Here is a 132,132-nt window from a genome sequence, read left to right on the forward strand (position 1 = left end):
AACCCTCTTTTTAAAATACCTGTGCCCTCTGGGGAGCCGGAGTACCTGCCCCTGGAATTCAATCAGCATTTTCTTGTCTAATCTCCACATGATGAGCTCACATAGCCCTTCATGACTCAGTGTGCTTATTATTTTTAACAGGGACTCTTACAGTCTCTCACCTACATTTAGGCCACTGTGTTACCTTTTTTACATTTCATTACAGAAACAAGCAATGATTTCTAATAAAACATTGGAAACTTCTTTATGTGCTTCAGCTTAGTCCTAAAAGAATGCTAAAGCACTGACAAAATTTAAAAGGATGATAAAAGATTCAAAGATTCAGCATCTTTGATCTCAAATGATATTCTAAACTGTGTTATTAAGCCTAACTTAAATGTCAAATATATAAAATACCCTAATTGGATGAAGGTTAATGTACAGATTGAAAGCATCTCCTAGAACTTCTCTCTTCAACTGTGCATTCTGTGCTAAGTAATTAAAGCTCACCCAAACTCTGATAATAGATAATCCCTCCTCGTTTGCAGTCCCCACCACCCAGTGAAGTTCTCTGAGCTCTTTGTGGACCATCAGTGGTTTCACAGGCACTTCCAGGGGGTCTGTGGAGTTGTTCTTGTCCAGTATTTCCCAGTTTGTTCCTGTCGAGTATTTCCCAGTGTTTGCTGGGAAAAGGCAATCCCTGAGAGCTTTCAGGAATTTTTGTGAGCATTTAAAACCTCCCTACTTGTCTGCTCCAAGTCCTTCTCTCTTGTGTGTTTCTCACGTGGGAATTTATTTACACTGAAATTTGCTGTTTCAGGAGAAGTGGCCCAGCACAGAATCGGATCCCCCTGTGCAGATGGGAGCAGCTGGAGCTGACCCCAGCACAGGAGACTCACTAAAGCTGCTGAGCATAAATCCTGCAGGCAGAAATAAAGAGCAGAGGCAGAATGTGGGGGAGAGGAGCTGCACACCCCTCATTCCAGGCAGAGCCAGCTTATTTAACTCCTTCTCACTGAGGGCATGGCCCAGTGCAACTCAATATTACACTGCCCCCAGAAAGGGGAAATGATAAAGAGCAGGGAAGTGACACTTAAGGAGAAAAGGATGTCTCAAAAGCCTTTCCCACTGCTGTCACAACAGGAGGGGCTGCAGAAGGTTAGGTCAGCATGATCAGACACTGGAGGGAGTTTTCTCAGGAGGACAGTCTGGAAAAGAACAACTCAGGCAAATTTCCATGTGGAAATCAGTTCAGACATAAATGCTCTGGCTGGACAGCATCATCCAGCTCCCTGCACTCATCCCCACAGCCCTTATGGGGACTTGCAGGAGGCCCTAAAGCCCAGGTGACAGAATTGTCATCCCTCTCTTCCACAGACATTTGCTCCACCAACCAGAAAGTAAGACTTAGTTCTCTTTCTGACTCCTCCAAAGCCAGATTCTACCTGTCTTCCATCTGAGTCTCAAGCCCTGGTGTGTGAGGAATAAAGGTAATGTAAGCCAATGGTCAATATTCCCTGAAGTCCCTTTGCAGTGTTCCAGTGTCTCAGAAGTGACAGGACTTGTGCAGCTCGGCTCAGACAGAACAGATCTCTATCTGTGCTGCTGGCACACCACAGGAATTTTTATGACAGATTATCTCTCATTTTTCTCACAGAATTCCATGGGAATCAGACATGAACAAGGGCTGAATCAAAACCTCAGGACCTGGTTCACTGGACACTTAAGATGCAGGAGTAGCATGCCAGAGTTAATTTCCAGAGCAGAAAAAACTCAGTTTTCAGTGGAAGCTCACAGGACTGACACCCTGGAGTAGGTTTTCTCACCTTCCTGATGTTTCTAGAACTCTGTCTTTCCAGCCTGTCTGTAACACAGCTCATCTGGAGAACTGTCCTCAGGTTCTGCTCATCTTTCACAGAGCAGAATTTACTCTGTTTGCCCCTTCTCTGTAACTGTGTGGACACACCAGCTGGGATATTACAAGTTCAAATAGCAACCTCTGTGTACAGCAACATTATTGAAGATCTGTGGTTCTGTATCTTTATCATCCCTTTCCACCAGAACTTACAGGCATTAATTCATTCCTGGCTGTAAGGAGGAGAAAGCTCTGTAATCCTTTCAGTATAATTTAATAATCCATCATTTCTTTAGCACTGCCCCAGTGCTGTTGCCAACTAACACTTCTGAGTGGGAATATTGCCATTTGGAACAGCTGGATGTGCATTTCTGTACACATCATAGGGAAGATAAGAATTGTGAGGGATCTCTTTTCTTCCCCCCATGACCATCCTGGCTACCTGAGTTTATTCTCCACGGGGAATGAGAGCAGTGCCAGTCAGCCTTCCTCATTTGGAGCTGTCCTTTGACAAAGACAGGGAAATTGCTGGTGACAATTGTGTTATTTTCTGTTCTCTCAGATTCTGAGCAGCCTCAGGTGGGGCAGGCATGAGGCTCAATGCCCTCAGCTCAGGGAAAGCCACTCCAGCTGCAGCCTGGCCCATCTGTGTGTGGCACTGCCTTGGATCAGACATGCCATGAAGCAATTCTCCTTCACACAGAGATTCCTCCAAGAATGTGCACACACGTGGGAGCTGGAGCAGGAGAATGTGCATGGTTTGAGACCAGGATGGCCTGACTTGGAGTTCTGGCTGGTGACAGTGAGCCAGGAGTGGCTGCCCCTCTGACACTGCCAGTGTGGACCTGGCATGGGCACAGCACCCCTGGGTGCTCACACATCCCCTGTGGCACAGCACGGGCTGCTCAAGGTTTCACTCACACATTAAACAAGGCAATTGCAGCTCATTTTGATCTCAGCCTGTTTGAGGAGGTGTTGAGTACCAGCTAAGTAAAGACTGAAGGGCTCTAAGCAGAGATTCCAGCCAGACTCACAGTTCCAGCTGAGGCGTGTGGACTGAACGAGGAGGGAAACACCAAAACTGTTCAGTTCAAATCTCCAGGGCTGGGACATCAACCTTTCTTTAGCATCACCTCCTCTCCACTGTTTTCTAGAAGGAGGAAGAAGGAAAAAAAAAGTAGAAATTTGGGAGTAATTAATTTGCAGTGAGCCCTGCTTAGGCAAGTTCTTCTCCACCAACTCTTCTTTTAAATATTTCTGATAATGGGATGCAGATACTTACACCTGTGAATTACAGAGGTAATTTTCACCCACTTAGAGCTCCGTTTGGGGAGGTATAAAAATACCCCAATAACAGCAATCCAGTCCATTCCTTATAACCATTATTAGAAATGGAACTAGAAATTATTTTAGCTTCACTAATAACAGGAAAATCAGGCAGAAATGTGCCTTTGAACATTCTGTGACAATCTCGTCTGCCACTAAATGTGTGAACATTGCTCCTCCCAAAGTTCTCTTTGCTCTCTCATCCTCCTGCCCCTTCAGCCAAGCCTTCACAGGAATGGAACGATACTGGAAAAAGCAAAGTGTGCCAGGATTGTTCCAAGACATCTCAATACTAAAGGTCACTGAACTGTTTCAAGTATGTCCTTGTTGACAGGGGATGCACCCCTGCAGTGCTGATCCCCAGGGGTGTCAGGGACGTTCTCCCATCCTGATCCCCAGGGATGTCAGGGCCATTCTCCCATCCTGATCTCCAGGGATGTCAGGGACATTCTCCCATCCTGATCCCCAGGGATGTCAGGGACATTGTACAATCCTGATCTCCAGGGATGTCAGGGACATTCTCCCATCCTGATCCCCAGGGATGTCAGGGCCATTCTGCCTGTTCCCCTGCCCAGTGAGCCTGGCTGCACACTGGCCCACAGACATGGAATTTAGGGTTCCAGGGATAAAGCATTCAAAGGAAAGGGACCAAACAATAGACTCCAGCACAAAAAGGCTTTTGTGTCCATCCCACCTGGGGACATTCTGTGTGTAAATCCTTTCTGATACAAATGCTGTATAAACAAACATAATTTAAACCCTGTAAAGTGAGCAAGCTCAAACTTCTCATAAAGAACTGCCTAGAGAACAAAAGATTTTTTTTGTCCTGGGGATTCTTCCACATACACTGGAACAACACTGAGATATTTTAGGAATGCTGCTCCCCCTGTAAAATTACCTCTAGATTCTCCATGACAGGTAATTGTGGCAGGTAACAGAGCAGATGACCTGAGATTGTCCAAACAGATTCAAGTGAGCAGGAAAATGAAGGGGTTTGAAGGCAAGCCTTTTGGATCATCCCTCCCCGCAGTTACAGCTGTCATATTCCACATGACAGCTACAACTTCAATTTCTTTCAGCTTGATTTGATCCTTGTGTGACAGTCCATCAAATTCAGCAGTCAATCCCACAACTGTATCCTAACTTCCCCTAAAATTCACAGAAATCAGATTGCTTCTAATTCTTTTAAAAGAAATGGCCTGAAATTAAAACTCTCCCCAGCCTCTGATAATTATTTTCAGTGAGAAAATAATTTTTAATAATTTTGCTCCCTAAGCAAAACCCATGACAGTTGAAACCCATGACAGTGCAAGGGCAAGGCCTGCACAGAACCCACCAGTGGCTCAGGGAACCCCTCCAGGGTAGGACTGGAGCAGTCTGTGCTGCAGGAGGGTGCAGGCAGTGGTTGTCCCAGTCCTGGGCTCCTGGCAGGGCAGTTGTGGCCCCCTGAGCCCAGTGCTGGCTGCTGAGCCCAGCAGGGCTGGCAGGGCTGGAGCCCCAGTGAGGAGCAGCCACCAGGGTCACATCCAGTGGTGAAATGAGCACTCACAAGGAATGAGCATCACTTCACCCTCCCAGTGCTGGGAGCACATCTCTGATTTCTAAGTGCTCTGTTGTGTACAGGGTTGGTTTACTGGTTCCATCCCAATCTCCCTCCAGAAAATGGGGACAACTTCAGCCCAATCCTGCTGTCCCCAGCACCTCTGCCAGCTCAGGGACACCCATGTGTCCCCAAGTCCAGCACAGGTACCTGGGTCAAATACAGATTCACAGGACAAGGAAAACCAAGAAAACCTCTCCCTTAGCACTGCTCATCAAGAGCCTCCACCCCAATGATCTACGGGGCAGCTCACACATGCTGGGAGAAGACCTGAGCTGAATCCTGGGCCAGCTGGCTCCTGGTGGGAAGCACCTGCACCTCCCCACACAGAACTATTCCAGGCATCCCAAATAATTTCCTCTGTTTACCAGTATCTGTGTGCCCAGCTCTTTCCTCCTGCCCAGCAAAGGCTGCTGGGGTTTCCAGAGGGTGTCCTGGCAGAGCCCCAGCCCTGTCACCTCTGGCAGCTCAGCCCTGCTGGGACACACTGAGCCCCAAAGAGCTCCCTACACCGGGGTGAGCTCCTGGCACAGGGATCAGGCTGCTCCCTCATGTGGGGCATAGTTTGTGAATAAACCCTTCCCACATTGCCTGTGCAGGCTGGGGCTGTCACTCATGGCACAATAGCAGTGCCTCCACTTAATGACAGCCTTTCCATCACCTGCTGCCTGGGGCTCCCAAAAACAGCCCTGCTCTGGGGCTCCAAAAACCCAGCCCTGCTCTGGGGCTCCAAAAACCCAGCCCTGTTCTGGGGCTCCCAAACCCAGCCCTGTTCTGGGGCTCCCAAAAACAGCCCTGCTCTGGGGCTCCAAAAACCCAGCCCTGCTCTGGGGCTCCCAAACCCAGCCCTGCTCTGGGGCTCCCAAACCCAGCCCTGCTCTGGGGGTCCCACAAACCCAGCCCTGCTCTGGGGGTCCCACAAACCCAGCCCTGCTCTGGGGCTCCCAAAACTCAGCCCTGTTCTGGGGGTCCCAAAACCCAGCCCTGTTCTGGGGCTCCCATAAACCCAGCCCTGTTCCTGGGGCTCCCACAAACAGCCCTGCTCTGGGGCTCCCAAAACAGCCCTGCTCTGGGGCTCCCAAACCCAGCCCTGTTCTGGGGCTCCCAAACCCAGCCCTGCTCTGGTTCTCCAGGCTCACCCCTCCTGGGATTTCTGCCTCCACTCATTTACATCTGACCCTCCAAAATTAATCACCAATCAAGCAAATCCATTCATGTTCCTGGATCCTGCCAAGTGTAAAATAAAGGCACTGAAGGAACCAAACTTAATTTTATCCCAATGCAAACAAGTCTAAGTTAAGAACTTTGATTATTGAAAAGCAGATGGGACAGTGAGGCATTACATGGCCACTTCTACAATGCCTGATTTATAAAAAGGAAAATATTATTTCATCGGAATCCATTCTTCATAGTAATGAATATATGAGGTAACTAAGGCCCATTAAACCAAGTTATTCTCTTAAAATATTCCATTGCAGCGATAGAAACTAGTGTAAATACAGTCTCTTACTGCAGGATAAAATAATACACCTGATTTTAATTTTTTCTTTGTTCAGGGGTACATCAAATGAGTCAACTTCATCAGGCACAATTCTATATGGTGGAAGTTGGAAGTATTACACAAATCATGATTAATTCTCCTGGCAGTAGCAGAGGATCCCCATTTCAGTGCCAGGTGCCACTGCCTGGTCAGAGGAGACAGCCCGAGTCACACGGGGCATTATGCAAGAGGGAAATGAAACATTCAGAGTGTCCTTTCCCAGCCTGGCTGTGGCTCCTCATTCACTCCGCAGCAATGATCTCCCAGGATTCTCCCAGAGAAGGAAATGGGTTAAACTGATGAGGTATTTTTAATGTGTGTTGACAAAGGTCCAGAGTGAATGTACAGTTACATTAGTTAAATTGGGACTGCTCTGCTCAGCCCCAGTAGGAATGTCTGCCTCTTGCATTATTTAAAGCTTCTGGGTTTTTTTAACATTTCATTATGTAGAAAGAAGAAATACATCAGATGCAAATCCACTGGGAAAATATTCCTGCATTTTCTGTGAAATCACACGGAAGAAGCCAAGGAAATTTGTTACATTTTCACACTATCTTTACACTTAATTTGTACACAGTCCTTTTCCTTTTCTTTCCCTATTTCCATTGTAGGGTGCAAAGAAAGAGGAAGGGAAAAGCACATTTTTGTACTCAGTTTGAACAGAGTACTACCCCTGATGGTGAGGATGAGGATCAGAGACACCATTTCAATCCCCCTGGTTTCAGTCCCCAGTGAGAAGCAGAGAACAGCCCTGAAGAAAAACTCCAAGTGAGATCCTCCTCAGTGATAAAATGCCTGTTGTCACTACGAGCACAACATCACCTGGGTTCTGTAGCTGGTACAGGAAGATAATAAAGCACTGCCCTGTCAGGTCTCTGATTTAGTAACCAGAGCTCCTTTGATACCTCCAGGATGCTTCCCTAGGCAAGGGAAGACTACACAAACCCCAACTCTCCTCTACAGCAAATCCCCCTGCACTGGCATTCCTGGAATCCCTCCACAGGGAATTCCTTCCTTTCCTTCTCCTTTGAGGGCAGAATTCAGCGCTGAGTGATTTGATCAGCCTGTGATTGCTTTAGTCAGTGTCAGCAATCTGTGCTCACTCCCACTCAGACCTGCTCCTGTTGGCTCAGCTGCACACTGTGCCCCATTTCCCCTCAATTCTGAAATATTCAGGTGTCATTCCTGGTGAACAACAGCACTGTGGGGACTCTTTAGGGAGACCCCAATCCATATGGAAACTGGGCTTAAAATTACGTATAGGTGCAAGTTCCTTGGTGAAAGAATGCATCAGTCTTGTGTTACAAACAGCCCAAACATAAACAGATTTTACTGGTTTTGCTTTAGATAAAATCTTTCACCCTTTCCAAGGTTTTATATCATTTCACACTTATAGGAAAAAATCCCAAAAGCTTTTCAAATGGGATTCAGGCACAGCTGCTCTGTCATAAATCTAGAGAATTAAAACGTGCAGTGAGACAGTTTGGCTAAACAACATCTTAATTTCCTTCACGTGAAGCAGCTTGTATAAACAGGAACAGCAGCAGGGATGGGACTCGCTCAGGACAGGGAAATGGAGAGAAAGGGAGAGCAAAGCACGAGGAAAAGCAGCACTGGAGGAGAGTGAAGGAGAACACGGGGAGCCAAGGAGAATTAACAGAGACTTTGGAGTCAGAGCACGGGAGGGAAGCAGAGAGGGAGGGAAGGGGAACATTCACCTCAGCCATACGTGGTGAGATCACCAGTTCCTGATGATGAAAAGCACCCCTGGAGCCACTGGAGATCCCACTGGCAGTGGGAAGACAGAGAAGCGTAATTTGGCATCACCTGTGGGACTCTGGGAAGAATTTCGATTTTGTAACCTGAGAACAAATTTAGAAATGACCTTGCAGTCTTCCCAGCTCAATCCCCCCATGATTTAAACATTTCTCTCCCTGAATCCTGATGGAATTCCTCCATTCCTGACTGGATCCATGCAGACATGCTGCCAGCCCAGGGTGGGCACTGGGTGTAAAGGACTGCTCAGGGCATTGCAGAGTTCAGCAATCACACCAATGAGCTTTCCACATGAACAGCAAAGTCAGGATTAATACCAACCCCAAATGTAACATGTACACACGTGGCATTCAAACTGCTCCTCACTCCTGTACAACCAGCTAAGCTGGCAATGGGCCATTCTTATACAAATACTGAGTACCAGAAGAAAGAGAAAAAAATCAAGAATCCTGCAGGTCTTAACTTCTCACTCAATTAATCAGAACCATGTAATAAAGATACTGTGGTTCACCGCAGGGGAAAAAAAACCCACGTTATTCCTGATGGAAAACATGTTTTCTCCTGATACCGGCAAGCAGATGGCAGCTAAACCATGAACTGTCAAGGAAAACTGGGAAGAGTTTCCTTCCTCCAGCCAACATGGACATGAGGTTTGCACTGCCAAGGTGCTGAATGGCACCACTGTCTCCAGAGCACAGCCCCAGGGCTGGCAGGGAGCAGCTCTACCCTCAGCTGGAGCCTGTTCCTCACAGCCACAGCTCTTTGTGACCCTCCAGAGAGCCTGGAGCTATTCACAGCACCCAGCCTGGGAGGCCTTGGGCTCTCCAGCTGCACTCACTCCTCCAAGGGACAGTTTCTTGGAGCTTTGAAAGAGTTTTATTTTAGCATCTGCATGAAGTTCTTCCTTGTCAGATCAAAAGCAGTGATTGTATCAGCCTGTGCAGGTACCATTCCAGGATTGTTCCTGCTCTCAGTTTTAGGTCTGGCATTTCTATCCCAGCACTGCCATAACTGGTGCACATCTCTGGAGGCTGAGGAGTCAATTGTGTTTTCTCCCTCTCCACAATGTCTCCAAGGCTTGGGAACAGAATGTCTCCCTCCTGCTGAAACACACTCCACTCATCAGCACCACTTTATGGGCCTCTACCTTCCTCTGTCAGTTCATAAAAGTGTCTGCCAAGTCCTGCTGTTGGGATGGGGCTGGAGCAGCCCCGGGGGATGGCCCTGCTCTCCCTGAGGCAGAGCTCAGGCAGGGCACAGCAGTGAGTGCTGGCAGTACACTGGGAATGCACAGCCCACACAGGAGCCACCCTTGTCTGCCAGCACTGGGAACAGCTGGGGGCATTAAAGACTGAGTGTGGCCACAGCACCAGCTCCCTTGTATGTGCCATCAGGAATAATGGGATATGCAGGTTTGCACCAACCCCTTCCTTCCCCAAACCCCTGCTATTCCACAGCCAAGTCCCACCAGAGTCATTTCCAGGCTGGTCAAGGGCACCAGGAAAGGCCAAAGTGTGGAGACCATGAGCTTGGATTCAGCTGCAGGGTGAGCAGAAAGGAGTGTGAGTCTGCTGGATTCTGCAGTGTGGTGTGACACTGGGGGGCAGGAACTGCAACAGCAACACCAATGACAGAGCTGAGGGCACAGGGAAATGGCCTGACTTTGATCCCAGAATTACTGTGCAGGACCCACAGGGTTAATGGGACCCCAAGCAGGATGATCTGTGTCTCTGCCTTTCTCCCAGGTGTCTGCAGGTCAGGATCCCTGTTTTCTCACAGAGCTCTCACCTGGCTGAGGTGTCAGCACTCAAAGTGCAGTTCCAGCCCCGCCCAGGTCTGTGCTCCCCTTCCCTGCTGTAGGCAGTGCTGATCCCAGTGCAGGGCAGGGTGTCCAGGCTCACCCCCAGTGCTCTGTGTGCACAGGGAGCTCCCCAGGGGCTGCAGCAGCTCCCCAGGCTCACCCCCAGTGCTCTGTGTGCACAGGGAGCTCCCCAGGGGCTGGAGCAGCTCCCCAGGCTCACCCCCAGTGCTCTGTGCACAGGGAGCTCCCCAGGGGCTGCAGCAGCTCCCCAGGCTCACCCCCAGTGCTCTGTGTGCACAGGGAGCTCCCCAGGGGCTGCAGCAGCTCCCCAGGCTCACCCCCAGTGCTCTGTGTGCACAGGGAGCTCCCCAGGGGCTGCAGCAGCTCCCCAGGCTCACCCCCAGTGCTCTGTGTGCACAGGGAGCTCCCCAGGGGCTGCAGCAGCTCCCCAGGCTCACCCCCAGTGCTCTGTGTGCACAGGGAGCTCCCCAGGGGCTGGAGCAGCTCCCCAGGCTCCAAACATCACCTGGGACAGACTCTGCCCGTGTTCTGAGACCAGCCAAGAAACCACAGACACCTCTGCTGGTTCTGAGACCCAGTGCCCTCCAACACAGGTGTGGGAATCCCTGGGAGCCCCCAGTGCCTTGGGAATGTCTGGTTTCATTCCCAGGGCAGCTGCCCCAGGAGCCCCATCCCTGCCTCATCTCCCCTCACTGCACTTCTCTCTCCTGGCTGTTCCTAGAAGGGCTGCAAGCTGACCTGGTGAGATTTCCGGCAGCCTGAGCTCAGCCTGGCTATTAAGGCACTGTGGATTTGTGGAATCGGGTCTCTATTGCACCTCTGGGCTTTGCTACTGTCCCAGAGCATAAATACAATCTCATTCCTGACTTTTCCCACTGTCTCCATTATTCCCCACAGCAACCACGAGCTGCAGAGCCAACCCCTAAGAAAGGCTGCTTTAAGATAAAACAAAATAAAAGACTCCCTCCTTTTAAAACAGAAGCACGAGGCCCCAAGCAAAAACATGCACACAATTAAATTGATTTGTGCATGGAAATGTGGTGAGCACATGAAAATGCAGCATATTTCTGTGCTGCCTTGGGCTTCTGACTTTATGGAAATTCACTCCAATATATTAAACCCCATTTGTCCTTTGAAAAATAAACCCCCATTATTAACTAAAATGCCCAAACTGAATAAATATGATTGCCCCATTCCAGCTGGATTGCCTATTTAAAAAAACCCTCAAACTAACAGTTCATATCCATTTTATTAATATAACTGTCTTTTCAGGAGAAAAAAGGAAAAAGACAATGGCAGAGTCTCTGATGTTGACATACACATTAATCAGCAAGTCACCAAGCAAAGTTCATGATCCTGACAGGATTCTGCTTTCCAGACCAAACCAAGCACAAAACAGTGACCCATATTGAGTGAGAAAATGTCACTCCTGGGCTGAATTAAATCCAAAATGCCCATTAGTAGGTTGTTCTTTAAACGAACAAAGTACACTTTCTGCTGTAACAAGATATTTCAAAATGAGAATCTGGGAAAGTCTCTTTCCTCAGAGGTCAGTCCCTGTAACTTCACACAGTTGTGCCTCAGGGCTGTGTTTTGGGGGCATGTTGGTTCTACCAACAACTGCTGCTTCAAAAAAAGAGTAATAAAACTTTCAAAACTGAAGGAGTGGGGGGACTAACACAGACAAAATCCTGCAACCCACAAGATTTTTGAAGCACTGGCTCATGGTTCATTCTCCCACCCCTTCTGACTCCAAAGGAGTTTTATCACTGACCTTGGCAGGTTATGAACACTCAGGACTATAAACCCTGGAAGGGTCACTCACAGAACCTCTCAGTCCACTGCTCACTTGAGTTATGAAGGATTTATCAAAACACACACTTCTGTAGAAATGCTGCATCTGGGTAAGAGGTGCTGATTCTATTTTATACCTTCTCCACCTGAGCAGTTTCTTTTCAATTTCCATTTATAATCAGGTGTAAGAAAACACCTGTTTTACCAATTCAGGAGGTGGCACGACAGAATGTGACCCAGATGATGTACCTGCTGAGGGTTTGTAGCCCTGATGTGTGTCCTTGTGTAAGGAGACTGCAGGGACCAAACCCTTCTCCTGCCATGACGGTGTTTACTGAGACCAACCCACAAAGAACAGATGAATTACAAGATCATCAGAATTAACTCCTGAATTAAAAACAGTGATGAGATTCAATCAAACACTGTTAAACATAAATTAGAGCTGAGTGAAATAGTAATATTGAATTCAAGGTTCTAGGGGTTATTTAATACATTCAGTGAAAGTCATAAGTTGTGATATAATATTTAATTGAAACATCTTTCTCTCAGCTGGGCACAGTAAAAAGTTGTCCATGTTTTGTTTGAAAGGGATAAAGTGTGTGTTTGGTGATAGCTCAAGGAAATGAACACTTGCAGGTCAGAGTTGTGAACACCTCCATCCAAGATGAAACTTTGCCACCAGCACCTACCCCAGCCCCATCAGGACAGGTGTTGATCCACCCCAGCCCCATCAGGACAGGTGTTTATCCACCCCAGCCCCATCAGGACAGGTGTTGACCTACCCCAGGCTCATCAGGACAGGTGTTTATCCATCCCAGCCCCATCAGGACAGGTGTTGGTCCACCCCAGGCTCATCAGGACAGGTGTTTATCCATCCCAGCCCCATCAGGACAGGTGTTGACCTACCCCAGGCTCATCAGGACAGGTGTTGATCCACTCCAGCCCCATCAGGACAGGTGTTGATCCACTCCAGCCCCATCAGGACAGGTGTTGATCCACCCCAACCCCATCAGGACAGGTGTTGGTCCACCCCAGCCCCATCAGGACAGGTGTTGGTCCACCCCAGGCCCATCAGGACAGGTGTTGGTCCACCCCAGGCCCATCAGGACAGGTGTTGATCCACCCCAGCCCCATCAGGACAGGTGTTGATCCACCCCAGGCCCATCAGGACAGGTGTTGGTCCACCCCAACCCCATCAGGACAGGTGTTGGTCCACCCCAGGCCCATCAGGACAGGTGTTCAGAGGTTCTGCCCCACTGGGGCTTTGCTGGCCACTGCAGCTCACAGAACAAGACATCCCAGGCACAGATTTCCTTCCAGCTGGAAACGTTTCCCAGTCTCCCCCAGCTCAGACAGGACAGAAGAGCTGTGTGGTCCACAGATGGCCACCAGTGACTCCCCTGTGTGTTCACTGTCAGTGATAAAACCAACCCAGCTCCCACCGAACTCACACCCCTCACAGGGAGGAAGACTGACAAAGACTTAAGTTTCAAATATTAACAGCACAAACCCACCCCAGTGAGCTGATATTTCAGTGCCAATTTGATGCAGATGCTGGCAGTGGAAGTGCTCAGGGGACCCAGCAGGGATAGTCAGGGTGCTGCAGCTCCTGAGGAGAGCAGCCAAGGAGAGCAGCAGTGCTGGATGGACCCAGCAGTTCCCCCTCATGCACTGAGGGCTCTGAAAGCTCTGGGTGTGTGTGAGCACAGAGCAGAGGTGCCTGGGCACAGCCTCTGGTCCCCGTGTCCGGCACCAGCTGCAGCTGCTCTCTGCTGCACAGGGAGGGAATAAGGTTTCCTGATTGCTCAACAAAAGCTGCTCTGTTGGGACGCTGTGGTTGGGGTTTGTGGTGCTCCTGCTGCCAAACACCTGCATTCATTCAGACACAAGTGCACAAGAATCATAGTTTGTGATTTGTGTTTCTGTTGTCAGACACCAGCCCTGACAAGGCATCCAGTGCAGGCTGCCTGGAAACTGCCCCAGGGCTGGTCTTGGTGTCTTCACACCCTGCACACCAAGAGTGAGCAAGTGATAACAACAGCAGCCCCCTGAGCTCAGTGTTGGGCAATTCTGCATTAGCAAATGTACTGCAGAATGTCTGGGGGATAATCAGACCCTTCATTCAGTTCTGCTTTTTCTTTTGTATTTTTTATCTCAGTTCTGACTTACTTCCTTTTATCTGTATAGTGAGATTTTCCCTCGGTTCTATTTGAAATGGTCTATTTTATTTACTTATTTTATTATTATTACAGATTCATAATCAATATGTGTATTTTAAGAAGGACGACTTCACTTGACTTGTTGAGTTTAGGCTGAAATTATCAGCTGAGAAAGCACCAGGAGATTTTCAGAGTGCAGAGCTGTGCCCTGTGCCTGCAGAGCAGCCAGCTGTAATTACCAGCTGACTTATGATGCCACAAGATCTGCACACAAAAACTCAGCAGAGCCTTCTCAAGGTCTTCCACACCAAAACATTGTCTTGGTTATGGCAGTGGAGGCTGAGCTCACTGGGGAGTCTGGGCCTTGAGCTTCTGTTCCCTGCAGGAGTGCTGGGGTGGCAGTTGTGCTGCAGGTCACCTTGTCCTCAGCTCTGGGGATCCACACAAGCTGTGCCAGGCACTGACACCCAACATGGAACACGGGGGGATGAGGCTGGTGCAGGAACAGCCCTGGTGGCCCTGGGCAGTGGCCCCTGGCCATGGCACAGTGGCACAGGGAGGTGTGGGACCTGCCAGGAGTGCCACAGCCACAGGGACGCCCACAGCAAGAACCCACAGCACACAAACAGATACAGCTGAGAGCTGGCAAGAGCTGCTCCACGCAGTCACTGTTCCTACAGTGAAATCACAGGTGACTCCAACAAGGAATGCAGCTGAGTCAGATTAGCCCTGCAAGGATTCTCTTACAAAGGCACTGGCAGAGCCATTTCATCCCTGCCATGAACCAAATTTGTATGAGCAAGCCCAGGGCTCTTAATCTGGATTTATGACTCTACTACTGACTCCATAAACCATCTACAACCACTTGAGTGGCTGGACTCAAGTCAGCTGTGTGGGAAAGAATGTGAGTCTGTCAACTTCAATGAAAGCACGTCCACCTTGCGCTGCTCCTGAGTCCAGGGAAGGAACTGGAGCTGGCTGGGACACACACACAGCACATGGTACAGTTCCAGCTGTATTTTGGAAAAACTGGGTGACTCGGCTATTTCCCTTCTGATTTTTTCATCTCTTCAGAATTTTCTTGGTTCTCCTGAGGAGCTGAGTTTCCACATCCTCCCCACAGACCCTGCAGGCCGATCCCACCTTCACTTTACACCAGGATTTTATTTAGCTGCCACAGTCCCCTAGCCAGGAACTCCCAGAGCAGTTTGCCCTTAAGAATTCTGTCTCCTGCCTGAAAGATCAGGGGGCTGTGGATGCCTGACAGCTTTTATTGTCTGTGTTACCAGAACAAAGCCAGCCCTGCTCCTTTCCAGAGGGCTCTGGGCTCCATAGATGGTGTCAGCACTGGATATCATGATTGGAATTGTTCTCTGTGCACGTTGTACTGCACCAGGATTTTGGTTAACCTCTGTAAAACATAGTCAGTATTTCTTTCCTTCCCCCACCGTGTCCTAAAATAACACTTTTTATGCCCAATCCCTGTCATTCTGGGGAAAAGTGTGTATGGAAAATCATTATGCTGGGAACATGTATTTAAACAGCTGCCAAAAGTACACAATTTTAAAATAGCAAGAGCAAAGCAGAGCACTGTGGGGTCTGGCCAGAAGAAATCTTCACTCCAAAAAGCTTATTTGATATACACAATAATTTCCCCAAATAAATAATGCCATAATGCTAATAGTGTTTATGGGATGAGACGGATCTCTTCTGAATGCCGACACAAGATTTAAATTAACTGACAAGAGGCATAATTTACCTTGAGTTCTCTTCATTAGGCACCACTGGCAGCTTCTCCTGAACTAGGAGGAATAACAATTAACTTCAGATGGAAATATGAAATCTAAATTACAGTTGCTAAACCCAAGAAGAGTAAGGAGAAGATTCTATTATAATAAGATATATTCAAATTACATACACAGCACCTTTAATTTGGGAGAGTGGGCTCTTTAGAAATGACAGAAATGTGGATAGAGTATGAAGTTTAGTATTTCTTTATATTCCTCAAACAAGCAATACAAGACTGCACCTTGTATCCTCTCAGGGCTTATATACAGAAAATCCTAAACAGATTTTCAGCTGTTAGATACAGGTAAAGTTATCACACATTCTACTGAGCCTATTTCCACCCTGAACCTTCCAAAGATCACTGCAGAGGACACCAGGAACTGTGCCTGAAACTCCAGGAGAGCAACAGCTTCTTCCATTTCTCACCCTTCCCTCTCTGATGAGGACTTCAGGCACATAGAAGTGAACTCAAGTAATACAAACTTGACTCCTTGTACTTTCAGCTGGGGAGCTGTGTGACACATCTCCTGTCCCAAAGCAGCCCTCCTGCTCAAACATTTATTAGGATTTGGTTCAGAGATGAAGTTCTCACAACTGGGATGTGCTCTGAAGCCTTTGAGGGGCCTGGGGCACTTCATGTCCCTCCTTGTGTGAAGTGACTGGGAATGTTCCCCCCAGGGATGTCCTGGATTCCTGTGGCAGTGCTCCATGTTCCAGAGCATCCCTTTAATCCCAGCCATTGTTCTCAGACAATTTCAAATATCTTCCATTGCCATTCAGACAATGACACTGTCAAGAACAAATGTCACTGCTCCCTCACATATGGTCAGCTCACATTGAGTTATGAGATTTCATTTCTGCAGCTCACATGGGGAGTGGAATAAATGAAATAAAAATTCCTGGTAAGAAGGGCAGCTGACTGATAGAGAACCAGGCCCTCATAAAATCATTATTCTGGTACAGTTAAAGGGAGGAAAGGATTTATAAGACAGACTAGATTTTTTCCAAAAGCACGTAAATAATTGATGAATTCAAGTTCTAATGGAAAGCAGGTGGGACCTGGGCTATAAATGGCTGCAGCTCTAGAAAACTGAAATGCTCACTGAACACACCTTGGTAGGTAAGCACAGAGCACTCTTCTTTAGAAAATACAAGATCCAGAATTGTTAATCTTTGTTTTGGCAGAGGATTCTAGCACCTGGAAACAAATGGTGGAAGTATGTGCTGAGTTAGAAACTGCTGTAACATTTCAAACATTCTTGTCCTGCTTCTTTTCACTGTAAAGCAGCAAAGAGCCCAAGTGGGAACATCTGGGGCCAACCCCCAGCATGGCAGAAACACAGGCAGGGACACTCAGAGGAGTTTCAGACACATCACACTGAACAGGAGGCCAGCAGAGTGAAACCCACCACGAGCAATGTTTTCACCCTTAGAAATGCTGTTTTCAGTATTCCTGGGCACTCAGGGGGCCCTCAGGGACCCCAAGGGTGTCTCTGCCCACCTGCCCCATCCTCTGTCTGGGGCTCAGCTCATTCCCTGTTTGCTGCCAGTGCCTTCCCAGTTCCACAGGGGTTACAGTGGGGAAAGGCTTTTCTGCCAAGAGGGAAAGATCAGCCTTTCAAAACAAAGGATAACAGTGACTCTATTTCCAAAAGCTCCCTCTGCTCCCATCCTTTATCTTCCTCGGGCTGTCACCCAGCAAGGCTGTTAATGTTTGAAGGGGGATGTGCCAGGAGCTCCTTTAACACCAGATTTTCCATTATTCCCAAAGATTGTCTGATTAGCCCAGGGGAGCTGTGATTTCACAGCAGGGTTTGCCATGGAAGCAGAGAACAGGCCCAGAGCAGGGCAGGGCTCAGCCAAAGGCAGAGGCAGCCACAGCTGTCACCAAGGCAGATGTTGTGACTGACGTTTTCTGGGGGTTTGAGCTGTAGTAAACACATTCATTAACTTTCTTCTAGCAAACCTGGGGCATGGAAAGGCAGTGGTGTCACCTCCTCAGGTGCTTCTTTATTCAACCCCCTGACACCCAAACCTTTTAAATTTAGCAAGTGGTCCAGCCAGGTAAACCTTACAACTTCAGAAAAAGCTTCTTCGGAACTTTTGGAATTCCAGAGCTTCTAAATCTTCTTGAGTTTGAGCCCAGAGAAAAGGAAAACCATCACTGACTGAGCCCTGCTCCCCAGCCCTACCACCAGTACAGAAATGTCACATTAGCCTGGGTCTGTATTCCCTCTTCACTGTGCCTGAAGCTTTCTGGGTACCTCAGCTCAAACAAAAGAACTTCAGGTGCATCTGGTTTTATTAAGGCTCATACAGAAAATACCTTAATTATTATTATTATGGAAAATCTTATTGTGCTTCTCCACCACAAGATGAGAAGAAAATTAAAAATAAAGTATCACTTTAAGTATCTTTATAATAATTAAAGCTGGGAACTCTGAATGCATCTTAACAAAGCCGTGAAAATCTTCATAGATACAAATTTTTAATCTCCTAAAATGCTGCAAGCAGAATGGTTCATTTTTAAATCCTCCAAAAATTTGGATTATTCCCTCTAATCTTCACTAAATCATATAAAAGATAATGAAAAACCATTTTGTTTTAATCACTCTTAGCAAAATCATCTGAGAAATCTCATCCTTTAATGTCCTCAGAAGTGCCATCAAGACGACTGCATCAGCAAAGATTTTGTTACTGGCCAGGGGGAAGCAGCAGCCAATAACCAGGATTATGGAATGTTTCAGTGCTTGTCTGACACTAGAAAGGATTTTCCAGGGAGTACAAGCTCATAAAAAAAAAAATTAAAAAAAAAAAAAAAAAAAAAAAAAAAAAAAAAAAACCACCAACAATCACATTCCATTGTTGTCTCTCACACACTCCAATTTTCATCTCATTCTGCCCAGTCATCTTATGAAAGATACACTACATTTTCATTGATCAGCCCAGCAGTGTGAAAGGCTTCTTAAAAAACCAAAATCTTCATCAGACACAGTATAAAAAAGTAACCTGTGAGATAAAAGGTATAATACATTTTTCTTTATTGCTACAGCTATGAAGATTATCCAGGATGTCTGACATTGGGATATCCCAGATGCAGCAGGGAATTCCAGGGGTGTTTCAGAGCATAGAGTACACCAGACCTGGGAAGATGTAGGAATAAATATTTATAAACACTCTTGTGGGTTTTCTTTTGGCTCAGCCAGCAGACCAGAACATTATTTACATAGTAAAAGCAGAAGCTCCTATCTGTAAACAAAAACTAATAATCAGGGTGATAATACATGCTGAGGGGATTTTTGTCTCAGGTAAAACCAATAAAATCCATCAACATGAGAGCAGGCAGTCAGTGGAGAAGGAGGAATAGTGTCACACATCCCACAGTGTGAACTGTGCCCAAAGCTAAAGAACAGCTGTAAATGATGCATAAGCAAAGACAGTATTTACCTAAAACTGTCAAGAAAAGCTTGAATAAAATATAAGGTAAAAAAAAAAAAAAAAACCAAAACTCTCTGTGAGGAAATTGAAAACTGTAAATGGGAAGAGCTGAAATGTCACAATGTAAGCAGTCAGTTGATGCTACATTTGGGACGTAAAAGGGCATAGGATGGGAATCCCCCAGTGCAGGTACCCCGGGCAAACACTGCTCCAGAGCTCGGGGGAGGAGCTGGAGGCACAGATGTGGAAATTCCTCCTCTCTCTCACCAGGAGCTCAGGTGAGCAGGAGGAGCTGGAGGCACAGATGTGGAAACTCCTCCTCTCTCACACCCGGAGCTCAGGTGAGAGGGAGGAACTGAAGGCACAGATGTGGAAATTCCTCCTCTCTTTCACTGGGAGCTCAGGTGAGGAGCTCAAGGCACAGATGTGGAAATTCCTCCTCTCTCTCTCTCACACCGGGAGCTCAGGTGAGAGGGAGGAACTGAAGGCACAGATGTGGAAACTCCTCCTCTCTCACACCCGGAGCTCAGGTGAGCAGGGGGAGCTGGAGGCACAGATGTGGAAATTCCTCCTCTCTCTCTCTCTCACATCAGGAGCTCAGGTGAGCAGGACAAGCTCAAGGCACAGATGTGGAAACTCCTCCTCTCTCCCAGCTCCCCACGGGCACAGGCTGTGCCGATGCCCTCGGAGGCAGTGCCTGCACTACGGGAAATGTGGATTTTACCCTGCTGGGGCCCAAAGCCCAGACAGAGCCCAGGGGGGCAGTGCCTGAGCTGCAGGATGGACACGGCTCCCAGCAGTGAGTGCCACCAGCAGAACACACTCCCTAAGGAGCACAGAACACTCCCAAAGCCAAAGGGGATTTCTACAAGGGGACACTCCAGAGCACTCACAGTGCTGTAAGATCACACACACAGGATAAAGAGAAGTGAGACAAGCTCAGTGCACTCTGTGGGGTGTGTAGTCTTTTATAGCCATTGTTTTGCACCATTCCCTCACCTAAATCAAGAACAGTGTGACAGAAATAATTCTTTAAAGTATGAAAATAAGGAAAAGAATTCTACTAGTTCTGAGCATTTCTGAGTATTTTCCAGAGGAAATCTTGCTGGACTGAAGGTCAAACTGTAACTATAACAGTAGTCAAAGACAAGAGAAACTTAAAAGTCTATGAAAACATGTGGAAATTACATCAATGCATGACTGTATTTCATAAGAATCCTCAGAGAACAAATGCCACTATTTCCAGCCCTCAGAAATGAAGAATGCACATCACAATTTTCACACAAAGAAATTTAACCAAGTGTATTTTCTACACCTTTGTGCATGGTAGGTAAGAGCTATTATCCCCTACTAAAATAAACATCAGCATTTGCTCTTCCACAGGAGCTGTGCCTGCAGGCCCAGTCCACCCTGATCTCCCCCATCAGTGAGGAAACAGAGACCTCAATCTGTTAAGCTGTTTCCTCATGGCCATGTTGTTGAATTTGCCCGTGGCAGTCCCAGGGTTGTCTCTGAGGAGAGGGAAAAGCCCCGGGAGCTGCTCCTGATCCTCGGGCTGCTCCACAGCTGGGGCTGGATCCCTCTGGCCCAGAGCTGGGCTCGCACAGTCGGTACCACCTGCTCTGAATTCTTCAGCCCTTGTTATCTCTGCAGCAGCTCACGGCCTTTTCTAAACCTAATTCACTGAAAAAAGAGGAAAGGACACTTTGTGCTTGATGTTTAAACTGCAAATTTGTTTTCCAGGAGCTCTTCAGATTGATAGTTTTGATTATATTTTAAGAGCTCCCGGTGTGACACACTGAACTGTGGGCTCCTGCTGCTGCTGTCACTCACAGAAAGCCAAATTGTGCTGTGAGTCTGAGAGCAGGGGCATAAATCAGTGCAATGCCAGGGACACTCATGGAATCACTCTGCCCACAGGTGACACAGCTGCTCCGAGCTTGTGTAAGAACAGCAATAAAACTTCACTGTGGCTCTTGATGTACATAAAATACTAAGCCCAAGGAAGACTCCAGCACTTCTGTTTTATCCCACCCCTCCCAAGGTCAGCATTTTCTTAGTGCTCAGGATACCATCAGTGAAGTTACAGGTATAGAAACAGCTGGATTTATAGTCTTGTATTTAAACAAGACTTAAACTCACTGTAACTGCAGAACTTTTCACAGGAGCAAATCGATTTGACATGAACAAGTGCCCTTGGATTGCTGCAGTCAGGAGATGTGGGGATGGACCCAAACCACTCTGACAGATCCTGATATACATTACACTTTAAAAAAAAATGTTTATTTAAGTTTAGAGCCCAATTTCACAAGTCAAACCCATTGCTGATCCAAAACCAGACTCAGACAGGTCAAATTTCCAGAAAGTTCTACACTCCCTTTGCTGCACAGGTAGGCAGAGTAGTTTTTATTGCCGTGGTCTTTTTTCAGGGGAATTATTGAACACAGAGAAGAAAGTTAATTATGGTTTGGGTTTCTTTAACCTGGAAGAAAAAACAGCAATTTTGTGCTACTAAGAGAAAACTGCCCAGTTGTTTTCTGCCTTTTCTTATCCTCCACCCTGCCCAAGCTCAAAGCCCCGAGACATGGGGTAGGGGGAGAAAAGTATTTTTAGGTTAGATGTAATTTTCCCTTCCTCTCTGGAAAGTAAACAACAGCAGAAGTTGGTGCTTGTCTCACTTATGAGTAAAAAATAAACCAGAACTTCATAAAATATGACCTGGCATTTAACAGACACTGATCTCCCCAAAACACACAGAAAATGTGATGCCACAGAACCTTATAAATGGCAAACAGGTAGGATGGAGGGAAGCAAAGACTTCATAGTTTTTTTAACACAATTACATATTCCAGGATCAGAAAGCAGCAGTAGCCACACATACCTACAGAACAATACATGCACAGAGTCTGGCTAATGTGTGTTTTAATATTCATGTCTTATCAAATATGTAAATATAAATTCTCAGAGAAAACACACATCAGACACTCTAAGCCAGGCCTGTGTTCCCAGATAATGTTGAACATCTATTTCTGCACTTCAAATTATAAAATCTTTGAAACTTCTCCTGGTTCTTTACAAAATAAAGTAGTTTTCTAGTTCTCATCCCTCAGTTCTGTGTGTATTTCGAGACATCCTAGTTCCCTGCCAGAATCTGTGGTGTCTTTAAAACTTCTTAAGGAATGTAATAGGTCTGGAAACTCTTAGTAGGCTACTAAATCCCCCTGTAAATCCTGGCAAATTCCCAGAGTGCCCATTCTCACAGGGATCCATGGCCTAATTACAAACCCATTAAACACTGTGACTTCAAGGGTCTGCTTTAATCCTGCAATTATTTGATCCTCTTCACAGTAAAAGCTTCAGTGAAACAGAGCCAGGCAAAACCAGACAGAGCCAACAGGAGAGGCAGAAGAAGCAGGATCAGAGAGGGGGCAAATATCATGAGGCAAGTGAGGGGCAGTGGAAGACTAAACAGGGAGGGAAATACCCTGTGGAAAGGGGAAGATTTTCAGCTCCAGGGGAAGGGACTGGCACTGTGTGAGGGCAGGGAGGGCTGAGCCGGCAGTGCCAGGGCACCTCTGTGGGATTGGGAACAGGAGCAGCTCCCTGTGGCCTGGCAGGGAGCCCTGGGGAGCTGCACCTGCACAGGTGTGCCCTGCCTGGGCAGCAGAAGGCAGAGCAGGCATTGGCTTTAATGCAGAATGCAGAGCAGGCATTGGCTTTAATGCTTGAGCTTAACTGGAGGATGCTCAGAGGTGCAGCTGCACACACAGAGCACCAGCACCTACCCAAGGGGGCATTTCCCAGGGCACAGCCACGTCCTGGCTCTTGGTGTCTCCCATGGAGTTTCCAGGAGCTTTGACACGGCCCAAGGGGAGGCAGGACAAGTTCTCACCCAGACAAACAATAGGGATTTGTTTTCCCATTTTCACATTCACACATACAGCACATTTGCCCTTTCATATTTTAAGACAGAAAATCTAATGTAAACCACTAGGAAAACCTCTTGGTTTTCTCTCCCAGATCTACCACCTCAGTGTGGCCCAGGAAGGATGGCTTGGATCAGGACAACTCTCCCAGTGTTCTGACAGTCCAGGGTCAGCACTGTTTCCTCCCCAATTTCCATACTGTACTTGTGCCATACATGCCTTGTACTTTGTCATTTGAGATTAAAAAATACCAGAAATAGACGTTTAAGTCATGGACTTGATTCAAATGATCTCATGGAGCCAGCTAATCTGTGACATTGAAACACAGCCTATTTTCTTTGCTGACTATTGCTTATGTCATTTGGGTGGTGAAAAGAAACTCTCATCCAGGGTGCCAGCAGTGAGAAAGAACAAAAAAATGGGACTTATTTGCCACTAGGCCAGGCAAGGTGTCACTATCCACTGCTTTGTCAAGTTATGGTCAATTGTTATCCAGTGACACAGACATTACTAATGAATATTTTTACACTGTTATCCTAAATTCAAACATTTCTTTCCTCTCTTTTGAATACCTCCTAGCCTTAACAATCTTGTTGATTGGAACTGTACTGCAGACTCCAGGAGACATGGCCTGTGGTGCTGAGGGTGTTTATCAGCCTTGCAGTCCATCAGGGGCTGGTTGTACCAGACTGTGGCACTGAAAACACTCACAGCCCGTGGCAGGGATAACCTGAGCAGTGCCTGTACCAGACTGTGACACTGAAAACACTCACAGTCCGTGGCCAGGACTGAAAACACTCACAGCCCGTGGCAGGGATGACCTGAGCAGTGCCTGTACCAGGCTGGATGTTCTTGCAGCCTGCTGAGAAAACACACCTTTCAGGACCTGTCCTTCAAAGAGTTCCCCTCTCTGCAGGGCTGGGATGAGCTGCAGCCCCTCAGCAGTGCCAGGGCACACCAACACGAGGCCACTGTGAGGTGCAGCATTCCCAAAGGGTCCAGCACCTCAGGCACCCCAGTGTTTTGGATTCCCAGCTGTGCTGGATTCCCAGAGCTCTGGAACCTCCGCTGTGGCTGTCCAGAGCCTCAGAGCCCCAGTGCTGTGGAGCCCCAGGGCAGAGAGTTCCTGGAAACACAGCAGGGTGTTGACTCCTGGGATTCTGCGTGTCCATGGCAGTTCCTGCCCCAGTTTTTGCTGGAGAAAAGGCCTCTCTGTGCCTGTGCTCTTTTTTCCCCCCAAGCTGTGGTTTTAAAGTAAACCAGGAAAGTGTGACTAAGCCTTCACAACTGTATTAGCAGCGCACAGGAAACCTGTGGTTAATGGATCTCAATTCTCTCCTCTCTTTTTCTTCTGTGTTTACACCGTTATCAGTTTTCACTGTGCCATCTGCATACGGCACATGTAGTTTTACATCCCCTGTATTTACCCACTGCTTTCACAAAGTCACCCGCTATTGTCCCAGTAACATTTAACTCGTGGTTCCTGGTGGGGCAGCAGAGATTCAGGACCCCAAGGAGCCTGTTAGCCAGAGCTGACTGCAGCAATGTGTGTGGCTCTTAGGCGAGCTCAAAACCAGCCAAAACCAAACCAAACAAAACCAAAAAAATAAGGAGAAAGAAATACAGCTTTTCAGCCTTTTCAGCCAAGTGTTTTATCAGGCCTGCAAACACCTGCAAATGAGCTGCACTGCAAAGCCTGTCGCCTAACAAAGACAAAGCTTTGTAATACAATACAATTAGACCTGAATAATTTAGGCACTGAAACAAATATTTTGAGACCTAGACTGTTTGCTTTCCTGAATGAGAAATTACCCAGGCTTGGATTCATTACAAACCTACTGAGAAACAAAACCAGAAGCAAATGAGGAAATGCACAGTGTGGTAAGACTTTACCACCTAAATTCTCACAGTCCAACTGCACTGAACACGCACGGGGCTAAGGAGGGAGGGCAGGAGGTTCCCCATTCTCCTCTCCTCAAGCAGAGGACATGATGGGGAAGGGATCTGCAGGGTTGAGGGGGTGGTCAAACTCACACAGGGAGGATCCACATTGTTCCTTGAACTCTGGCTTTGCTGCTTTGAAAAGCGAGCTTTTCCAAAAGGAAATAAATACAAGTAGCAATAATGTTGTTTCACAGTAGTGTAAATGAGTCCTAATGTCACCCAGAGGTCATACTGGGAATGAGCTCTTGCTCTGGTCGTTTGGACCGACAGGAGAACACAATATTGAATGGGAGACTGGCTTTTCTTGACTCCACGAGGAATTCCAGTTGAGCTATTGGGATGCAGTTTGTTTTTCTGAAGGCTGGACACTGAATCCATTTTTGTATATTGTTCTGAACAGTTTGTGGGCCCAGATTTTGGAGCAGCTTCCTTCCCTGGGCAGAGTTTTAAGGGATACTACTGCTAAGTATTGCTATCTCTTCTTAAATCAGCAGTGAGCGGAAATCTTGGTTTTTCAAGGACATTTAACAACAGTGTGTTCTTCCATATTAACTCCCTTTTTTTTCATTTGCTGACTCTAAATGTATGTTGAGGTTATTTGGTTCTATAAATTGACCGTGTATTTGTTTCAGCCTGGTGGTTGTCCATCAGAAGAGCAGAGAAGTCTGAGCAGCAGTGCCGGATCCTCCAAACTCCTGCCCGAAGGGTGAAGCTGCAGACTCCTCCTCCTGCTCCTCCTCACTGCAAGCAGTCAGATCAAAGCAGCACACCCCAGCAAGGTGCTAAGGAAAAACTAGTCACTCTTATCTCTAAATTCGAGGCTTCCATTGTTTCTTTCCATTGTGGAGTGAACTTTCTGATGTTGGTTTGCCTTTTTACTTCTTATCTCGGTGAAATCCCAGTCCTGGCAGGGGAAGGTAAGAGGAAAGCAAACACACGGTGTTTGACCGGAATCAATCAAGGGTTTCCTGCTCCTTGGCTCATCCTGGCGCTGGGGGTTTGCCCTCGGGATCTGCAGCCCATGACCATCAGCACAATGAAGCTACAGGTCTGTCATCCCTAAAATGACCAGCTTGGAAAAGCCTCCTAAGACCATCCATTCCCCAGCACTGCCAAGGCCACCATGTCCCCAAGTGCCACATCCACACAACTTTTAAATCCCTCCAGGTCTGGGGACTCCACCACTGCCCTGGGCAACTGTGCCAGGGCTGGACAACCATTTCTGGGAAGAAATTCTCTCTAATATCCAAACTAAACCTCTCAGGCAGAACCTGAGGCCATTTCCTATTGTCCTATCACTTGTTATCTGGGAGAAGAAGAGCCCCCACCTCACTATTGTCCCACTGCAGACCTGACTCTCTGACTGCCCACAGCAGCATTGATAACATTATCCTTAAGATGCAGATCACACTGTTGACTTGCTGGCAGTTTTCCCGAGGAAAGGCCCAGCCAGGAATCTCGGTGCTTGACTCACAGATCACACCTCACAGCCGTGTCACCACGTCTGTTCCCTCTTTCCAAGCACGAGGTTCTACAGGAGTGGAAACTCTCGGTGCCCGTCAGGTACGTTAGTCCTCTTTGGGCTATTTACAGACTGCCAGACCAGTTTCTTCCTTTTCTCTCTCTTTGTGGTGAATTAGGCAGTTCTACCTGTTCTACCTTTTTTTTTTTTTTTTTTTTTTTTTTTTTTTTTTTTTTTTTTTTCACCTAAAATTTTTGAAACGAGTCCTTTTCCAGCCGTTTTAGTTCAGTCTGTTGGCACATCACCCTGTACTACCCAAGCTGTTGCAGGGAAGGCTGTGCAATGGTTACAAAATCCCATGTATTTTTAATGCCTCCTCCGTTCTTACATTGCCTGGTGAAATGTGCTGTTGTTTAAGGCAGGAGTGACCTGCAGGAGCACAGGGCTTGTCCCAGGAATGGGATTGGAACTCTGTAAGAATTACTTCAGGAAAGGCTGAAAATGGGATATTTATAATAAATTGAACGCTGATCTTGGAAAGGATATAATCAGCATTTCCCCCACTCCTATCTGTAAGAAAATACAATATTTTTGTTCTCTAGACTGTTTGAAATTTTTCTCTTGCCCATTTTTGGCACTTCTATTTTTTTTTTTTTTTTTTTTTTTTTTTTTTTATTTTTTTTTTTTTTGGTAAATAAAACCTCCTTCTTCAGAGGTTCATTTTGCCAAAGTGCTTCATTTATAGAGCTAATGCTCATCTCCCCCTCTTCATTCCATCTGCCCTGAAGATCATTCACCGGGCAGTTCCATAAAGAAGTGGGGATTCAGTTTCCACCTTTCTTGGCAGGAGGAAGCAGACATTTTAGTGCGTGTAGCTGGTAATAAAAGATTTCAGAAATTCCTGCCATGTCTGCCTCGGAGGTAATAAACCTCTAAAGGAACGCAGCAAAAGCAGCGTGGTGTCTGGTTTGAGGGAGAGCAATGACAGTAACTCACATCGCTGCTGATGTTTGTCAGTCCCTCAGTAAAAATGAAACTTATCTAAAAGGAAACTTCGTAAGAATGAAACAAATATCTTCTGATACTCAGTTGGCCGAGAAATCTTTTGACAGAGCTCAGAGCTGCAAGAAGTCACAGCTCTCTCCCTCCCGAGGAGAAATCACTCTGTGAACGAGGCTGTGAGACGGTGCAGAGCGCTGTGTGCCCGCACTGATTTGACAAAGCGATGGGTGTGCAGAGCAGCGGGCACGGAGGAGCAGCCCCTGCCCGTGCAGCCTGTCTGTCCCCGCTGGCCCGGAGCGCCGGGGGCGATGGGCGGGCGGGGGGCGATGAGCGGGCAGGGCCGGGGGGCGATGAGCGGGCAGGGCCGGGGGGCGATGAGCGGGCGGGGGGCGATGGGCGGGCAGGGCCGGGGGGAGATGGGCGGGCGGGGGGCGATGGGCGGGCGGGCAGGTGCCGGGGCCGCTCCGGGGGACCCGCCGCTCCCCGCCCCGCCCGGCCCCGCCGCTGCCCCGGCGCCGGGGGAGGTTTGGCGAGGCGCGCTCCGCCGGGGCGGGGGGGCTTGTTTGTTTGTTTCCTGCCCCATCCCATTTTTATGAACGCGGAGAGGAAGAAGCCTTCAGGTCAGCCGGAGAACTGCTGGCCCGGCGGACAAGGCTCCTTTGAGCGGCGGGCGCGGGCAGCGGGGAGCGCCCCGGGCTCTGATGTCCCGGCCGTGCGGGCGCCCCGCGGCCCCGCCGCTGCCCGCGGGCGCTGAGCCCCGCCGGGGGCTGCCCGGCACAGCCCCGCCAGCCTGAGCCGAGCCCGAGCCCGAGCCGGAGCCTGAAGCCGAGCCGGAGCCCCAGCCCCAGCCCCGGCCCCGGGCTGCGCCGCCTCCCCCCGGGCCCCGCGGGCGCGGACCCGCCGGCTCGGGGCGCCCCCGCCGCCTCCGCCCGGCGCCGCCCGGGGATGTGCGAGGCGGCCCCGCGGCCGGAGCCCTGCGAGCGCCAGCGGGTGAGTGCGGGACGGGGCTGCGGGAGCGGGCGGTGCGGACGGACGGGCGGACGGCTCCCCAGGCCGGGAGCTGCCAGCGGGGAGCGGGGCTCCCTGAGCCGGGGCGCTGCTTCTGGGGACAGCTCACCCTGCGGGCTCGGCCGGGAATCCCACCCCGGGAGCAGCGCCCCGAGCCACCCTCGGGGTGCCGGGTCCAGCCCGGGCAGCGGCTGCGGCGGAGCCCAGCGCCCTCCCCGCCCTGGGCGGCCCGGCCCGGCCCGAGGCGCCTCCCCGGGGGCCGGAGCCGCGCCCGGAGAGCGGCGGGGCTGTGCCCGGCTCTGGGGCTGTGCCCGGCTCCGGAGATGTCCTTGGCCCCGAGGCTGTGCCCGGGCTCTAGGACTGTGCTTGGGCTCCCGGGATGTGCCGGGCTCCGGGGCTGTGCCGGGCTCCGGAGATGTGCCCGGCTCCGGGGTTTGCCAGGCTCTAGGGCTGTGCTGGGCTCCAGGACTGTGCCTGGGCTCCGGGGATGTGCCTGGTTCCGGGGATGTGCCCGGCTCTGGGGACGTTCTTGGCTCTGGGGATGTTCTTGGCTCCGGGGCTATGCCGGGCTCCCGGGATGTGCCCGGCTCCGGGGCTGTAATCAGCTCCGGGGCTGTGCTGGGCTCCGGGGCTGTGCCCGGGGTCGGGGGAGATGTGTCCGGACTTCGGGGCTGTGCCGGGCTCCAGGACTGTGCCCGGGCTCCGGGGCTGTTCCCGGCTCTGTGGCTGTGCCTGGCTCCGTGCTTGTGCCGGTCTCCGGGGATGTTCTCGGCCCCGGGGCTGTGCCCGGTTCTGGGGATGTTCTCGGCCCCGGGGCTGTGCCCGGCTCCGGGGATGCTCTCGGCCCCGGGGCTGTGCCCGGCTCTGGGGATGTTCTCGGCCCCGGGGCTGTGCCCGGCTCTGGGGATGCTCTCGGCCCCGGGGCTGTGCCCGGCTCTGGGGATGTTCTTGGCCCCGGAGATGTTCTCGGCCCCGGGGCTGTGCCCGGCTCTGGGGATGTTCTTGGCCCCGGAGATGTTCTCGGCCCCGGGGCTGTGCCCGGCTCCGCGCGGCGGAAGATGCGCAGCCCCTGAGCTGCCCCGCGGCACTGCCCGGCCGGCTCGGGACAGGCTGCACGAGTTAATGAAGAAATAGTAAACTATTCCCGTGACGTGCTGCATTTTCTGTGGAGGCGACGCTGGGACCAAGTAAACCACACACCGATTTTAACAAAGCCATCCCAAAACCAAAAGCCAATGCACTAATTAACTCCCTGTGCCATCTAGATCAGGATCAGTGGAAACACCTTCAGCTCTCTGCGGTGTGTCTAAGGCTCAGTAGGCAGAGCAGAGGGGGTCACATAAGCACCAGGAGAGGTGTAAGAAAACCACAATACCGAGGCTTGCATCTTGCTTCAATTATTCTACAGTTTGGCTGTCTTTGCAGTAGCACATAAAGCACCTTCTACCTGGTGGTCCTTAATGCAGATGGGCTCAACTCTCTAAATAACTGGAAGTAAAAATTAGTCAGATGCTTTAAGGCACAAGGAGCCTTCTGCAGGAACAGAAAGATTAACTCGCTTGGAAAAACTTAGATGACTGCAAAGAACATATTTGCACATGAAAGGTGCAGTGTTTCCTGCTGCTCCACGGAACCGTGTTTTCAGTGCTCAAAGTCACCACCAGAGTCAGAGAAGCATCACTGTTTCAATGAGGCTCCAAGTACTCAGAGGATTCTGGAGACTCGACAGTATTTAGTCCATATAAATAGCATTTTTTTGCTGGTTAATATGACTAGAAGTGAGAAGGGGATAATGGTTAATTTGCTTTTTTATTACCTAAAATTTTATTTTATTGTAGCTCATAGTTAATGCAGGGCAGATTTCTCATTCTTTTGCACATCTCAGTGGGATTTCAGTCCTCTGCCCCATTTGACCAAAAATGCTGTTCTTCAGAGAAAAGCAGCAGCTCATGGGGCACACGAAGGTAGTTGTGATGTCCCTGCAGGTGCAGACAGACAGAGGCTGGGCAGACTGCAGGGTTCCAGCCCGCTGAGCCATGGAGGAGCTGCAGTTCTGGCACTGCCAGTCACCTCCTGCAGCTTGGTGTCCCAGGAGGAGTGACAGAAGGGCAGATGAGACAGGCAGAAATAAAATGTCCTCTTGTTTATGGGGAGGAACAGTGTGAGAATGTCCAGTGAGCCACGGAGACAGGTGTGGGTAAATCCATGGAACACAAAATCTCTCTTTACTTACATCTGTAGTATGGGGTTATTGGGCATCTTTAGTTTATTAATAAACACACTTTAGGGACCTGAGTTTGCAGCAGAGGAGCTGCATTCTAGGGGAGGTGGACAGCAGAGGAAGGAAGGGATTGTTGGAAATTAGGGAATGTGAATCAGGCAGAAAAGGGAGGTCCAGTGGAAAAGCAAAGACTGGAGATCTGAGAGATTGCAGCAGCTTGAGGAGAGTTTGAGTTGGGATGAACACAAGTCAGCACTAGAGCTGAGCCAGTTTAAAATAATGAAGTTCCAAGTCTTAGACCTGACTGGATGCAGAGCCTGAGAAGGGCCCCTCACTGACTTATGGGGAGAGAGAGGGTGTAAGGAAGATTGACTTTCATGTGAGGGGTCTGGTGAATGTAGTGTTCCCATTATTATCCCAATGAAATTCTATATTCTTTCCCATTGACTGGAAAGGGTGTGCACTGCCTGTGGATGTAAAGAGCCCCAGGAAAGGCTGGCAGGGAATTTCATTGTGAAATACTGAGAAATACATTGTGGTGTGTGCAGGGATTGGAATCTCAGTTGGTGGAGGAAAGTCTGGCCCTGGACAGGTAGGAGCAGGTGAAGGGAGAGCACAGAGCTGCCACGAGCAGCACTGCAAAGGTGGCCCAGTTACCTCTGAAGAGCAACAGAGAGAGGCTCTCCAGCCCTAGTGCAGGAGTGAGTGTGAGCTCTCTGCCAGCGGCGTTGCGTGACTCCCCTTCCCGGGCTCTAACCTCCAAAGACAGCCCTGCTCACAGCTCGCTAAAAATTGCTGTGAAGACTCACTGTCTTCACTGTGAGTTTGACAGGCTCCCAGCAGAGCCTGATTTTTTTTTTTTCTATTTTTAGAACCAGCTGTAAAGCTCTAGTCAAGAACTGCTTACATAATATTTTAGAAGTGACAGCAAAGCACAATGGCATATTTTGACCTTTGGCATTAGATAAGTAATTGGCAGGTTAAGTTAATTTTTATTCAAGCAAAGAGACTTGCTTTTTACTGCTTGTGAACTCCTGTACCTTCACACAAGATTAAACCTCACGGGTACATTTTAAAAATAGGTTTTTTGGTTTGCTGGCCTTCCTTTTCTGCGTGGTGTGAAGGAAGCTCCTCCACACAAAGGAACTCCACTCTTCTGCTCTCCGTCCATGACACGAAGTGTGTGGTAGGTGAGTGTGTGTGTGTGTGTGCACAGGCCTGGCAGAGGGCAGGATTCTTTATTTCCTGACTGACAGCACAGCAGGATTACAAATACTTGGAAAACTCACCTAGAAAACACCTTTGTCACTGTGCAGTCGAGGAGCTGGTTTGAAGCCTATGAGTCAGGGTGAGTGCTCAGTGAATATTCCCTTTTCCCTTGCAGACGCTGGGTTATGGGCAAGTCGGAAAGCCAGATGGATATAACTGAGATGAACACCCCCAAACCAAAGAAGAGACGTGGCTGGAGCGGGCTGGAGGTGGGGCTGGCAGTGGTGGTGGTGCTGCTGGCCATCGTGGCCATCACCATGATCGCCCTGTACGCCACGTACGACGGTGAGTGCCCGGGGCTGCCTGGGTGCCAAATCCACGGGGAAGGGCTGGGATGGGGCTGGAATGGAAACCTGCACCCACACGTCTTGGTGCTGGAACAACTCACAAACTGCCTCTCTCCAACTGCGGTGAATTCGTTTGTTCATGTAGAGTTGTGGTAAACACAAACCATCTGCTTGTTCTGACTTAGGAATGGTTCTGTTTGTAATTAATGCTTCAGTAAGCAAAAGTCCCAACAAATTACAACATTGCTGGAGAAAACCAAACTCCAAGGGCTCCTTTGTGCTCCTGTGGATGTAGGAAAATCCTATTTTTTCCTTTTTCAGGCTGTTGCAGTGAGGACTCTCAGTGAATGTAGTCATCCTGAGAGGTTTTGTGCTTCAGCAGCCAAAGCAAAATAACTTCATTCAGGGGGAAATAGCCTGATAATTTTTGGAAAAGATAATATAGAGAAGTTAATATTTCCATCCAGCGTCGAGCTAGAATTTTTCCTTATATTGGGAATTAAGTGCTTTGTTTCATTTTGAAGTACTTAATGGTTTTGTTTAAGCTTTTTGTTGAAGTATAGTTCAATTATGGGATAGAAAAATGCCATTATGAGGAAAAAAATTATTTCCAAAGTTTTAAAAGGAAGTATTTTCATGTTCCTGAATCCTGTATTTTGTTCAGGAGACTTCAGAGTGAGTGTTGCAGAATTTTTGAGTAATTCCTTGAAAATCCTTTTGTCATTGTAAAGTATTGCTAAATTCAAACTGGCTTTCTAATTCTCTCTGGTCCTTGAGCTATTTTTCTCTAAATTGCTTCTTTGTTATAAAAATAGTATTTTGCCCACCTCCAATTGGACATCTTCCTCTGATGACTACAAAAATTCCACATGATGAGTGACTAGCACTGAATGACCCTAAAGGGTTGAAGATGATGATATTTTTAGAGCCTGAGCCTATAAATATTCCCTTACTGGGTGTAAGGTGTCCATTCATATTATCTTACTGTACACTGCAATTAAACTGACTGTCAATGGAAATATTTACAGTAGATTTTATTATGTTGACATTGAATAAAGATTATTGGAGTAAAGAGCTAAGGACATGATTGTATTCTCTTTTAGATGGGGTTTGCAAGACGCCAGACTGTATCAAATCAGGTAAGGATGAAAATGCGTATGTTTTAAATGAATGTATGTGTTTTTAAACAAAATTACCACCAGAGAATTCTCCCATCTAACTGCAGCCAAGTGTGGCACATGGAAGCCTGGCCTGTTACCCCACACAATTTTCTTAGCATGATACACATTGCTATGAGGGAGTTCAGACAGACAGTGTGAGGATGAATGGACTCCAAAAGGAAAAGCAGGAAAAGTTTGGGGGAATGAGACACAATGTAGCAAGAAGTACCTAAATTAATTAATCAGAACAGTTTTGCTCTTTTATGCTTCTGTTAAAGGCTTTAACAGCATTTAACCACTGGAAAGGGATAAAGATACTGACAGAATTGATTGTTCATTTGTGAGAAGAGATGCAAATAAATGACCAGAAGAAAAAAAATGTAGTAAAGTAAATAGTGAACAAATAAAGAAGAAAAAATGTAATGAGAATTCACTGGTTATACCCAGTGTAAAATACCAGTAAGTGCATGGCCCTGTTGTCTATGGATTTGTGAGACCACTGCAGTTTAGCACAAGAAGATAAATGCAATTTGTACATTTGAGCATATTTTGGAAAAGCTGACACACTCTGGTAACTTCCCTGAGCTCAGGCAGCACAGCCTGATGGACCAGGGGATTTTGATCTCTGTTTCTTACCTAGGTAAGCACATTGTTTTGCTCCTGAATCCTCCCCAGGTCACTGGCTGCTTTGCCAGCTTATATTACTTTATTTGTGAGTTGTTAAAACACTAACTGACAATCAGGAGTAGTACAGTAAGATTAATCATTACAAGTAATTGATATGAAGCTCTACATTCCCAGTGGCAGGGAAGAACTGAGTAAACAAGTGACAGTAGGATAAAAGCCAAACATTGGTTTGTTACAGCAACACTGAGCACTAATGAAGAGTACACTGTGTATTACCTGTATTTGTACAGGGATAAATTCACCTGGATTAGAGATAAAATAACAAAATATTCATAACATACTCACATTCCCTTGATGATAATATATCTGTGGTATCAGCCAAATAATGAATGTTTATCTTAGGGCTCAGGTGTGCAAATAACACTCTTGAAGAGAGAATTCTGCATGGTCATACTTAATGTACGTACTTCACATGCAGCCCTGAATGAAAGACCACAGTTCCCACAGCTGAGCTCTTTCTGTACTTTTGCAGTATTGAAGCTTTAAGTTCTGATAAAAGTTGGACAGGTACTATTGGCTGGCCTGGGCCTTGGAGCAGGAGAGTGATGAGAGTGATGAGAGTTCTGGTTATTTCTGTGTGACACAAGTGGCACAGAGGATTACCCAGGTGCTGACTGCAAGCAGAACAACCCAACTGCACAGTTCAAGCCAGGTTTGATATTACACTGTTAATGATTCCTCTGATTTAAGCAAGACATGGATTTCTGGCTTTTGTTGTGAGGTTTTTCCCAAAGTGACCAGCCAGTGGATAAGGGCCACCTTTTCTCAGTGTCAGGAGATGTTCCTGTTTGGCAGGGCTGGGATGAGGCAGCTGGGCTGTCCACTCCTGGCTGGGAATGTCTGTGCTGCTGCACTGACACGTGCCAAGGGCAGCCAAGGGACAGTGCTGCCCTTCAGGGGCTGCCCCAGTCTGGCACAGAGATCCAGAGGGACACCCTTAAAACAGGAGGAGTTACAACTTTCCTCTTCACAGCAAATAGGTGGAGTTGGGACAGGCATTGAAAATGCTCCCCTTCCCCTAAATGTAACAGGGCAGAAAAGACAGAAACCAGCAGCAGAGCTTCCACAATCCCAGAGCACTTGGGGTTGCAGCAAGTGTCACACTCAGTAAAAACATGACTGAATTTCCCAATCCCTGGCTGTTGGCAAGATCCTTGTCCCTTCAAATAGAAGTCACCCTGAAGCCATTGACTTCAGAAGGAAAACCACCAGCTCTGAGCCTTTGCATCTATTTCCACAGTGGGTTTTATGCTGCTGAAGCAGTCTGAGGTTGAACATGCACCTGTCCATGGCTATTTCCGTCCTGCAGGCCGTGGAACATTGTAAAATCATCAGATGTTGGCCTAGATTGCAACATTCCTAAGCCAACAGAAAAATGGGGGCAGGCAGATCAACACAGACACCACAGACTGTCTCTCCATTTCCACCGGCACAAGAGACATGGAAAATATTGAAAGTACTGGAAAAATAACTATAAATATTTGACTTGCCCATGTGGAGGAATGAACACTTGAAATCACAAGCCTCATAATCTACTAAAAATAATGTCAGAAAAATGGGAAGAATATTCAGTATCCTGGGAAATTCAGAGGTATCCCTGGCTCTTGCCTGACTCCTAAGATCTCTCCTTTCTGTGAGAGACTCTGTTCTGGCATACTGGTGGTAGAAGCAGCCTGGGTGGAATTGGAATAGGTACAGGGGAAAGCCCAGAGGGTTTATGGACAGCAGCTGGGAAGCTGTCATCAAGGAATTGGATTTCACTGAGAATCCCTGTCACGACTGGTCAGTGACTGGCCAGTCCTGGACAAGCCACTCCAGAGGGTCAAAGGGACAGCAAGAGGCACTATCAGTTCTAGAGTAAAATGTGGAGCAGGTCTAAAAATGAGTGTAGCTTCCAGAAGGCTTAATGGAAAAACCTTCCCTGACAAGAACTGCAGTAGTCTGACAAAGTCAGGATTTTATTGAAATAGATAGGATTCAGTTGGGTCTAAATCATAATCACCAAAATTACATTATAGTGGGTACTTAACCTCTGCTATGTCTTGTGCTTTTAATGTCCCCTTTCATCACATTTCAGTAAAAGAAGGGTAAGTGAAGGGTAAATGAAACATCCCACGTTTTATTTAGAACTGAGTGACCACTCACAGGCAGCAGAACATCTGTCAGTTTACCACCAGTAAACACAGCAAACTGGAAACTCTGGAAGCTGTGGTCAGCACAGGAACAGTGATCCCTTGTTCACCAATGAGAACTTTGTTTGGTCTAGAACATCCAAGTAAGCTTGAGCCTGTTCTAAACGAAATGCATTTATGACTTCTCTCCTGAGAGGAAACAAGTGTGTGTCTGTAAAGTGTGTGTGTGTGTCTGTAAAGTGTGTCTGTGTCTATAGAGTGTGTGTGTCTGTAAAATGTCTGTGTGTCTGTAAAGTGTCTGTGTGTCTGTAAAGTGTCTGTGTGTGTAAAGTGTATCTGTGTGTCTGTAAAGTGTCTGTGTGTCTGTAAAGTGTGTCTGTGTCTGTAAAGAGTGTCTGTGTGTGTGTAAAGTGTGTCTGTAAAGTGTCTGTGTGTCTGTAAAGTGTGCGTGTGTGTGTCTGTAAAGTGTGTCTGTGTGTCTGTAAAGTGTGTCTGTGTGTCTGTGTCTCTGTAAAGTGTGTCTGTGTGTGTGAAGTGTCTATGTGTCTGTAAATGTGTCTGTGACTCTGTAAAGCATGTCTGTGTCTCTGTGAAGTATCTGTGTGTCTGTAAGGTGTCTGTGTGTCTATAACGTGTGTCTGTGTGCCCACAGCTGCACGGATGCTGGAGAACATGGACCCCAGTGCCCAGCCCTGCCAGGATTTCTACCAGTACGCCTGTGGGGGCTGGCTCAAGAGGAACGTCATCCCCGAGACCAGCTCCCGTTATAGCAACTTTGACATTTTGAGAGACGAACTAGAAGTTGTTTTAAAAGGTCAGTGCAGTTTGGGGACTAAATAAAGTTTCTTCTTTGCCTTGCATGTTATCCTGAGAAGTTGTGGCTTTCTAGCAAAGCTTAAAATACTATCAGATATTTCAGGTTTTCGTGTTTGGTTCAGGACAGATCTGCCCCAAACTGTTTGCCTGGAGGAGGCTCTGGGAGTGTGCTGCTGCTGCTGTGTGTGACACTGGGGCAGAGCTGAGCACACCTGCCCTTGCTGCTATCTGCAGATCAGAGCAACTGCAGTCCCCACCCTGAGCTGCCCCAGCCACAGCACGGGGCAGGGGAAAGGGGAGGAGGAGGAGGGGGAGGTCTGTCTGTGTCCACATCAGCTGGAATGCTAAAAGCTGCTCTCTGGCAGCCCGTGTCCTGCATATCTTGTTCCATCACAAGTCCCAAAGAGCAGGCTGCTATTTTGCTACCTGTCATACCAACAGTATCAAATATTCACCATCCCTTTTCTCAGGTGAAAACAACAAAGAGTCCAAGAAGTCAGTCTGTACTCATGTAACACTCTCCAACCCACTCTCTCCAGCCTCAATAGCCTTTTTTTTTTTACTTTGCCTGTCTCCTGGTTTTGCCAGCTGTGTCTTCACACAGTAGCCTGGCTGCTTAAAACCTGTCCCCTCAGAAGTCTTTCACCCGGGGTGACCCACAGGGTATCTCCTGACTCTCATTCCACACTAACACAGAGTGCAGGCAGTGCAGGGCATTTCCCCTCACTGCTGGAAGGCAAAGCCTCCTGGAGCTGGTGGTGGACAGGAGGCCTCGTGGGCCAGCCCTGCTCAGAAGGCAGGACAGAGCAGGAGTGACCATGACTCGCTGTGTGTGTTTCAGATGTCCTGGACACCCCCAGCACCAACGACATCCCAGCAGTGCAGAAGGCAAAAACTCTCTACAGGTCCTGCATTAATGAAAGTGAGTGTCCCCTGGGAGCATTGCACACAGGGCCCCACCTCAGCAGCTACACTTGTGTCCTGTTCTGGGCATCATTTTTCAGATGTGCTTTGTGAAAAATGAAATGAATCTGTTCTGTAGAGCCCAGTCAGAATGTCAGCAGGAAAATCAGCATTGTACCTCCTTCTTTACTGCCTTAGGTATTTTAGGTAATTCTTCAGTTACTAATTTGCTGCAGATTTATAAACTCAAATCCTTCCAGTTAAATGGGAGTTAACTTCTTTTGTAGAAATTACCAGCAATGAGGTGAAAGCTACCTGGCACACCAGGCTCTGCCACTACAACATGGAGCAGCAAAACTATTTGCAGTGCTTCCTAAATCGTATTTTTGTAGTTTATGTAATAGTATAAATACTTTTCAAAACTATTATTTCAAGCTATCTGCAGAGATAGAGAGAAAAAAAAAAAGACAACTTCAATGTCATGGTCCCAAGGATCTGCATATGCTGTTTGTGACTGGAAAACTCTTACATTAAACGTTAAAGCACAGTCATATATCAGAGCAAACTGCTGCTGTGGTGAAGGGGGAAACAGTTCTCAGCTTCATTGTTCTGAACCCATTATAATATGTATTATAATATATAACATTTGTGGGGTCTGAAATGTCATGGTAACTAATTTTATTTTTTCCAAAAGCTGCCATTGACAGGAGAGGTGGAAAGCCTCTAATCAGTTTATTGCCAAATGTGTCTGAGTGGCCTGTAGCAACAAGTAACTGGGATGCTTCCTATGGTAAGATAACCTGTGCTTTTTTCCTTTTAGTTAAAATACCTAAATTATTTCATTTATTGCTTACCAAAAATAGAGATTGACTGTACCTTTCATTTGCTTAGGTACTGCTTGGACAGCTGAGGCAGCAATTGCTCAGCTCAACTCCAGATATGGAAAAAAGGTCCTTATTAATTTTTTTGTTGGCACAGACGACAAGAATTCCACTGCACATATCATCCATGTAAGTCTGCCTGGGTGCCATGGCCCTGTTGATCATAAAAGTGCAGCAAATAACTGGAGGCACAGACATAAATGTTAGCAAGGAGAAACATCAGTGCTCTGAATTTGACCTGAGTACTTTGTAGATGAATTTGTGAATTGATGTAGTTTTCAGCTGAAACTCTGGGTTTCACAGTTGCTGTCTGTTCTCCAAGCTGACATCTTTATTCTGGGCATTCATACACTGTTACTGTCAGTGAGAGGGGAATGACAGACACAGAAAGGTCACCTCTGAAACCTGAACATGCAGACAGGGCAGGACAAGGTCTGCTGACAGCTGGGATGCAGCAGTTAGAGGAGCAGAGGGCCAATCCCTCCTGTCAGTGGGTGGATGGAGCAGTGAGCACTTTCCCTGCAGGGATTTCAGCGATGCAGGAGCTCCCAGCTTGTCTCTGGGCTAGTTTGTCACCTGTAGTTCACTGTTTTCACACTGGCTACCTGTGCCTTGCAGTGTTCAGCAGCAGGAGAAAAAAAAAAAAAAAAGATTGAAAAGGAAACCCAGAAAGTTTAACAAGACTGAAAATAGTTAAAGGTGGGCAACAGGATGAGAGAGGAATGCCCCTGTGTCCAGGAAAGAATTTGGCCAGTGAAGCATCAGCACATGTAGTTACCAACAGAACAGTACAATGCTCTGCCATTTCCCCTTCAGCACTTCTCTGGTTTTATTTGCATTTACAGATTGACCAGCCCGGGCTGGGCCTGCCTTCCCGGGACTACTACGAGTGCACTGGTGCATACCAAGAGGTGAGGGGGAGCTGACACACTGCTGGTGACAGTTCTTGTCTTTTAGCCTGGGTTTTCAAGGCAGATACTTGACTTTTTAAGACCTTTTGGAAGGAGATAAATATGAAACAATTTAGCTTTGTTATAGAGCCTCTGCCAGGTTTCCCAGCTGGATCAAGAGCTATCCCCTGACTGTCAGAGCTGCATTTAGGGGGAATTGAAGTGGTCGTGGTCAGCCCTGTTCTGTCACTGCAGAAAGGAGGCCACTTCTGAGCTGTGACCAACGGGCAGCAACTGGCAAATGCTGCAGGTGAACTACCAGGAATAGGCTTGGAAAGAAAAACAGAACACTCAGAACCAAAGACACACTTTGCTGCATGAAAGATCTGAAAAGATCACAGTCTCCTACATCCACTGCTGAGCACAAACACAGCAGCAAAAGGATGTGATACCACAGAAAGGGCTCTGATACCTGAAACCTCCTGTGGTCTCCTTTAATTCTTGTTTACTCATTACTGCTACGGGTCTCATTAACCTGTTAGCAGTGACACTGTATCCCTGTTGCTAATCTTGGACGTGCCTTAAGTCCTTGAGAGCTGATGGGTGTCTGTGCTGAAGTCATGGAGCTGAAACTGCTACCACAGTGACCTTTAATTAACCACATTCCTTCTGTGTAATTAAATGCAGAAGCAATGAGAAAGTGTACAGACCATTTGGGGTTTGGAGGTATTTGGCTGATGTGCCAACAGTTAATAGTGATTACATTTAATTACAGGTCACACGCTCATTAGGACAATCATGGCCATTTGAAGTGCTCAGTTCCATGTGAGGTGGCCTTTAGGAGCTGACTCACATTGCACAACCTGCTCTGTCCATGTGTTGTGTGAACTGCAGCACTGGGAGACAATTGCTGTCCTCTGACCTACCCGAGTATCAGCTCTGCACTGCTGAAAGCAGAGGAGGAAGTATTGTTGAAAAACAGCTTTATCAGTGGCAGGCAGGTGTCCCAGTGTCCTTCCCAGCACCGCTGCTCCCAGTGAGAGCTGTTCCCTGCCATCCCTCTCTCCAGCACAGCCTGCCCCTGCCCCTGCTGTTCTTGCACACAGCAAACACCATCTCTGCCTCCAGCAGGACTTCCCACCCCAGAGCAACAGCTGGAACCTGCCAAAAAGATCACTTAAAAATCTTTTTCTCTTTTAAGATACAGCATGGCTCTGCTCAGGCAGGATTCCAGTGCCTTAAGTTTCCACTGAAATTGCTGAGACTATTTAAAAAGTCCAGATGAAATTAGCTGACTTAGTTCTTTGCTACCTGACTTAAGAGCTGCAATTGTGAGAAAAAGTCACTGAATGGTACCTAAAAATCTCTGTTAACTTATTGGTTTGAGGTAAAAGCTATATTGAACTTTATGGTGGTTTTTACAGCGGTGGTATGCGCTGTCTTTCGTGACTAGTTGTAGTTGTCAGTGGTTCCATGGACTTTTCTCTTTCTGAAATGATCTCTCTTGCTTGTAACTGGCACTGGGAGTTCAGCCCAGGTTTAATGACTGGTTTGGTAGATTGCATAAACCAGATTTATTATTTGATAGCTGACCCAGCACTGTGTATGTTTTTATTTGCATTGAAAAGGAATATTGAAAACATTTCTGTTGATAGGAAAATAAGTGTGACTTACCAATGAGGAATTAGAATTACAAATAATAATGGAATACAATAAAACTGAGGTTCCATAAAATATAATGACACCTTAAGAGATTTGGCAGTGTGACATTTCAGAGAATTTGCTGCTGTATTTACACTCTTATCATTAGTGAACTCTTTAATGTTAAATTTCATGTACATTGTCTATAGTGTACCTGACTTTGCATACAGCAATGGGAGTTCTAACTGTTCCAGAAGCACTGCAGGAGGCTCACAGCTTCTGGGAGTGCCTTTCCCACAAAGCCAATTCCCTTGTTTTATGTTCCTGGGAACACAGCTCTTTGGAATTGGTATTTTTGGAAGTTGTAATTAAAGTGAGCTAGAAAAAACATGGGTGATGGTTTAAATATGGACAGACAAATGTCTCATTCTAAATAATGAAAACAGGGTTGGGAGTGTTCAGCTCTGAACTGCTCCAGTTACCCAGTTATTCCATGAGGGAATGTTCCCAGTCCATTTCCACTTGGGATCCAACAGTATTTCTGATAAAACTGACCTGGTTAAATAAGAGATGAAGAACTGTAGTTCATAAAAATGAGGATGAAATCTTGAAGATAATCAAGGTATGCCCTACTTTGAAGAGTTTTGTCTTTAAACTGTTCCTTCTTCTTTTTTCCTGCAGGCATGTTCTGCCTATGTTGATTTCATGATTTCTGTAGCTAAACTCATCCTACAAGAAAGAAATATTTCTTTCAATGAGAGTGATATTTCTGCACAAATGACAAGAGTTATGGAGCTGGAGAAAGAGATTGCCAATGTAAGAAAAACATCTTTAAACTATCCTTTAAATAACTGCCTTTTATTGTAATACCTCAGAGAGCTGAGTGTGCAGTGAGTGGTGAACTGATGCTGTTCTGTGGGAGTAGAAGTGTGTGGAGCCTGTTACACCTGCAGGGACAGGCAGGAATACAGCTGTGTCCTGGCAGGAGCAAGGGAAAGGATTTGAGGCAGCTGTTCCCCAAGCAACAAAATGTTTTATCTATCCTGATCTGTCCACAAAAGCCCTGCAAGAGCAGAGAGGGACAGACTTGGGTTTAGAGTGTGAGTTTTGGGAGATGCTCTGGGCCTCTCCTCCCTTTGCCCTGTTTCCCCGTGAGCTCTTTGGATCCCAGAGCAGCAGATTCCCAGCCCTTGGCCTGCTGTGAACACAAAGTCATGTTTGTGCTGCACAAGCTGCTCCACAATGCTGATTGTTCCAAGGGCATTTTTAACCAAGCATTGTTTTCTCCCTTAAAAGAAAAGGACAAAGGAAAAATAGTACCATGAATTTGACTTTGGAGAAATAGCAAAAGTTTGAATTACATGGAGAAAACTAAAGGCAAGCATGAGCAAGCCATGGTTTGTCATTATTAACCATTGCAGCAGGACCTGAAGCTGAGGATGACCATGAAACAGGCTGAATACATATTTTATAGCTTCAGCTATTTTTGAAGTTACACTGGCAGTAAGATCACATACTTGGGAAAACTGTTTATATAAATTAAAACCATCTGATTTTGATTTTCTTCATTTTCATGAGAAACACACCTTTGGGCTTGGATCAGAGATGGGCAATTATTATCAAAAAGGGAATTAATTGAAGAAATGTTTTAAAGAGGAGTATGAAAGGAACCCACACCTGCAGTGTCCCTGCAGCAGTTGCTGCTGGTGGAGTCCAGCTGTGCTGGGGAAGCTGCCACTGCCTGGGATTTTAACCTTTCATCCAAAACTCAGGATCAGCCTGAATGTGACTGAAGAGAGCTGCCATTGTGCTCTTGGGAATTTGTTAAAAAAACACAGAAAAAACCCACTGAATGCACAATAGAATAGGAAAGAGGAAGCGGAAGAGAAGGACAGAGATAAAAGGAGGCTTGGCATAACTGATTTTTCAAAGCACTTTAAAAGGGTAAAATGTGCAGTTGTGAGTGCAGATGTTGAAGCCAGCAGTGCACAGTGGCAGTGCCAGAGCAGCACAGAGCTGTGTGGGCTGGGGCTGGGCCTCCCCAGCAGAAAGAACCCACAGGGCAGCACTGCACCCTGACCAGAACTGGAACTCCTGGGATTGACTCAATAGACTCAGAGATTTTCTCCTGATTAACTCCAACAGGCAACAACAAAATCTGAAGACAGGAATGATCCACTTCTGCTGTACAATAAAATGACCTTGGCACAACTCCAAAACAACTTTACACTGGAAATCAATGGGAAGGTGAGTGATCAATAACCTGGTATTTTAACCTCTAATTTATCACTGATGGGGTTAAACAATGAAGCCTGAATTTTTTTCTGTTAAAGATATGACATATTTGCAATTGAACAGGACCCCTGATGTGCACAGTCTTACCTGCTCTTCTGCTGACACTGACCTGAATGCACATTCTGTACCCACTGCTCCTCCTAACCTGAAGGCACATCTTCCCATCTGCCTCAACATAAAGAGATGGAAAATCACAAAGGAAAAAAAATATCCAGTGGAAGGTGTCTCTGCCCATGGCAGGGCAGTGGGAATAGATGGTGTTTAAAATCCCTTCCAACCCAAAGCATTCTGTGATTCTGTGTTCTGTTCCTTACCCTCATGGTTTCAGGACAAAAGTGCAGCCTGTGGCCACCAGCCACTTCAGGGATGGTTAGTGACTACTCAGCCCCACTCTGTTTATCCAGAGCTGCAGATTCGAGAACAAAAACCCAGTTTGTCCAACACTGGCTCTGTAAATATCCCTCCCAAGGGCAGCAGAAAGGAGGCCAGGCTGTCAGGCCCATGAAACAGGAGAGTTCCCCACATCCCTCCCAGTGCAGCTCCCCGGGATGTGTCAGCTCTGCTCTCACCCTGGGCCAAGTGCTGTTAGTGCAGCCTTTAACCCACTTTAACCCACGGCACCAGAGTGCAGCTGAAAACCAGCCCAAACTTTGCTAACACAGCTCTGTCTCCTCAGGAGCATCATGTCCTGCTGAACATGGGTACTTTTTATTCTCATGACTTTTATTGAGCTTTCTGAGGCCAGTAAGGTGCAATGAAACACTGTTATTCCTGGCACTTTTTCATATTCACTGCAATTTTATTGACTTTAATTCTCTGACAGTTCCCTCCCGCCTGGTTTAATTGGTTTCATAATTCACTGTCTCCCACAGGTGTAGTTGGTTACCATTACAGTCATCCTGTCAGAAAACAACAACTCCTGTCATAGCATTGCCCTGGTTATTATTAGTTCCTGGGGGGTGCTGCAGATCAGCACTAATTTAAAGTTATTCCAAAATGCTCCAAAGACACTTGATGGGAGTTGGTAGCGTTGGAATGTCTAAGGATAGAACAGCAATTATTCCCAAGATTAGCCTGAAGTTTGCTGCTTGTCTCTCAGACCTGCAGTGAATGTTCCTAAAAGCTTCTCTGCTCTCCTCAGCTACTTCCATTTGTCTGATGGAAGACATTACCTCTTCCAACAAAGTTTTCCAAAGATAGAGGAAGAGGAAAAACACTTTTTAAAGTTATAGGCAGAACAAAAACTTTAAAAATTAACAAAAAATTGTGTTAGTTTGAAATCAAAGCAATATCTCTACCCTTTCTGCCAAATACCTCCCATGGTAACAACTTTTTTAGAGCTATAAATGATCCCAGGCCAGTTATTATTACAGTGACCCCATTTATAAGTAGTGCAAATGTTGGGGAAACTAAAGGCAGAGCGTTTGTGTCACGCAAACTTATTTCAACTGTTTATGATCGAACCATAGCCTAATGCACATTGATTTTCCAGGTGTTCAACTGGTCAGAATTCATAAATGCTATCATGTCAACTGTCCAAATCAACATTGACAACACGGAACACGTCATTGTTTACGACCCTGACTACCTTCTCAAGCTCAGGTCCATTCTCGTAAAATACTCTTCCAGGTGGGTGTGTTCAGTATTCCCGGTATTTACATTTTCTTTCCAGAAAACCTAAAAAGCCTCAAAGCATCACCAGCTTATTACTGTTGTTTTGTCAAACAGAGACCTGCAGAATTACCTGGCCTGGCGCTTTGTGATGGATCTTGTCAACAGCCTCAGCCAGGACTACAAGGACACGAGGAATGCTTTCCGTAAGGTGCAGAAATTCATCCCTCCCTAAGTTTTAACAATGGCTTTTGTGAGCCACAAAAGGTAGTTTTTCAATGTAGGTGTAGTTTATAAATATTTAATGTATTTTGGATTCTGCACACAAAAGCCAGATGTGTTTGCTGAGCCTCTGCTGGAGTGTATCTATAATTTATGAGAGTTATGCCTGATAGCTGAGTGGATTTGAAAGCACTGCTCTGGTACTTGGTCTCTTGTTCTTCTAAATCTAAATTAATCCCCATTTTGGTATCAGAACAGTCCCATTTATTTGCAAGGGATTACAGTTCTGACTGACTTGTTAGAAACTGTTCATCATCCAGAGGAATATATTCCAAGGCAAACATTATGGCCCCAATATCTTGGTTTTCAGCCATTCAATCCTGCTGATAGTTTAGTGCTTTTAAGGAAATGCTGAGCAATTTCAGCAACTGGACATGCAAGTTCTGTATTTCCCCAGCAGAACCTCTTCCTCTGTAAGAGTTTTCCTAATTCCTCCTGTTCCAGAGTGGGTCCAGCTGAGTGCCCCAGGCAGGAGAATTGTAACAGTGTTTTTCAGAGAGCAGCTACAGCCTTTCTAGATCCCAGTCAGCCTGTCCAGTAGAGAAACTGCTTGAGTAGAGTTCAGGCAGCAATTCCAGCTCACACATCCACACACGTTACAAGGCTGGCTCAGCAGAGGGGCAGAGGGCTCCCAGCCCCAGAGCAATTTCCAACAAGTGTTTATTCTGTGTGCTGAAGGTGAATCCGGAGCCAAAGAGAGAACATGTTGTTTCTCTCAGTTATACAGGGTCTGAGGTTCGTGTGTGGTACAAGGGGCAGGTGACCACAGGGAAGAGAGGAACAGGACACCCGGCCCCATAGGCAATGGGGAAACAGGGAAAGGGGATACCATGGGGTGGGTGATGGACTTGCCAAACCCAAAGAGAAGATTGCACAATGTCTGCAGGGAGCCATGGGGGAGAAGCCTTTTGTTATAGCTGGGAAGGGTAATCTTCACTTTCCCAGGGCAAGGCAGCTGGAAATTCCTTTAATGGCACAAGGGACTGCCCAGAGTATGAGTTGAATGTGTGCACTGAGGTGGAGCAGGCTGCTGTGACAGCCCCTGTGCCCTACCCTGATGCCCCTTTGCCCTGACACCCCTGTGCCCCGCTGTGCCCTGACATCCCCTTGCCCTGCCCTGACACCCCTGTGCCCTGACACCCCCTTTACCCTGCCCTGACACCCCTGTGCCCCGACACCCCCTTTACCCTGCCCTGACACCCCTGTGCCCCGACACCCCCTTTACCCTGCCCTGACACCCCTGTGCCCCGCTGTGCCCTGACACCCCCTCACCCTGCCCTGACACCCCCTCACCCTGCCCTGACACCCCCTTGCCCTGCCCTGACACCCCCTTGCCCTGCTGTGCCCTGACACCCCCTCACCCTGCCCTGACGCCCCTCGCCCCGCTGTGCCCTGACACCCCCTCACCCTGCCCTGACGCCCCGTGCCCCGCTGTGCCCACAGGCCCTGTACGGCACCACGTCCGAGAGCGCCGTGTGGCGCCGCTGCGCCAACTACGTCAACGGGAACATGGAGAACGCCGTGGGCCGGCTCTACGTGGAGGAGGCCTTTGCTGGGGACAGCAAACATGTGGTAAAGCCCTCAGCCCTCAGCCTGAGTGCCACCAAAGTGGCACTTCATCCCCACCCTGTGCTTCCTGGCACAGCTCTGATTGCGCTCTTTACGACAGCGCAATCAAACTCGGGTTGATTTTTAAGTTTTTGTTAAGGTGTTAATAACGGTTATTACCAAGGTTTAAAAATGCAAGTTTTTGTTAGAGAACAGTGTGAAATGTGAGGATTGCAGGTGCAATCCTGAGGGAGGGAGGCACCTGCCTGCTCTCTGAGCCAGGTCCATGGGCACAAGCCAGTCCTCACATCCCAGGGGCAGCACTCGGTGCTCTTTGAGACTGGCACTAATTCACATCCTGCCACCACTGGCCACAGGGGCAATTGGTTATTTGTGTTTGCCTTCAGCCACACAGAAAAGTCCTGAAAATGAAATGAAGCCTTAGTTGACTGCAATCACCACTGGAATCCTGGTGTGAAACAACCCATCTTTGGGGCTGGCACAAACACGATTCCATCAGATGCACAGCATCCAGCAGGGCAATGTCTGTCAGGTTTTGGTAACCTGGATGGCTGAACTGCATTGCCCACCATCCTACTCTGCGGGTTTGTAACATTCTGATATTTTTCCCAGGTTGAAGAAATGATTGCAGATATTCGTGATGTTTTTATAAAAACCTTAGATGAACTTTCCTGGATGGATGCAGAGACCAAAAAGAAAGCAGAACAAAAAGTAAGTTCTATCTGAAATATTGGTAATGTGTAGTTCTATCAAATCAGTATTTCAATTGTTTGTCCTGACAAAAAATAAGCAGTAACTTCTATCACTATATTGTAATACAAACACATTTATAGTTGTGCTTATATAGGCACAGCAGCTTAGGATTCCATGGGAAGGGGCCTCTGGAGATAGAGACACAAAATAGGAAGAATCTGTATACAAGATTAAGACCTTTCAGGCAAATCAGTGATTAAGGAGCTAGATAATGAATATCTACAGGAAAACAATACTGAAAATGAGAAGGAATGACTTCTGGTGATTTGACCAGCTGTTAGGAGGAACAGGATAAAACCCATAACTTGTGCTTTCAATGAATAAAAAATGTAAACAAAACCTATATATCATTAACATCCTGCAGTTCCTGCAGTGGCTTCCATAATGCCTTTCTTACATAATTTCTTATTTAAACCCCTGGCTGGATTTGCCATGGATATCAAATTCCCTTGTCCCTAGGCAATGGCAATTCGGGAGAGGATTGGTTATCCCGATGAGATCGTGACAGACGACAACAAGCTCAACAGTGAGTACGAGGAGGTAAGTCTGCACAAGAGGCAGGAGAAATAGAAAAGAGTCTTTAAAGAAGGAAATGTGCATTTGGTTCCCTGCCCCAGCGAGTGCACAGAGCAGGGGAAGGGAGGAGCAGTGACCAGCCAGGCTGGTGGGGCTGAGCCAGCACAGGATGTGACAGCAGATGTGACAGGCTCTGGTGGCATTTCAAGGACACGGCCACGTTCTGAGGGGATTATGTGAGGACAAGCAGGGAGCCAGGGGTGTCAGTGCAGCATTCCCTCTGGCACAGACTGGCCCAGCGCTGGGTGCAGTGTGTGCACAGGCACGGAGCTGACTCCAGTGTTTTGTCTGAGGTGGAACTGCTCCTTTCCAAACTGGCAGCCACTGGTTTGCAGCAGGCAGCTCCACAGGTTAAGGTCAACACCAACAATTGCTCAACTCCACTCAAAATATGTATAGAAAGAGAAAATGAAGAGCTCTGGAAAGAATACCCAGCTGCTAACACAGACACAGCTACAACATCAACTCTGCAATGTGGCAGAGCTCTGCAAACCAAGGGCTGGACATCAAAAAATACTCTTAGAAATGCGTTGCTCAGCTCATCATGCTTAAGACTAGATTTTCCTGATCCATGTGGCTTTTGTCCCAAATCAGTAACACCACCACTAATTCCTCTTCCCTTTCTTTTTAGTTGAACTACAAAGAAGAAGAATACTTTGAAAACATCATTCAGAATTTAGTGTTTACTCAGAAGAAAAGGTTGAAAAAGCTTAGAGAAAAGGTGGACAAAGAGGAGTAAGTAGTATTAATAATACCATGTCTTTTATCCACTTTGCAAAGTCTTTTATCCACTTTGCAAAGGACAAGGTACCTTCCAAATTCAAGTGTTCTGTGATTCTGTAACACAGTTTCTAGGCTTATTCTAGCAGTCATTAACTTTGCCATTAACAATTGAAATACTAACGTTTATTCTTCTGGTGTTACCAGGTGGATAAGTGGAGCTGCTGTTGTCAATGCTTTTTACTCAGCAAGTAGGAATCAGATAGGTAAGGTTTACCAATTTATTGATGACCAAATTATCTATTTTTATATATGTACGTGTGTATTTTTACAATCAGGAAATGAAATTATCTTGATATTACAAATTTGAGTGTAAAGATTCCTAATGTCAGCCTACCCAAAACTATTTCTATGGCAATAGAAAACCCTGTCCATTCTGGCTAAAGGTTAGACCCACATGGAGACCCCAAGGATTCTCGTGTTGTGAACCATCCCTGCTCCCTTCACAGTGCTGCAAGGCTCGCAAAAGTTACAAAACATTTCACAACATTAATTATGCTTCTCGATATTTCTGTCACATCCATTCTACAAATAGTGTTTAAATTTTAGTCATCCAAATGTCACAGACTGCAGTGTCCTTTCTAGACCATCAGTGAGGTACTGTGATCCACCTGTAACTCCGAAAACAAGTCCAAAAAAAAGGAAAAACTTCATCCTGCAGGGCTCTGCACAGAATTGAAACAAGATTATTTCTTGATGTGAGCATTTAGCTCTTTACTGAACAGTTAAAACAAAAACTTCCAGAAAGCTTTGTTTAAAATAGCTTTGTTCAGTAATTTATAGGAAAGGAATCATGATGAGGAAGACTGAAACTAGTGACTGGCAGTTGATGTGAGTCATAAATTCTTACCTCATCCTTTAACTATGGCATGCACAAGATAATTAAAGCAGTCTGATCTTTAGAGTGATGTCTGAATTAGCTTAGAACTAGACTTAAAAAAAAACCAAAACCTTTAAAGAGCAGTTCTGTGTGTGATGTGTGGGGCACCTGGAGCCGTGTTGCTGTGTCTGGGTGTGGTGTGACCTGATGGAGCAGTGCAGGTCAGACCATGGGGAAGCCACCCAGGCTCCAAGGGGCAGCTGAGCTGCTGCTGCTGCCATCAGCCCCTGTGTCCCTCAGCGGAACCCACCAGGCTGGGGGCTGCACCCCCTGAGTCCCCACTGACACTGCCGACACCATCCCTGCCTCCTGAGGACAGGATAAAACTGTGGGACATTTCATTCCAGATTTCAGCCCGTGGCAAACCAGCGCTGCACTGGGACTGCAGTGACAGCAGCTTGCACAGACAGCACAACTGACTTATTTCTAACCTGTTCAGTATTTTCTGGTTTTCCCATGGTTATTTCTCATGCTGAAAGAAAGCCCTAGAACTGAACTGGATTTATATTGAAATGCAATAAGTAACAATCTTCTTTCTTTTGCTGTGTGAGAACTGTCACCCAATTCCTTCTGTCTGTTTAAGTTGTGTAGAATTACATCCACCTCCTTCCCAGGGAGAATTAATACTTCATATTGTGGTGGCAGCAGGGAGACAGGAAAAGGCCTTCACCAGATACTAAGTGGAACTGAATATTTGATAGTATTTTATTACTCTTAATTTATAAAATGATCAGAATTGCAACATGGTTTCTTTTTAAAGGAATTATTTTGTAGAAGCCTAGAAAAATGAGCAGAGAAGTGGGTAAAAGGAACTGCTTTGTTCCAGTTCTTTTATTGACAGCTTGGCCTATTTTTATTGATTCTAGTGGGAGTTACTTGTATTTTCAAGGGAAGAATAAATTCCTGTCACTGAGATTGATTTGTGATGGAATGATCAAATAATTTATTCTTCTTGGGGGACACCCTCCCACTTCTCACAATGTTGTGAGGTTTGGTTAATGATGAGATAGAAGTCTGTGAATGCTAAGTGATGTGGATGGAACAAACTGCCTTTTCCTGCAGAGCGAAATAGTAACAAAGCAAAAGCTGGTCACGATTTTGGAAATGTCTGAAGAGGGGAGTGGTCCTGCTGCCCTGTTCCTCCTGTCCTGCAGCATTCCCATGTGCCAGTCACTCATTGCTGCTGGGGGACCCGAGGGAACAGGGTGGTTTTGGTTCAGCCATGGAAGGGGTCTGGCCCCAGTGTAGCTGCAGGATCACAGGGCAGGGCCTCAATAACTGTGCTGTGTTTTCTTTCCAGTCTTCCCTGCAGGCATTTTGCAGCCCCCTTTCTTCAGTGCCTCACAGCCCAAATCTCTGAACTACGGCGGCATTGGAATGGTCATCGGGCACGAGATCACACACGGCTTCGACGACAACGGTGAGACACCGAGCTGCTCCCGAGCTGCTGGGGACAGACCCTCAGTGCCCCGAGCTGCTGGGGACAGACCCTCAGTGCCCCCTCAGTGCCCCGAGCTGCTGGGGACAGACCCTCAGTGCCCCGAGCTGCTGGGGACAGACCCCTCAGTGCCCTGAGCTGCTGGGGACAGACCCCTCAGTGCCCCGAGCTGCTGGGGACTGACCCTCAGTGCCCCCTCAGTGCCCCGAGCTGCTGGGGACAGACCCTCAGTGCCCCGAGCTGCTGGGGACAGACCCCTCAGTGCCCTGAGCTGCTGGGGACAGACCCCTCAGTGCCCCGAGCTGCTGGGGACAGACCCCTCAGTGCCCCGAGCTGCTGGGGACTGACCCTCAGTGCCCCCTCAGTGCCCCGAGCTGCTGGGGACAGACCCCTCAGTGCCCCGAGCTGCTCGGGACAGACCCCTCAGTGCCCCCTCAGTGCCCCGAGCTGCTCGGGACAGACCCCTCAGTGCCCCGAGCTGCTCGGGACTGACCCTCAGTGCCCCCTCAGTGCCCCGAGCTGCTCGGGACAGACCCCTCAGTGCCCCGAGCTGCTGGGGACAGACCCCTCAGTGCAAGGTGGTTTACACACTTTAGTGCTCAGTCCTTCTAAAACATGCTTTATTCCTTCCAGGGAGCCCATCACAGGGACATGGATTTCCATATGTAAAGTCAAGTCTGGGTTTCTGAGGCTTTACAGTATTGCTCTCCCAAAAGCACAATCCAAAGTCTCACTGCTCCCCTCCTCAGAGCACCAAACCCTCTTTTCTGGTGTAAATAATCCTGTTTAACGTCCTGTTACAGGCAGGAATTTCAATGAGAATGGGGACCTGGTGGACTGGTGGACTGAAGAATCAGCACGGAACTTCAAGGAGCTGTCCCAGTGCATTGTGTACCAGTATGGGAACTTCTCGTGGGACCTGGCAGGTGGACAGAACGTAGGTCCTGTTTGTGGAGCTCCCCACACTCCTCTGATGGCACAGGGCTACATGGAAGGCACAAGAAGTTATTTCTCTCAATTCCACTGGCTGGCTTCTTACAGCTTGTGGAATTGAGAGAAATATATATTCCATATATATATATATATATATATATATATATATATTCCATCACACAGGATAGAGAAAAGATAAAACTCCCAGCCCTGAGGTTTTCCCAAAACACGTGTTCAAATGTGGGAACTGAGAGAGAGGCCAGTAAAAATAGAGAAGAACATTTCAACATATTTTTCTGCCCTTTTATTCACACGTTAAATTTAATCGAAGGATGATTCTAGATTTTGCAGCTTTGACTTATCATAAATCAGTATGTTGGACTAAAGGTTAAAATATGTTTTTTTAAAAATAATATTAGAGAGTTCCCATTATGAAAGCTTTATCATCTTTGCTGATATTTGTCTGACTTTGGAAGAGCTGCCAAACAAAAATCCATGTATCTGGCTACCACGAAGCTTCTGAACTTGCCTACTGTACAAAAAAATACCTTCTAGCAGGTTTGCTGATGTCTGTTAACAGACAATTTCAGCAATTTGGAGTTTGAATTTTAACTTGTTCTACAGACTACAGATTCTGTCCACTTCCTCTAACTGGAACTGTGATAAGAAACTGAGGATTAAAGGCAAGACAAAAAGAGGAAGAATAAAGGAGCCATGATTAAGTAGCAGAAAATCTGGGTAAGAGCTACAGAGCCTAGAAAGTTGCTGGAGAGGAAGGAAGAGGATTAGGAAACAATAGTATCTCAAACCATGGATTTTGAGACAAGAGACATAAAGACTTCTCAGAGATTTGAACATAATCTTCTGCTAAGATTATGATTAATCAGATTTTAAGGTAATTCTTGCCTTTAGAAACTGGAAAATGCACAAAGTTTGGTGTTACAGGTCCTGCATGATCTTTTTTTTCCAGAAACCAATACTTTTCCTTTCTATTTTACAGCTGAGTGGAATCAACACACTAGGAGAAAACATTGCTGATAATGGGGGTGTGAGACAAGCATACAAGGTATGATATATCCATTTTTCTGTTTTAGCTGGAACTGTGAGAGATGTAGAAAATGAGTTTCAGAGCCTTGGAAGAAGAAACACCATTTCTGTGCTAGGGACCATCAAGGTTGGATTAAAGCTATGGGCCAGCTGTGGTATTTCTCTCATCCCGTTAATCATGACAGGCTACAGATTACCTGTTCCTAGGGAACCCTTTTTTGTTGGTTTTTTTTTTTTCCTTTGTGAATAAGGAATGTGTGGAATGGAAACATTCCCTGGCTCACACTTGGACCATGACCTAAAGAAAGTGCTGATAGCAGCAGCTGTCTGCCTCTGGCTTTTTCATGCCAGGAAGGAGGGGCAGAATGACTTTCTTCTGACCCATAAACATGAACACTTTGCTGTTCATACTGTACAGGTGGCTTGGGCCCTCTATGCTGGTCCCAAGATGTCAGAGACACTGGACTCCCTGCTCTAAGCCTTCCATGGGAGCTGGAGGCTTTTTGGCTTTGCTTTCCTTCCTTCCTCAAACAGTGCTGGACTCCCTCGGTTGGCCACTGCTGAGACTGGCAGGCACAGAGACACAGGTTCCTTGTTGGAGCATGGTCTGGAAGAGGGTAGTGGGTCAGCTTCTCTATCAGCTTTTCTTCTTATTCACAAATCTGATGGCTGCAAAAGTCAGCAACATGATCCTCCTAATCCTTCTCTGAACACCTTCTTCTGTGGCAAAATACTCAACACAACTGAGACTGAGAGCTCAACAAAGAGCCCCTGGGATGCCCGGGCCAAGTCACGCCTCTCCAAGTTCTCACTGGAAATGGACATGTTTGAGGGCAAAGACAATTATTAATGAGAGTTTAAGGAATGATTTGGAAGCCTAAAAGAGGCATCAGGCTTATTAGATTAGTCTGATCTTCAGTGAGTGGAATATTTGTGCAAAGTACAAAGCCATGAAAGGGGATAGGCTTTCTGAAAGGAATGGGAGTAGCCAGAAAAATTAGGTCAGAAGTATTAAAAATTATTATGACATCATATAAACAGTAAAAAAGGTCCAAAAGGAATCTGGAGAGGTCAATATTCCACTCCCCTCCATGCAGGTAGAATCAACCCTTGTGCATGTTTCCAGGCTCCCACAGGAGCATCCCCAGTGCCTCCTGGTGGCCCTCCCGGTGCCATGGGCTGCCTCCAGCACTGCAAACACAACAATCCGCTCCTTTCTCTCCTGTGACCTTTCACATATTTGAAGACTTACACGTTTCAAGGCTCAGACTCCTCTCCTTTAGACTAAACAAACCCAATTCTTTCGATCTTTCCTCATAGGTCATGTTTGCTAGACCTCTGCTCATTCTTGCTGCTTTCTTCTGGACTGTCTCCAGTTGGGCCACATCTTTCCTGACGGGCAGTGCCCAAAAGTGGACAGAGCTGAGCCCTGCCCAGCGCCAAGGGGAGCAGGGGGATTACTTCATGTCTTTCACATCAGCCACTCCTGTTTACACATCCCAGTAGGACACTTGCCTTTTTTGCAGCGCTGTGGCACTGCTGGCCCCCGTTCAGCTGTTATCCATGGAAACTTCCAGAGCCTTTTCCATGGACCTGCTATCTGCTCATTCCTCAGCTGCGCTTGGGCAGTTGATTGGCTTTGGCACTCGCTTCAGGCAGAACATTTCTCCAGCATCTTTCAGCACTGATGATACATTAACAACATCTTGTTTGATACGTCTCCATAAGAAACATGAAAGCAGCTGTTCTTACTATGGCAAGGCTTTAAAGTCTTCTGCAATTCACTTTAAAAAACCAAACCCCAAAAAAACCACAGTGGAAAAATTCTCCTTTTCATAATGCAGCAGTAGATAATTGATAGCACAGTACTAAGAAATGGCCCTGATCTCTTCTGCTTCAAGGTGGCACATGTGGGACGGGTGGCCAAGGGAGGCAATGATAATTTTGTCAAATAATGTGTGTTCCTCCTTGTCATCATTTGATTTTGACTGGAAAAATGCTGGAAGTGGTAACATCTCTACTCACTTCATTCTACAGGCTTATGAAAACTTTGTAAAAAAACACGGAAATGAAAAACTTCTCCCTGGTCTCGACATGAACCACAAGCAGCTGTTTTTCCTGAACTTCGCACAGGTATCCTTTACTCCTTGCCTGAGGGCTTTGAAAACCACTTGAGGTTCCAGTTTAACAGCAAGTCAGAACAGGCTGGCTCCTGTGGGCCAAGTAAGAGCTGGCAGAGCTGCAGAGCTGAGCAGTGTTCACTGCAAAGCACTGAAAATAAAGTCTTGTTAGGTGATTTTTATCGTCCCTAAAGAAATGAATTCAGCCACCCATAAGCCTGGTAGGCACTGCCTTGTGCCCAAGTGCCTTTGTCTGAGGACGGTGATGTGGTTTTTTTTAACAAAATACACCCTTTTTTCTCTATGTTCTGATGTGGAATTTATTCCCATGAACATTAGGTGTTTCACAGTTAAATGACAGCAGGTCTCTTCCTGTGAAATCTTAGGCTAATGATGCTTTTGTTTGTTACCTGTGCAGGTGTGGTGTGGAACGTACAGACCAGAATATGCAGTGAACTCCATCAAGACAGACGTGCACAGCCCAGGCAAATTCAGGTCAGCAGAGCCCCCAGTGCAATCCCGAGGTGTAACAGCTCTGCACCACAGCTGTGTGTGGTGGGACCGAGGTGACCCTGCCCCGGGGCTGGGCTGCCCTTCCCAGGGAGGTTAACACACACATCTTCAGGCACAGCACTGGGGCTGCTTAGGGCACAGGTCCCTGTCCCTTCCAGCCCAGCACTGCCCAAACAGGCAAAGGAGGGATGTGGGATCGTTGTCCCATCCTTGAGAAGATCCAGCTTAATTCTGTCCACAGTGTGGAGAGCTTTGAGCAGTGTCCAGCACGGGACACACACCTCATCACCTGGCTGTCACTGTGGGACTGTTGTCTGGAATCCAGGGCTCCTGGTAGGGTTCTCACACACCAACAGCACAGATGCACTTCTGTCCTCCACTGAAGTCGCAGGTAGATCAGTGGAGATCACTGCCCTTGTCCCTTGACAGACCCATGTGCTGTGGTGCAATAGCAGATGTCCATTTTGTGCCTGGTGGTCTCAGCCAGCCTTCCCAGCATCAGCTGGGCTCAACTCAGTAGAGCCATGCAGGAAATGTGGCTGCTCAGGGTGCAAGCCTTTCAGCCAGACTGGGATCTTTTTTTTTAATCTGAAGTCAGAGCAGCCTATTCATCAGCAGTGTAACAATGTGCTCTGATACACCTGTTTGGTCCAATGCCACAATTATCAGTGGTAGTGCAGCCATCACAGCATCTGCTGGCTCTGGAGGGCTGAGTCATCTCCAGGCTCCATGGCCACAATAGCCAAGCTCTCTGCTGATACAATCCACTACATTAATTCCAGTATCTTTCTTTTTCAATGGCTTTTCACCAAACCTTGTTTATCCCACACACTCAAATATTTAGTGAAAGCAGCGACTGTTCCCTCAGTGTTCCTGCCTGGTTTCATTGTGGGTGGTTGTGCTATCTGGGATCTCTCCCAGAGGCAGTTTGTGCACCAGCTCCTACAGTCATTCCTGTCTGCTCTCAGTGCTAATGAGGCTCCCGAGGCTCTTCAGAGCCTCAGCACATCTGATTTGGATGAGGCACAAGGCCTTTGAAGTTGACTAGTTCAGCATCTCGGTGTACCAGGCTGTGTTTGTGTGTACCCTGGATCCATCACACCGTGCTGTGCTCTCTGTACCTCCCAGGACAGGCTATAAACTTTATACACGAAGTGTTCATGAGAAGCCACACAACATTCTTAGAATGGGCACTCAGTTACAGGATGAGGCCCCCTAAGAGCTCTGAAACAATAAATATTTCATGAGGGATACCCACAAAATTAACACCTAGTAACTTGTAACACAAGTGTCACAAGGGCTCCCAAAGTGCCTTTTTCCATTATTATTTGGGGTGTGTGATGAGCCTTCTCAACACCTGCTACACTCACTGTGGGCTGCTTCTCCTTACAAGTAGGACAGGCAGCTCCTCAGAAAAATTGTTAATTGCAGAGCATCCCATTTTAGCAGCCCTAGCTCATTGGAGCAGTGAAGCACAGCTAGATCACCAAGATGCATGAGTTTTCTGATAACCCTTTCTCTGTGCCATCTCCTGTTCCACTGCTGGCTCCCAACACCAGGGAGTCCCTCTGGCCTTGTGGAACAGTTGAAGTGTTGCAGGTGTCACTGCTGAACTTCACCTCAGCTTCTGTGGGCACACCCTGGTCCTAATGATGAACATAATTCTCAGAATAATCATGAATTACTCAAAGAAACAGCAATGTCCATCAGTATCTGTGTTTGCCCTGTTTCCCTGCACAGGTCTGTGCTGCTGTATTCCCAATCCTGAAGGAACAAGGGACTCTTAGCAGATCTATTCACACGTGTTCATAATTACACATATAAAATCAGCCTTAGCTTGAGGGGCCTCATACTCACTTCCCATGTTGAGTTGGAAGCCATTGTTCGTATGAGTCTTTTTGCCAGGAAACTCATTCACTGGAAAATCTGTGCAGAACGCCCAGAGGAGCAGCATGAGCTCAGTTTAAACTTGGTTGGTGTAAAAATGTAAATGAACATTCACTGACGAGTTACCACCACAGCCCTTGACCTCGGGGTCTTGTTTTCCCTTCACCAAGAAACTCATCAGCAAAACGTAGCTGAAAAAATCCTCAGTGAAAACTATTGACGAGCAAGAAATCCGTTCCAGGTGAAAGAACTGGCTTGTGAGAGCCAGCGTGAGGAAGGGACAAGTCCTGTATTTTTGGGGTTGCAATAGAGGCAAGATGAAGTGAAGAAGAAAACACAGGCAGCCCTTGAGGTGAAATGAAGCAACAGCCAGAGCCCGACAGCAGGGCGTTCCCCACACTACAGTGAGGTGACACAACAAAACGTGTTACAAAATACGGGTCATGGTGTTTGTTTCAAACCAAGGCCAGCAGCAGTGACAGCATGTTGCTTTGTTTTAAAGGGTCCTGGGATCACTGCAGAACTCCCCAGAGTTCTCAGAAGCCTTTTCATGCACCACCAGAGACAACATGGATCCTCCCAAGAAGTGCCGCGTCTGGTGACGGACTGCAAACCTCACATCTCAAGGAGCTTCCCAGGAAAAGAGACTTTCCCAGTTGATTTTGAGCAGGGGAGGAGGGAAGAGGACGGAAGAGACACGGCTGTAATCCCTGGTAAAGATGCAAACCCCAATCATGACCCATCCCAGCCCTGAAGAAGGACTAGGGCAGCGCTGGTCTCCTCCCCGGACCCTGCAGGACCCAACTCACCTGGCGTGCTCAACCTCACTCCACCTGCACTTCTGCAGTTCTGACCTCCCACAGCCAGGGCCTTCTGCATTCATGTTAAAATGGCAAACACAACACACCATCTCTGCCCCGTGGGGGAATGCAGGTTTCTGATCAGGGGAGGAAGGGAGTACTCAGTAACACACATTTTAGCCATCATAACACCATAGAGAGACGACAGTTTATATCCCAGTGTCAGACTTTGTACCCTCTGCTCTTACGGCAAATCTGTTCTACCAAATGTTTTTGTTTTTACTTGAAACCATTTATACCAGAGGAGTCCAAAGACTGGCTGTACTTAAGTATTTCTCACTAATTCCTCCAGCGTATATTACCTGAAGTCCCTCTTTACAACAGTTAATTTACAGCTGTCCAGCCCGATGGAAATCGTAGGTAATTTATTAATTTCTGTACCTTTAATCTGTAAGATTGTGATCAAGGACCCTTTCACCATTTTCTAAACTTTTTCTTGCTTTCTCTAAAGTTGCTCTTTTTTAAAGTTTCTAGTAATGTATAAATCATAGTTTTTATATTTAAATCTTGAGCTACACTTTTGACTTGAAGTATTGTAACATATTTTATCAGTGGCTGCGTAGAACTGGGAAATTGGAGTAAAGCATGGTGTCGGGCAATAAGATAAAGCCTACAAAACTGAGTTCTCCAGTGGAGGGCACAAACACTGGAGCTCTCAGGCTGACTCAGTGCTCGGGCTCTGATCCTGCACATAACTTGTACGTGTTCTGATCAATGTCAATCCTCACATCAGGAAAGCTGCACAGCTGATTGCAACAGTCTGAAGGAGCTTTAAGAGGGTAAAAGGCTTTAAATCTGCAATGATATGTATTAAACATCCTCCTGCAGATTGCAAAGGAACTTACTGCTTTGTTTATCAAAGCCAAGACATTTTCAAACCAAGTACCAGATACCTCAGATGACTGCTACAATAGGTCTATTTAAAAACCTATGTCCTTTTAGCTTTCTGAGTTTGTCATCTGATCAAAACATTTTGATAATAAACTGAAATTATGAGCCAAATGCAGTGCGTGTTCTTCACAGGAATTACGAAAACACAAAAGGAAAATTTCTCTGCAAATAAATGTCTGTGCTTGCCCCTGAGCCCTGCAGCTCAGAACACACAGAACACACAGAATACACAGAACACACAGAATACACAGAATACACAGAATACACAGAATACAACAAATCCCTCTCACAACTCCCAGGATTGGCTGTGCACGGGAGAGGGGAACCCCAGAGCTGCTCTGTTTTCACACAGAAACCAACATTCCGCTGGCTTTGCACAGAACAAGGAGCAAAAACAAGCCTCCAGCGCTTGGAGGGAGCTGGAAACTGAGGGAGAGCAGGGCCGGACAGGCCCTGGGGGTGAGGGAGCGGCCCTGGGGGCGGCTCTGGATGTGAGGGAGCGGCTCTGGGATGAAGGAGCGGCTCTGGGGGTGAGGGAGCGGCTCTGGATGTGAGGGAGCGGCTCTGGGGATGAGGGAGCGGCTCTGGGATGAGGGAGCGGCTCTGGGGATGAGGGAGCGGCTCTGGGATGAGGGAGCGGCTCTGGGGGTGAGGGAGCGGCTCTGGGGTGAGGGAGCGGCTCTGGGGGTGAGGGAGCGGCTCTGGATGTGAGGGAGCGGCTCTGGGGGTGAGGGAGCGGCTCTGGGGGTGAGGGAGCGGCTCTGGGGGTGAGGGAGCGGCTCTGGGGATGAGGGAGCGGCTCTGGGGGTGAGGGAGCGGCTCTGGGGGTGAGGGAGCGGCTCTGGGGATGAGGGAGCGGCTCTGGGATGAGGGAGCGGCTCTGGGGGTGAGGGAGCGGCTCTGGGGGTGAGGGAGCGGCTCTGGGGGTGAGGGAGCGGCTCTGGGGGTGAGGGAGCGGCTCTGGGGGTGAGGGAGCGGCTCTGGGGGTGAGGGAGCGGCTCTGGGGGTGAGGGAGCGGCTCTGGGGATGAGGGAGCGGCTCTGGGATGAGGGAGCGGCTCTGGGGGTGAGGGAGCGGCTCTGGGGGTGAGGGAGCGGCTCTGGGGATGAGGGAGCGGCTCTGGGGATGAGGGAGCGGCTCTGGGATGAGGGAGCGGCTCTGGGATGAGGGAGCGGCTCTGGGGGTGAGGGAGCTGCTCTGGCGGCCCTTCCCGGGCCAGGCCGGGGCTCCTCGGCCCCACACACCCAACCCCGCCCGGGGCTCCTACCTGAGCCCTGTCCGCCGCGGGCCGGGCCATGAGGGGCTCCACGTCCTCCTGATGCGGTTTCGGGGCTCACACCGGGGGCTCCACGACCTCCCGATCCGGGGGTCGGGGCTCACACCGGGGACTCTAGGCCCCTCGATCCGGGGTTCGGGGCTCCAGATCCCCCCGATCCGGGGTTCGGGGCTCACACCGGGTTTCGGGGCTCACACCGGGGGCTCCAGGGCCCCTCGATCCGGGATTCGGGGCTCACACTGGGTTTTGGGGCTCACACCAGGGTTCGGGGCTCACACCGGGTTCGGGGCTCACACCGGGGGCTCCAGGGCCCCTCGATCCGGGGTTCGGGGCTCACACCGGGGTTCGGGGCTCACACCGGGGTTCGGGGCTCACCCCGGGGGCTCTGAGGGCAGGGGCGGGAAAGGCAGCGCCCCCCAGCGGCGCGCGCCTCCCCGCGAGCGCCCCGCGCGCCCCGCGCGCCACAGAGCCCGGCACCGGGACAGGCCGGGCCTCGCTCCCCCTGCACTCCTACCCGGGAGCAAGGAGAGCCCCCAGCCCCGCCGGAGCTTTATCCCTTTATCCTTTTACCCTTTGTAACACCCTTTATCCGGGTGTTATCCCTGTCCCCCACTCTGGTCACAGGCAGGGGTTATCCCTGTCCCACACTCTGGACACAGGCAGGGGTTATCCCTGTCCCACACTCTGGACACAGGCAGGGGTTATCCCTGTCCCACACTCTGGACACAGGCAGGGGTTATCCCTGTCCCACACTCTGGACACAGGCAGGGGTTATCCCTGTCCCACACTCTGGGCACAGGCAGGGGTTATCCCTGTCCCACACTCTGGGCACAGGCAGGGGTTATCCCTGTCCCACACTCTGGGCACAGGCAGGGGTTATCCCTGTCCCATCCCCACTCTGGTCACAGGCAGGGGTTATCCCTGTCCCATCCCCACTCTGGTCACAGGCAGGGGTTATCCCTGTCCCATCCCCACTCTGGGCACAGGCAGGGGTTATCCCCATGGCTCTGCTCTGCACCAGTCATGCTCTGTGTACACCCACACCCTTAAATAGCATTATGAGCACTGAAAGAATATAAACGTGAGCCTGGAATTTCCAGGATGCCACATGCAGCATCCCAAGACAGGGACAGACACTCCTCTCTGCTCAATTCACTCCAAGAGCTGTTCAGGGGAGACAGGGAAAGCCACACAGAGGTGTAGAGAAGTTTGCCATCAGCTGAACAATATTGTAGGGGCCTGGCACTGAACTTACCACCTCACTTTAATAGTGTAGCACCAGCATTTTCCAAGAAATCTGAATATGCATGAGTTTTTTTCCCCTCAATCACCAGCACCTCTCTGAGAGAAAAGAACCTGGCTCTCAGTCACTCGTTTTATTTTTCAGAAATGAAAACCCCAAACCTTTTTCTCCCCTTTACCCCCTCATGTAAGGAGAGCTTCACGCTGTACAGCTGCACCACCAGCAGACACCCGAGTGGGTTGTCTGAAGGTGGTTACAAAAGGTCACTGCAGAGTGCTCAGTGATCTTCCAGCAGCGTGGGGGATGCATATTTTCTTGGAATAATTCTCTCTTTATTACCCCATAAAACTGGCAGAAACTCCTGCTTTGTATACAACAAGTCAGCCCGACGATATTGACGCCAGCCTAGAAAGTTATTTTGGTTTGCTCTGCCAAATCAGATCTCAGAAATCAGGTAAAGCTAAACCAGATTGTGGTGTTTACATTTTGTCCCTGTAACATTTTAATTGGAAACATTCGATTTCCAGCGTTGTGAGACACCCAAAGAGCTGTTTGGGCCAGGGGGACCTTTCAGAACTCTCTCCCTCTGTGCCTGGTAAATGAGGTGAGTTATAAAACCACTGATGTGGTCACTGTGGAGGCACAGCTGGATCAGTCTGGGAGGGCTCAGACACCGAGGGAATGAGGTGAGACCCTGAGGGGCTGCTCAGGGTGGGCTCCAGGCTCAGGCAGCCCTTGCAGGGAGGGACAGGGACCCCAGAGGGGCTGCTCAGCTGCTCACAGGACACAGCAGCACTGCAGGCACCAGGAATCCCCAGAGCTTGGCCCCTCTCCTTCTGGACACCTGGTGAGACTGGATCCCCCTCTGCCCTCAGTTCATTCAGGTGCAGAAACTCGTGTTAAGACAATTCCCAAATGGAATGTCACAGTTCAGAGCTCCTGCTGACTGCTGGAGTGGCCCAGGAATGTTCACGGCTGCACTACGGTCAAATCAGTTTGTGTTTCCATTCCTAAAGCTCAACAGACAGTGCCCACAGATGGAGTCAGGGTGTCTGACTGATGTGCCTTCCTCACATTCTCAAATTTACACAAACTGTGTGAGCAGGAGTCAAAAAAAAAAAGTTTCTTTCTCTATTTAACCCTATCAGGGGTCATTAAGGGTTTTTTCACATTCCCTTAAACATACATCTTGCTGGGATCTTCCAGACATGCCTCTCACAATCAGTTGTCTGCTTTAACTGGGGACTGAATTATTAATGATTTCATCTTCTCAGAACTGCAGTTCTTCAGTCGAAAAATCTTCATGCTCAAAAGCCCAGAGCTGTCAGTGAAAATGCAGAGATCTGATGCTCAGTTGTGATTTAAATGGCAAAGTCACTGGAAGTTCACATGGCTCATTATTGACTGGGAGAATATAATTATCTCCAATTATAATTAAAAGGCAAACCCCCCAGTAGAAGACACTGAGGGCCCCCAGTGAGAATGTCTGAGATTCAGACACTCTCAGCTCTACAACCCTCCCAGCCCTGGAGAAGCCTGAGGTTTTCTTTTTGAAGGACATATGATGTTTCTGTTTCATAATAATACCAAGAGATTTCCCCCATAGTGAGGCTAAAAATACTTGTCCAGGCCCCATGAGAAATTAACCCTTGCCTGTTTCTGTTCCTTAGCTGGTAGCAGCAATTTTAAAAGTTTGCTGTTCAGCCAGCAGCCATCTGACCTACCACAAGATTCCAAAAACCACTTCAGCACCCCCACATCCTTCAATTGCAAATAATCTGAGAACAGGGAAATTGGTTTGGTGATTCTTCCTAATGGATAAAAAGTGTGCACGAAATTTACATGGTCGATATTAAAAAGAACTCATTTTATAGGTATTTTAGTGATTAGAAATCTAAACTGAACTTCCGTGTTCTTCTCATCAACATCATTGCAGGTTCTTCTGACCTGTAAGACACAGAAAATTCCATTTAAAAGGGTGGCAGTGCCAAGTGGGGCAGGGGAGGCTGTGTGTGACACCTGCAGGGCTGTGTGACAGTGCCATCACTGCAGGGCTGTATTGTTGTGTCCCTGGTCACTGAGAATTCCAGACTCTCTGTGCTGACAGGCACTGACCCCCAAGCAAACACTGCATTGACCTGAGGCCCTGGAAAAGGCTCCCAAAATTGAGTGACAGCACTGGGACTGTGGGTGTGGAGTTTGGATAGAAGTGTGTGATATCACAGGGTGCAAAACTCAGAGTTTAAGGGTTTAGACTATAGTAATATATATATATAAAGCAAGATGGAGGTTTTAGGGTGGAAGCCAGGTCCTTTTTCACCTCCTTCTCCATGGTCTGGGTGGGATTTTGTAATTGAATAGAAAAGTCCTCATTGTGGGCCACGGGTGGTTGGTTATTGGGTTAAAAGTCAAAATAATTTAGGTGTCATTTCTTAATTGGACAGTTCTTGAAAGGCCTTGGAGAGAGATAGAGGCGGCTCCATTTTTTACTTTGTTAGCTTGAGCTGCTGTGCACTCACAGTTTGCGAGGCTGTAACACAGATAAGAATTAATAAACATCTGAGTTGAACACAAAATGCCATCTGGTGCATTCAACCCTGGCTCTGGCAGGAAAGGCAGATCAAAGGCACACACTGTGACACCATCACTCACCTGCCCTCCAGGCTGCTCAGGAGAAGACAATGTAGACCATGAGGGCACAGCCCAGGATCCAGCCCAGCGCCAGCAGCACCGGGACGAGCAGGCGGGACAGCGGGGCCTGGGCTGCACAGACAGCGGGGTCAGGGACCCTGAACCAACACCCCAAACACAGGACACAGACAGCGGGGTCAGGGACCCTGAACCAACACCCCACCAAACACAGGACACAGAGCTGGCACAGACAGCGGGGTCAGGGACACTGAACCAACACCCCAAACACAGGACACAGACAGCAGGGTCAGGGACACTGCACCAACACCCCAAACACAGGACACAGACAGCAGGGTCAGGGACACTGCACCAACACCCCAAACACAAGACACAGAGCTGGCACAGACAGCGGGGTCAGGGACACTGCACCACCCCACCAAACACAGGACACAGACAGCGGGGTCAGGGACACTGCACCAACACCCCAAACACAGGACACAGACAGCGGGGTCAGGGACCGTGAACCAACACCCCAAACACAGGACACAGACAGCGGGGTCAGGGACACTGCACCAACACCCCAAACACAGGACACAGACAGCGGGGTCAGGGACACTGCACCACCCCACCAAACACAGGACACAGAGCTGGCACAGACAGTGGGGTCAGGGACACTGAACCAACACACCAAACACACTGGCCCTGGGCATGTCCCCACAGGGTGCCTGAGCTGTGCCTCAGGCTGCTCAGCTGGCCCAGGACAGCCTCAGAGCAGCCCAAGGGTCTCTGTGGAGCAGGACTGCCTTTACATAAATGTATCTCCAGAATTTTAAAGACCCTTCTATCATTTTCCTGCAAGCAGCACACTCTTGCCAGAAAGCAGGATAACACCCTGTGAGATCCTATTCCTTACCAATATATTACAACCTCTTACATCCCATCTTTACACAGTTAATAGAATTACAGAGGGTTTTGAAGGGATTAATAAATTATGTAAAACTATTCACAACACCTTGCCCAGTTCAGATCAAGCAGGCAGACTCAGAGGGATGCTTAATAATTTAAGGATTGCCACACTGTTCTTCTAAAGCCCTGCACAGCAAGCCTGTCTCACCATGACACTGCACAGTGTGTCTGCCAGAGGGACAGAAGATCTGCGTGTGCTGCCATGAAAATATTAAACACATAAACAACCACACAGCATTAAAATCCTGCCCTGAGCCTGGGTGTCCTTTTACCCCAGGGGAGTCCCTCATCTGTTTCATTTCACTTCACCTGCTCTGACACCAGAGCTGTCAGTGGAGCTGCTGGGGATGGTTTCCCTGCCCTTGGCATTTCCCTGCAGGTCTAAACACAAACCCAGGGCAGGATCCTGCTGGGGCACCGAGGGTTTGTCAGATGCTGCTGGTGCTGCTGACTGTGGGGCTTTGCTACAGGAGCTCCACTTTAAACCAGGATCAGGGTCATTTCTGGGGCTATCAATGAAAACTCAAATGTTCACTGTCCTTTTGTACCTTAGCAGAAACTCACTGTCCCTAGATACCAGAGTCAGTGGTGCAAAAAACCCCAGGAGATAAGTCTTTAAAGACTTGGGATGTAGCTATGAAGTTGTATTAAAAGTTCCCCTTACAGGTGTTACCTGAGTAACTGGGCACACAGCACACACCACAGCTACAGTTGTAAATTTAAATGAAATAAATAAAAAACTACAATAGATATAAAGTGCATTTTTACAAACTGCCTTTTCTCCTTAGAGAGAGTGAAGTGTGCTTACAATGGAACGGTCATTATTAAAATTTCATTTTGCTCTGCCATTTGAGCTTTGTTGGGTTAAAATCTAAATTATTTTGTGTTCACTTGGCACTACACTTGGAGCTCAGCTCCACACAGTATAACAAAAATGCTGTCAAACAACTCATTTTACACACTGTCCTACTGTGTCAGCTAATTTGGAATGACAACTACAAAAAATAAAGAAAACAAAACTGGTAAGATTCAAAAATACAGGAGGAACCCAGAGTGTTAATAGAATTAGCTTTTAAAGTGATTAAACTTTCTTACTTAAAAGTAAAATATAAATAGTTTTTCAGACAAGAACACAGGCAGCTGAGGATATACCCAGTGCATTGCTCAGATCTATTAATTTCAGTATATTATTGCATTCCCACTGAATTGTGCCTCTTACCTGGTTCTGCCATTCCCCCTCTGTTAGTTTAATGGCAGGTTGAGGTTTGCCTCTGCAGTTGCTCTGAGAGCCCTGGGATGCTTTAAATAGAGCAATATTTGGAATGTGCTGCAGCTGCCTGGCTCCCTGGTGCCAGGGGTTGGCTATAAGCATTCAATTGTCTAAAAAGGCAGGAATTCAGGGGTTCAAGGTTACCTCTGCCTGCTCCTCCAACTGCACCTCTGCTTCAGAGCAATCTGCTTAAAGACGGGTCAGTTTATTGAAGAGGGAGGGAAACAAAGGTGGAAACTGCTTTATGGTTTCTTTATGGGCACAAAGCCCCCCACGGTGAATGCAAATTACTCTCCTGACCCCTGTATTTCCAGCCTGACAGGGATCTGGAGTGTTCTCAGTGCCCTGCTCCTCTCCCATCCCTCTGCCACGGAGAGTCCAGACAAGCCTGTGCAGGATTCCTGTGCAGGATCCCTGTGCAGGATCCCTGGGGTTATCAGTTCTCTCCCACCTGCAGAAGTTCAATCCCAAGGAAAGGCTGCTGTGCAGGATCCCTGAGCAGTATTCCTGTACAGGATTCCTGTAGTTATCTACCTGCAGGAGAAGTTCAATCCCAAGGAAAGGCTGCTGTGCAGGGATCCCTGAGCAGGGCAGAGCAGAGGGGCAGAACCCGTCCAACATCACCCCTACAGCACAGCTGGGAGGGACAGCCCTTCCCAGGCACCCCCTGAGGAAGGGGATTTCATTGCTGCTTCTCCAGAATAGGAGCAATCCTACAATAAACCCCAGGGCTATGTAACACTTCATTCTGCCACGCACAGTTCAGCCCATCACAACATTCTGAGACACAAGAATAAACCACAGGCTTTACTTTCTTTGTCTGGCTTTGCTATAAAGCAAATCCTTTTGGGATAACATCCAATTTGTTGTGAAAAGAAATATGAATCTGTGTAAAATATTTATTGAGAAAAAAAAATACTGATATAAAACTTCATTGGCTGCACAGCTGTTCCTGTAGTAAGAATCCTATCTGGTTTGGCTCTGCTAATTATATCTATCCATCTGATCTCATGGAAATAATTTCCAGTAGGAATCATGTATTCCTGACCAGACCATCTGACCTTCAGGGGTTGGGATCCTTCCAGGCCCAGTTGCCACCAGTGAGGGCAGAGTCTCTGCTGCTCAGTGCCCCAGTTTGGGGAACTGGCCCCAGTGAGTGCTGCCCTGCACGTCCACAGCTGCACTTGGAGGAGGTGAAAGCTGTAACTGCCCCAAAGAATGGAGTAACAACATGGACATTATTTTAAACAACACATCTTCTGTTGGGAACTGAGGAATGAACTGCAGACATCAATTCTACAATAGACCTCAGTCCAACAACCAAAAAGGAAAAAAAAAAAAAACAAAACAAAACAAAACAAAAAAAACAACAGTAGAGGGAGAGTTTCAAAATGCAAAAAAACAAGGAGAAGACACAAGGCTTAAGAAAGTCTTCAGAATGATCCGTGGCAAAACGCATCTCCTGCTTTGAGCTGCAGAACAATACACAAGAACAACAATTCCCTCATCCCTATTTGTGTTCCGAATTACGTGATCCTGGTTTATGTTTTTCCCTCCCTGTTTGTGCTGGGACACTGAGACACTCAATATCCAGAGTTACACTTGGATGGGCAGCAGGGCTCAGAAATGAGATTCCTCTTTGGCCTGCAGCTCACTGAGGTGCTCAGATTGGTCTCAGGGCAAGCCTTGGGGCAGCCTCTGGGCTTCACTGCCATTAACTGCTCCAAGCTGGAATCACTTCAAATGCTTTCAATGTGTATGAAGGGAATTAGGGCCAAAATTAGGGGGAGGAACAGGGTAAGGCAGCAGGGCTGCAAGGCTTTCTGTGAGAGAAGTGATTTTAAGGGGAAAAATCCTTTTAGTGCCTGGTGTTTGGGCAGGAACTCAGAACCTCACTGACCTCCCCCCACTCTGCAAAGCAGATTGGCCATTTTTCATGGTAAAACACCCAATATGTTCAGAGCACATCCCAACCTTCATCACTGCATCAGCAGCCAGAGATCAAATACTGGAATGTCACATTTCTGTCTTTGTTACTGTACTTGTAACCTCTGGGAATCTGCACCCACATGCAGGAGGCTGGCAAAGAAATGCTTTGTTTTATGAATTCTATATGATCCCTATAAATAACTGCAGCCTACAGTGCTTGAGAGGAGATTAGAAGGACAGACCAACTCATCTTCACAAAGGGAATGCTCCAAGTAATAAAATCTTTATAGCTTTGTAATTCTGGTATTAATTTTTAAATCACATTTCTTTCAATTGATCTTTTTCCTTTAAGAAAAAACGCTGATTTACCAGCAAATCAAAAGCCAAGTTTTATGCCTTGAATTATTTTATGACTTTCCCATACTCTCTTGTGACATGCAGACTAACATATAAGAATATCAGATTATTGCATTCACAAAATACGTTTATGTGTGGAAAATTTGTCTCATGAAATGCATTTTATTAGTCACACCAATCTTAGCATTTGAAAGCTCCCTTACAAATTGCTTGACATTAGTTCTACTCACGTTTAAATCATGAAAATAAAGGCAGATTTATTTCATAACTATGCAGCCGAAGACCTGAAAAAATCCATGTATTAAGCCACTAAATAATTAATTCCACATGCTGCTTCCTAGGGCTGTGGGTCTACACATCATTTCTGCTGGCAGAGACAAGCATCACTCAGCTGAGTCCTGAGACACCTGCAAAACCCAGCAGAGATGATGGGAAACAGCCCCAAGTGCAGAGATGTCCATGAGCCACCCCTGGATCAGCCCCAGTGGTGTCCCGGAATAGCAGCGATAACGAGCTGGGCTTTGCCTCGGGACAGCTCCTTTCCTGGCATCAGGGAGGGCAAATTCCCCTGGGCTGCCACAGGGCACGGCCCCACCTCTGATCCCTCATCACCAGGGCAGCTCCTGCCATCCCTGGGGCCCTGCAGGGCTGAGGAGCAGCACCAGGAGCCCAGGGGACAGCCCAGGGGACAGCTCAGGGGACAGCTCAGGGGACAGCTCAGGGCAGAGCCAGGACACAGCCCAGGGGACAGCCCAGGGGACAGCCCAGGGCAGAGCCAGGACACAGCCCAGGGGACAGCCCAGGGGACAGCCCAGGGGTGGCAGCAGCTGAACAGGAGCCCAGTGTCCCCCATCAGACCCCACAGCACATCCTTCCCCTGAGCTGGACGGGCTCTGAGCCCCCAGGGCCAGCTGAGCCCCCAGAGCTGCCCAGCTCAGGGTCACTCACAGGGCAGGTTTCAGGTTTTTCACATAAAGACTTCACCCATTGCTTCCCGTCCTGTGATTATTATTCTGGAGGGGAACCCAGCCCATCACACACCATAAATCCCCAGGGTTTCTGATTTGAGAAGTGGCAGCTTTCTGGGGGATGAGAGTTGTGATTTACACATTACTGCAACCTCTTGCTGTGGCTTTTACTGTCAACTTGGCATTTTCTTCAGAACTGAAAGGCATTTCATGTGGCACTTGGATTTGCACTGAATCCCAGCTCCTGGACAGAGTCAGAACTCCAGGCTTACCACACTGCATTTTCCATCTGATTTTTCTGCTGTGACAGAACAATGAAGTTAATAATTACTCCATTCTGTTTCTTGGATGAGAAAAAACACCCTGCAGTGCACTCTGTGTGCAGCAAAGAGTCTGAGGAAGACTCCCTGGGGCAGGAGGTGGTTTTGGTGTTTCTGGTTCAGCCCCACATGTCCTGGTTGGAAACAACTGACCAGAGTGAGGATTGTTCACAAACAACCACTGGCCTGTGTAATTTCAGCTCATGTGCTGGGTAAAGTCAGGGCTAAAACATCTTTATTTGATCTTACTGTGTCCTCTGAAAGAACATTGCCTTGTGCCAGCAAGGAACACAATGGCAAAACACAAACTGGCTGAAGAAAAAAGGGTGTGTTCATTATCATAAATTGTGAAAGACTTTCTAAAATGTCATATTTGTCTAAGATTTATTTCTCGATTTGACCATTCCAGTTGACCAATAAACTGGATAAAATGGAGCAAGTTCATTTCAATGTTGTCTTTAGAGCAAAATGAAGGATTTCCTCCATCTGCCTGGAGGAGAACACGGGAGGGATCCTTGTCCTTGCTTTTCCTATGGCTCATATATTCCTTTTTAAATGAACCCTCTGTGCTGGGAGGAAAATGCACTTTTAAATTTACCATGGCAAATCAGTTAATTCAAAAAAGCTTTGCCAGCCTTGAAAAGCCGTGAAGAAAATTGCCAAGTTTTACCTGACCAGAAATAAAGTTCCCAAAAGCAATAAAAATGTGCCATTTCATGCACAAAGTAAAAGACAATCTTATTTGTAAGAAGAGAGCAGTTTGGGGAGGAAGATGACTGCAACCACAGAGTCCTTAGAGAAAAGGTGTGTGAGGAACAGCAGCTCCAAACTGGTGCTGCAGTTCCCTCTTGTGACAGCCAGAGCAAATTCCTGATTGCAGGGAACCAGGAGCTTCAGTCAGCAGAGCCACACAAGGGGTGTGGGCTGGGGATTCTAAACAAACCAAACCTGCTGGCTTTGAAACATTCCTCAGGACAGGTTTATTCACTGCTTTGGGGCTTTGGATCCTCAGGATAGGTTTATTCACTGCTTTGGGGCTTTGGAAAAGGAGTCCCCCCACCCTGGGGTGCCTTTGGCCCTGTTCACAATAATCCCACAGCAGTTACAGGAAATGAAGCAGCTGAATGAAGCCCTTTCCCCAGCCTGAGGTGCCCCTGGCTCTGGCCAAGGATGCTCCAAGTGAGGCCTGGGGGATGTTCACGGGTCACATCACCTGAGGAACCAAGAGCAGCATTCACAGGCAGAAACAGAGACTTTGCTGCTTGTTTGACCTGAATTCTCCCTGCCCTTCTCATGTCTCTAGGTTCTTCACTGTGTTTTGCCCCAAACTAAGCTCCCAGACTTGACTGGTTTTAGGTTTTAGTTTTTGTTTTGGTTTTAATACTGGAAGCCAGGTTTTGGGTTGGGTTGGGACCTTAAAGCCTGTCTTGTTCCACCCCCTGCCCTGGGCAGGGACACCTTCCACAGACCAGGGTGCTCCAAGCCCTGCCCAACCCTTTAACCTTTACAGGGAGTGGCACTGAGCCCCAGAGGTGTCCCTGCTCACACACCCAGGAGGTCACTCTGGTTAAACACCTGCAGGGAGTGTCCCTGACACCCAGGTGTGTCACTGAGCCCCAGAGATGTCACTGAGCCCCAGGGGTGTCCCTGAATCCCAGCTCTGTCCCCGAGCCCCAGTTCTGTCCCCAAGCCCCAGCTGTGTCCCTGCTCAGAGCCCCAGGAGGTGACTCTGGCTCCTGGCACACTCGGGGACACCCCAGACCCCCAGCTCAGGCTGTGCCCCCCACATCCCCCTGGCACAAGGCCCAGTGGGTTTTGTCACTGCCCAGCTCAGAGAGACTCCCAGAGCTGCTCCAGGAGCTGAGCAGTGGGATCTGCTGGAATCTGTGCTGGAATCTCCCGCTCCAGGCAGGGCTGGCTGCCAGCAGAGGGCAATCCCTACCCGCAGTGTCCACAGCCAGGCCAGCCCCGGCCTCAGAGCCTGGGGAAAAGTCCTCTGAATTATTAAAATAATAATAATAATATTGAAGTATTTTTAGAATTAATTACACTAAATAATGTTTACATAGGAGAAATATTATTTTGTCTCAGGTTTCTGGATGCAAACCCCTCCTCTTGGGATACTGAACCCACAGACAGAAAGCAGTGAGGCAGCAGCTCTCCCTTTGCCCTCAGCCACCTCAGTGACACCTCACAGGAAATTATTTCAAATAACCACCAGGTGAGAGAAGAGCGTTGGGAAGGGATTTCCTCCTGCAACAGCCCTGCAAAACCTTTCCATGATCCACATTTCTGTCACCCCACCTCTGCACCCCTTTCCCCTGTTTTTAGGGAGCAAAATGCCTGAACTCACCTGTCTTTCCCCAAAAATCAGCAATTCTGCAATGCTCCTCAAATGACCAAAGAGGTCACAAGTGAAATTTGCCCAATTTGTGTTATATTTTGAAGAATAATTAGTTTATAACATCATCCTTCAAAAGATAAAAAGGGCCAATGGTCCCTTTTCCAGGCCCTTCCCTGAACACAGAAATTTACCACTTTAATGACTCCACTTTTAAGTTAATTGCTGCAAAAACGGAGAAATTCTTAGTTCAGTAAAAGGCTTTCCTCAGAGTCAGTTTATTCTGGGTTCATTTAAATGAATCTGAAATAAGCTATCTTTAAACCTCATCAAGAGCATGTTATCTTCTGTAAGGGCTTAAGAGCTTTATGATCATGCTGCCAGTAAAAGGACAGGCAGAACAGCCCGAAGGCTGCCAGAGAAAAGATCATTTGGAAGATTTTAATAGGGGTATAATCTCTAAAAATAGTCTTTTCATAAGTTATCTTGAAGTCTGGATTTAAAGCAAAAACGGAGGAAAACCACCCTCCTGGGGGTGTGATAATCTCTGCTGGATTATTTTATCAGCAGATAGCAAGATCTTCATGGTTTCTAAATGTCAGAATTTTCCATGGATTTTTACCTGAGCCCCAGCCTTTGCTACTTCAGCAGGTGCTGTGAACTGCCATTGAGTTTTCTAGGCTACAAAAATCCCCCAAAATACTGAAGTCAAAATATTCCATGAGTTACATGAACAGTTACCATCATCTGTAACTACCAGCAATAGTTTAGAATAGTTTAGAATATACAAAAACCCCAAAAGAAACACAAAAAGCACTTACTTCTCCTCTCCAGAGAATCTGACGCTGCAGGTAATTGATACAAATATATTCAGTGAATATTACTATTATTATTATCTGATCCATTCCTTCATGCAAATTGAGGATTCTAAACCCCCAAGGCTTATTTTTGTATGAGCAGCCACACGGGAAGGAAAGTAAAGCAACAGTTTAATTTCCAAATAGTTTGGGATTTTTTAGACATTCCCTAAAGTGACTGTTTTCCCTTGGGAGTTATTTCTAAACAAGCAACATAAAGTTTAAATGCTGTCAAATGCCAAAGGATGTTTTCTTCTAAATGAATGCCAATTAAATTAGTAGCAAAGGTAATTACATTGACCTTAAATTCTGGGTGTATTAAGTGACATTCAAATGGAGACAATTAATATTCAGTGCCGTGTCTTTCTGTACTGATACATTAACATATAATGAATTACAAGTTATAATATTATAATTGAGTTATAATATTAAGTTATTAAATGAAGGTTTTGTGTTGTTCTGAGCATGTCCTTGCTCTGTTTGTGCAGCTGCTTGAGCTGTGACAGTCCAGCCCACAGGTGACAGGGGACACAGGTCACTGCAGGATTTGGTGCCATGGATCTGTCCCTCTAAAATGAGCTCAGGTGAGTTCAAAGTGATCCCAGAGAAGTTCCTTTTAAAGTGTCCTTCACACAGCCCTAAAGGAACCTTTAGGTCACCCCTTCTGTGAGTCCCTCCAGGAGTTGGGAACTGTCACAAGGATGTCACCCTTGTCCTTCCCACAACTCCACAGCAGCAGGAGCTGGGAAAGGACAGCAGAACATCAGGAGCTGGAGGAGCAGGACAAAGGGACTGGTTTCCCACTGCCAGAGGCAGGGTGAGATGGGATACTGGGAGGGAATTGTTCCCTGTTCTCCTCAAAGGGAGGAACGAGGGCAGCACAAACCTCGACATTCAGATTTAGTCAAATCATGTCACAACCTCCAACGTGCCAATGCTCACGGCAATGGCAGCATTAAAAACCTGCTGGAAATGGAGTAAAACAGCCTGAAAATGCCATTCTTTGGCCTCTGTCCTGTGCCTGACAACTGTCCCCTGCCAGCTGGAGAGAGAGAGGGGGGTTTGTGACACCAGCTCCTCCCAAAGCAGCCCCTGCCCTCATGTGGAAACAATTCCCAGACTCTGCCAGGGCTGCATTTTGGGCAGCAGCAGCTGAGCAGGGCTGTTCCCTTCTCTCCCTCATTGTCAGGGCACCTGGGGCTCTTCTGGGGGCTGATGAGACACTGTGTCGAGTTCCAGCTTTGTTGATGTACGGCCTATTTTGAGTTGATTTATTTTTAACTGCTGCAAGATCCTTGGGCTGCGCTTCCCAGTGCAGTGCTCACCCCTGTCCCACTGCACCTTGGCCCCCAGTCCCTCCAGAAGCATGGACTTAGGCATAAATAATATAGAATAGATAATATATTATCTATTATCTATTATATACATACGAGTCACTAAGATCACAGCTTTGGTCTCTTTGTGCTCTGCCCTGGGCTCTGACACTGCAATGATGACATTAAAAAACCTGCACAATTGAGATATTTCAAAGTGTTATCCTCTAGCCTCCCCAAAGTGGTTAATGTGCTTTAAAATGTCAATATATTGATTTTTCTCCTAATAAAATTAAGTTTTGGATGTTTCTCTCCAGGTTGGTCAATAATGCTGACAGAAGGAGCTGGTTTTGGAGCTCTTCACTGACTTTAACAAACATTACAGGACAGCCTGGGCCTTAAACCACAACTATTTCTATTCCCTCTGAGAAATGATTGATTTTTTTGCTTTCCTGGCTGTGAGGAGGAGCTCTCCCTGCCCATCCAGGTAAATCCACCAAGCTCCTCCAACGTGATCTTACCACAGCAATACCCACCCAGAGCACAGCTCAATCCCATCCCTACAATGACAGGGAAGCCAATGATCCCATCACTGAAACTGCCTTTAAATGCTGCACCTGGAAACACACTGTAAAATTTAGCAGAAGATAATATTAACAAATTCCCAGTATTGCACTTATCCCTTATTTAAAAAGCTTAAGATATATCCCTTTCTCCTTGTACAAACCAATTCAAGTTATATAATGTATGTGGATTTACTTTGCCCCAGTTCCAGCTGGCAATATACTGCTAAGCCAAGGCTGCACAATTGCAATTTGGCAGAAAACAGGTCAGGCTTTTATTACCCATCAAAACTCTCAAACTGCTCTGAACGTTTCAAATTCAAAAGGCAAATAGAAAATAACCCTTGTGTCAGAATGGTCCTATTCCATTACCTTGCTCATAAATTTATATTGGGGACAGTTTTTAATGGTTCTTTTTGCTGCTTTTGCACATCTGTCTGTGCAGTTTGTTGTGAGAAATCCCAGGACAAAGCCAGGGTGGGATGCAAGGACACAAGAGGGGACATCCAGGCAGGGAAGGCTCCAGGCAAATCCCACAGGGAAAAGGCAGCTGCAGGTGAAGAGCTGGGAGGCAAAGAGTGAACTAGAAAGGACCTTACAGGTGGTGGGCTGAGGGTCTGGGGACCCTGGAGTGACTCAGGCCAGGAGGCACACTGAGCTGTGACCCATGGCAGGGACACTGAGCTGTGACCCAGACCAGAGGAAGGACACTGGGCTGTGACCCACAGGAAGGACACTGAGCTGTGACCCAGATCAGGAGGGACACTGAGCTGTGACCCACAGGAGGGACACTGGGCTGTGACCCAGACCACTGCAGGGACACTGGACTGTGACCCACAGGAGAGACACTGAGCTGTGACCCAGACCAGAGGAAGGACACTGACCCAGAGCACTGCAGGGACACTGGGCTGTGACCCACACCAGAGGAGGGACACTGACCCAGAGCACTGCAGGGACACTGGGCTGGATCTCTGGAGCAGAGACCTCCCTGCCAGCAGCCTGAGGGACAGGGCTGTCTCTGCAGTGCCATGTCCTTTGAACTAGAGATGTGCATTGTCACACTGCTCATTCCCCTGCAGCTCCAGGCACCCTCAGGGCCCAGCAAACCCAGAATGTCCCTCCCTGTCCCTGCCTGGCACACGGGGTCAGTGCTGGCTCTGAGCTGTGCCCGTGGCTGCTGTTCTGGGCACATTCGCCCTGCCCTGTGCCACCCCACTGCTCAGCCACCTCCTGGCCTGCCTTAATCCTCTCAACATTATATTTTTAGCATAATTACAACTGTTCATTAATTTGCTGCTAACAGATGATTCCAAGTTCATTGAAGGAGACACCAGAACTACAAAGAGCCTCTTTGACTCTGCACTGCCAATTTTAACAAATATTAAGGAGTCTCTAATAAGTCATGGTAGTCCTGAAATTAAGTTGCATATTGGCTCTTTGGGGAAAAATATCTTTGTAACAATATAGATCTTGAACTAATTACAGATCTTTAATTATGGGACTGTCTTCCACCAAGCATGGCATCCCAATATTAGCATGTCCCAATGTAAGCTCCTACTGCCTCTGAGCTCTGCTAATCCACCCTTTTACCTCTGTGCTGTCACACTGTGTGCCTCAATTCCACCAACAGCAGCTGCCCCAGGAAAACAAAACACAGATCATTTCCTTCCTTATTAAATCTCCTTCTCAACTTGCCTTCTGGATTTTTAAAGAGCCTGTTGCTGAATGATCCCTCTGCAGATTCTGATATTGATACATCCTGAGCCTCAGACTGCTCCCCTGCCACACCTGCACATCGATTTTTTAAGGAGAAAAACAGGACTTTTTTTTCTTTTTCCTCAATACATTGCAAAGATGATAATTTAATCTTAAAGATGAATGAAAGCACATAAACCCTGGAATGCTGCCAGTCCTGGCTCAGGCAGAACAGGCAGCCCAGGGTGGGGACACAGGGCTGGGAGGGGACAGAGGCAGGGACACGGAGCAGCTGCACCCACCTCTCACTGCTGCTTTTTAGGGCAAGGGAGGTATTTTTTAGCCTGAAGTGAGGCAGAGCTCCCCAGGGAGAAGAGGAAGGTGGCAGCACCTCTGTCTGTGTGGCTGCACAACCCACCCCTGAGGCTGCCCACCCAGCATCTCAAGGTAATTCCAGGTTCTGCCACTGCTCCTTGGCTTCAGAGAAAAGCACTCACAGCCCCCCTCTGCCACTGAAATGCTGGGAAGAGCAAGGGTGGCTCAAGCCTGTCTGAACAGTTGTCATTTATTAACTTATGTTTTATGGCACCAGCTCTACTGCTGCAAGAAATTAGTCATTTATTTAGTTCTGACATTTCCTCTCCTGTCATTAAATTCAGTCTTCTGTATAATACAAAGAAAACAATTCCCCCATAGCTACTCAAACTTTATGTGTAACAATTCTCTGAACAAGATGATGATTGTGTGGGCTGAAATCTCCCAGAACTGCAGTGGGACTCAGGATCGTTTCCAGATAACTTTAAAAATCCTATTAAAATTCATCCATATCCATTACTTGCGTCTCCTGACGTGTGACAACTCATTGCACCACAAATCAATGAATTTCCATTGCCACAAATGCATTTCCCCAGCACGTCTTTGCAGGGCTGGATTCCCTCCTCCCTCCCTGGGCAGGGATTTCTGCCACCCACGGGGAGCTGTGGACAGTCCTGGACAATCCAGCCACACCTGCACATCCCTGGCCTTTTGTGAGCCACTAAATCACACTTTGCTGCAGAATCCCCCATTTCCTGCTGGCCCAGGGAAAGGTGCTGGGTATTCCCAGTGTGAGGAGTGGGGCAGTTGCTGGACCAGGATGAGGAGCAGGAATCCATGGGCTCTCCAAGGGATGGCTTTATTGCTGTTTCACAGAACTATTTGCTCCACATCCAGGAAATATTCCCTCTGCAGTTTATCCCCTCCATGGAGGGAAGCCAGGGCTGCTGGAGGTGTGAACTCCTGCTGGGAGCTGGGCCAGGGCAGCTCAGCTCCCCCAGGGATGTGCTCTGGACACTGAAATCACTGACCACACATCCCAGCTCCTGAGGGGACTCATCAGCCACAGACAGCAGTGAAACTCTGCTCCTACCATGAACTACAGAAATAAAACCCCAAACATTTCTCCCTGCTGCCATATCCTAAGATTAAACACACTGCAATTCAATAAAGGAAATAAAGTCTGCTCTCTGAACACGAGTGTAAGGAACTAAGGATGACAACAAAGCTGTTGATCATCTAACAAAACTAAGGCAGGACCATGTGTACATTTAGCAAAATAATCAGCTCAAGGTGCAGGAATGCAGAACAAAGTCAGGCTTCACCACGCTGATCCATCAGAGCTCCTGCCTTCAAGCTGGACCTGGCACACTGCAATCCTGTCACACTGGGAACAATTCATCAAGGGAAGTCAATGATAGAGACTTTTCTATCCCTATCCAAGTTTACAGATTCACAGATACATGACTAATGTGATATTTTCCATCATATTTTTTCCACCTCCTCAGTTTCTGTCATTTCCAGGTACAGATCCTCTTGATTTTGTTTTATAGAGAGAAGAGATCTCCTGTACCTGCTCATTGTCTTGGCATACACCCTCCATGTTCAGGGGGGAGTTTTTGAGTTACCCTTTGTTCTCAAATGCAGATCCATTCACATTCACCCCACTGAACTTTAATTTGTAATATTCTGCATATGCCACTCTGATTCTTTGTTCCAGTTTCCTGAAAACAAAAGGATTTGACAAGGGGCCAAGAGAGGCAGAAATGTCTGCGTGAGTTCCAGCTGCACCTCGAGAGCTCCTGCTTTGCTTTAGGAAGCTCCTGGTCTCCATGGTTACACAGGAGTTTGAAAAATAATGATCAAATGTTACCTTAAATGCTCCCACACAGAATGAAAATATAACCCTACTCAGGATGCTCCAGGCTGGCAGCCCAGTGAGCCTGACCCCACACCCTGCACATCCTGCACACCCTGGCCCTGGGGCTGCTCCAGCCTGGGCAGGAGGGGCTGCTGGACACTCCTCTGTTCCTGCTGGACACTGTCCTGGCTGTCCTGGAGCAGTGGGAGCTGTGATGGAGCCAGGGAAGGGAGGGAAGGGAGGCAAGGACTGACCCTGCACACCTGGTTTGATCAAAGCTCATCTCTACTGCCAATGTTCAGCCCCTCTCTGGCCCCTGCTGCCCACACCTGGTGTGAGGGTGAGCAAGGTGTGAGTGTCCCCAGGGTGGAGGGGCACTGACTTCACGTGTGCCACCAAGGAGAGTGAGCTCATCTCTGCCTCCTAAAGATGCTGACTGCTTGAGGAGATGATTTTTGCTTTCCTACTATCCCTGCTGATCAACAGGTGCAGTGAGTCTTGACAACATAATAAATCCACCAGTGAGAAGTGACATTCACCAGTGAGAAGTGACATATGCCTGGGCTGCCACATGGAGAGGCCCTGAGGGCAGCCCAGTGACAGAAAAAACCAAAACCATTTTTGTCTATAGCATGAAATAGCAAAAAAAATTAAAAAAAAAAAAAAAAAAAAAAAAAAAAAAAAAAAAAAAAAAAAAGAGGAGAAAAATTCCAGACCAATTCTGACCCCAGAGAATACATGACTTCATTAAGTCTTACAAACCTGACACCCCTAAGTATCTCCAAAGAGGTTTATTAAATGCACTGAGGTTTAATAAACCCAAAGGATCCATCTCAGCCTGGAGGAGCTGTGTGTTACCCACACACTGCCAGGCAAGCACACACAGAGCACAAGGCAGCAGGGTGACACCACAGCTGTGACAAATCTGTTCTCACACACTCAGGTCCCTGCCAGAACTGGCAGCACAGACAGGACAGGGACAGAACTGAGTGTGCAAGTCCCAGAGCTGGATCCACCCTCGGTGTCTGAGTGATTAATTAAACTTTAATGAGTGTCTGTCTGGCAGCTCTTGTGCCCAGCTCCACGCAGGTGTTTTTGTGTCTCAGGGGAACAAGTTAAACCCAAGGGGATTCTGCCAAATCCTTCCCTGCTGCTGCTGCCACCCTGGTCCATTCCTGCTGCCTCTGAGTCCTCCAGGTGTGCCCAGGAGTGCCCAGAATTCAGCAGAGGCTGCAGTTGCTGATACATGATCTGGAGAGATTCTCAGCTTTTGCCACACACAGCTTTGTGTGTAATTCTGGGCAGCTCGGGAGCTGCCTGGATGTAAAAGCCTTTGGCAGGAGGGTCAGATCCATGGCAGATGGGCAGCCCTGGGCTCCCTCAGCCTCCCCATCATATTCTGGACTTGTCTTGGCAAGATCTCCAGCAATCTCTGTTCCTTTTCCCTTCTTTAAGCCTAAGAAAAGGCTGCTGCCAATGCATTGAGCAAAGCCCTGTCAGCCAGTCTGCCATGCTGTGAAATATTAGCAAACAAGTACTGATGGCAACACAGCCAAGTTTAACAAGATCTCCACTTATTATCCTGTTAGTTTTGGTGGGGGAATATGGCATTGCTGTCAGATCCATCTGTGCAGTGCACAGCCCCTGCATAGAAATCACCTCGTCTCACACATAGGGACAAACCTGAAGGTAAGAGTGAAAGATGAATTAAAGATCTGTTAATAAATAGTGAGAGCTCAATTAAGATAATTGACTGTCTGAGAGCAGCCAGGGTTTGTTCTGGGGTGGGGGGGCTGTGAAAATTCTGTCTCTGTGGCCCCACACAAACAGGATTTGTTGCACAGATCAAATGTTACCCACAGCTTGGATCACCACAAAGTGATATGGACAGGAGGCACAAGAGCATGGCTGGGAAAAGCCATGGAAGGAAAGCCTCTAAGAAGGCATCAATTTAAACATTTTTTTTTAAAAAAATCAACAAATTAACCTGATCACTGGTCACAAAAATTACTGCTAGTGTAGTTGGAATAACTTCCTTGGAAGAAGTGGAAAAGGAATGGAAAAACTAACAAATGCTAGAGAAACTTCAAGGGACAAATATCTATCCCTAACAACATTCCATTATTGTTTATCCTGTTCCATCTAAGAGGTTGAAGGAAAGTTGCTGAGCAGGAGAACACTGGTGGAATGATTTCCTCAGCAAAAACAGGAGATGCCTCAGGAAAAGGATCTGGGAAATCCAAACTGGATATCATATTCCAGTTCTCACCAATCAATCAATCATGGTTTGCCTAACTGAAACCATTTCAATAAAAAATGAACAGAAATACATCCAGCAACTGCAGCCTGTGGACTGCTGCCAAAACCATCCCAGAGAGGGGAACCATTTCCTCTGGCTCTGCACTGAATCCCTCTGAATTCCCAGCACAGACCTGCAGCAGAGCAGGGCCTGCTGATGGATGAGCCTGAGTTACAGGCTAGAGAAACATCTCTGAGTCCAAACAAGGGCTTTTCTGCAAAGAAATCAAAGGGACAATTCCTGGACATGTGCCATCAGCCCTCCTCCCTCACCCAAATTTAGCACCCAGTTGTGTTCCCTCATCCTCCTGAACTCTGCACTGCAAGAGGATCCTCTTGGATGCAGCTGAATTTTCACGTTACTGAAAAAATGTTACCAGCCCTGGAAATAAGAAAACCAAATTAACATTACTTGCAGCACTCTGCAACTTTGCATATTCTGGTCTCTGAGCAGTGTTCATTTGCAGAACTCCACTGAATTTAAAAGTATCACTTCAGACAAACACATCTTTAACTGAAATAAGATTTTGACTATAAATGTTTAAGACACGACACACTAAATTAAAGAATCCACTTTAAAGAGCTTGGACGTTAAATGAGTGCTTGAAAACTCAGCACAAATTAATCATCTGCTTCCAGACATCTGTTTGCCTTAAGAATGTGCTTCCTTAAGTCTATTACTCCTTGAAATGGGATCACATAAAGACTGTCTGACTGCACTGGTGAATTGCACTTTAATTACCCATCCAAGCAGTGCCTTGGAGCAGGGGCTGGAGAGGAGCAGCAGAGCTCCAGGGGAACCCCTGGCACACCCAGTGAGAGCTCAGAGCCCAGAGCTGCCCCTAAGGGGACTCTCAAATCCCACACAGGGGCTGCAGCAATGGTTTATCCCAGTTTGTGCAGGAATCTGCTGCTCCTCCTCACAGAGCAGTGGGCACAGCCAGTGGCTCCCCAAGGAAGGGCACAGCCCCCCTGACAGCTCCAGGGCTGGCCCACACCCCAAGTTTTGGGCTGGCAGACACCAGAGTTCCCAGCCCCAGGGTCACTGTGTACAGGCTGCAGTCCCTGTGTGCTGGGATTAGATCAGAGAACTGTGGCCTTTGGAAAAGACCTCACTGGATGGAATATAAAGGAATTACTTCTGTGTCATCATGAAGTCTGACACGGAAGTTCACATCTCTTTTAAATGCACCCACCACAAGGAATGGGATTTATCTTTATTTCCAAGTGCTCACCCAAGCAGCCAGTGAAATTCAGGCTGTCCAGAACCTCCAACTCCCTTTCCAGCATCCCTTTCCTGTGTTTTCCCTGCACACACACACACAACCAGAGCAGCAGATCCCCCTGGCTCCACCTGCAGAGAGGCTGGAGCCTCCAAACACTGCTGGGACTGCAGCAGTGACAGGGCAAGGCCAAGGCTCTGCTGCAGAGGCTTTTCATGTTACAAACCCCTTCCTAAAGCAAGGACTAACAAGGCACTGCACAGCTACAGCTGCTCTGCTCCATCCCTCCCCTCCCACACAAACACAGCCCTGTCCATCTGCCAGGCCAGCACTGGGGGCAGGACAAGGCCAGGCCAGGTAACTCAGACTGCAAACTCTGTCTTGGTCCTTAGTTAGACTAAAGTCAAAGGTAAAAGAAGATATCTCCACTTCCATGGCTTTCTACACAAACAAAAATCCATCTCAACTAGGCCAGCCAGGCACTGTTCGTTTTAATTTCTTTCTGTCTCAACCAACACAGGACTTTAAAAGATAATCTCTGGTAGAAATTCAATTTCTTACTCCTCCTGCATGTCTAAGCAGATCTGTAATCAGTGTAATCACTGTGCCCCTGTCTCGTGTGTGCTGAGGGTACTGCACATCATTTTCTCTGTTGTGAAAAGGAATAGCATTAAAATCTGATCAAAACAAATCCAAATGAGCATCAGCCCAAGAACAAAATTGACCCAACATGCTCCTGGGTGAAAAACTGGCTGTTCTTTCACAAAATCTTTTATTCTTACACACCTTAAACTTACTTAAGATGCAAATGGAACACTCAGGATGGAAGCCCTCCTACCAAAGCATTGGAACGGGAGCTCCTGTGCCAGGAGTGAGGGATGTGGAATGGCTCCCTAACACCTGGAACATTCTGCACAACTGCTTAAAGCAGGGACAGTTGATACTCCAGTAAACAATTACAGAAATGTAACTGGAGACTCTTTCTGGCTTTGAATTAGAAAATATATCACTTCTCAAAAGTAATATTCCAAACCCATCTGCTCTCTGCAGATTCTTGAACAGCTTAATTTATGCCTTCCTTCATGAATTAGCAAAGCAATTCAAGCCTGCTAACCCAGGATGTGAGCCACTAGTCTTTACTAGGCTAAAGTGATCATTTATTCTGTGGAGAATCTGCACCGAAAAAGTCTTCACTAGATGGATTTTCAACAAGCTGCAGCATTGCTCAGGCAGTTTAATTAATTTTGAGACAGGACTAAAATTGAATGGCCTTCTAGATGTCTGAAGTGCAGATTGCTGGTGTGTCCCACCCATATGTCTAAAACCCCTGGCTCTGTCCAATGCTGCTTGGGACCCACACAACAGATGTTCTCAGAATCCCCTGAGCCCTGGAAGTGCTGGATTTCTGAACTCAGCATCCCTCCAGTCCATGATCCAGAGCACAAAGCTGGAGCAGGAGGCATCTGCAGTTTTCCCAGTGTGTCCCATTCCCATGGAGTTTTGGAGTTGCTGCACAGAGCAGTCCCCCCCAGGCTGGATTTTCTGGGACCCCAAAAGGCTGCAGCAGCACCAATTCCCAGTGACACAAACATCTGTGACCCAGAGTGTCCCCCAGCAGCTCGGGGCTGGCACCACCAGTACTCACCAGTAACACACCAGTACTCACCAGTAACACACCAGCTGGGCACAGCAGGATCAGCACTGGGTCAGAGGTCCCAGGACACTTCACAGCAGGAACATCCCCATGGGAGCAGCTGGATTGGCAGCAGGACATTTGTATGGCTTCCACTCCATGAAAGGAAATTGAGCTTGTTCATTTAAACTAAAAACTGAAGAAATGTTATATATATACATATATATATTTGTATATAAAAAGGCTGATGTATATCTGGCTTCAGCTGCACTAGAAAACTTGTCCTGCTCCATTAGCCAAATGTCACTGTCACACAAAGAACTGTCCCCATCTGAATTAAATTCTAAAATTAAGAGAAAAGTACAAGATATTATGAGATAAAACACTGCTGCAATAACCTATCCTGACCTCCTGCAAGCACCATACAATTTTTCTAAATTAATTCCAACTAAAGCAAGTTTTCCAACCTCCCACAATGGAGATTTTCTCATTTGCAGTCACAGTCAAATGTATGCAGTCACTAACTGCTGCTGGATTCAACAACAATCTATTTAGATTTTTTTCATCAGAAAATATGTAACCAAGTGCTTAAAAATCTATTTTAATGACGTTTTCAAGAATAATAATACTCTGCATTACAAAAGAAAGAGGTAAAAGGTACGTCTTTGACATATCAGAAAATCTTACAGCAAAGGCAAAGAGTATCTTCCAACCAAAATAAAGCTATGTTGTTCCCTACAGGGAAGCTTTAAGTGTCTGAGATTCCTTCACCCAATTCATTTTCAGCCTTCATAGAAAAAGGTGAACAGTCAAAATAGTCACTCTACCATGTCAGTTTAAATATTCCACTGACTGTCGACAATTCAGCAATAAAATTACAAATATACAGAAAATGGATCTGCCGTACCGAAGCTACTCACACAACCAACAGCAAAAATACATAACAAAATAAGCAGAAATTAAGTGTTTTCATTCATAAAAGCAGAATTACTCTCACATTCCACTCTGTCCCAAATCAACACAGTCACCAAAAAGGAAGACAACTGTTGTCATACTTCGTAGAGAGGGCAGAACACAAATCTACACAGGACTCACAAATCTGGACTAAGCCTAATTCTACAAACCATTTGCTGTAGAATCACAGTTCATACATGAGGACATATAAAATTTACAACAACAATTCAGGACAAGTGATGCTAATAGAGGGTCACTGCCTGTTGGGCAGAACAAGCCCCAGTCCAGCATTTCCAGACAACACAGTGCTTTGGAGAATCCTCACAAAAGGCCAAAAGTGATCACCAGAAGTGGGTTTTTTTCCAAGCAGGAGGACAAGACACGAGGAAACCAGTATTGCCTTCAGTGCAAGGTCAGGCTTTGGAGCACAGCATTAGACACAGGATGCTACAAATGCACACACAGCCCTGGCAGCTCCAGCCTCACTGACACAGCCCTAAGCACGGAGGGGCTCCCACTGCCCTCAGCTCTGCCAGCAAGGGGCACGTTTAACCACCACTTACTCACTGCCATTAAACTGTGTTTGAAATAATTGAAATGCTGCAAGCAGCTGCTGGCTAACACCCTCCCTGCAGTGCAGCAGTGTGTGAGTTGTGCAATGTATGAGCTGTACAATCCAGCAGTGTGAGCTGTGCAGTGTGTGAGCTGTGAGCTGTGGAGTATAATGCTGCAGTGTGAGAGCTGTCCAGTGTGTGAGCTGCACAATGTGAGAGCTGTGCATTGCAGCAGTGTGTGAGCTGTGCAGCGTGAGAGCTGTGCAATGTAATGCAGCAGTGTGTGAGCTGTGCAGAGTGTGAGCTGTGCAGTGTGAGAGCTGTACAGTGCAGCAGTGTGTGGGCTGTGCAGCGTGTGAGCTGTGTAGTTTGTGAGCTGTGAGCTGTGTAGTGCCATGTAGCACTGTGTGAGCTGTGCAGTGTGTGACCTGTGCAGTGCAATACAGCAGTGTGTGAGCTGTGAGCTGTGCAATATAGCAGTGGGTGAGCTGTGCAGTGGGTGAGCTGTGCAGTGTGTGAGCTGTGCAGTGTGTGAGCTGTGTAGTGTGTGAGCTGTGAGCTGTGCAATGCAGCAGTGTGTGAGTTGTGCAGTGTGTGAGCTGTGAGCTGTGCACTGTGTGACCTGTGCAGTGCAATGCAGCAGTGTGTGAGCTGTGCAATGTGTGAGCTGTGTAGTGTGTGAGCTGTGAGCTGTGCAATGCAGCAGTGTGTGAGCTGTGCAATGTGTGAGCTGTGAGCTGTGCAATGCAGCAGTGTGTGAGCTGTGACCCGTGCAGTGCAGTGTGTGAGCTGTGCAGTGTGTGAGCTGTGCAGTGTGTGAGCTGTGAGCTGTGCAATGCAGCAGTGTGTGAGCTGTGACCCGTGCAGTGCAGTGTGTGAGCTGTGCAGTGTGTGAGCTGTGCAGTGCACAGTGCACTGTGTGTGCTGTGCCCTGTGTGATACGTGCAGTGCAGTGTGTGAGCCGTGCCCTGTACGAGCCGTGCAGTGCCGTGTCCAGCCGCACTCCGCACCCCTCACTCACAGCCTGAGCAGGAAGTATATCTCGGGCTGGTCGTGCTGCCCGGGCGGCAGCGGCAGCTCCCCGCAGCCGTGCTGCTGCACTAGGGCGGCACAGGCCCCCTCGGGCACGCCGCGGCGCTCGGCGGGGCAGCCGTGCAGGTACCGGGCGATGTAGGAGCCGGTGGAGTGTCTGTTGGCGGCGGGCGGCCCCCCGGCCTTGCTCCGCAGCATCACCCCGGGCACGGCCGGGCACGGCCGGGGCCTGCCCGCCGCCTCCTGCCGCTCCCGGGCGCGGCTGGCGATGTTCCGCACGCGGCTCTGGCTGCGGGACGACAGTTTCCTGACCAGGGCGCGGGGACAGTCCTCGTCCCCCCGCTCCGGCTCCGGCTCCAGCTCCGGGGCCAGCAGCCGCCGCAGCCGCTCGGTCAGCGCGTCCGCGGGGTGCGCGCCCTGCGCCCGCCGCTCCCGCAGCCCCGAGGACACGAAGCTCCTGCTGATGTACTGGTATTTGCTCTCGAAATTGCAGGAGATGTCCTCCGAGGTCAGGTCTCCCAGGCTCTTGGACTTGCAGGGGCTGCCGTGCTGGATGGCGGGGAGCGGGGGGACACAGAGCCCAGCCCTGTGCTGCTCCGGGCGCTGCTGCCACAAAACACTTGTGTCCTCACACGGGGGCAAAGGGAGCCGCCTCCCCGCAGCCCCGGCGGGCCCGGAGCAGCCCCGGGCAGCAGCAGCAGCAGCAGCAGTGCAGGGAAGGGCGGTGGAGCTGCTCCCAGAGGTGCTGTCGGTACCATGCCCGGGGTCCCGCTGGCTCATCTCCTCCCGGCTGTACTCACAGGCTGTCACCAGCAGCTCCTGGCTGTCCCCATCCACCTCCTGCAGGCTGCTGCTGTCCCAGGGCTCCCCGGGGACAGGCGGCCCCAGTCCCTCCTCAAAGATGAGGCTGTTGGAACCAAAAGAACTGGCAGGGTCTGGGGCTTCCCAGCTCAGTCCAGGTTTTGTAGCACAATTCCTTTGGGGATTTGCATTTAGCAAAGAGAGGGATGAAGAACAAGAAGAGCCAGGCAAGTTACTTTCTAGACCATTCAATCTTTTCTTGCAAGCTGATGGCCCGTGGCTGTTACATTCAGAAGCTGGAGATGCCTCGTGGATAATTGTGTATGTGGAATTATCTGCATCCTCCAGGCTGGGGAACACGGCTGTGTCCGGAGTGGAGAATAAAGGGGGTTTGTTGGGTTTTGTGGGAGCCAAGTTGTGCCTGCAGGGGCTGCTCAGCTCTGCAGCAAACACCTGTGGGAGGGCAGGCCCTGCCCTGGGGCTCTGGCTGCTGCTGCCCTGGGGGCTGGACATGGGGGCAAGGGGGGTTTGGTCACCTGTGCCATCGAGCTGAGCAATGAGAGCAGACATGGTGCTGTCCTGCTCGCCCTCAGTGGAGAGAGAGACTTCATCAATGAGGTGAGAAATGTCACTGTGCTGCAGGGCCACCGTGGAGTCACAGTCAGGGCCCTCAGAGCACACGGCAGAGGAAGGGGAAAGAGGTGCTGCAGTGCTTTTCTTTGTGTCATATTTGTGATTCTCCACATCTGCTTTCTGAGAAAGAGAAGTCCCCATGAGACTGATTTTCCCTTCCTTGCATCCTTTTGTGTCATCTTCCTTTTTACTGTCTGCACAGTTTCTGTGGTGTGATTTTTCTGTGGGAAGTTCAGAGTCAGACTCTTGCATTAGGGGGACAGTTCCATCAGAAAGATTATTCTCCTGGTAGTCCACGAGGTGATTTGCTTGAGCTACACCATTTGCAAAAACCAAATGTTTATGTTGCTCCTGTGGAGGTGGTACTAAAGAGTCAGCTGTAGAATCCCTCTGGTCATTCTCTTTCTTGAAGTGAGATGCTAAATGTGAAGCATTTGCCCTTTGCTCCAAACGTGGAAAAACCAATTCTTTCAAGCTTGTTTCCTTCTCATTTGTATGGTCATCACTGTTGGCTAAATTAAATGAGAAACATATTAGTGGCATTCAAGACTCTGCTCTGTCTGTCAACAGCTATTTTGTCCTTAGACAGACACATGGAGAACGCAAAACCAGGCACAGTTGTGACAGAACTTAATCATGGGGTTGTGCAGGTTTAGTACAAATTATCTGAGTGACATGAATAAATGGAAAAATACAACTGCAGGCACTTCATTGGAATTTCCTTGGGATGTCTATTACATCAAGGAGATGATGTAATATTTGTTGTAAGTAATGTTAATGAGGTACCACATCATAGCTTGCACGTGGCATTACCTTCAGCTGTGTGTTCCTAGTCACATTTGTACTATAAAGAAGCGTGGCAATAAAGACAGAACAAAACAGCTCTGTTAAAACACACAACACTAGAAAACAAGATGCATGCTTCAAGCAGAGTCAAAAGCATCGAGTAGATGGACTCCAGACTGGTTTATAACAAGTGGTTACTGCAAAGTGTTACAGTACAAGGATTTCACTTGGATCTTCTATCAGCAAGCAGCATTCTCAAGGGCAAGGGTTTGAATTCCTCAAAAAACACATATTGGATGTTTTCTCCACCAAATCCTCTTGTCTTTCTATGCCAGATCTGAGCTCTGTGACTCACTCCTTTGGAGAATTAATGAAGCAGGGACTACAGAAGTAAACTTGGCATAACAGATACTGTTTTTAACGCTTGCTAGAAATCAGGTACTCTTGTGGAAGAAGCGAGGGCAGCCCTGACCGTTGACCAAAAGCAATTTTAGAAGCATCTTACCAGAGGTGTGCTCCTCTCCCTTGGCCTCCTGGGCAGTGTCCTCTGCTGGGCAGGGCAGCTCCACCATGAGGAACCTGTCCACGGGCATGGAGGCGGGACGCGCCTGCGAGCTGCGCTTGGGCCTCCGCACCACACCGTCCTTGTCCTTCAGCTCTGCTGGCTCAGAGGCGCTGTCCTTCATCTCAGCAGCCTCCAGCAGGCCCATCTTGCTCTTCTTCCTGCCCTTGGCCGGGGCGCTGGCCGTGCGGCGCAGGATGCGCTCGCCGATGGAGCGTTTGCGCACGTGGGGCGCGCCGGGCTCGGCCGTGCCCGCCCGCGGTGCCTTGGAGAACAGCCCTCGGAGCCCCATCAGCTGCCTGCCCTGCAGGGACACCAACACACAGCCTGCCCTCAGCTCGTTCATTCACAGGGTGAGGAGCTGCCCTCACGGTGCTCATGAGCGATGATGGCAAAGTTCAAACCGCAGCAAAGCAAAAAATTCACACCAAGCCACTCGCAGCTGCGCTGAGCAAGGAGCTCCCAGCACGGGTCCCCATGGATTCATGCATGCCTGCCTTGCTCCTCGTTAGCATGGCAGCCTGCCACAGTTACCACAGAGCTGTGCTCAGGCTCCTAATGGGAGCTGACAAGGCTCTAGGAGTGCTCAGCAGTGACAGGCTGAACAGTCATGTGGAGTTTACTATGCATGGGCTTCATCAAAGCAATATTCAGATGTTTCAGAGCCTGCATGGAGAATGGTTCCAGTTTGGCAGTGGCAGATCATGCGGTTGGGAACCACTGGAAAGTCTGTGCCCAGCAAATGCAAAGTGCATGCTCATGAGCTCTACCTTTGTGGCTCCTAGAAAGTGCATTATTGTGTAACTGGGATTGAGGATTAAAGGGCTCCACTGAAAGGCAAAAAGAAATGCAAATCCATTTGGCTAATGTTTTCAAGACTGCCACACAAGCAAATAAGGTAACAGTACATCAGCTGTAAATAGAACCACTCTAGAGCAAACCATTTAAAACTATTTTTTAGTTTGATATTAGTTTAATATGTGTCTCCCAGGATGTGAGCAGATCTCCTCACTCGTGGATGCAAACTCAGCCCACCGTTCATTCAGAGCAGCATCAGGTGAACAGACCCAGAGATCCAGTCCCAGTGGGTGTCCCCTCCTGCTCCTCTTGCCTCCTCTCTGCAGTTACATGAACATGTCTGTTCTTCCAAGGGCAGCAGGCAAACAGGCCTCTGCAGACCGTCCCCAAGGGATGTGATTTCACACATCTGCCCAGATGTGCACATACCAATCCCATGGGATCAGGGAGGAGAAAGGAAGTGGAGCTGGGAGAGGATCTGGACAAGAGCAAACCTCACCCAGAGCCTTTCTCTCTGCTGTTCTCTCTCTGTTCCCCTGAGCTTTCTGTGGGTGCTGCACAACTTTTGGTTCATGTTTGTCATGACATTCTCTGCATCCTCTCAGAAGGCACAGAGACTGAGGGCTGAGTGTCCTCTGCAACCTCAAACCTCACAAAAATCAGGGTTTTGTGTTTATCTTCATTTCTTAAATCACTGCAAAGGTGCTATTTTTACTTCAGCATCCTGCTGAACATGGCCTTAATTTCTTTGTGCTGCTTATCTCCAGATGGAAACAGCTAAGGAAGGTGGCTGAAAACACAGGAAAAGCACTGTGCTTTCACTTTCACTTTTAAAACATTCTAGAATTAGCAAACTTGCAGAAAAGCAAAATCTAGACACTAAAACCTAAAATTAAATTAGGTTAATTTAAATTAGCTGCTAAAAATAGCGTGTCAAATACCATGTTATGGTGCAGCTACAGTTCTCAAGATCTATTTCCAAAATAAGATCAGTTTAGCACTCTGAAGAAATGCACCTCCTGTACCTGGACAAGATACTTGTGAGGTGCTAACAGTGAGAACATCTGCAAGTATGTGCACAGCAAGAGTGGAGTCACGGGCTGCTGGAGTTTCCTTGCTGAGGAAACTCACACACTCTGAGCCTCCTGGGCACTCCAGCACAAATCCTGGGAGGATCTGGGGTATATTTAAATCCATTTTTATCAGAAGGAAGATGTAAATTTCCAGCTGTACCTACCTTTCCATAGGTCTCATTAATGATTATATGGACAAATATGGAAGCTTCTGTCAGTCCTTCTAAATACACGTGGCGATAGCCTGGGGAAACAGAAATAGAAATATTTCCACACAAACACAAACCACCACCAAGAACCAGCAGTTTGTATTTTATACCCAGCTAGCAATGACTGTCTTTAAAAGTGATGCATACACAGGAAGCCAGCTGGTGCCCTTAGTAAACTTCTCTGGTGTCCTCACAAGTTTTCTGAGCAAATTCAGAACAAATTGAATCCAAGTTATAAAAAACACACCAGCAGCAATTTCCAAGAACACAGACAACCAAACTCCTTTGAGGAATGGTGCATAAAGCACTCTGAGAGAACAGAAGAGTTGTCCAACCAAACTCCTTTGAGGAATGGTGCATAAAGGACTCTGAGAGAACAGAAGAGTTGTCCAACCAAACTCCTTTGAGGAATGGTGCATAAAGGACTCTGAGAGAACAGAAGAGTTCTCCAAGCTTCACATGAAGTCACAGAGATGAACATTTATGAAATCCATCATCTCGTGCTGGTAACGTCCTCCTTGTGTTTGAGGGTGGATTTCCACACCCAGGAGAGCCCAAAGAAGCGGGGGACTCACCAGGCACGAGGCTGCTGAAGGCCACAGTTCTCTGCCCCACAAAGTCCCTCCCGATGGGGTCGTGGTCCCAGACGAGGAAACGCACCAGGGCGATTTCAGGCATGTGGATGGTGAAGGTGAGGGTCTCCTCCCACACAGGATTGAACCCTGCAGGACAGACAGGACACACTGGGAAAGCAGTCCATGGTCCAGGCACAGGACACAAGCAGCAATGACAGTTCCACCCTGGCAGTCATTAAATGGGACTGTCTCTATATATCTGCCTCTAGGATTGCTTTAAAAACAAAGTGGGGCTGTTTGAAGCTGGCAGGGACACCCAGGCAGGCACTGAGAGAGATGCAGGTATAAATACAGATAGACTGGGAACTTCTGCATAAAGGAGATTTAACAGCAATTCAGTTAAGAGACAATGTGGGGAACAACTCCTGTTGTTAGAGGTGCCCTTCACCTCTGACTTGTTTGTCTCCACACGAGAAATTCATTCTGGGAGGCAGAAATAATTTAAAATACAATCTAATTTTACCAGGTAAGATGCTTTGCAATTTAGAAAGCAATAACAGATACTGATTCATTTATAATTATTTAATATTTTACTCTAAGAAGAAGAAATCACTTGGATTATCTTACCGTTGTCATCCACCACCCTGGTCTGATCTTTGCAGCAGTCAACAGGTAACCCAATAATCTCCACCTCAACAAAGGGATCTATTATCTGTTTTTTCAAAAATACAGTATTTTAAAAGCAAGCCAGTCATACAAATGAAGGTGAATTTTTTTAAAAAAATAATATAGAGAGTTGATTTAAATGCATATGAGAATTCAAACCCCTTTGACTGACAAGAATTTTCAAGCAGCACTATCATGGGAATTGGTTCCATGAAGTCCATGTTGATGTATGGTTTGCATCAAGAGCTATGGACAGCTGTGACTAATTTTCATAAAAGTCACCCTTTAAAATACAAGCCAAATCAGTTCCAACATGAGTAGAATAGAGGCTGGGGCAAGTGTAGTATTTAGTGATCTAAATACTACTACTTTAGTGTAGTATTTAGTATTTCCTGGTGTGTTTGGATAAGGAGAAGGTCTGAGTCACTGCAGGAGCTGTCCTGGAAGCACCTGCTGGGAGCAGAGCACCTCACCTCTCCTCTGTCCCCCAGCATGGAGTCAGGAGGTTTGGGGAGCTGCTGCCCACTGATGATCTTCAGAATGAGCTGCTTCTTAGGGCTGGCAGGAAGTGGATCAGCAGAGTAGGGGTTGAATGTGCCTGAAAGATGGCAAGAATGAGAGTGTCAGGAAAAAGATACACATAATAAATATCAGCCCCCAAGACACATAGAGACAGACAAATTCGGTCAGAAATGAGAAACTGTGAGTTTGTAAAATTCTCCTCCTCTTTCTTACAACCTTTTCTGAGTGGAGCAGCCCGTGTTTATGTGATTCCAAGGCAGAGCTGGACCAAGCCCTGGATATTTGTTTCCTGGACCACTGGCGGAGCTTGTTCTACTTTTTCCTGCAGCTGGTTATCCTAGGACCCCTTTTTCTTCTTTTAAACACACGTTAATAAGAAAAAGACCTCGAAATATACATATATATTTTCATATATATATGATCACAGTAAGAGATTGCACATTGGCACAAGTCTAAGAGCTATGGTTGTGTGGAAATAGGAAAGATTCTGTATTTGTTTGCACTTTCCTTTCTTGTGCCTTCACTGTGAAGGACTCTGTGCAAGGCCTGAGAGCTCCACTGATAACTACACTGGAACCTTACCTTTGCACATCTGCTGAGGTTTGAGGACATAACCACAGTTGCCATTTACCCTGAATTTTGCTTCATTTAACTGCATCACACGTCCCTCGGACTGGTAGTTTAGTGCCACTGAAAGAGAGAAGTGGGGTGTCATTAATAAAGCTAATATTACATGGCACAGAAGGGAAGGAGAGTCTCTCATGCAGCTCCTACCTAACTGGCAGCCCACATTCCAGTAGGGAACAGGGTTGAAGTTGCTGGAGTCGATGCGATAGGCTGAGGGATAGACCCTGGTGAGCTGCCTCTGGTTGTAAAGCATGAACTGCTCAGCCTTCTGCTGCACTGCCTGGTGGGCTCTGGTCTCACTGAAGGACAGCACGTTCCCTGTGGAGCCTGTGTGCCATGGAACAACCAACAGACAGGTGACAAACAATCCCAGGGCACTGGCCCGAGCCCAGTCCTCATTGCCTGGCTGTTAATTAGTCCAGTGTTACAGGATGGACTGTCTTCTCCCACACAAATCATGTACTCTGGGTAACTGAAGGGCACCAGCTCCCCATTCCAGGAGGGTCTGTTGCTCTCCCCTCAAGAGGGCAGACTTGAAAGGAAAGCCAAGCAAGAGCTCCAGCTAAAGAGCCCAAGCTCCAGAGCTCCTGCTGGGGCCTTTCCTCCTGCAGACCCCCAGGTGTGGCAGCTCTGGGGAACCTACAGCAAAATCCTCTGCTGTCAACAGGGGGAGAGGAGTCCCTGCCAGGGAGGGAGTGCCCTGCTGGGCTCTGGCTGTGCCCTGTGCCACCCTAACAAACAGCAACACTCAGTCCTCTCCTCTCACAAGTGACAAGGGACATGCCAGCCCTGTGCCAGCCCCATACCATCATCCACGATGTCCTGGGCTGCCACAGAGTTGGTGTACACCACCAGGTCAGACAGGGCCCGGCACAGCTTCACTGTCTTCCTGCGGCGGGCAAGCCTGAGGGGTTAAAGCAAACAGAACAGGCACTTGCAGTATTGAAGGTGTATTTCAATCCCCCTTTCTGTTCTTTTCAACAACAAGGAAATTGTGAGCAGGGAACCCTGTGTGGCAAACCTCCTTGGAGAGGGTTCTGGGATGACTGTTCCCCTCTACCTGCACAGCCCATCCACACAAACAAAATTTTTCATTTAAAACACAGTGAAATAGCTGCAGCATGACTGTTCTAGACAAAAACCAGGGAGGATTTCAGTGACAGCAGACACATTCTCAGTGGCACTTTTTTGATTGCTTTTTCTTTCTGCTCTCAGATGCAATAAAGCTGCCTGGGCTGTGATGCACCTTCTTTAACCTGCACAGTTTGTTCTGAGCACTGTTTGCAGCAGGTGAAATAGGGCCTGGGATCCTTCCACGAGCAGTGGCACTGTCACACCTCCCTGCAGGTTCAGGGTAATTGCTGCTGAGAGGTTTCCACCTCACCTGGGGGGTTCCCAGCTCACTTGAGGGTCCCCAGATCACCTGTGCAGTTCCCAGCTCACCTGAGGGGTTCCCAGCTCACCTAAAGGGTTCCCAGTTCACTTGTGGGGTCCCCAGCTCACCTGAGGGTCCCCAGCTCACCTGTGGGGCTGCCCTGGCTCCTTCCCAGGAGGGTGCTGCTGGTCCTCATCGTCCGAGGCCCCGTGGGCTCTGGCTGCTGCCTTTGCAGCTCTCTGTGGGGAAAGAGCCGAGCAGGGTCAGGCACTGGGGGCTCCACACAGCCCCATTGCTGTGGGGCAGGAGGCTGAGCTGGGCTCTGCAGCTCCAGGGACAAAAGTGACTCCTGGGGCTGGGCCAGCAGAGTTTCCCTGCTGGGGAGAAGGAAAGGCAGCACAGAGCACACTGCACCCAGGGCAGGGATTGCAGCTGTGCCCAGCTGTGTGCTGGGCAGCCCTCAGGGCGTTATTCCTGTGTGCTGCCAGCCCAGCCAGCCCTCAGGGCATTATTTCTGTGACCTGCCAGCCCTCAGGGCGTTATTTCTGTGACCTGCCAGCCCCTCAGGGTGTTATTTCTGCCAAGGGTCTGTCCAGCACAGGCCACTCTGTGCTCTGCACCAGCCCTGCTCCCTCCCAACCCCAGAGGACAACAATGCTCCTCCCCTGGCTCCAGGGCACTGCTCCTGCTGAAATCCCAGTGGATTTTTTTGCGGCATATTTAACCAACAGCAACACACAGCAGGCTCTAAATGTACAGAGCACTGGTTCTGCCCACCTGGGCCTCCCCCCAGTTTAGAAAATGAAACATCCATTAGTGAAGGTGTGAACAGAGTCTGGGCAAAATGTTCAAACATCATCTTCCTGCTCCATTTTGAGCCACATACAAATATTCAAGTGATTCTAAATTATTACACTATAAAGAAAATAGCTATGATAAAAAAGATCAAAACCTCAAAATCCCCTTTTTTTCATAAGCACCTATGATTTAACAGTTTCCAATTTCAACATGACCTCTTTTCTAATGCTAAACACAGCTTCAAGTGAGAGTTATTTAATTCCCTTCTCATCAAGAGGTAATTAATATAACTGAGAGCTCCTTATCCCTTTGCATATGGCTCACTGAGCACAGATTTCTTTCCTCTTGTCATACACCATATTGGACATAATTTAGTTTGCTGGTATTGGTGCTGACATGAAGTTGACTCTATTGGAAATCATTTGCATGGTTCACTCTGGAGTCTGAAGGTCTGCACTGAGCATGTTCCATGCAGTTAACTTTCAGCAATTGCCAGCTTTAGTGTCTTTGTACCTCCCCTGGTAGTTTTCAAAGAGTTTATTCATTTGGCACAAGAGCTGGCTGAAAATGCCATGTGTCAATATTGTTGGGTGGATAATTCTGCAAAAACATCAATAGTAACCAGTTTTCCCAGGCATCCCCTCAGCTGGAAAGGCATCAGGGGCAGTTACAGGATGTCTCTGTTGCCTCAGTCTACAATACTATCACTATTTTTTTTTTTAATCTATATATACCCTTATTTTTTTTCAGCAGAGATGAAATGAACAGGCTTTCCAACCTGCTCCATCCATTAGGATAACTAGCTGAAGTAATTAAATTATCGACAGACCTTCCAGCCCTCAGCAGATTCCAGTGGCTGATGTTTGCCTGTGACATCTCACTGGCAGCATTTGTGTGGCCAGCAGCAAGCACAGGGTGCCAGGGCAGTGCCCACCCTCAGGGAGCACAGGAACACACCCTGAGAGGGTGATGTGCCCTGAGCTAAAGGTGCTGAAAGGAACACGAGCTCTTTTGACTGATGCAGGCTCGGAGCTGAAGTGTAAATGTGAGTCCTGGTACTGTCAGCTTACGGAATTTCTGATGGCTCCTGGATGGCTGCAGGGCAGATGGACTGGTGGCTGAAATGTCTCTTAATCATAAAGAACTGCTCACATTCTCAGTCCCAAAGGTCAGTGCAGGGATAGCACAGAGCAGGAACAGCAGGCTGGGGCACAGGGGCTGCTGGGGGCACAGGGACTGGCCTGCAGAGCTGCCCCTCTGTTCAGTCACCCTCTGCTGACTCCAGCAGGAAGGAAGGAAGCTGGCAGCTGGAGCAGCTCAGGTTCAGGCTGTAAATCCAAGGCTCAGGGCACTGTGGGAGTGTGGGAATAGGGGAGGCAGATGACAGGAGCACATTTGTCAGGATATGGGAACAGGAGGAACGTGGGCACTGTCCCCTGTGGGGGCTGCTCTGTGCCCAGCTGTGAAATGAGAGCTCTCAGCTCCTGCCTGGGCCAGTGCAGACACCCCTGAGGAGCAGCAGAGCAGGCTGCAGCTGTACAAACATAACCAGGACAGGAAAAGCAGGAGCAGATCAGGGAGAAGACATCTGCACAGAGCAGGAGCCCAGAGGCAGCACTCACACAGCAGCCCCTGGGAGCAGGAGGGACAGCCCCAGCACAGCCCTGCCCAGGGTGGGGCACAGCAAAACTGGGCCCTGACTGAACCAGGCACCCTCAGCTCTGAAAACAAGATATGCCAAGACATTTGTCTATGCTGCTCTTCTGCTGCTGCAAGTGTGATCAGAAAATCAGCAATTCCACAGCATAAGTAAAGATGATCCTTTAGCCCCATGAGACATTTTTGTCCGTCTTAAAGGTTCCAAATCTTCTGCACAGAATTAAGACACCAAGTGTAATCACACAGGCTCCCTCCTTGCTGCTCCCATGCCCACCACACTTGTCTGGAGCAGCAAAACACTGCCAGGGTCTCTGGGATGCTGCCAGTCCTAGAACAGCACCCTCAGCTCTCATTTATTTCGCTTACCTTGTGTTTACCAAAGTTGCCCATTAATGATCGACCGTGAGACTTTTTTCCACCTTCTTTTGTGTCCAGGTTCTGTGCAGAAAAAGTGCAATAAAAACTGTAACTGAATACTTTCAGAGATGTCTTTAAAGAGTCTGCTACAGTCTCCAAAAGGCAGCATTTCAACCTCACACAAGTTCTTATATGTCACCCTGGTTCACTATTAGGAAAGTAAAATTATTGCAAATGAGACAAAGTGAGTTAAAGTCTGAACTGTGAACAAATTGAAATTCAAAATCTCATTGCAGGAGTTTGCTAATTTCTTTGTGCAATCGATAGTTTAGAATCCTCTAACTGTAAAGAAAAATAGTGACATTAGCACTCAAGACAACAACAAACCATGCAGAAAAAGCAGTCTAGCAAAACCAGGCAAAAAACAACAAACCAAGACGTCTGAGTGTTCTTGAAAGCAGCCACAAAGGGAAAGGGGAGAGGAAAAAGAGTCTCCTAGCAGATGAATGTGGACTTTTCACAGGCAGCCTGCAGGCTGAGTTCCACATTCCCAGCCATGCCCCCAGACATCAGCTGGATAACTCCTGGCAGCATCTCCCTTCTTCTGTCAGGAACACACAGCCCTTCATCTTCTGAAGAGCAAAACAAAACTGAAGAATATTCCCCCAGCATTTCAGCTGGGTGAGTGTTTCAGTGCTGTGAACTCCAGCTATTCCCTGTTCAGTGCTGAGCTGGAGTCACTTTGGGCTTTCATGATGATGAGGGCACTGGGAGCCCAGCAAAATCAATGACCTCTGTTCAGAGGTTTGCTCAGAGCTCAGCCTGGAAGTCTCTGTAACAGGTAGAAAGAATCTTGAGGAGATTTTTACTTCTTTTAATAGCAATTACTTGGGAAAAATCAAAGACAGATCAGTAATGAAGGAAAATAAATGCCCAGTAAAAAAACAAGGAAAATATCCCAACTGCTCCATTTCTGGTCCATCCATCACACAGTAACTCCCAGGAAAGAGCCCTGTGACACTGGTTCCAGAACAGCCACATCTCCACAGAAAATTCACTCTGTGTTTCATGTCCCTGGAGTTTGCATCCAGCTCCTCAGTTCTTGCCTCTCTCATCTGACCCTGTCTGCACCACATTTCACTGCCCAGTCCTCAGAGGGGTGTGAAGGGAGCAAACATACCTGCTTCAGGTTCACATTGAAGCTCTGGTGAGTTGCCTTCAGCAGGGCTCTCACAGTGAAGCTGTCAGGATCCTCTTTGTCCCTGATCTGGGATTCTTTTAGCAGAGATTCCAGTTTTGTTCGTATAAAAGATTCCACCTGGTGCTGAGTTGCACCGTTGCTCTGGAAGACACCAGGAAACTCAGTTTAAGCAGGTGCTCATGTCCACTCCATCACACTCTGAGGTCACACAGCACTCCCATTTCCTTCCCTCTGCAAGAAAAGACTCCCTGCATAATCCTGCCTCATTCTGCCCTTCCTGAATTTCCCTTCTTGTCCCCTCAGTCCTCCCAGCTCAGCTCAGTCCCCCCAGACCCCCAGGGCCTGGCCATGGGCTCTCTCTGCCTCACAGCTGTCACAAGCCTCACCTTCTCTTTCAGAAGAGCAAGAATTCTCACCTAATGCACTTACAGACACCCTAAGCATTAGATTCCTGCTCCAAACAGTTAAAAAATGAAGATATTCCTGTTAACAGTCATCCAGACTATACAGACTCAAACCAGTCCCTTACATAAGGCACTTAAAATAAAAATGAATCCTATAGAACAGCATGGACCTGACACAGGAATTAAAAACTTAGGAATGAAGAGCTCTGCTAACAACTGTAAGTAGGACATGGGGAGTGCATGTAAGGAATGCAGAGCTGTCACACTCTGGGAAGTGACTGTGTGCACCTACAAAGCAGGGCTTTAATTTGCAGTCATCCTCAATTTCATCAGCACTGTCCTCTTCTGAAACTTCTCCTTCCTCAGCATCTGCTCCGAGGCTGCAGGGCAACTTCTTACCCTGAAATGAGGAAAAAACAGGCCCAATAAAGGTGGTCAGTGCTGGTTAGTGCAGCCAGTCTGCTCCTCTTGCTTTACCATCTGCTCCTAAATAAATCGCCTACTAAACTCCTGCTCACAGAAATGTTCTCAGCATACCTGCCTCATCAATGGGAGACAGGAATGACACCCAAATTTCTGCAGAAATGCAGAGGATTGATTTTTAGGCTGCATTTTGAAATTAATAATGCTGCTGCTAATGAGTGGGTCAAATTCACTTCATGCTGGTACCTTTACACTGGCTTAAATCCCAGAGTGTTATTAGAGTTACTGTTTATATACATTTACAGGATGAAAATTATGCCATTTTTTGAAATTGCTTGGCTAGTGAATCAATACTGCCTTTCAAAAGAAATGTATAAAAAGAGCAAAAACAATAGCAAAAAGATGAGAAGCTGGCTTACTTCTCAACAAGGTACTGATTCCTAAATCTGATTTTATCTTTTCCAATAGAGCTACTTAAATTGAGCAGGTGATGGGAGATGGGGCTTTGTGCAGGGATCCTGTCATGCTTGAGATGGAATTTCTCATTCTGAAAACAGCTCAGCTCCACAGCAGGCTGCACCCACAGGGCTCCAGCAGTGAGAGCTGGAGGATCACACTGAAATTACTGCTGAAAAGCCAGCTCAGAAGTCCAGGTAAGAACCCAGAGCACCCAGCCTCTCCTGCCTTTAGTTCACTGCCATGGGATTGCTCACAGGAGTGACACTCCACACCATCTCCTGTGGATCCCTCCAGCACCAGCCCCACGTGTTTGCACAGTCCATTAACCAGCAGCCACCCCAGAAAACCAAGTCAGTGAAATGCAAAATCACGGCTGAGCACTCAAAGGGCTCCTAATTTAGGGTCAGCTCTGTTCTGTGCACTGCAGCACGTCCAAACTGGGGATCCCTGCAGCCATCCTGACACCAGGGACAGAGGGAAAGCCAGAGTGTCCTGAGAGTTCACACAGAAATGATTGCCCCCTGTAAATTACCTGTCCAGGTAAATTAGACAATCTAATGGGGCAGAATCTATTAATCATCCTCCCAAAGGTCTGCCTTGTGCTTCTTCCCTGTTCTACCCATCCTGGCCTCTAGAACAGAGCAGATGTGTTTGGAGTGAGAGGCTCACACAATTAATCCTGCCCAGAGCACCAACTCCAGGGCTCTGGGGCCTCCTGAACTCCTCTCTCCCACAACAGCAGGTGAACCATGAACAGAGTTCCATCCCATGAACTACACCTCTGAGCTGGGTGAGGGGAAAGGCAGGAAATCTTCACTTTTCTATCACTCCAAAGCACTCTGTCCAAGGAAGGACTGTCAGATAATGTTTAGATGCTAAAGGGATATGAACTGGTCCTCCAAAGAAAACCTACAATAAATATCACAAGCTGACTTCTGTTGCATTCTGAACATGCCCAGCAGCAAGTTACCTTCACTAGGATTTTCCCTTTTAAATCCTGAGGGCTGGGAAGCTGCCTGGGATCTCCAGTGCTCACGGATGACAAGTCCAGTTTGTCACCAAATATCTCCTTCAGGTACTGGGCAATCTTCTTTTGCTGTTGAATGCTGCAGTGGTTTTCAATGGACAGGATCACTGGAAACCTGGAAACAAAGGAGACACTCTCAGCTGTGTGTGGAGAAACCACAGCTGCACTCTTACCACCCCACCTGGGAATGAACAGCTGAGTCCTTCCACAAATCTGCCCCACTGTTTTCTAAACTCCTGGCAGCCCCAGGGTTCTATGGCAAGGACCCCCACACCAAATAATGAGAACCACCTCCTTTAGTTTTGATTTCACCTTGTATTTCTCATCAATAACATCAAATTTTGGGGCTTGGTTGGTTTTTTTTTTCCCACATCCATTGGTTGGCTGCTTTTTTTTTTCTTTTAAATAAAGAAAGTATTTTCCTTTTATTCTCTTTAAACTACTCAAAATTCTCTACACCCACTCATGACTTGAGGCTACTCTGTGTGTATATATCTATATATCTAATATATATAGATATGTTTAAAGTCCACAGTTTTCATAATTAAGTGTTATAAAGCACTGTGGCAGACGAAACAGATTCAGAACACTATCCCACACCTCAGTACTTCCTCACAGTACACATGACAGCTTTTCAATTTTCCTGCTGAAATAAAGTATTTTCAGTAGGTAGAGAACATCACAGTATTGATTTTTGTGGAGAATCTCCCTGTGGATGTGAGTGGGAAGTTCTATTGAAAGATAATCAGCAGTGTCAGACTGTCCAAAGCCTTACTGAGTTTAAGAGCACAAAAGGTTCAACTTAGGCAGAACTGTCTCCCTCAGTTGATGGGAAGAGCTCATGCAGCTGAACAATAAACACAATATGGGCAATAAACAGGGGAACAGAATCAACCCTGGTGTGTTTAAAGGAATATCTGCACTTCCTGGGCTTGCTGGTTGTTTTCAGTGTGGGATTAACTGCAGAAAAGAGGTGTAGCTCCAGACCTGGCTCCACACTCACTCGTTTTTGATGAAGGCGTATTTATTGATGGTTTCTGCCACGTCCCGGAAGGGGATTTTGGAGGTCAGGGTGTAGCCATGGTGCACCACTGGCTCCCCGTCGGGGCCATCCCAGCAATCCACTGGTAAAAACAGAAAAGCCACACATTAAGAGATGCCCCCCAGTCTCACCCATTGCTGCCAGCAGAGCTCCCCTGCTCAGCCATGCAGGGGCCAACAAGGTTCACTCCACCTCTTGCCCCCTCTCATTCCACTCCTCACACTAACAAGACAGTCTTTTCCTGGGTCACCTGAGAATTCTGCATCCTAGAACTGCTTTTTCCCTTGTATTAATTTGAGTTTTTCCTCATATATAAAACTATGAAGGTGTCATAGGTCAAACAATGTTTACAGCTACCTTGGGAAAGTAGTTTTTGCTTCTGAAGACAAACTATTTAAAAAGATTTTCTCTTTTCCCACTCCCAATTTAACTTGCAGCTTTATAACTGGCTGTATGAAGAGTAGCATCAAATCCAGCACATGTAGAATGGAGCAGCATAAGAATGCTTTTCCTAATGAATGCCTGTATCCTGAATTTGTACCAAACTTGTCACTGCTGCTGCCTCTACAGGCAGTTAAACTTCCCAAGGAGACAGATCAGAGCTATTCCCTGGGCTCTGAAGGAGCTGCAAGAGCTCTGAGGTCAAGCAAAATAACACCACTGAGTGTTCCTGGGAGCTGTTCTGCAGAAGGCAATCACCCAGTTTTCTCAGGTTCATTTTCTCCAATTAATTTTTAAATAGAGATTAACAATATTTTTTTTCCAGATGACCTTTTGTAATGCCAGCCATAAAAAATTAATCTTGAGTCTAACTTGGTCAAAAGACTTTATTTATTTCTTTATTAAAGAAAACTACTGATACTAATATAAAACCACTAATGTTTTGTTATTATTTAAATCATGCAGAGTTTAAACAAGAATCCAATCTGAAGAGACAAGAATCCAGTGTGATCTCCACATTGCCCCATGGCAGAGGGGTGGAACTGGATGATCTCTAGAGCCCCCTCCAACCTCAGCCATTCTGTGATTCTCTGGTGCCTGTGATGCTTGCCCAACAGAAAAATCCACTTTGGAGTGGTCAGAAAGTGCGGCAGTGCCTGAGCCAGCCCAGCAGCACTGCTGGGAGGGTGTCAGTGACCCAGTACACCCCCAGCACATCCCCAGTACACCCCCAGCCCATCCCAGCGCAGCCCACCTTCGACGCAGCGGCAGCCGGCCTGCAGCACTCTGGCGTACATGTCGGCCCGTGACTGTGAGAGCAGCTGGTCCCCGCTCAGGTACGTGTTGTGGGACGAGGCGATGTAGTAGTGGCACAGCGGCTGCTCCATGTCCTGGTGCACCTGGCGGTGCAGGGGGTTGGACACCTCGCACGCCGGGCTGCGCATGAAGCTGGTGAAGCCTGGGGACACAGGGACACGCAGGGTCAGGGCAGGGACAGCTCTCAGCTCCTCCCAAGGCTGAGGGGCTGGTAGTGGGTACAGAATCCAGGGCAGAGCGAGGCCACACTGGCTCAGAAGAAAATGCCTTTTTTTTAATATAGTTCCTTGCTGGCACTCCCTGTTGGAGTCCAGGGCATCCCTTTGGACCTGAGGAAGGGAGTTTGAGCCCTGGACAGGGGGTGTGGAGCCGGTCCAGGGGGGTTAGAGACCTTGGCACAGAGCCCGGGAAGACACTGACTTTGATTTTAGTCCATGGGAGAGGCTTCCAACACTGAGAGAGGAATTACAAACCACAAAGGGGTGAAAACAGTACAGCACAAGATAAAAAATTTAGAAGTTTTGGCGTTCTTAGAATAGACATAAGTGGGGGGACAAAATGGAGGAATTAGGGTGGTGCCTTGAGTTCCTCTCCTTCTTCCTCATCCTCTATCTTCTGAGGTGGTGATGACACAAAGCAGTTTGAGAGGACTGGGTCAAATAAGAAATGACCCTTTTAGTGTGAGCACTAGGTATTGGTATAAAATTGTAAATAACCCACACGTAGTTATCTGTATAAATGTGAGGTGATGCCCCATCGGGGGGCAGTCCCCTCATGTCCCAGCCCCTGTCCAGACCTTGGCTGGGAGTGGAGAAAATTCTGAGATATGAAACAATAAACAACACAAGAAACCTGAAAACAAAGCCTTGAGGACTCCGCTTTTTACTTGCAATGTGACTCAGGGCTTTTGGAGGGCCAAGGACTTTTAATCACCTGAATCTCGGGTGTGAAACCCAACCCCAGACTCCCCTGCTGTGAATGGCAGTGCCCTGAGCATGGATGGGGCCAAAAGCCACCCAAAGCAGAACCCTGGATCAGCAGCCAAGGCACTGACCCAGCCATCTGCACTTCACTATTTTCTTTTTTCTGCAAATTTATTCAAGAAGACGGTGCTTGATTTATAACCCTCTAAATGAGAGCAGCACTGAACAGAGAAAGTTTTAAAAATACATCCTTTAGGAATGAAATATGTAAAATATTTGCAAAAGACAGTGCAAACAATACCAGCCCTGAAAGCAGCTCAGAGATAAAAGCAGCTGCAGAGCAGGTTAAGAGGAGCAGAAACGCTTGCAGAAATAATGTTTAAGTGTCACAGCTTGTTTGTTTTACCTTCCTCATTTCAGTTCGAGGGCAGCGCCCTGGGTCACATCAGAAGCTTGTTGAAGGGAGGCCATACCCAGGATTTAAATACCAGGAGGAGGAAGAGTCCTAGTTCCCCCCTGCCCAAATCACCATGCACATTATGCTGCTCCACAGAAGCTTCCTTCTGGGCAAAGGAACACACCATGGCATTTAATCTATGTCATCCCAGCTCTGAGGCTGAGCTGATACTAAGTTGGATTCTGAATAAATATACAATTTACAATTGCTTTCACAAACAGTGGGAATCATTATTAAAACCCAGTGAAAATGCAACTATCTGTACTTTACTTCACGGAACTTAAATTGTGCAGGATCTCAGATCCCCAGAGCCAAGGCAGAATGAACTCTTGGCTCCCATCCCCTCACTGGGTGAAGGCTATAGATAAACTGCATGGTGGAGTTTGTCTTACAAACACAGTGAGCAATAAATCCCCACAGCCTCAGGCATCCATGCCCACCCCTGAGGATGGCTGTGATGGATGGATGGCTGGAGAGCTGCTGCCTCACCACACCCACTCACATCCCCCCTGGCTCACAAAACGCCCCCACGCTCCCAATTGCTGATCCAGGGGACTTTGTGTCACAGACAAACAGCAAAAGCCTCAACAAAACACCACCAAAGCACTTCCACACCACTGCAGTAGAGCAAGACAAAACTCACTCTAAAATCAAAACTTTTACCTTCAATCCCAAGAACATTTTGCTTCTTGTTTTCTTCTGACACTTCAAACTTCTGTATGATGTCCAGACAATATTCTGGTGTCACATTATTCATCTGCACAAAAACAACAGTGGAGGTACACTTATTTTTAATGTGACCAGCACGTGAAAATCTACTTAACTTGGAGGAGACAAATAAGAGTGAGAGGTAGCCATCAATTAAAACCTATGTCACTTTAGTCTCAAGATTAAAATTAGCTGTTTAGCAGCTTTAGTAATTGTACTGGCCAATACTGCTGAAATGAGAACTATGACATTATATTCTTTAATATAATCTTCTTAGACATGCAAAAAGATTTGGCAGGCTTGGATTTCATTTTCATGCGTTTTCCACTCCTATGATTTCATTACTTCCAAGGGAGTTCACTGTAATACACAGGCTAGGAGAGAAATAATTAAATTCTGAAATGAAAAACAGCAGCTTTTCTGAAACAAATAGGAATTTTGTCAACAGCTTCAGCTAGCCCACAGCTGAGGTTCTAACTGATTTGTGGGGCACTTACAAGTAGACACTTATATTTCCTTCAGAACTAAAGGGAAGAAGTATTTCATCTCTCATCCCTCATCTCATCTTTCCTCACTGCCTTGAGTTATAGAGAACCAAAGGGAGAACGAGGACTGGGTGGATTTAATTTCTCAACCACCAACATCACAGAAAGATACTCAAACCTCTGGCATTTTCCTTGTGCCATCATCCTGTTCAGTTTGTACTGTCCCAGCTAAGCCAACCATCCTAAGATGCTGCAGGAATTACACAGGATAACAGAAAAAAGAACAATTCAGTAGCAAAAATAACTGATTATCCTTGCTCAGGTTGGTGTTTGATTGCAAACACTGCTCAGAGCAGGCCCTGTTCTGGTACAAGCTGGCTCAAATTAACCTTTCCATCATCCCCCATGGCTCCTTGCTGGCCCAGGGTGGGGTTTTCATGTGCTCTAGGAATGGAAATGTCTAATCCAGTCCAAAGCTGCATCTGCTGGGGAAAGTCCACTCATTTGTGCTTTTTTCATTCTGGCTTGAGAGCTGATGACTGTGACCACTCATTTTTTTTGTTACACTTTAAAGTACTCCACTAAAAATAATATGGGGTGTTCTCCTAAACAGGGAGTTCTGAACTGGAAAGAAGCCAGTTCAGCAAGCTGACAACAACCCCAACCCGCTTTTGTTCTGTCCTCAGGCTGCAGAATATTTAACATCTTGCCAAACGAGTAGCAGATGGAGCAGAACAGACTGTCCACAGACTTCCAAGCATCCAGACAATAGCAAAAGCAAAATGCTGTTTGGGTGAGGGCACTGGGGAGCTGCCTCCTGGCTGGGAGCACAATCAGCCTTTAGGGCAATGCTGCCCTGCCCGAGGGCGTTGCTGGCACTGGGAACATTCAGGGGATTCTCCCTGACCTCCCAAGGCTGGGCACTGGGAAGGGGAACAGGATTTGTGGTTTGCTGCTGGAGCAGTGCTGAGCAGAGCAGCTCCCCAGACAGTCTGCCCACACAGTGCTCTCAGGAGGACACACACAATGCCAGACCTGACAGCTCGAGCCTCCTGCTGCATCAGCAGCCCCACAATGTCCTTGTGCACCCCAAAGGCAGCTCCCCACCTCTGCCTCATGTTCCTCTTCCAGATCCCTGAGCACCCTCTCACACCACTGTCCTGGGCACTTCAAAAATCATCCAAAGCAGCTCAAACTCCTTCTAGAAGCATTTCAAAAAATAATAAAGCCTTCAGAACTCTCTTCTGCCACATCTGTGCTTTGCCCTCCTCCCCAAGTTAATATTTTCCTGAAAATTCTTTCCCTACACTTGAGTCTAAGTCCATGGCCATAGTCATGGATGCAGATATTGCCATACCTTCTGTTCCACCCTCAGAAACTGAGCCAGCTCCTCAGCAGTGAGATGATCCTTCTTGTCACTGTAGCTCAGGAGCAGCAGGTAGAGATCCCGACGCAGGGACATCATCTTGTAGAACACTGAGAATTCCTCAAAGTTCAGGGTTCCCTGGTTCTCATCTGTGTCTGCCTCCTAAGAGGTAACAACACTCAGGTAAACGTGCTCAGCACGGGAGAAATCAGGGAATAAAACAGAGCAGGACTTGTGTACAGCAACAGAAATGTGATAAATTCTAGTCTGCAGGACTGTTCAGACACAAATTCTAACAGGCTAAAATAACTGCAAAATTATATCATCATTGCTGGAGTTTTCAGTGAAAACAGCTACTAAACCAAAGCCACAGACTCCCTATGAACCTCTGATTTCCTTCTTTAATTTCTAATTTATTTCCCCCAGAAAGAGGCTCACCCTGGGCTTTATTCTGATCTCTTGCCCTCCTGTATGCCCTGCAGTTATCCTGGATCAAAACACAGCAAGAGGCATAACAATATCTCCCAAGGCTTCCCCAACAACAGCCTTTCATCTTAAAACATTCAGGACAGTATCAGAGCCTCAAATGCACATTATTTAATCTGCAGCACTCTGCAGAGGGGACAACTCTGCAGCAGCACTGAGACCCCACACCAAAACATACACCCAGCATCACCAGCCTTGATTTGCTGGTTCTCCTCAGAGGTAGGAAGAGAAGAAAACAGTACTTAGCACACACTAATACAAGCTTTTTCCTGAGAACAGCTGCCTAAGAGGATTGCTTTGGATTTTCAAAACAAAGAATATATTCTGGAGAACGGCTGGCAGGCACTGAGTGGGTCTCCATGCAAAAAGGAACTGCAAACTCCTATCACAGCAAGTCAGCTGAGAGGAAAAGAATTCCCAGCTCAATGGTGCTGAATGGGATTTTTAATCATTTTATATCTGTTACATACCTTAAATGATATTTATAATCTGTGGCAACAAGTACAGGCCAAATTAATCTGTGCAACACCACCCTACCAGTTCCCAGGTCTTCGGGAGTAAGTCCAGACTCTAAAGATGTATCTCTAATGGGGATTTTATGCCAGACAAAAAAAGCACTTTTGACCATAGAAGATTCTTCATCTTTCCCATGTTTTACAGCAAACCAGCTTTGAGCTGGTGCTGGTTTAGAAAAGTGAAGATGACTTTTTTTGCTCTCCATTTTGTCCTTGGTTTATCTTTCCTTTCCTACAGTAAACACAAGGACTGGTGGAATATGGGAACTGTTTTCAGACAACAGAAGTAAAAAATTGATTCTAAATCAATCAAATCTGAATGGCTAAATATGAGGAAGTTGTTAAAGAAAACCTAATTACTTGCATAAAGCCAGTCCCTATTAAATAATTTTCCATAAAGGAAATGAAAAAAGATTTTGGTAGCAACAGAGTAATCACTGTCCATCAATGCCAGCACTGAATAATTCAGTTCACAGAGCTGAAACCAACAACGGAGCAGAAAAAGTAACACTGGTAACTTTTCTGTGTGCTTCATGTCATTTAAACAATGCTCTGATGCCTCTTTGTCTGCAAAAAGGTGAGACTTTCAAAAAGCCTGTGAGGTGCTGGGTTTTTAGTCCCAAGGTACTGGCTTTTCAGTCCCAAGGTGCTTGGTTTTTAGCTCCAAGGTGGTGGGTTTTTAGCCCCAAGGTGGTGGGGTTTTAGCCCAAAGGTGCTGGGTTTTTAACCCCAAGGTGGTGGGTTTTTAGCCCCAAGGTGGTGGATTTTCAGTCCCAAGGTACTGGGTTTTTAGCCACAAGGTGCTGGGTTTTTAGTCTCAAGGTGCTGGGTTTTCACTCCCAAGGTAGTGGGTTTTTAGCCGCAAGGTGGTGGGTTTTTAACCCCAAGGTGCTGGGTTTTTAGCCCCAAGGTGCTGGGTTTTTAGCCCCAAGGTGCTGGGTTTTTAGCCCCAAGGTGCTGGGTTTTTAGCCCCAAGGTGCTGGGTTTTTAGTCCCAAGGTGCAGCTCCTGCTCTGGACATGCCCAGGAATGGATCATAGGTGCCTCCCAGTCCCCCAGGCACACACCTGGAACATCTGGCGGACCTTCCTGCGGGGCAGGCTGACGTTCAGCTTGTGCATCAGCTGGTGGATCTCCTCGATGTTGAGCAGCCCGTCCCCGTTCTTGTCAGCCTCCTCGAAGGTCTGCTTCACCCAGCTGCCAGCGTGTCAAGGACAGGCACACAGGGGATCTCCTCATGGGGAAGGGAGGCAGGGCAGCTCAGGAAAGAATCCTTTTTGCCCCTGCCCTCACTACAGCTCAGTCAAATGCTGCAAACCAGAACTGGTTTATGGCGATTATTCACAGCTCAGTTCACAACACCAGCCCCTCTGCACTTCCCATTTTGATGCTCCTCTGTTCCTCCTCTGGGAACGTGCCCTAAAGCTTTCAGATATTGCTGGGCTTTACTCTGGGATCTTCTCCCACCCATTCCTTCACTCTACCTGAACTTCACTTCCCAACCAGCACCTTTCACCCCCTCCTTGCACAAACATCCCTCAGCACCTCCTGCTAAACTCTTGCAGTAGCTGGGAGTGGGACAGGGCCATTCTGTGTGCAGGCTCCCAGCTGCCACACTGGATAAAACAGGATGTGCAGTGATGTTTCACCAGGAGAGAAGGTACAGCAGACAGGAGCAGCTCAGAAAAGTCATGGTTAAATATAGCAAGCTGAGGACAGGTGCAACAGAGCATGCAATACAACCCCAGTGGACCTGTGCCTGCTGTGGATCAGAGTCAAACATGGGAGATATAAATTAAAAATGCCTGAAATATGTTTGTTCTCCAGGAGTACCATTGGAGATTTCCATGAGGCAGAAGAACAGACAGGTTACAATTTTAATTAAGATGGCCTTGGGGTTTGGTTTTTGGGGGAAGAGTTTTCTTTGTGTACAACATTTTAGTCATCACTAAAAAAAACCCAAACAAACTGTTGTGAAAAACACATGAAGAAAACATTCAGAGGACAGGAGCTTCACTTTGGCTACTGGGCTATAACAAACATTTAAAGAGCTTTAAGGATTTGTGCTCCTGACAAACAATGGAGGCTGGGAAGGACACGGGCATCTGACTTACACAAGAGCAACAGAGATGGCCAGGAGTTACTGAGATAACTAGAAATAACTGATCTGCCCCTCGAAAAAAGAATTCATTAACAAAATGCAAGCCTATCCCCTGACTCCCCTGCAGTCTGATCCAGTCTCCAAGGCACAGCCCCTGGTTTATCACACACATAAGTGTCCATGTCAAACCATTGCTCAGGTTTCCATTGCAATCAGTGGAAGAGTTTTGGTCACTTAATAGGAGAGAGGACACCCTGTGCTGAGGTGGCTGAACAGCAAGGCAGGAACACGAGGCAGGAGGAAGGGCTGGCCCCACAAAGGATACTGGTCGTGTGTCCTCTGGCGCTTGGCGAGCGAGTCCTCGTCGCTGATCCCGGCCAGGAGGTACTTGAGCCCCGTGATCCAGGTGCGAGCCTCCTCGGGGTTGGACGTGATCAGGTCCAGGCTCTCCAGGTGGTTGCCGTGGTAAATGGTGAAGCAGCAGCTGGGGTCGAAGCTGCCCTCGGCGTGGCGGTGGAAGATCTCCGACTGCCGGCCCTCGCTGACTTTGTAAATGGAGTCGATGACAACTGGGGGAAAGGGAAACCAAAGGACACGCTGGGACAGCCAGCCTGCCTCTCCCTGCTTCCCACAATTCTGAGTTATTCAGGCTCAGAGGCATTCAGCTTTATTAATGTTACATCTGCACATCCCAAAGCCCTGCTGGACTGAAGGTTTCCTTGCCAGGGCTGTGCCACCCACTGGCTGCCCCAGAGGCTCCCCAGAACACCCCAGAGCTGAGGCTACAGGAAGGGAGCAGGGGAGACAGACACCAAGTGTTTCCCATCAGCCCACGAGCCCCTGTGCAGCTCTGCAATTCACATTCTAATACCAAACAGCCCCAGAAATGAGAAGAAACACGAGGAGTTTACTTTTTGCCTTTTCGCTCTTGCGGGAGGGCCTCCATCGGATGCAGGTCCTGTGCTCATCCAGGTAGAAGAGACGGACCAGCCCCTTGGTTCCACTCTTCAGCTTCACCATCTGCGTCCCAGACTGCATCACGCTCATGCATCTTTCAACTGTGAGGCAGAGCAGAAGAAATCCAGCTGAACGGCCCCCTCATGCACTAATGACAGGATTAAGGGGCGCCCCAGCGTCTGCCAGGCACACACCAGTCCTGACCTGAACCTCGAGTGACAGAAAGTGGGCAGTGCTGGGACACCATTCCCTCTTCACTGCCACCTTCTCCACACAGGGAAATGGAACAGCTCGTCTGCCAGAACACCCTCACGACAAAGGAGGCAAGGAAACTTTAATCTATGTTGAAGGAAAACATTTTATAGTTGTTTCATGCTCATCTTATTTACATTTTTTTTTCTATTACTACACAGAGTGCTGTAATTTTAAACCCCAGCACTGCATGTACATGGACTGGTGAGATCCTCATTCAAACCCCAGAGCCCTTTGGGCTCAGTGGCCCTGGAGATTCTCCCTCATGCTGTGACACTGACAGAGCTGCTCACACAGTGACACAGACACATTCACACCCTCTCCATGCTGCCACCAACCTTCCAACACACACTGGGATGATTTCCTTTCATCCACCCATCCCATTGGGATGATAAGGCTTTTTTTCCTCCTCTGTGTTTTGACTAAAATAAACCCATTTCTTCCATTTCATCTCACATCCTCCCTCCTGCAGCCTTCCAAACACAAGGATCAAGATAGCATTTCCTCTTGATCTCAGTATATATCCATGCTCTTAAATTACCTTCTGGTTTTATCCATTCGCAGCCTCTCCTCACTTGGTATCACTCCAAAATCATCTCCCTGGGTGATTTGTTTACACTCTGGCTGGCTCCCAAATAAACTCTCTGGGTCTGTCTTTATTTCTTATCACCCTTCCTCTCTCCAGCACTTCTCTCTCCAGTGCTCCTTGGTGTCAGAGCAAAGGCTAACCCACGCCCCCACTCCTCTCTGCCAGAGCTGGGATTTATTTATTTATTCTCCCAGCTCCCAACAGTTCTGACACACTCACAGGCAGTCAGAGCAGCATTGAAACATTGCACAAACCAGGGATAAACAGCCCTTGGCACTGGAATAACCTGCCCTGGCTCCCTCACTCAGTAGGAGCTGGAAAGGCAAACCCCACATGGAATAATCCCCATCAGAAGGAATCTTTTTCCTGAGCTCTGTTTCTTGGAGGAAGGAGGGGACTGAGGCTGAGCTGAACAGACCCAAACTCTTCTGAAAGCATCACAAGAGTGCAATAAATGTGTCCTTTATCATGTCCATAAATAATGGCACCCCCTGGATCAGCACATGCACTGAATGAAGGTGACTTTGGAAGGGCTTTAATATAAAATACAAATCAAGCCAGAAGGAGATGTTAGACCACACCCATATGTTGGCAGGGCCAGCATTAACTTGGATCTATCTGAAGATGCACAAAGTATGAGGAAGACAAACATTTACACCACGAGGGATGGAAAAGTCAAAACCTGAGAGAAGAAAGATGAACTGAAGCAAAAATGGTGTCTAAAACTCCCTGTGTACAACCACACAGAAATGCCTTTTCCTGGCAGACCCGGCCTTTCCCTGTGGAACTGAGTTTAGATCAGGTTTGCCTTGGATTCCTACCAAGACAAACACTTGTCCCAGCACAGAAATGGGGTTCTCCCTGTGAGTGTGGAGACACAAACGTGCCCTGCCCCACCAGCCTGGCACACACACCACAAGCACCTGTGGATTTCACTAATAGAGAGATCACTTCCAGCAGAGCTTTAGCTCAGTAAGAGGTTTAGCAACAAGCTACTCAACACAGAAAATCTGCTTCTTTGCACCTAAGGCTAGCAGTGACTGGAGAAAGTCTTACAAAAAGAACTAATTCTCAAGTAAGTCTCTCTATTAGCACCAGCTCAGTTGTCAGAGAAAAAAAATCCCAGCCCAGTTTTACTAAGATGACATTGAGGACACCCAGCAAAAGGCAGAAGGGAGAAGACCACATCTATTCAATGTAAGAAAAGCAGAGAATGAGCCACAGTCAGGTAACTGCAGCCAACAAAACTGTAGGGAAAAATAAAAACCACAAAAGGCAATCCAGTTCCTTCTTCACCATTTCAACTGCCTAAACATCTCTACATCACATGTGGAATTGTTATAGGTGCAGCCACATTGGTGCTTCAGGCAGACTTCAGTGACAGGGAATAGATTTTAAGACACTTTCTTTCACAAAGTGGAAGAAACCCAGTTCCTGCCCCATCCTCAACAGCCTCCACCTCCCAAACCCCACCTGCAGTGTCCAGTGCCCCAGGAGCACCATCTTTGCTGCCTGCACTTTCCCAATTCCAAGGAAATACCATGAGACTTCAAACATTTAAAGAATAGTAAATGTAAGAGAGTTCACGGCATCATTGCTGCTGTGTAGGTGTTAATAACAAAGGCTCCACGTTCAGGGAGGGACTGGGGTAATGGAAATGCCACAGCAATCACGGGCCCACTGGATTTCAGCTCTGCAAACCATTTACAAAACACCCCATCCTCCCCTTCGGGCTATTTATAAAATATAAGCACGCAAATAAAAAAGGTCTTTTTCAAATCTATTCTCAGTATGCTAATGCCGGTCCCTTGGCAGACACCACACATTAGCATCTGAATCAGGGAAGGGACCGAGCGGTGCAGGGCACATTAAAGCTCCAGAAGAGCAGCTCGGGAAGGATTTCACTAAGGAATAGGGAAGCTGGTTCCAGAAAAACATCCAATCCTGTAGATAAACCAGGAATACTGAATAAATGGAGCAGCTCCTCGATGCAGACAGAGATTAAAATATGAGGAAGCAAGGCATGATTCCCATTAAAAGAAATTCTTCTAACACAAGGACTAGCTATGTATTTTTTGCTCCACATCTGAAAATAAATTAAGTTAAACTAGAACAAGATGTAGTTTATGTTACAAGATCAAAGAAAATTAATCTGGAAGTTTAAATAAAAAAAAAAAAAGATGCTTATGGAATGTATAAGGAAGGTGTCCCTGCCCCTGGCAGTGGGTTGGAACTGGGTGGTCTTTAAGGTCCCTTCCAACCCAAACCATTCCATGATTCCATGGTATTTGAAGCTTTAATTTAAAATTAAAAACCCCTTAAAACTACACTCACTCCTGTTTCCAGAGTTACACAAACTTGACAGTTTAAAATCATCCCAAGAGACATCCTGGAGTTTAATGGCATTTAATAATGAAAGACCAGTCTACTTTTTTCTCTCCCAAAATAACCCTTTAAAGCAATACAGACCTGAATTCAAATAACACTTTTAAATTCAGTTCAGCCATGAGAATAAAACTCTCCTTAAGGGAGGAGCTGCTTCTTTACCCAAGGGTAAACCAGATACAAACCCATCTGTGCCAGCTGGATCCTCTCTGGGGTAGCCACGCTGCCCAGCACATGGAAAATCTCTGAGGCCAGGAGGAAAGTCATGGAGCACCACGATGTCCCTGAGCTCTGGGATGTCCCTGTACCCCAGGATGTCCCCGAGCCCCACGAGGTCCCTGAGCCCTGGGATGTCCCTGAGCCCCACGAGGTCCCTGTGCCCCGGGATGTCCCTGAGCCCCGGGATGTCCCGGTGCCCCAAGATGTCCCCAAGCCTCGGGAGGTCCCTGTGCTCCAGGATGTCCCTGAGCCCCAGGATGTTTCCTAGCCCTGGGATGTCCCAGAGCCCCAAGAGGTCCCTGTACCCCGGGATGTCTCTGAGCTCTGGGATGTTCCCTAGCCCCAAGAGGTCCCTGTGCTCCAGGATGTCCCTGAGCCCCAGGATGTCCCCAAGCCCCAGGACGTCCCTGAGCCCCGGGATGTCCCTGAGCCCTGGGATGGCCCTGGGATGTCCCTGAGCCCCGGGATGCCAGGCAGGCACTGTGCTCCCACCTGCCCGGGCAGCTCTGGCCTCTCCAGCAGTGCTAATCCCCTCGAACCAGCCCTGGCTTCCTCCGTCCCCTCTCCTCTAATCCAGCCCCCTGTACTCGGGCTTTAACCACCAGGGAATGGCTCAGCACCAGCCCTGCCAGGATCCCAAAAACCTCCCAGCCTCACTGGGAGCCACGGCTGTTCCCTGCATCCCGGGAGCTGGGAATTCCTCTGTTTAATGTCATTTAATTCCCAGCAGTGCACATCTGCCTGCTCCTGTGCCTCACCACAAAGACTTCAGGGGGTGCAGGACCCTGCAGTTGATACCAGAAGGAAATTATTTAGGGAATTAAGACATTACACTGAGCAGCATTTTCCAGCAAATAGAAGAGCATTTTGTTATACAGGGCACATCCCTGCAGTGAAACAAACACCCCTTCCCATAAAACATGTTCTCTAAGGTTAAATAAATATCCTGGCCATTTTTTGCTACTATATTTTGGGGCTTAGTTATTCAAGAAAACACTGTTACCTCTGACTTAGCAGCAAAACTCTACTGCCAAGAGTTTACAGCAAAAGGTTACACCACTGTTGTGAGACAGATCATTTTACTTTAAAATCACAGATCAAAACAAATTTCTTGTTGGTGTCCACAAACAGTTATTTTCCTGTACGTTAAGAAATTAATATTTCAAAGTGCAACCAAATGACAAAAGGCCTGGTCTCATCTTGCTTTTATGGACTTACTGTAACAGCCATCTGACAAAACAAAAATATTAAATAAGGTATAAAGAGCATTACCGAACACTGAGAAGTATAATTATGAAAGAGGATATAAGCTGGGTTTCTAAATGATAGGCATCAACTGCATTAAGCCAACATTAAGCTTGAAGAGATAAAAGGAACCCATAAATTGCAGGAGTTACTTTGATAACTGCAGCAGCAGCTCTTCTCCCCTGCAGTCAGTATTTTTGGGGTTTCCTCTGTGTTTTGTGAAGGGTTGTGGTGCCCAGGGCAGTGGTGGGCTCAGTGTCCCTGGAAGTATTTGAAAAACAAGTGGATGTGGCTCCTGAGGACCCAGTTCAGTGCTGGGCTGATGATTTGACTTCATGACCTGAAAGGTCCTTTCCAAAGAAGCCCCCAGCCCTGCACTCGAGGCCAGCACACAACTGAGCTGCCCTGGCCCAGCAGGGACAGTGCTCTGCATCCAACCAACCCCACAGCAAAGCCCAGAATATTCTCAGCTGTCTGCACTCCCCTCACAGCCCTGTCCTGCATCATTCCCTCACCCTGAGCACTGCCTGCCCTCCCAGTGATGCCGTTAGACACCACTGTGTGCTCAGGTCTCCCCCAGAGAGCAGATCTGATGTAAATCCCCCAGAAGAGCACTAATGCCATCAGGGTGCTGATTGCTGGGCTCTTACATAACAGCCCCAGAGCCCGGGGGGCACAGAGGGCACAGGCAGCTCTGGGGCACTCCAGGGCCCCGGGCAGGATTGGGGTTTGGTTTAAATAGCCACAGCTCATATTTTATGCCAGAGTTTAATTTGCTCCGCAGCAGCTCCTCTGTAGCCTCACAGAATTTCACATTAAGCTTCTTACAGTGGATTTAATGGTAATCTCTGGGAAGTCCGTGGACATGAGATGGACAATCAATCTCTCACCCTTCTGCATTTCTCAAGAAACTCTCGAGGAAGCCACACAGCCCCAGCAGAGACACCAGAGCCTGAAAAGGGCACGGGCAATTCATCTCAGCCCCGGAGATGCAGAGCATCAAAACAAGTAATTAAACACAAGTTGAGGCTACTCAAAACAACTGTGAATGGTGTCTAATCAAAGCAAATCCCTAACTCTGGGAAGCAGCTCCTGCTTGTAAAGTCTCTAAATAATATGAAAACAAAAAAGGGGTGAAGCTTAAGAACAAAACCATTCACTACCCAGAATGGAGAAACAACCCCAAGCACAACCAGAATCTATCAGCATGTGTCAGCTCTTTGTAAGTCTGGGAACTGTCTGGCGGTGTCTTTTTTTCTTTAAAAAAAAAAAAACCAAAACAAATTCAAAACCTTGGGAGCAGCAGCTCCCAGAAGTCACGTCTGAGTAACACGTATTTCACAGAAACTGCTCTTTCAGCCTCCCCTTTCGACACTGCAGGCTCAATGCTTCCAGGATGACCAATAACTCATCTTATTTTCGCATTACAAGTCAAAGGTTTCTGCTCTTCACCTTCTCAAGCTGATCCTTGACAAGCCTTAGTTATTCTTGCCGTGGAAAACTCAGAGTTCCTTCCCAGACTGAGGCCCCCTCCTCTTTTGCTCTTAGAGATCAGAAAGGAACCAGAAACATCCAAACAAAAGCTTGGCATTACAGTATAACCCAAAAAGAGCCTGAATGATCCTTAATGACAAGCTTTGTTCCCTGGTGGAGACTTCACAGAGCACAGTGCAGTGCAGAAATGTCCTGCCAGGCCAGTGCCTCTTTCACAGGGGCTGTGCTGCCCTGTTGGACACCATGAATAATTCATGTTTTCCACCCCTGCCCGAGGACCCCTCCTTCTGCCAGCTCAGCAAAAATTCCACTTATTATCTTCAAGCAATTAGCCCAGGTTTCATCCTTTCTTCAGAAACAACTCCACCAGAGCTGTCCATTGTGAGAGCCCTGGTGCCACTGAGGACTGTAAGTTTTCCATCAGGACTATGGAATTAGTCCTTTGTCAACACTGAAAAGCACAATCGCTTAAGCACAGCCATGGCCATGTGCCAAAGCACATTGTCACATCAATGGGGTGAACAAGGAGCACGGATTTATTAAGCAAACACAGTTAAGTTTGCACATCCTAATCCTTTCTTCCTCGAGAATCCCTCAGCAGGGAGGGCACAGCAGTTGATTATGACACTACAGAGCAAGCGGAAAAAGCAGGAGGTGGGAGGAAATGGAGAAGGAGAGTTTCCTCTGGCCCTGCCAAGGGGAGGATGAGCACACAGGTGTGTGGTGTCACTGTGTCAGACCAGGGGTGGCTTTCAGGACAAGCAGCACCTCCCCCTGTGTGTCCATGACCCCGAGCACCAGGCACCATCCCCAGGGGCTGTGCCCGTGTCCCCAGAGCAAACCCGGGGCTCCCCAGGCCAGGGGAGCTCTGCTCAGGAGGGCAATCCCTCCCTCACTGCAGCTGAGCCACCTCTGCAGTGCCCAGGCAGGGAGGGGCTCTCCCTGGAGGGCTCCCAGCTGGCAGAGCAGTCGGGGCATCCCGGGGCTGTGCCTCTGCATGCACAGCTGGACAACAGCAAACCACGAGCTCTTTCTCTGCCAGAATCCCATATCTGCCCTCTCAAACAATCAGTAAGTACATAAATAAGCATCACACACTGGTGAACCAGACCTTGTTCTCAGCCTGCCTGTGTTGTATGATACAACAAATACAATTCAACACACTGACCTAGGGCAGATCCCTCATTCACCACACCGCCCTTTCTATGTCACACCTCCCAATTGACTTCACCAATTTAACAAAAAATAGGAAAAAAAAAAAAAAAAAAAAAAAAAAAAAAAAAAAAAAAAAACAAAAAAAAAAAACCACCACCAGAAGGCCCTTCCTAAAGCTTCCTCCTGTGCCCACACAGAGACATGCAGAGGATGAACTGTCCCAGCCCCAGTTCTGATGTCTGCAAATTGATCAGCAAACAGCCACAGAGGTGGGACAGCACCTCTGCCCCTGTCCAGCACCACGGCCTGGGGAGGGGAGCAAGGACAGGGCACAGGAGAGCTGGGAGAGGGATCCAGACCCCAGGGAGCACTGCTTCCCCCCAGGCTGCCAAAAAAAGCCACATCTGGGGCCAGCCTAGAGACTAGGAAGAGGGGAAAAAAAAAGAATAGAATGGAAGGTGAAGTTAATTAACCTTTAAAAATAATGAATGGAGACTGCAGCGCAACAGATGATATGAACTAATTTATTCACTCTCCTCAGAAATAGTCATTTTGCTAAAGAAACATGTTTATCTATTCTATTTTAAATTACCTCGGTGCAAGTCACCGACAGTGAGTCATCTGTGGGCAAACAATGAATTGACAGCCTCAAACACCGAAGTGATTTTATTACTGAAAATGATGCTGGTTTGTGCATCTGAGTTTCGGGCTGATCAATGTTTCTATTGGTAACGTGGGAACACCTCTGAGCGCTGGTATCGATAACCTGCCACAGCAAAGGTTCAGCTCCTGCCCTACAGCCGGCTCTGCTGTGAGCTCCTCACAGCTCCCACTTCAGTCATGCCAGCAGACACGGAGCAGCACAGGCCCCCTGAGGCATCAGCTGCTGGAGGAAAGAGGAAAAACCAGCACACACACACCCCCCTTGCAGCAAGCTCAGTGCTGGACAGAGCCGGGGAGGTTTCTGTCAGCACGTTCTGCTCTCCAGCCCCGCTGTCCCTGAGCTGCTGTGTGACACCACAGGGCCAGCACTGACCCCAGGGTGGCACTGGGGCAGCTCAGCCTGCAGCAAAGCACTGAAGGAGTTACCTCAACAATTCTAATCTATGTCCCCGAGTTTTGGAAAGACAAGAGTTCTTCAGCAAACAGCAACAATGTTTCCCCTAACAGCACGACAGTGTTCTGTAGATTTATTGAAAAGGAGTAGATTTCATTCACAAGCACCAAAACCATGAACACTGAGTAGTCAGCAAGCACATAACCCAGTTACAACCTGGCCAGGCACATCCTCTGCAGAACTGATCAGATCCTGCCCCTGGAGCCATCAGCAGGCAGCTCCAGCAGCCTCTGAGCCCTCAGCAGGGACACTTGGTGGTGACACTCAGGTCAGGTCACTCAGGGCAGCACGGGGGAACCTCCTCAGGACATGACAAACCACCCGAGGCTGTCCAGCTGCCCAAGCTGCCATGTGCCCGTGCTAACTTATTGTGAGTGCACTCCATGCTGAGACAGGGTGAAGCTGTTATGGGAATGAAACCCAATGGATTGATGACCAAGGTCTTCCCAGGAGAGTGATGCTTTCCATATCTACTCAGAGCACTTTGCTGTTCCAGGCTAAAACTTTTATATATGAAGATTCCATACCCTACACTCAGTGCCTGGACAGATGCCTGGACAGCTGCAGGATATTAAACAGGACACTGTCCCTGGTACAGAGGGGAGCCTGGCCATGGTCTCACCTCTGAGCAGCCAAACCTCAGTGCCAGGGACACTGCAGGACACCCAGGGACAGCAGGGACACTGCAGGACACCCACTCACTGCTGTACAGCCCTCACTGGCCTCCCCACACAGAGATGGCACCACCACAGCCAAGGATGACCAGTTGGCATCTAGCCTTGCTGTCACATCTGGGTAAGGGACTGCAGAATGAGCTGGAGCAGAACTCCAGCCCCAGCCGAGTTCTCTGGTGTGGAATGTTCTTATCCACACACACACAGACTGCCGTGAGATTCACAAGTTGAACCTGATGCTTTCCTTGCAGGGCTGTTGGCAGCCCCTCCAGGAGAGCTGGCTGCTGTGAATTATTCAGTGGGGATATATCCATTACCTGCAGCACTGGGGAAGGCAGATGGGGTAACACCTGTCCTCCTTCAGCCACGGCCACCGGAGCTCCAGGGAGAGCTCTGGGGACCCACACCCGGCACAGGAACAGCAGCCCCAGCACAGGCAGCCCTCCCCACAGGACACCCACAAATAACTCACTTTTGCCTGAAATAGGTTCTGTTCTTTATACAATAGCTGTGCCTATTCCCAGTGACTTCCATTAGATAAAAAATATTCTCTAAAATCAACCATGACAGACGTGATGGAAAAAAAAAAAGTGAAAAAAAAAGCGTATCAACCCCCAACACTGCACTGAAATTTTCTATCATCTTATAATGGGGCAAGATGATAATTCAAAGTATGATCCATGACTTTTGGTGGCTTTAATTTAGATTAGTTTGTTTGATTTTAAATTACAGATAATCCTGTCACAAAAATTTCTTCTGAGCTACACAATTCTGGCAAGAAAGCTCTTATGCTAAATGTATTTTCTAAGGGTTTACATTAAAAGAACATAATTCAACATCCTTAAGGATGAGCAAAATACAAAAATTAACTTTAATCTACCATGATTTCTCCTCTCTACAGCATTTACTCTCTATCCACTTAGAGGCTTAAGCGAATTGCCACTTTCCATTCAGCACTGACTTAAATTGAACAAAATTAGATGTTATAAACTACAAGATACCGAAGAAAGTTATTCAAGATGTCTTCCTTTTTTTGTACCGTCTCCTGCAATTCTTGGAAAGACATCTTTTATCCACTGCTTTTATTCAAATTGTACATACTTGCAAATGTGTTATACTACTTATAAGTGCTACTAGAAAAAAGCCAACCAACTCTTTTCCACTGAAAGCCACAGCAAAATTCCCAACAGATGAAAAGGTCAAGAATGTTTTTATTCAAGGCAAACACATTTGTAATAATTTAGGCTAACACAGAAGTGCAGTTTGTCCTCATCAAAAGAGCATTATCTCAAATACAAGCTGCGTTTTCACGGAGAAATTGACTTGACTTTCCAGACAATACAAACCCACCAGGTTTTCTTGTTAAAACATTCGGGAATAGATACACAGTTGTTATACCAACACTGTCCACATAAACACTGCACTTTACCAATCCCAAGGGTTAAGTTACCTGATTTTCCTATAAACATTTCCAGACACTTTATCAGCTCATCCTACGGCAATCCCAAACTCAAACAATCCTTCCTTACCTTTTTCTGGACTTAAATTTTTATACACTTCAAGGTCTGCCATTAAACTTGTAACTCATGCATTATTGGCGAAGCAGAATGGAAATCCCTTCAGGAAAAGCTCTCTGTTTGATCTCCGTGCCTTCAGAGCCAACACATCTGGAAAGCAATGCTGGGAAGTGGATGAGCGAGGACACCCCGGTGATCCATAGGCGATTCCAGAGGAGAGAGCGGGTACTTTGTGTGACGGCCGAGGAGTGCTGGCTGGGGGAGCCGGCAGCCTCTCCCGGCCGGGGCTGGGGCTACAGGGCTGTCCCCGCTGTGTCCCCAGGGCTCCCAGCCCGCCCAGGGCTCCCAGCGCTCGGGCAGCGGGGCGGGCAGGGATTACCAGCTCCGGCTCGGCAGAGCAGTGACGCAGCCCGAATGAATGCGGGAGGGGAAATCCAGCCCCGCTCCGGAGTAACTCCCGGCGCCTGCAGCTCGGTGAGCCTCGGAAGAGGAGAAGCCCCGTGTGGCTTTGCCCTGGCTCTGTGCTCCTCCTCCTGCCGCTGTCCCGCTGTCCCGAGCTGCAGGATGAGCCGCCCTGCAGGGTTAGTCAGGCCAGCAGCAGCACAAATGGACTTGTTTGGGCTGTGCATCCCTGAGCAGGGCAGTGCCCGAGGAGCAGCAGTGCCCCGGGATGTGCTGAGCATCAATTCTCCGCGCAGTGAGAAACCCCCCATGCCCCCGGTGAAACCCTGAGCTGGTTTGAGGCATCCCAGTGCTCCTGAAATCAGGGGTTTGTAGAGGCAGTGTGGAACAATGGGCAGAAGCATTCAGACTTGCATAAACTGCACTTCCTTAGAAAGGAGCCCAAGGGCTCACAGGGCTGGAAAGCACAGCAAGAATGAAGTCAGCTCCGCATCTTTCCTTTATTTCGCATCTTTCCTTTATTGCATTTTCTAATTCTTTCCCTCTTCAGCTGGCTCCTCCACTGTGACATTTACATAAGCACGCCAAAGGAATTCCCAGCCGTATTCCCAAACATTGTGACAGCAATAAAAGAGACAGAATTTGTCTAGCACAGGGCCAGGAAAAAGTTACACGAGAGACAGCGTGACAGAGGAGGAAAACAAAAAAAACCAAAAAAAGCCACTCAAAAAAACCAGCCCTCATAGTTCCACATGCCTGCTGCACTTCAGTGGGATGGGAGAGAAGATCCGAGTGGAGCTGACTTGTTTTACTTCCTGAGAGATCATTATTTTTTAGCTAACACAGAGAGCATTCCCCCAGCCTCCACGACAGAGCTCAGTGCTCTGTGGGGTATCCATGGATTATATCCAGCACCCTGGAAGGTTAAACAAGACCCCAGACCCACTGCAGGATGTCCTGGCTGCTCTCAGCTGTGGCTGTAGTGGCACTGCCAGGCTGGGATGGCAGGAGGGGGCACAAGTCCCACCCTGAGGAGGGAGTGTCACCATTCCCAGGCAGAGCAGGAGAAATGAGCACCCACAGCGTTCCCCCAGCTCTGGTTCCCTGCTCAGCTCACCAGGTTCATGGCAGAAATCACCACCCTGAAGCCTCTAGACAGTTACCAGTTCATGCACATTGAAATGATGTGCTATAGCTGCAATTCAACAACAAAAAATAAACTGTCACTGCTGTACAGTTTAATTATTGATATATCAGATTGCACTTGATAACGTGTTAAATGCAAATTACTCACACTCCTACTGTTCTGTTAATTATAAGATGAGCTATACACAAGCACCTTCAACACCACAGCTGCTCTGTAAGAAACCTTACACAATCACCAATTCACTCTTCATTGTTTTGTCTCCAAAATAAGCTCCTTTTTAAAACCAGACATGCTTAAATGCTACATGCCTTTAGAAACTGAAGCATGTTATATAGGTTAGAACATCACAGCAAACAAATGAAGACGTTATGTAACTCAGCTGACATATGCCAAATGGTATAAGAAGACCTGTAGGTTTATTCAACTTCCAAAAAAAAAAAAAAGAAAATCAATCCCCATGACAACTCCTCAGTGTCAAGCCAGGTTTTGCATTTAATCCCAAGCCCTGTCAGTTTGCTTGGCTTTTCCCTGGCTCCCAGGGGCCACAGGCTTCTGCTGGGAATGCTCTGCAGAGCCACAGCTCACACAGTTCTAACAGTCCCAGAGGTGATGGGGACAAGCTTTCTGAACAAAAACCCCATTTTCCTTTACCTGTGGTTAATTGACATCAATGATCACCATAGGACAAGCTCTGTTCAGCCCTCACTGCTGTCCCATGGGGGTTGCAGAGTCCTGAGCTAAGCTAGGAAAGGTAACAGCCTCACCTCCACATCTGCTTTTCCCACTCAGGTTTTCTGCCCACCCCCCACGAGGCTCAGATCACTGGACAGAGACACAGCCCTGTGAGTTCTACTGCAAAATAACCATTTTCCAATAAATGAGAGTATGATTTAACTAACAGTTTGGAAATTACAGCATCAGAGGACGGTTCATTTTCTAGCTCATTGAGTTTTCCTTTATCACTGTCAAAATAGCTGGAAACCAGTACAAAGCCTAATTCTGCTAAAGAGCAAGAAAAGCTGATTAGAGAACTAACACCTCTTACAGGGAATAGATAATGAAATAAGGAGATAACAACATCTTCATAATCATCATCCAAGTGTAATCTTAGATCTGAACTGCGAGACAATCTCCTTGTGAAAAGTCAGCCAGCAATGAATAAAACTTTGTATCAGCATGGAAAGCTTGTCATTTTTATCAGATTAAAGCTTTTATCAACTCATTTATCATTAATGAAGACATGGCTCTGTGGAAAGCTGAGAAACACACAAAAATTAAAGGGGAAAAATATTGAGCATTAGAACACAACCACCTGAAACAGAAACAGATCCCACAAGAGACTCCTCCTTCCACGAACAGATCCAGACAGACACAGTTCTTGAACAAAGCAGAAAGAGTTTCTTCAGGCATTTTAGGCCCTTTTAAAATCTAAATGGACTTTAATACATTAATTCCTTAATGCTCTTCTTGCAAACACGTTTTCATTTACATCTGTTTGTCTGAAGGAATGAATTGTGGATATTTCACACAAATCAGAATATGAACCAAAACACCAATTCCTGCACTGCTAACTCATTCTGCTTTCCCAGCATCGTTATGAAACCCCAGCTGGAGCAAGTCTGAAGATAAAGGCTGAATCCTGCAGCCCACATCCGGCATCTGTAGCTGTGCCCCCAGCCTTGCACGAGGCTTCAGCAGAGCTAATTATACAGCACTGCCCATCAGCAAACATCAGGCCTGAAGGATCTGTGCAATTTGGCAAAGCTCTAGGACTGCTCCCCCAATACTCTTGTGCTCCAATAACCAAAATAGACCATTTGACTGCATGAAAAAGGAGAACAGAAGGCATTTTTTGTTCTCACTGGGCACAGAAGTCCAAGGTCATTGAAGCAAGGAGAGGTTCTCCGTGGTTTCCTCACCAGGAGGTTGGACAGCCAAAGCCACCAGGATGTGCCCAAGGTGACTGAAGGACCTGTGTCTCCTGTCAGGCTCAGACCCACTCACGCCTGCCAAGGTGAAACAACAGAGCAACACAACCTGCTCCACCCCTGACAGCCTGAATTCCTGCTTCCCTCCAGCCAGAGGGTCCACACCAACCCCTGACAGCCCGAATTCCTGCTTCCCTCCAGCCAGAGGGTCCACACCAAGCACTGACAGCCTGAATTCCTGCTTCCCTCCAGCCAGAGGGTCCACACCAAGCACTGACAGCCCGAATTCCTGCTTCCCTCCAGCTAGAGAGTCCACACCAACCACCACCAGCTTTGGGGTGATCCCCACAGATGGTCACAAGCCTAAATGAATTGCAAAAATCTGACAGAAAATAAATAAAACAATCATATGCAATGATAAGAACTGGAATTATCTAGATGCAGTTTTGGCTGGGGAAGTACTTGCCTTGCTGACTGGGAGGCACAGGAAGGGCTGCTCTGTACACTTTGGGTTTTTTTTTCCTTTATACTTTTAGCCCCGACCATCTAGCAGCAAATTTAAATGGATGTTTGCTCTGACAGCACAGCCATTCCTACATTGTTACTGCCAGCAAGCAAACAAAACATGATGCACATTTACAGCTTAAAACCCCTGCAAAAAAAAAAATAAAAAAATCTCCTCTTCCAAGCCTAGAGGGATGCTGCACTTTGTATTTTGGAACTGCTCGCAAGAAGAAGGGAAGGAAAGTGGGTTCATCAAATCCTCAAGGCTATTCCAAACATTCTAATTGCTTGTCTTCTCTGTTCTGCAGAAACTGCTAAAACAGCTCACCCCCAGCCCCTGTCTCTGGTCTGTTATTTTCTGTGTGCACACACACTGCTGTATCTCGCTGCTGCTGCTGAAGAAAACTGACATTTTTGCTTCTGGGCAGATAAGACTCCCCAGAGTCCAAGGCACAGCAGCAACCTCCACTTCTGTAACCAAAAATTTCAGACATAAACAGATAAGAATTTTAATATCCTGCAAATGCAGCCATTAGCAGCTTTTCCTAATAAAATTATAAAATGATGAGAGAGCCTGAGGCAGTGTGGATGCACACAATATTTCATTACACACACCCATCTCAGTCATTATTTAAAGACAACTCGTCAGAGCCCGGTGGAAAGCACCACAGTTTTGTATCGATACTTCTCCTTGTGTAACAACATGCCAGTGTCTCCAAGCACCAGGAAAACCCAGGAGGGAGCAGCAGATCCATGTGCAGCAGCATTCTCCTGAATGGAATGGGAGCACTGCTCTTTGTATCTGAACTTCACTGGGCACAGGAATTGAATTGGGACCACAGACAGTTTTCCAGCCTTATTTCCCATTAGTCAATATATTGCTTGCTAATCACATTTACAACTTCAGAGCAAGAGCACAAATACAGTGTATTTTTGTAGTTTTCCAAAACTTATCAATCTCTCACTCAAAGTACCTTAGTTTTTCCTGGGCCTGTTTTATATCCCCATGGACAATTTTCAACTTGCTCTTGTGCCAGCTTCCCCCATCAGTTCAAATAATCCTTTTCCTCCCTGAGCTTTGCAATGCACTCAGAGCCAGCAGTCACATCCCCTCTCAGTCTTTGATTTCCCAGGCTAAACAAACCTGACTCATCTCAGCTCCACTTCTGCACCCTTCTCTCTGTTCCTGAGCTCCTTCTGCCCAAAACTGCATTAGGCTGGGCCTTGTGGCACCAACACCTCCACCTTACTCCTGAACACTCAGAATTGCATCTTCCTTCGACTGATCACAGATTCAGAGGGCTTTGGGTTGGAGGGACCTTCAAACTCACCTCATTCCACTCCCTGCATGGACAGGGACACCTTCCTGCTATTCCAGGGTGCTCCAAGCCCCTCCAACCTTGAACACTTCCAGGGATGTGATATCCCACACTAAAGCATCCCACGGGGCAGGTGCTGTCCTCCTGCTGCACCAGGGCTGCAGGCTCAGCTGGGTGTTTCTGTTGCAAGCTGAGCCTTTTTTCCTTTTGGTTTTTCTGAGGAGGTTTGGTTTTGTTTGAAGTTTTGTTGGTGGTCTTTTGATCTTTTCGTTTTTTACACAAAACATTTAAACCACTCTAAATAAACACTGAATTTCAGCATTTTTACTAATGCAGTCCATGAGTTCTTGCATTTAAACTCCTCAGCAGGAGGTGGACAAGTGGAACACCATCCTCTCAGGTGCTTAAAGCAATGCAGGTGCCACAAGGGTGCAAAGGAAACACCAGAGATGAGCACAGCTGGGCAACAAAATTCCTCTTGTGCACCTCTGCAGACACTTCCAGTCCTTCTAAAGACACTCCTACTCTTTTTAAGAACACCAAGTGGCCCTGTGGGTTATTTTCACCTGGCCTGCCCCTGAGGTGCAGCAGTTCCTCCAGCTCACAGGTTCAGCTCCAGACAATCACTGCAGACAGCTCTGATGCCCCTGAGCTGCCCCACTGCCCCCAGGGAGGGTGACCTGGATTGTGTGAGCAGTCTGAATTACCAGCACAGCCCTGGAGGAACCCAGCCCCCCTGGAGCACCAGAACAGAACCCTAGTTCCTGGGGCATGCACACATCCTGACACTGTGCTGTGGGGCTGTCACCTCTGTCCCTGCCCAGGGGGAATTCAGCCCCTCCACACACTCAGAGGGAAAGGAACTGTCCCTGCAGGGTCTCGCTTAGGTTAAAGAAGACAAATGGGAAGCCCTGATGGATACAGCCAGGGAAAAATGGTTAATCTTATCTGGTCATCAATCAAAGATAAATTAATTAGGCCATGAAATCTTTCTGGCCTAGGATTCCTGCTAATTATGCCTTGGGCTGTAGATGATTATCACTTTGCAGACTCATCCCTCAATAGCTGTCCATGGATTACTCTGTGCTGATGGATCATTATCCAGCCTTTGCACCATTAGCAGGATAAAGACGTGGTGCTGCTGTGTGCTGAAAGCCCACCTCAGGTCACAGAGCATGGCCCAGGCTCCTCTTTCCCTATTCTGGAACAGCAGAGCTGCAGACACACATCCTGTAGCTGTCCCAGCCACACACTGGTGCAGGAGAGCAGGGAGCATTGAAGGGAGAACAGGGATTAACAGGCATCTCCCAAAACACTGCCACAGTGCTCAGGGGTGAGCACAGCCCTGAACACAAGGTCAGAGGGAGCTCTGGAGGGACATGATCCCACCAAAACCAGTGGAACACACGATAAATCCCAGGAATGAATCCTCTTTATTGAGAAGCAGAATGGTTCTGCCTGGAGATGACAGCACTTTCCCTCCAACACGAGTCCCAAGTGCAGCACACACACAAATTAATGTGACAACACCACTGCCAGACTTACTTACAGAAAGTTATTAACATTCTTCTGGTGTCCTAAAAAAACCTAGAAGTGCTCATGGGCAAGGAAAAAAAGAGTACAGGGAAAAATGGGGCTCTCTCTGAACTGGCTTTCATTAGGAAGATTCACAGACTGACAAATGATTAATTCTCCCACTAAGCCATTAACTTCATTGATGGTGACATAACCACAGTGACAAAAATGCAGATACAGTTTGTTTTACAGTGGGCTGCAAACGTCTCCAGTCCTGACAAACACACTGAAAATGGAGCTGTATGGTCCCTAGGGAAAATAAAATACCTTTGCTTTGAATGAGATGAGTACTTCTATCTTTAATTCATAGCCATTCCATGCTGCTGTTATTAATAGTGCCATAAATCTGCCCTAAAGTGATGGGTTTTAATTACTGACCTCAAAGGGAATAAAGAATACAAGATCTGGGCCCCAGAACAGTATTAGGAGCACACTCTCTCAGCAGACAGAAGGCTCCAGCTGTCTGATTAGATGAGCCCGTGTCACCCAAAGCACAATGAGCACCGACCCCAAACAGCTCTGCCCCACAGCTCTGCCCCACAGCCCTGCCCCCACAGCTCTGCCATCAGCTCTGTCCCACAGCTCTGCCCCACAGCCCTGCCCCAACAGCCCTGTCCCACAGCCCTGCTCCCAAAGCTCTGTCCCAACAGCCCCGCCCCACAGCCCAGCCCCACAGCCCTATCCCAACAGCCCTGTCCCACAGCCCAGCCCCACAGCCCTGCCCCAACAACCCTGTCCCACAGTCCTGCCTCAAAGCTCTGCCCCACAGCCCTGCCTCACAGCTCTGTCCCAACAGCTCTGTCCCACAGCCCTGCCCCACAGCTCTGCCCCATAGCCCTGTCCCAAAGCTCTGTCCCACAGCCCTGCTCAACAGCCCTGCCCCACAACTCTGTCTGCCCCCGGGGCAGTCCCCACTGCCTGCCCAGGAGGGGCAAACACCGAGCACCGGCCAACCCCAGCAGGTCCAGCACCAGGGAGATCAGTCAGACCTCGGTGGGTCCAGCACTGGCAGCACCAGGGGGGGATCGGTCGGATCCAGCCTCAGGGGAGATTGGGGGCACCCGGGGGACGGTCCAAACCCGGCGGGTCCAGCCCCGGCAGCCCCGAGGGGGACTGGTGGTACCGAGGAGGAGGGATCGGTGGTACCGGACGGGGTGCGGGTCGGACCGGGGGGATCGATCAGACCCGGTACCGGGGGGATCGGTCGGTCCCGGTACCGGGGGGCGGCGGTCCCGGAGCGCCCCCTGGCGCCGCCGCAGCCCCGCCGTGCCCCCCCGCACTCCCGGGGGTCCCGCAGCCCCGAGCCCCCGCACGGAGCGGCGGCCCCAGGGTGGATACAGAATGTCGGGGCCGCCGCTGCAGGAAACACCAATGCAGACAATGCAGAGAAACTCTGTAACTCACCGTGGAACACGCCGTTGTCCGCCAGGAAGTGCCGGCAGTACTGCAGGCAGCTCTTCTTATCCAGACTCCAGTAACTCATCGTGAGGCAGCTGCCCGCTCACCATCAAAGGCTCTGACCCTGCAAGGGAAACGGGAATGGGTGACTGGGACTTAATTTACACAAAGTGCCCCCAGTTACTGCAAGCACTGTGGTTCTTTGAGCCCTTTATGCCAAACCATCCATTGGCTTCACACAAAGGTGACAACAAATGCAGTTCATGTAGTTCTTCACTCTCCAAACGTGCCCATCTCCACGGACATCCAGGTGAAGGGCACGGACACACCACCTGGACAGAGCCAGAGCTGCCCTGCACTGCTGCCACCAGCCAGCAACTCCCAGGCTGCTGCAGGGAGCAACGGGCACCTCTGTCACCTCTGTCACCATCACCCCCCCGGCACCACAGGCCACTGCAGAGATGATCAATTTAATCCATTCAGCGATGCTGTCCCATATTGAACAGGCTACAGACACATCCCACAGCACCACAGAACTCTAAATCCTCCCCAAGTGAAGGTTACAGTAACTAAAAAGGAGACTCAGAGGTAATCACACCCAGCAGAGGTGTGAGGACACGG

General features: G+C 47.8%; 2 protein-coding genes and 1 long non-coding RNA gene across 4 annotated transcripts; 1 reads left to right on the top strand and 2 right to left on the bottom strand.

Moving 5' to 3' along the window:
* The first annotated feature begins 31,641 nt into the window (after positions 1-31,641).
* Positions 31,642-59,844, top strand: MME (membrane metalloendopeptidase). 2 transcript variants are annotated; one of them, XM_083868887.1, is made up of 23 exons: positions 31,642-31,830; positions 32,025-32,194; positions 33,300-33,335; positions 36,828-36,989; positions 37,833-37,913; positions 38,589-38,684; positions 38,786-38,904; positions 39,621-39,686; positions 41,988-42,122; positions 43,452-43,553; positions 45,094-45,230; positions 45,330-45,423; positions 46,938-47,066; positions 47,676-47,774; positions 48,276-48,356; positions 49,024-49,127; positions 49,320-49,378; positions 51,353-51,472; positions 52,294-52,427; positions 53,424-53,489; positions 55,508-55,603; positions 56,009-56,085; positions 58,493-59,844. In XM_083868887.1, the coding sequence occupies exons 2-23, from the start codon at positions 32,035-32,037 to the stop codon at positions 58,590-58,592; spliced, it is 2,253 nt and encodes a 750-aa protein (XP_083725013.1). In that variant the 5' UTR covers positions 31,642-31,830; positions 32,025-32,034; the 3' UTR covers positions 58,593-59,844. The 2 variants fall into 2 exon arrangements, with proteins under 2 accessions (XP_083725013.1, XP_083725014.1); XM_083868888.1 differs by having other exon boundaries at positions 31,642-31,826.
* Positions 59,845-64,195: 4,351 nt separating this feature from the next.
* LOC310913055 lies at positions 64,196-67,141 on the bottom strand. Its single transcript, XR_014590760.1, has 3 exons — positions 67,077-67,141; positions 64,913-65,023; positions 64,196-64,207 (listed from the first exon to the last, which is right to left on the bottom strand). It is a non-coding gene; the product is annotated as an uncharacterized lncRNA (long non-coding RNA).
* A 20,184-nt stretch (positions 67,142-87,325) lies between these two features.
* PLCH1 (phospholipase C eta 1) lies at positions 87,326-116,084 on the bottom strand (the record flags this gene model as incomplete). The annotated part of the gene is made up of 23 exons (XM_083868273.1): positions 87,326-89,286; positions 90,066-90,426; positions 90,893-90,952; positions 92,158-92,237; positions 92,778-92,924; positions 93,405-93,489; positions 93,917-94,041; positions 94,548-94,655; positions 94,740-94,919; positions 95,399-95,496; positions 96,115-96,206; positions 98,791-98,862; positions 99,962-100,123; positions 100,679-100,786; positions 102,239-102,410; positions 103,299-103,419; positions 104,533-104,736; positions 106,638-106,731; positions 108,525-108,695; positions 110,601-110,730; positions 111,960-112,203; positions 112,546-112,692; positions 116,003-116,084. 23 exons carry the CDS (start codon positions 116,082-116,084, stop codon positions 87,326-87,328), a joined length of 5,004 nt encoding a protein of 1,667 aa, XP_083724399.1.
* Positions 116,085-132,132: the final 16,048 nt, after the last annotated feature.

The sequence above is a fragment of the Zosterops lateralis genome (assembly GCF_965231275.1).
Source record: "Zosterops lateralis genome assembly, chromosome: 10".
Classification (NCBI taxonomy): Eukaryota; Metazoa; Chordata; class Aves; order Passeriformes; family Zosteropidae; genus Zosterops; species Zosterops lateralis.

Bases quoted from the DNA above. Each gene is read 5' to 3' on its own strand.
- MME (XM_083868887.1), top strand. From the start codon at position 32,035: ATGGGCAAGTCGGAAAGCCAGATGGATATAACTGAGATGAACACCCCC. The intron at 48,357-49,023 runs GTAAGTCTGCAC...CTTTCTTTTTAG, and splicing joins TCAACAGTGAGTACGAGGAG to TTGAACTACAAAGAAGAAGA. The intron at 53,490-55,507 runs GTATGATATATC...TTCATTCTACAG, and splicing joins GTGTGAGACAAGCATACAAG to GCTTATGAAAACTTTGTAAA.